The sequence below is a fragment of the Athene cunicularia genome (genome assembly GCF_003259725.1).
Source record: "Athene cunicularia isolate RWA chromosome 3 unlocalized genomic scaffold, athCun1 chr3_part1, whole genome shotgun sequence".
Lineage (NCBI taxonomy): Eukaryota > Metazoa > Chordata > Aves > Strigiformes > Strigidae > Athene > Athene cunicularia.
In genome coordinates this window covers 79500441-79643917 of record NW_020799097.1, presented here as the reverse complement: position 1 = coordinate 79643917, position 143477 = coordinate 79500441, and the positions used below count along the sequence as shown (strand labels likewise).

The 143477-nt window shown below is 41.3% G+C and overlaps 5 protein-coding genes across 7 annotated transcripts in view; 2 read left to right on the top strand and 3 right to left on the bottom strand.

Annotated features, from left to right (window-relative positions):
• Positions 1 to 10123, top strand: part of COG2 (component of oligomeric golgi complex 2) — a 45933-nt gene extending 35810 nt beyond the window's left edge. The window contains exons 15-20 of the mRNA XM_026844575.1: positions 1 to 70; positions 872 to 944; positions 2145 to 2287; positions 4582 to 4721; positions 7946 to 8126; positions 9684 to 10123. The exon at positions 1 to 70 is cut by the window's left edge and continues 131 nt beyond it. Of these exons, the coding sequence (XP_026700376.1) occupies positions 1 to 70; positions 872 to 944; positions 2145 to 2287; positions 4582 to 4721; positions 7946 to 8126; positions 9684 to 9785 (709 nt within the window). The 3' untranslated portion in view covers positions 9786 to 10123. The remainder of the gene's footprint in view (positions 71 to 871; positions 945 to 2144; positions 2288 to 4581; positions 4722 to 7945; positions 8127 to 9683) is intronic.
• Positions 10124 to 15501: 5378 nt separating this feature from the next.
• Positions 15502 to 28155, bottom strand: AGT (angiotensinogen). Of its 3 annotated transcripts, none has more exons than XM_026844954.1 (5): positions 28053 to 28155; positions 21698 to 22514; positions 17698 to 17962; positions 17074 to 17218; positions 15502 to 16498 (listed from the first exon to the last, which is right to left on the bottom strand). In XM_026844954.1, exons 2-5 carry the CDS (start codon positions 22488 to 22490, stop codon positions 16307 to 16309), a joined length of 1395 nt encoding a protein of 464 aa, XP_026700755.1. In that variant the 5' UTR covers positions 22491 to 22514; positions 28053 to 28155; the 3' UTR covers positions 15502 to 16306. The 3 variants fall into 3 exon arrangements, with proteins under 3 accessions (XP_026700755.1, XP_026700756.1, XP_026700757.1); XM_026844955.1 differs by having other exon boundaries at positions 21698 to 22517; positions 28053 to 28131; XM_026844956.1 differs by lacking the exon at positions 28053 to 28155 and adding an exon at positions 24893 to 24969.
• Positions 28156 to 38926: 10771 nt separating this feature from the next.
• CAPN9 (calpain 9) lies at positions 38927 to 66126 on the top strand. The gene is made up of 21 exons (XM_026845076.1): positions 38927 to 39018; positions 39111 to 39336; positions 43977 to 44046; positions 44481 to 44599; positions 45185 to 45318; positions 45927 to 46095; positions 47587 to 47670; positions 47924 to 48009; positions 49336 to 49413; positions 53769 to 53929; positions 54608 to 54765; positions 55416 to 55624; positions 56272 to 56308; positions 57800 to 57880; positions 58409 to 58466; positions 59027 to 59091; positions 61458 to 61526; positions 62929 to 63007; positions 63686 to 63802; positions 64838 to 64896; positions 65722 to 66126. The coding sequence occupies exons 2-21, from the start codon at positions 39124 to 39126 to the stop codon at positions 65746 to 65748; spliced, it is 2073 nt and encodes a 690-aa protein (XP_026700877.1). The 5' UTR covers positions 38927 to 39018; positions 39111 to 39123; the 3' UTR covers positions 65749 to 66126.
• A 17084-nt stretch (positions 66127 to 83210) lies between these two features.
• On the bottom strand, positions 83211 to 98127 carry C3H1orf198 (chromosome 3 C1orf198 homolog). The gene is made up of 3 exons (XM_026845810.1): positions 97533 to 98127; positions 87576 to 88127; positions 83211 to 85663 (listed from the first exon to the last, which is right to left on the bottom strand). Exons 2-3 carry the CDS (start codon positions 88119 to 88121, stop codon positions 85607 to 85609), a joined length of 603 nt encoding a protein of 200 aa, XP_026701611.1. The 5' UTR covers positions 88122 to 88127; positions 97533 to 98127; the 3' UTR covers positions 83211 to 85606.
• Positions 98128 to 110102: 11975 nt separating this feature from the next.
• The window catches only part of TTC13 (tetratricopeptide repeat domain 13), a 48067-nt gene continuing 14692 nt past the window's right edge, over positions 110103 to 143477 (bottom strand). The window contains exons 6-23 of the mRNA XM_026844574.1: positions 138786 to 138878; positions 137589 to 137705; positions 136677 to 136787; positions 134268 to 134350; positions 131433 to 131574; positions 129941 to 130115; positions 129370 to 129526; positions 128093 to 128223; positions 127616 to 127748; positions 127036 to 127128; positions 122830 to 122913; positions 121318 to 121402; positions 118970 to 119079; positions 117506 to 117641; positions 116091 to 116170; positions 114889 to 114967; positions 112986 to 113065; positions 110103 to 110281 (exon numbers count right to left, since the gene is read on the bottom strand). Coding sequence (XP_026700375.1) covers positions 110158 to 110281; positions 112986 to 113065; positions 114889 to 114967; positions 116091 to 116170; positions 117506 to 117641; positions 118970 to 119079; positions 121318 to 121402; positions 122830 to 122913; positions 127036 to 127128; positions 127616 to 127748; positions 128093 to 128223; positions 129370 to 129526; positions 129941 to 130115; positions 131433 to 131574; positions 134268 to 134350; positions 136677 to 136787; positions 137589 to 137705; positions 138786 to 138878 — 2013 coding nt within the window. The 3' untranslated portion in view covers positions 110103 to 110157. The remainder of the gene's footprint in view (positions 110282 to 112985; positions 113066 to 114888; positions 114968 to 116090; positions 116171 to 117505; positions 117642 to 118969; positions 119080 to 121317; positions 121403 to 122829; positions 122914 to 127035; positions 127129 to 127615; positions 127749 to 128092; positions 128224 to 129369; positions 129527 to 129940; positions 130116 to 131432; positions 131575 to 134267; positions 134351 to 136676; positions 136788 to 137588; positions 137706 to 138785; positions 138879 to 143477) is intronic.

The following is a 143477-nucleotide window of genomic DNA, read 5'->3' as shown; positions in this document are numbered from 1 at the left end:
GCCATTGCCTTCTGTATCTAGTACTCAGCTGGTATATGTTGCTGCAGATCTGGACAAACTCCAGGATCAGGTTTGTGCTTGTGATTTTACTTACAGAGTCTTCGTTGATCTATGTGCCAGTATTGTTTGGCATCTTTCTAAATTGTTTAAAATAATGTACCATTAAGCTATTTATTTTTTGTTCTAAATGCTAAATCTGGTGTAGTCTGATATAGAAAATACCACTTGAAATAAACGATCTACTCTGTGCTTATATGGAATGGCAGATTACAGAAAAAACACTTAAAATATTTAAACTTTTTATCAGTAGCAGCTGGACTTAATCCCTAAAATAATATGTTTCTGCTCAGTAGTTGCTAGTAAAATCTGTTGCAGCTTGGAGTGTGGTGCAATATTCAGCTTTAATATTACATTCTCCTTTAAATGTTTAATGGATTTAGTGTTTGAGGTTGAAAAACGTTTTATCATCATGATTATATTTTACTAGTGATCCACAATTTTGAAAAGAGATGTATGGTATTAATTTTCTTCCAGTAGGGGTGACTTCTGTGTATTATTGGTCAATAAGGCTGAAATTCTGTAATTTGTAAAGTTGTAAGTTGCATCTGTGTTGATAATATTTTGTTAACTTTAAATTATTTCCTCTGAGGACAATAGTAAGGTAGCGGATTTAGTGCATGGGTCTTAATCCCTGTGAACAGTGTATTCTTCTAGTACTGGTTTCACATAAATGCAATAAAGATACAGAAAAGATTGAAGGTGTCTTTTAATGCACTGGAAACTTACAGAATATAGGAAAAGTAATTAAAATATATTTATAACATTGTAACATAATATTATGACTGTATCTCTTCTGGGTCTTTTTGTTCAGATTCCTGACATCTTAGAAATGATTAAACCAAAACTTGAAATGATTGGCTTCAGGAATGTATCTTGTATTGCAGGTAAAGCTGAGAGGCTGAATTCAGTCTCTTTACCCTTTCTCACAAATCCCCTCTGCCAAACAAATAAAATCAGCTTTTACATGCAGTTTTGTTATTTGTAATGAGCAATTTGAAAATACAGTGTTTTTATTAATGAAGCTTGCTTTAGGTTTAAATAATTGTTAAATAGAAGCTGTCTTGAACAGACATGTTGTGTCTGGAAAACGTTTGATTTAGAATTGAGTCTGAAGTGCATTGGAGTTGGGGGAGGTGTGTGGTTTTGGGGGTGGCTTTGGTTTTGTTTTGAAGTAACTTGTCATTTTTCCAGTTATTAGGATACTTCTTCAGCAAGTGGGGGGCCTTAGACTAGAAGATTCATATCATATCTTTAAAATCCTACTTGTAAAGGAAATGAGGAGGAAGGAGAGGCTTTCCATTTTCCAGTTGAAACTAAAATGTTTTTCTAAAAATATTTTTCTTTCTCTGGCCTGATGAATCATGTAAGGAGGGGAGTTACCAGTTTCATAGTTAAATACATTAACTTCAGAGGACAGAAGCAATTATTTTAGCTTCTCCTTTCTGGTTTGTGGTTTTTTTTATTCTGATCATTCTTTGTGAAACATGGAGTCTGATTTTAATTTAGTAATTAAAGCCAGGCATGTGGCTGGGTGAATGAACTAGACCCTGTCTTCAAGTATAGCCAGAAGTTCAGCGCTGTGAATTCCACTTAAATCTGTAAATCGGGATTATTGGTAGATGCCGAAATCCGTAAGAGAGGTAGGAGCCTGTGCACATCCCCCACTCAGTAGATGGTCTGTTGTCAATCCCAACCTTGAGTTGAGCATGTTCCAGTCACTCCACAGGGAATTTAGGTACTGTGAAAAATAACTTCACAACCATGGTTTCTTTGATAGGTTGGAGCCTTTTGAGTCAAGTCCCTTGCTATATTGGTAATACTGAAAAAACTGTGAACCAGGAGAATGTTACTTTACTCCTTTTTTTTCTTCCCTCCATCTGTTTTTCTGCCTGAGAAATGGTTGATGTTACCAGTGATGTTTCATAAATGGCTGGTGTGTATTTATTTAGTAAGCATCCTGTATTCAACACCAGCAGCCATCTAGGATAGTGAGTGGGATTGGGATGATGGAGGAATTCACATAAATTTATGTTGTGATTGGGCAGGGTAGCTCAGTTTAAACTTTAGCATTTTTCCTTCAATAGGAGCCTTGGAAGACTCGAAGACTTCTTTATCAGCCTGTGTGCCTACCTTAAATAATAGGATTATCCAGGATCTCAGTGAGTCCTCCTTCACTTACCTGAAGAGTGCACTGGAAGTTCCAAGATTATATAGGAGAACCAATAAGGTCAGTGCTGGTTGCAGATGAAAAAATACATCTCAGAAAGGCCTGTGCTAAGAATGTTAACTGGTCAGTACATTTGTGAGTTCTTCAGGCCTGTCCATATCTGCTTGATAGTCAAGAACACTATTGTATACCTTGAGATAATTTAGTGATTTACTGTTTACCTCATTGCAAAGGGGGGAAAAAAAAAATATATTTTCAAAATTTTAGCTAGGGTAACAATGAGAGCACAGACCTGAGATAGAAGGAAGGGCAAGGAGTAAAACTGTTGATGTGCAGAAGAAAAGGGTTAATGAGAATAAATGTCTTTCCCTCATGACATAGCATATACCACAAGATGTAGTGTTGCTGAATGGCAGGCTTCTTTTGGGAAGCCTATACTTGTGCCTGCCATTGCAAGAAATGTCTTCCCAGTGAGCTAGCTGCTTGGATTTGATCTAAGAAGTATCTTGCACAGTAGGAACAAGATGAGAATGGCTAAAAAGAGTAATTTTTTGAGAAACTAATAAAAGGTAATGGTGAAATACAGTACCAAAACCAATTGTCTGACCTTGGCTTGTTCTGCTACTGTGATTTGCCTTGGCCAGCCTGTCTGCACAGTCATGTTGGTAGTTAGCTTGGTATCATTCAGGCGATAGAGAAAAATCTAAGTAATGGGGACCACAGACTACTACGTCCTTGCCTAATTTGAACATAGAAGGCAGTCTGAGATGGTCAAGGCCACAGTTCTTTCCAATTCACCCCACTCTCCTTGCTCTCTTTTCTTACTTGTTTGTGGGATGGTTTTGGTCAAGGGGGAGGGGGAGGATTGCCTTGGCTCACCAAAATCAAAAGCACTTTTCTAGCTATAATGTCCTGCCACCAGTGATGCTGTGCTTTTCAGTGGCTAAATGGAAGCAATTAGAGCTGTTAAGTCTACTTTCAAGGATATTAAATTTTCTTTGGGTGCTAAACATTTAGGGTAAGCTGGAAGATAAATTTTTCCTAAGGGAGTAGTTTATTACCTCAGTTTATTACTAGGGTTTCTCACTATCTTAGTTTTAAGGACATACTTAATCAGAAATTGTATTTAAAAAGAAGAAACAACCTCAAGGCTGATAAATTCATCTATGTAGTGCCTAGATTGTTCTGTCTTTAACAGAGAATGTTTTTACTGAAAGTTGAGGCAAGAGTAGAACAAAGTATGTAAGTCCAAGGAAGGTGAAAAAACCCCACAACCCTACACTGCTTAGCTCAGTTACCTGAAAGCAAACTCTGCATAGTGATATGGTGGATTGCCATCATCAGTGTTGTTCATGGGATGTTTAAGCAGATGGTGGGCTAACTGTGCCAAAACAAAGACATAGGATGTGGCCACCTCAGGTCAGTCGAGTTGCTAGCTTGAGCTCTGTACTCCATGAGTGTGACTGCATTGCTCTCTTGGCTGGCAGTCTAACTGGCTTTATGTGGTGCGAAGCCTGAACAGGAGAGAGACAAGTTGGGCAGAGAGGGTACATTATTACAGTCATGTTAAGTTCTGGCAACTTTGTTTTTACTGTGTTCTAATACACTGATTTTTTTCAGCGGAATTCAGAATTTGGGATGAGGATAGTCTTTGCAGGAATTGGATGAGCAAAGGCTCTTTTGCTTGGCCAGGTTCTAAGATTTGGAAATCTAAGAGGTTAATGAGATATTTCAGGTGACAGATTCTGTGTACCCTGCATACATTCTGTTGCTTTGCAATGCATCAGGTTCACCCAAGCTATGTGTGGATCATTCCTCGAGAGATGAAGCATTCTGCAACCAAAACTAGCTGAGAAGATAGTGAGGGGATATTAGTTATCCCAGAAGCATTCTTCTGGAAAATATATTGGGGGAGCAGGATGGTGTAAGAACAGAAGGAACAGTGTCTTCAGTTTAGTAAAGTATAATATGAAATAGGTATTAGTAGATATAATAGTCAGTTGTGGACACTGAGTCTGATCAGCTTTCTCTGAAATCAGCATGAGCGGAAAGTGCATTCAGGATCAAGTCCTGGTATTACGAGTGGCTGGCTGGCACACGCAATCTCTCAAAAAGCCTTGGTTGTTTTGAACCTTGTTCTATATTGTATCACATTGTACAATACTACTGAATGATTTTGTGATGGTGTCTTTCCTATCTATGATGACTTCTTCATCAGTTTGTCATGAATGGAGTATGTATCTCTTTGCTTAGGTGCAGGCTTAGCATTTTATGTATGTGCTAGAATTTTGTGTTGATACTTTAAGTAAATTACTGTTTCTTTTTTCCCACCTTGTTTCCCGGTCATCTACCAGGAGGTGCCAATTAAAGCTTCACCTTATGTTGACAGTGCTCTTAGGCCCTTCTACCGACTGCAGAATGAATATAAAGATACATTGAAGCAGCCCATGATTCATCAATGGTTGGAAGGTGCCCTCTCTGAAAGCACGCAAAAGTAAGAGAACCATATAGAACATTCTTTGCATTAATTAAAAACTCAGTGTCCATTGAATGGGCACAGGAAGAAAACCAAATGCTATGAATTAAAATAACTGTAACTCTTTTGGCAGGGTGTATCTTTTCAACTTACTCTGGTGTTGTGTATTCAGCAGATGAAAAGCAGGGCAGGGAATCCAGGAGACTTGGCTTATGCTTAGGTCTGTGCAAACCGTGACATTATGGATAGGGGATTTGAAAAATTCTATAGCTCTAGTAATGCAAGACACAACTAAAAACTTGCATTTTGTGTCAGAATTGACCTTAACCTCATGTTATATTCAGTGAGCAATGGTCAAATTTTCAAGAAACTTGAGTTCTATTTTCCTTTGTCTTTTTTAATGTATGTAATGATTATCCAACCTTTTAGTGGTTTAAAAAAAAAAAAGCTTTGGATTTTTTTAACTGCTGAAGAGCTAACTGTTCAGTGTAATAAGGCAGTCGTAAACCAATACTTTCTTTAATAGATCTTCTGTTTCCTAGTTAACATCTTGAGAACTTCTTGAGCTTGAATATCCATCTGCGTTAAGATCCGTAATGCTGTTTGTTTCCATCTGTTTGTCCAGGTGTATTTTAAATTCATACTGCTGTGGGATGTTGCATTCTATGAGTTCAACCGGTTAAAATGTGTAACATGAGAATGCAATACTTGCTTTTGTTTGGAAGTTCTGCCACATAATTTCACTGGCTACCTCCTACTTCTTGCTGTGAACAATTTATTCCTTGTGCCAGCTATAATATTTCATATCTCTGTAATCTTGCTTCAGACTAAAGAGTCTGCTTAGCCTATTTTGATGTTTCTTTTCTCTTCCCATCTTGATAGTTATTGTTTGCTGGTTTTCTTTGTCCTTTCTGGTCATAGGTGGTATGATCAGAAGAGTCCCTACAGGTTAAAGTGTGATGCTGTGATTTCTGTCTGTCCTTACATGGTTTTTCTTAGCATATTGTCTTGTCTGTTGACTGCTGCTGGGTATTGGATTGATGTTTTCTGAGAATTAGCCACATAATACTGAGGCTTTAAACTGTAGTTAGCACATGAATTCTTGGCTGCCCTTCACCTCCTTATCCCTTCCTGCTCCACTTCTGGCACCTCTCAGGTACTTACTAATGGCCAATGAGTCTGCAATGCTTTGCACTCACTTTTTTGGTTATTCAGAATAAATTTAATATTATAAGATAATTTTGACACTCAAATATTCACCAGCTATCCTTAAAACTATTCTTAAATGTTTTGGACAGGGCTAAGCATAGATTGGTCTGGATTCCACTGGTCACTTTCATTTAGCACAAAAATTGATTTTTCAAGGCTTGGTGTTTCTTCATTTAACCAGTTACTAGTCCATAAAAAGAAGCTTACTCTTAACCCATAGCAGTTATGTTTAAGTAACATTGCTGAAGAACTCCAAAGATTTATGGAATGTCAAGTCACATCTAAAATATCTTAGACCTAAAATATCTTTGAGTGAATTCTTGTCTGTCTGTCTCTCTACCTGTCTGTGTCTAGTAAGCCTTGCTTTTAAAGTTTCAGTAAATCTGGTGACAGCACGCAAAGTAAGTAGCTGTTCTGTAGTTCCTTGGATCAGGCCAGAGCATTTTTTTTCCAAAAAAAGCAGTTTCTCACTTTCCATGTCAGCGTTACCAAAACCAACTTAAGTGCTAGGTTAAAAATGGTGGTAGTGGTTAAGCGTGGGTAAGACTGAAGGTTCATTTGTTAATTCCTTAAAATTTTCTGTTGAATTCTGGTTTTGTGATTTGTTTTTACTGTTTTTATCAATTTGTTTCAAAACGTCTTATCCTCACTGAACAAGAGAAGAGACAAAGAAACTGAATTTCTTGAATGGAAGAACATTGTAGTTTTTTCATTGAGAATGATCCAAGTAATTAATTTTCTGCCATGACAATATCTTCTTACATTCAAATGAGAAAAACAGAGAAGAGGATAAACTGTTTAAAAATCACTGAGGACTAAACTTCCTTAAATGGCAGAAGAACTAAAAAGTACAGCAGAAGGAGTAAGCCTTCACAAGAGAGTGGAATGGGACTAGGATATGAAAAGAGACCACAGCTGACTTTTATTGGGATACTTTTACTTTTTGTAGAATGGTGTCTTGAAACAGTCCCCATGGCACTGGCAAGCAATTTGTCTTTACCCATTCTTATCCAATTATCCCTTTAAAAACTTTGCCTACTTTCTGTTGCTTCCCTATTTAAAAGTAAGCATCAGGAAGATACTTTCAACTTTCTTAATTCTTACGGTAGTAGTTTATTCACTGTCATAGAGAGCATCTTTGAGAGTTACAGATTTTAGCAAATTATAGAACATAGCTTGATCTGTTCACTTCTCTTACGGCTCCTCTAATTTCCCATTGTTGCTCTATTTTCTCCTCTTGGCTATTCTTAACAACTCACTATCCTGGGCATCTATTAATTAATGTATGTGATATTATGCCCTTCCAATTTAGGCATGGGATTTCAGTCCATAAGGTTTTTTGAACTTCTGTTGATTAGTTGGTTTCTTTACCTTGTTTGATTCTATACATTCTGTAATGTGGATCCCAGTATGTGGGAAGTGGTGTTTTATTCCACCTATGCTATTTTTAACTGGGCATTAGTGTTGTTTTGAGTTTTCCTGCCAGCTTTCTGAGAGTCCTGTTTAGATCAGTTTCTTCATTTTAGCAATAGGCATTTTTTCTGACTGGTGTGCACTTGTATGCTCTCATATACACATACACTTCTGTAACTTCTCTAAAATGATGTATTTTTTAGTCTGTCAGGCTGTTACTCTTGTCCTTTTTGTAAAAGAAATTTTACTTAGCGCTTTCTTGGTTGTAAATAGAGGCTGATCTAGACAGAGTAGCTCTAAAAAGAGTCTGTCTTTAAAACTGAGCAATTACATTCCTTGGTCTCTGTTGAGTTCAAATATCTTTATCAGGAAAAAAATGTTGTGATGAGAAGGGGGCTTCAACACTGACTAGTAATCTTCAGATTGACTCTAGAAATAATGATGAAAATACTGATAAGTTGATAATGATGGAAACATGAGTAGCTTCCTTGCAAGGAAAAACATTCCTCCCAGAATTGTTCAGCATTTTTTTCAGGGCCAGTGATGTACTGGTGTGTATGAAGTAGGCTCTTCTGTAAAAGTGTAAATTTTTTCTTTCTCATTAATCTTCCTTAATTTAGGTATTATGAAACTGTATCTGATGTGCTAAGTTCTGTTAAGAAAATGGAAGAGAGCCTGAAAAGGTTGAAGCAAGCCAGAAGAACTGCAACTTCGAACCCTGTTGGTACAAATGGAGGCATGAGTGATGATAACAAAATCCGCCTGCAGCTGGCCCTAGATGTTGAGTATTTTGGAGAACAAGTAAGTTATGAGAAACAAGTTTGTTTACTATTATTACTAGTTTTGACAGGGAGTGAGATGGAGGAAAGGGAAGCTTGACATAAAAAAGCTTTGTTGGTATGGTTTTGGTTTGGGGGGGTTTTCCTTTGTTTTTTCACATCTGTATAATGGAGGTGACATGAAAACATGGTGATTGTAGATCCCACTTGAGCAATGCACGTTTTCCTGTCCTTTCTTATACAAATACAAAGCTGTATTTCTTACTACTCAAAATTCAAGTAGTCCTTAGAAGTACAAAAAGAAACACTGTGTGGACAGAGCAGAGGGCAGGGACCTTCCTTAGCTCTGCTGGAAACATCTTTATGGCCCTGCTTTTGTTTTCCTTCTCCCTGGATATTTCCAGCCTTGATTTACTACATAGTCAAGGGTCTGTTCCCAAGACCTTTGAAGATGTTAGCTTTATTTCTTATGCTGCGTAACTATAAGTTCCTTTCAGTGCCAAATATGAAACATTAAAAAAAAATATATCCAGGAAATGTGTGCAGCAGCTACACCAAATTGTATAAGCCTATTGTTTGTACTCATTAATTTCTGAAAATTATATATAAACAAACTTCCAAGTGTAAGTCCATATCATCAGTTGCCAAGCAGTTGTCATTAGTCTTGTTTATGAGCAGATGCTGTTGATGCATTCTAACAGGTAGATAAAGTCCGTCTGTGTATGACCAGATGCTTTTCTTGTATCTGAGGCTTATCACAAAGGAAGAAGATTTGGGTGAAAGTATGGAAATCTTACTAACAAGAACTGTTATTTGGCAGGTTTTGGCTGGGGTTGGGCTTTTGTTCTTTTATTTCTATTATGTGCACTAACATCAGATAATGTTGTATAATCATTCAGGAGCTGTTTTGGTACATGTGAATGTTACAAAGAGTTCCAGCAGCAAAGACCTTTTCAGAATCATTCCATTATTCATTTTGATCCAGATTTTTCTTTTTCAGTGCACTCTTAGTTTCCTCATGGCTGTATTTTTCTAATTGTCAGAGCAATAGATATCCTGGGTAAGAAATGACTCATAGCAACCTCTCTATTTGTAGAGTTGTTTTCATCCCCCAGGAAGTTCGAGGGTAGAACCATAGGCTCTTGCAGCCTAATGAGATGCTTTCATCATCATGCTCTTGGCTGTTCTTGGATGTGTTCATGTTTATCTTTAAAGTTTTGCCCAGAAACCTCATTTGGGGTTTGAAAAAATTTCAGTTGAAATCAATGCATTAAAAACAAACTTACAGCCAAGTTTCTCTTTCTGACTGTTTCATTGGAAAACTTTCAACTGGCTTTACTTACAGGTTGCCTAGAAGATGGTTAAATATTTTCGTGCAAGACACTACATTAACTGGAAAGACTTAGCTGAGCAAAGTTGGATACAATTTTTTTTATAGTGTGCACTATTATGCAGTTGTGGGTTTTTGCCACATGTCTGTGCAGAACAAAACATATGCTTTGCTAAATGTTTTAAGTAGAATAATTAGTGAGCTTTTGATGTTTTAAAGAAAATTAATGTTTCTTCTGTGTCTTTTTAGATACGAAAGATGGGACTGGAAACAAGCAACATAAAAAGCTTTTCAGCCCTTACAGAGCTGGTTCTAGCTGCCAAGGATCAGGCTACAGTGGAACAATCCTAGATATTTTTGAAAGCATGTGATTGAAGATAAACAATGTCCCTAACAGAAAGAGAGAGAATTTAACTCTTCTTTATTTTGCCAAATAAGTAGCAGTGAAGTGCTTCCTAATGTATCTAAAGCAACAAATCAGTTCATCTTCTGTCAAGATAGGCTTGTTTCACCAAAAGACTGAGAATTTACCATAGTTTTCCATTATATGGAAAGCAATCAAAAGTTCTAAACTTTCTACTATAGAATAAAAGTGGAAGAAAATGGTTTTTATTTTTGTTGTACATCTTAAAATTGTAGAAGAATGAACTTATATGATGAAAATAATATGTAATAAATTGTCTTCCTAACTTTTTATGTCCCATATGTTTTTGAATCAAATGTATTCATTGATGGCTGTCAAAAGCTTTCAAAGGGACTTTATTCCAGAATAGCTGGAATAAAGAATGTGCTCACAGGAATAGGAATCTGCTATTTCTTGTTACTGCTTTGCACTTACCTTCTTTCCCTCATCATGGGATATGGTTATCTGATCCTTGTTTGGGTTTTGAATGTTTTCATTTTACTGATTTGGGTTTTTTATGGATCTTGTTGGTGAGAAGTACTGCATTAAAAAAGCTCTTAAAGTACTTTAAATTTCAAAAAGAATCTCTAATACCAGTATCTAACTTACTGGCTGTTACATTCAGCATACCTGTTTCCCTACTAAACTAAAACTTAATTCACTAAGCTAGAATTCATTAAGAGTTGACATATTTCTGATTTGTATTATACTTTCTATTAGAATTAGGGGAATATTTTGCTAGAATACATGCAGAATTCTTGTAACCTCAAACTTAATTACTTCAGTACAAGGTTCATTTTTATATAGCAGCAAATTTGAAAGTGTTACTTGGGTTTTAAATGGTAGAAGGATTAACAAAGAGCTTTCTTGAACCTAGAGTGATTTTTCCTATTGACACTTCTCTTTTTATATGGGAAGGACAGGTAATGCAGTGTGGAGACAGTAGGAGGTGAATTTGAGGCTTTCAAATGGCAGAATACCCTGTCTGAGTGAAGGAAAGTTTTGGGTTGGGCACTTTTATTTTTTACCCTGTGACAGTTTAACACTGGGATTCTAGTTCATGTTTATTAATTAAGAATACCCATTTCCTCCTAAAGTATTTAGAGAGTTTGGGTCTTAATGTGAGAGCCAAAGATGATGCAAGTCTTCCAAATACTTAGAGACGGGGTGTTCTTAGCACATGGCTGTTAGGTAGTGTTGAAATTGTAGTGAACAAATCTTTCACAGCATTAAGGCTTTTATTCCTCACTGTTGGAGAATGACCGTACATTAGTTGGGAAGGCACAACTATGTGATCACTGTGCTTTTGAAGATATTACCATAGGTGATTGTTCTGACTTTTCCAAAATTAATTTTATGAATGGGGGCAGTGGGGAAATTACTAATGCTTAAAATTAAGTTGGTTCTTCCATTCAGTCTGAGTAATAGAGAGCAGGATTTGGCTCTTCTAATTTGCTTAGCACCTCTCTGTTCATGCCAACATATACAATAGAAGAGCATCCAAACTTATGGCTGAAGAAAGAAACAGCAAAGTGAAAAAACTTGCAGATGTCCCATCTGTTTGTCTCATTCAGTGATGTGGAGATACTCAGCCAACCAAGGGCTTAGGTAGAGGCTTCTGAATAAACTTTAACTCTTACTGCTTTTGAACAAGAAGTTTGTTGTCTATTATATTTTTCCAGGCTTCTAATTGATGAACCTGGAAAGTTTAGTCTCCCTGCACCTCTTCATTTGCTTTTATTATGAGTTAGGAGTAGACACATCTTGCTACCGCTTGCTACTGTTGAATGTGTAGGTTGTAGACTGCGACTGAAATTGTAGTACTGTAAATGGGTTGTGCAACTTCTTATTTTGGAAGGTGTGTATAAATTTAAATTTCTGTAACAGCTCTTACAAAAGTAGCTGATTCTAAGATCTGTGCATACGAGTGATTGAAGATAGAACAGCTTTGTAGCCTCCAAAACCAGGGAAAAGATTGTGTACCAAACCAAAAAGGCATGAAAAGGTTACTTGCCCTTTTTGTTGCACATGGTTTCCCACATCTTCCTGCAATAAGAACACTTCCTAATTGTTGTCATCATCAGCTTGCTGAATATACAGGCTGAATTCTGTTCTTTTCCATTGAAGATCAGCTCTAACTTCAGGGCAGGAAATAACATTGTATAGCAAATCAAAATTATTGAATGATCCCATGATTGTGGTAAATGTCTAAATCACTGGTTTTATGTCAGTTCCCCATCTTTGATTTTGTTCACTTGAATAGCTTTTAATTTTCTTTCAGTGAAATACGACATTAGTTAAAAATTTGTGTGATATCCCCATTGAAAGAAAGAAGAGGTGTGAATAGGCTTTGTATTTGGTAAAACGAATTTTAGCATTTTTGAATACTGGGATCAGTCAGGAGGAGAGGATCTACCTTGTAAGTAAGTGTGTTCTGATAGAGATGGCTTCTGCTACTAATCTCTTTCTTCTATTCCCCAGATTTTTTATTTTTTTTTTAAGTATACTTCACTTCATTACATTAATGCACATTTTGTGCCTTCTTCCATTCTAGGACTTCTAGAAAACTTACTATGCCTTTCTGAGTCTGAAAGAAATTTATCTGCAAGTGGTTTTGTATAGTAGCATTGAGGAGAGAAAGAGTGGTGACATGTTTTTGTCTAAAATGGTAATTGGATTCTCAAGTTCATGGCTTATACTGGAAGTGGACCAGACTCTTAACCTCATCACCCAAAGAAAACTGGCTATATGTATATTTGGCTGGACCACTCAATACTGAGGAGTATTTACTCTCCTTTTTCATCATCAATTGTATTTTATATTTTCGTGCTTGAACGGAAGAGATGAGGAAGTAAACTGCCTAGATTTTTTTTTTAAGCTTATCAGCATAATTGGCAGCTGTGCTCAGGGATAAACTATGTTGTTTTGATGAAACTTTAAAAGCCTGTCTTTGTTTTCTTTCTCCGAATCTTCCATCTGTTAGAGCATGATTTTAGGTGCAGCTTGCTTAAGCTCTTGAACTGTAGACTGCAGCTGAGAGCTCAGTGTGTGACTGATGCTTGGGATGTGCATCACTGTGTGCCTGGCAGAGGAAAGTGGTGGCACTGGAGGAGAGTGAAGAGTATAAAATGTCATTAAAAGTTTAGATGGAAAATTGATGTCAGTAACAAGTCTCAGAAGAGTATAAATTGTTGGGGAAGTGGAGAGATTTAGTTGGGATTTTTTGGGGTGGGATTTGTTTGGTTGGGTTTTGTGGTAGTTTTTTTACCATTTGAGTATCTAGGAGAACGGGTATGTGTACAGATAGCTTATATTTTTGGTACTGTACCACTTGCTCCAGAAACTGTCTCTTCTCAGTCCTTGCTCTGGCCAGTATACTTTTAGCTACCCGTCTGTGCACTTTCTTCCTTTGATTTCTTCTCCAGGGTGTCAGGGCAGAGGTGCTTTCCACCACAAAGTTTCTTTTCACAGAATCACAAAATCATCCAGGTTGAAAAGGACGTTGAAGATCATCCAGTCCAACCATTAACCTAACACTGACAGTTCCCAACTACACCATATCTCTCAGTGCCATATCGACCCAACTCTTAAACACCTCCAGGGATGGGGACTCCACCACCTCCCTGGGCAGCCCATTCCAACACCTAACAACCCCTTCTGGAAAGAAATGCTTCCTAATATCCAGTCTAAACCTTCCCTGGTGCAACTTGAGGCCATTCCCTCTTGTCCTATCACTTGTTACCTGGTTCAAGAGACTCATCCCCAGCTCTGCACCCTCCTTTCAGGGAGCTGTAGAGGGCGATGAGGTCTCCCCTCAGCCTCCTCTTCTCCAGACTAAACACCCCCAGTTCCCTCAGCCGCTCCCCGTACGACCTGTGCTCCAGACCCTGCACCAGCTGCGTTGCCCTTCTCTGGACACGCTCGAGTCATTCAATGTCCTTTTTGTAGTGAGGGGCCCAAAACTGAACGCAGGAATCGAGGTGCGGCCTCACCAGGGCCGAGTACAGGGGTAAGATCCCTTCCCTGTCCCTGCTGGCCACGCTAGTGCTGACACAAGCCAGGATGCCATTGGCCTTCTTGGCCCCCTGGGCACACTGCTGGCTCCTGTTCAGCTGGCTGTCAATCACACCCCCAGGTCCCTCTCTGACTGGCAGCTCTCCAGCCACTCCTCCCCAAGCCTGTAGCGCTGCTGGGGGTTGTTGTGGCCCAAGGGCAGCCCCCGGCATTTGGCCTTATGGAAACTCCTCCAGTTGGCCTCAGCCCATGGCTCCAGCCTGTCCAGGTCTCTCTGCAGAGCCTCCCTACCCTCAACCACTAGATCATCAATAAAGATGTTAAACAGGAGTGGCCCCAAAACTGAGCCCTGGGGGACGCCACTCATGACTGGCCACCAACCAGATTTAACTCTGTTCACCACAACTCTTTGGGCCCGAGCAGCCAGTTTCACCAGGAGAATTCTGTGGGAAATGGTGTCAAAGGCCTTACTGAAGTCAAGGTAGACAACATCCACAGCCTTTCCCTCATCCAATAAGCAGGTTGCCCTGTTGTAGAAGGAGATCAGGTTTGTCAAGCAGAACCTGCCTTTCATAAACCCATACTGACTTTTCTGGAATGTGTTTGGTTTTGTGAGTGGTGGGTTTTGTTGGGTTTTTTTTCTGCCTGTAACCACTGAACAGGGTATAGAGTTCTCCAGCAGCATGCAGCCCCCACCTGTGAGTAATGGCTTTTTGTCCCAGAAGTTACTGGCAGCATGGCCAGGGCCTCCCTTTTGTTATCCTCCATCTTCGTCATAGAAGTAGAACATTTTGTGGTCTGAAATTCTGTTTGTGGCTGCCACCTTTTGACTTTAATGAGTAGATGGGATAACCCTTAAATTAGTATGAACACTTGGAAGCTGCCTCTTTCATGCTTAGAGCTGTATCACTGGCTGTATTGCACGACAATTTGCAATTTACTGTCTTAAAAAATGCAAGTCTGACTTGGAGCAAACTTCAGAAGCCAGAACAAGGGATGTAGTTATGGACATAAACCCAAGTGAACTGTGGTAAAGCAACTTGGAAGTGGTTTTATTTGCATTTGGAATACATATAGTTATGGATGCTATATCGTAGCACTCAAAATCCTAGTATTTTCGAGAGTCAGTTCTGTTACTTATTAGTCTTTTCCATTAAGCTGGAAGGATCTGTCATGTATCTAAATCACCGATAGCAAACCACTGGCGTTAGTGGGTTTGGATTAGACATTTGGACCACTATGGATGACGATGGGCTATCATTCTCTGTAGGATATATCTGGCATCATATACTGAAGAAGTTCACAGTTATTTTCTAAATGCCATCAGTGCAAAAGACAAATCTAGAGATGAGAGGTAGAAATCCTTGTTCCATGGAGAAGCTTTCCCTAGTACCAAGATTTCACTCCCAATTCTTCACTTCCTAATTCAAGCATTGTCTAATAGTCTCTTGTTCCAGTTTAATGTTTCAAACCTTTATGACTCTGTTAAGAGTTGGATTGGACCACTGAAACCTTTTTATTCATGTGTAGCAGCACATCCACCATTTATACTAGTATAGGTTATTGCCACTACTCTTATTTTAAAAAACATATGGTTTGGCTATGTTATAGTTTACTGATCTGGGCTCTAACCAGTAATGTTCTTTTTCACTATAGAGCTGTAGTAAGTGCTTCTCAAGTTAGAAAGCAATCCAAGGAATGAAACTGTATTGGAACAGTAGGCCTTATTTTTTTCCTAAGAAAAAAACTCAGATAATTCTGTCAGGCTATGAGAATTTATCTATCACAGTTCATTAATGCTACCAAACCCTATTTTTAGATTTTCCGTAGAGTTAAGAAATGAACGTATCCATCTGAGCTGCAGAAAGAAGAAACTTCTTCCAAATGTGTTTTTGCTTCCAAGGCAAAAAATCTTGTCTCAGTGGGCCAAGCAAAGCCTGCTCATACTGTTGGCAGCATTTTAAAGGAAAATGGTGCTGATGAAGCTCTGTGGACAACTGTAAAACTTTCACTGTAACGTAAAAGGGGGTCTCTTGCAAAACTGACCAAACTGGAAAAAAAAAAAGCGACCTCTTAAAGAATAAAGAGGTCCTTTTCTATACCTTTCTATAGGAAATGCTGCTTGTGCTTAAAAAAATAGTTTTGTAAGTCAGTGCCCTGCTGGCTACTACTTTGTTCCCACTGCACTGAAAAAGGGAGCTGGGTGCAGGAAGGAGACAAAGTGGGAATAAGGAAAGAAGCTGGAGGGAGAGTTTGAGTCACCTCACATGAAACAGATGAACGAGAATGAAAAGTTGCAATGTTTTAGCTTTCAAAAAGCTGTATTTCAAACACTACCTGCTTCATCTCAAGCTAAGTAGAGCACTCAAAAAATCATAAAAATAGCTGATGAATAAGAAAAAGGTGATGGGAAATGTGCATCATTCCCCTCCTTCCCCATCCCTCGTGCTTGTATTTAAACCCCGTGCAGAGGGTTTGTTACTCTGCCAAGGAAAAGCATTGCTCTGGACTTCTCTTCTAAAACAGCTAAAAGGAAAGGTTTGTTCAGTGTTACATCCAGGAACACCACGTTTTCCTTCTGTTCTGTGGTGTCTTCTGGCTGATCGGTTCCATCACCAGTCAGTTTGAGAAAGGCTTTATTTATTACCTGTAAGGCAAAATGGATGAGTAACTCTGGAGACATTGGAACATGATAGTGAAGAGACAAATGAGAGTTTGAGTAAATGATAAAACACATGAAGTAATTAATAACTTAGATCAGCCGTAAGTGACACAGGATAGACTCTATGGATGTTTAAGAAAGATGTTGGAGTACTTGTTCCTTAGTCCCTAAGGGATGGAGGATTATCCTCAACAGCCCGGTAGCTGCAGCCTCTGTTACACGCTCCAGCTCTGGTGCCTGGATGTGTGTGAGCTGGAGGTGGTAACGAATGCAGTCTAATTTGGATGTACAGCGCCTAACACACTCAGATCTCAAACTTCGATCAGTGTTGCATGTTGTGTTTGCTGCAGTGATGAAATTTTAATATTTTAAGGCAAACCTGTTGCTGCTGATAAGTTAATCTAAGGAATATTCACATCGTTCAGTCATCTTAAAAGTGCCCTACTGAGCATGTGTCCCGCATGGCTCTGACTGGTTTGTTCTAGGTAAATTTACACAGTTAAAGAGGCTGAAACTGAACAGGAGGCATATTTTTTAAGTGCCGGTGATGGGTACTGTACCTTTCCAACTGTTAGACTGATGTTGCTTATTTTACTGAGATCTGCCCCCTTCCCCAGCAGTGCAGGCAGTTTCATATCTGCAAGAAGCTCCTGTAGATCAGAGCTGCCTTCTATTGTTAACTCTGGCAGTCTTAATCTAATTTCTCTGCAGAAAAGAGAGAAAGAGAAAGAGAAGTGAGTACATGCTCTCCGCTCTGTGTGGTGTTTGGGCAGTCCTGGGGAATGGGCATGTGAAAACAGCTGCAAGAAGTGCTTAGTATGTGAGGACAGACAACTACCAGGGGCCAATGGGCATCACGTTACTGTTTTCAACTAGGAAGTCACCCTAAATCTGCTCTGGGCATGCTATTAAACCCCAGACTATCCCATTTCACGGGCCCTGTGTTGTCAGCTATGGAAAGGCACTTGCTCGTTTCTTTGAAATACCCCCAGATAAAACGTTGATCCCACCAAAGTCGAGCTCCCTCAGAGTGACCCCCACCCCTGGGTTTGCAGGTGTTTCTCTTTGTGCTCAGCATTAAAGCCTACCTGGCAGGATCTGACCTGCCCATTGAGCAGGCAGGCCTGCCAGGAGCACCCTGTCTCCTTCACCCCTGGGGGAGGGCACGTGTGCCCAAGCCCTACCTTGGGGACAGCTGCTGAAGCCAGGCTGAGGACTGCAACGGCAGCTCAGACTCCACCTGTGCCAGGTCACTGCCATTGATGGGCTGCAGCAGCACCAGCAGCGTGGTCTTGCTGATGGGGACTTCCACCACGGAAAAAGTCCCACTGGCATCAGCTTTGTATTTGAATGTCCCTGTGACTGACAACATAGGGACCAAGACCTTCATGTTTGAATCCACCCAGAACTCCTGAGGTTCTTTGAGCCGGGAGGCTTGCTCGATGTTCACTGAAAAACAGATTGAGAAAGATCAAATTGATTCTTCTCTTCTACACTCCTCCCCTCCGCCCCTTAGCTGGTATATATGTTTGTTTAGAAACAACAGACTGTGCATTAGACAAGGGCTCTGTGTATTAAATCATGTTTGGCTACTATAAACATATTTATCCTGCCTTTAATACGCCTTCTCGTAGCATCAGGCAGCAGCTGGTGCAGGCTCACAGCACAGAGACTGTGACTGTCAGGACTGCAGCCAAAGCTGCTGTATTTCTACTGACTTTGCGGTTTCTTGGGCACGGTTTTTCTGCTTGCTTGGTTGCCTGCTTTCTCATGACTGCCGCATGGCTCCCAGCTGCCTCGTAGGCCTGTGCACAGGGTCTGATTGGATTTCCTCTCCATCCTTCAAGTGGCGGTGATTGCAGGTTTGGGAGCTCATCCGTCAGGGCCAGCCCTTACTGCAGGAGCACTCTCAGGTGAGCTCAGGAGAAGGAAGGCAGCACAAGCTCTGGCTGAGGTCTCACCCTTGGCGATCTTATGAACCAAAGCAATGAGGAAGGTAGTAAGCATAAAGCCAAAGTGTTGATTGAGCCGAGGAGGTTAAAAAGGACATACCTGAATGCTTGCTAAACCTTAATATAAATTTCTTACCCAGTTCACAAGTATGGGAAGCCTTGCTCTCACCTCCTGCTGCTTCTGTGCAGCTTTGCCTTTCAACATGTTATCTGCTCACTGCCATAGATCAGTGCTGCTGCCCCATTAGGCAGATAATCCTGTTGGCATTAAAAAAACTACTGCCATCAACAAGAAGGGCAAAGATCAGAAATCTTGAAATTGCTCTTTGGTGGAATTAGGGAATTAGGAAAACAGATGTATAAGTTGTGTTAAAGAAAGGAACATCCTGCATTAAATTAATATTGGTATAAAGATAGGAGCTGGTCTAGCTGTACTGTTAACTAGTCCATTCTCCAATAAATCCAGATAAATGCTGGACCCTAACGTATTTAATGTGTAGTAAGTGATTTTGCATAGGGACACTTGCCTCTTAAATGAGCTTGCATAAAATGAGCGTTTAGGCACCTTCACCTACTAAAACTTCACCAAAAAGAAGCACCAAGCAGGACATGTGACAGGTGTAAGCAAAACAAAGAATAAGGAAGTAGAGTTGTTCACCTTTTCCTTATTTTATAAGAATAACGGATGCAAGCAGAAAGAAAGGAGCCACTTTCACAGGGTCTGTATAACCTGAAGAATTTATTCTCACAGGATGGCAAAAGTCAAGACTGTAACAGTTAAATAAAAAGGGGGGGGGGGGGGGGGGGGGGGGGGGGGGGTGGGTGGAAAAACATTCAGATTGCAAAATTTCAATGATCTGCTACTGACTTTGGGACTGAGTCCATTAATACCGTGCTAGTCATGAGCCATGACTAATCAGCACCCCGGTATTTGAAGTGGCTCCCTGTGGCCTTCTGCTGGTTGAGGGTCTGGACATCTGTGCTCTCAAGTGTGTAACTAGGTGTGTACTCCCCTGAAAAGTGCTGTAAAAGCTATTAGTTGTCTTAATATGACTGTTTCTTACAGCAGTTTTTTAGAGTACGTGAGAGATGTAAAGCAACGTAAAGCAACCCTGCTTCTTCCCTCAGACACCTGGAATGTAAAAGGAAAACTGAAGAAAATAAACAGAACCCCTCTACAGAAGGTGATAGCTGACACACTGGAAGAAATGTTTTCTTACAGTGAGATCTTTCATATCAGGACACAGAAGCTGTGGAATTGGGTAACCTTTCAGCAGACACACCAGAGCAGGGAAGAAACCTGTGTCTACAATAATAGGGAAGATAAATGAAGTGAAAAAGGTTGTCAATCACAGAGCAAAGATGTAGCCTGGAAGGGTAAGAGAGTACTCTGCAGTACTGACTTGGGAGTATAGGAAAGCAACATTGGACTTCTCTGCTTCAGGTGATGATCTTCATGTTCTGTAATACAGGCTTTATGCCAGCCTGACAAGCTTAATGAATGGATGACTTTCTGTGGAAAGCTATAACTTTTTACTTAAAAAAAAAAAAAAGCAAAAAGCATCCTACCAAATTTCTAGTTAAAACTGAAGTTGTTGAAGGTTGTCTGTTCAGAAGAGAGTTTAAATCTGAGAAGGTAAGGGTGCAGTCCCATGGTGCTATTTTCATTCACTAGTTTATAATTATTTTGCAACTTAAAAAAAAAAAAAAATTCAGTAAAATCTGGACCTGATGTTCTGCATTGGAGGGCAGCCCCTGCTCAGCAGCAAGTCTACAAATGTGAAAACAAATATGTGCAAGCAAATAGCAGTTGAGACCATTGGAACATTTAGCTGTTGTTCTGTTTGGATTTCTGTAGTTTTATTAATCTTATGGCTGTTGATAGCATCTCAGGAGCATATATAATGTGTTTCAGACCAAAATACATACTTTTTCCTTTCTGCAGCTATAGGAACAGACACAGAACATGACAGCATGGCAAAGCAAATGCTGAAGTCATCTCCTGTGTTTATTAGAAGAGAGTTGTTTAATTCATTTGTTCTTGAGCCAATTTTCTTCATCTCACATGTGGGGACTGCAACATCTCAAGTGCACTCTTCTGAGAGAGAGGAGGTAGTAGACTGATCCAGTGACTCAGACCCTTGAGTATGTGTTCCTAAGCTAACAAAAATACAAATTTTCAGTACAGAAGAAGAAAAAATTGGTCTGCTGAAGGAAAACTGCTCTTATGTCTATGCCTAAATCTGTAACACAAGAATTATTTTTGCAGTATCATCTCTATGCTACACCTTACACTGAAGAGAAAGCTGATGCTCACAGCTCCCTGAGGAGTTGGGATTGGGTAATGACAGCACCCATGAAAGGCAAAGAAAACCTGATATCCAGTTTACGGGTGAGAAGATGAAGGCACAAAAGCATTTCATGGACACCACAGCTCCACCTTCAGCAGTAGAGGCCCACTTAGAATGTGAAGGCTCACTGCAAGTTTTCTGAAACACAGTCACTGGTAGGCAAGCTGTCCTAAAGCATGTGATCTCTGGTATTGAGTTCAGTCCCAAGGACAATGAAAAGCAGCTACGCTCAGAAGAGGAGGGTCAGTTGTGGTACAGGGGGATTTCTTGGGGCAGCAGCATAGAAGAGCCCTAGGTAATCAAGGGGTTGTCTTAATTCTTCTGGGTTTGTATATGCTCCCTGCTTCCATAACCAGTAGTTTGGTTGGTTGCTTCCTGAGCCAGAAGTTGCCTCTAGGCTTCTGTGTTTAATAGCCACTAGAGGAGTCATGTCCATTATATTTTTTAGCCATTCTTGAATCTGTACCTCCAGCCTGTTACCACCAGCTCACAGGTTCTGGGAACAGTATTTCTTTAACTCACTTTAAACCTAGTTCCTGATCATTTTTGCTAGAGGCCCCACATGCCTTTTAGTTCCTTAGCAGTCAGAAATGCTGCACGATTCTCTCTTATTCATGTTCCCACACCTTTCCTAATCCTTAGCTTCCTGGACAAGGAAAGGATTCCCTCCACCTCCTTCTGCTTGCCCTTGCTGATTCATGGCAGAGTGCAGGCAGGACCCCCAGCACAGTGGTGGGGAGCAGGGCACTGTACCTGGAGCAGCAGTCCAGCCTTTTATCTGAGCCCTTCCCTCTCACCACTGGCCAGGCGTGACCTTGCTTCCTTCCTGGGAGCAGGGCCACTGTCCATCCTCCACCCAGCCTGCCCTCAAAACAGTGTACCTGTCAAGCGGACATCCACTGCAAACAGCAGCTCAGCAGATGGATCAATGTCTGTCAGTAAGCACTTGGTTTGGCCCTTGCTTTTGGCCTCCATGAAGGCGTTTATTTGCTTTGCTGCCTCACTTGGGTTTGTAAAGTCAACAGCTCGGACATAGAGAGCATCAGTGGAGGGCAGCAAATCCTGCACAAACAGTTGGTATAAAGGTACACCAGGAGCAGAAAACAGGCAGAGCATCTTGGAAAACAGAAGTTCCTCGTCCATGCTCTTGATGAGGCTTTCAATCATCCTCAGGCTGGAAAGGACTTTGTGTCCGTCCACCCTGGAGGTGCAGTCAGGCTCTCCAGAAGGGGGAACAAATCCCAGCAAACGCTGCAAATCAGCTGCTGTCTGGTTTGAGGCACCCAGGTAGAAAGATACCAAGGAGCCGTAAAGACTGGTTGGGGACAGGAGCACGTTTTGGCCCTGCCGTGCTTCCCGCAGCACGCTGTAAAACCGTGCACCCAGGATGTACACAAAGTGCTTCAAGTAGCTCAGTTTCTGCCTCCCCGGGACACTCAGGCTAGGGGCTTCCAGCTTGTCCTTGACATTCAGGTCATCTTCATAGGCAGCTGTGGTTTTGGACTCGATGGAGACTGGGACAAAAGTTTCCTTTCCCTCCTGGACGAGGCTTTCCAGCTCCTCACAGGTACTCTTGTTGAAAGAAAATAAATTGAAAGGGTGGACATAGACCCGGTCACAAGTCACTGCAGTGAGGCACGCCAACAAACAGAGAAGATCTGCTACCAGGTTCATGTTGAAAAATTGCTGCCACGGTGTCTATTGAAAGAAAAAGGGGAGAAGAAATAAGACTGATCAACCTGTTGTAAACACGGTTTCTCTTACTCGCAGTGTGAGGTGCTAGTGCTGAGTTGGTGTTACAAAGGCAGTAATTTTAGTATTTAATGCTGGCTGGTCTGACTCTACCCCCTGAAGAGCCCAGGGTGAGATGACCACTGGTTTCAATGGTGGCAGGTGGGGAAATGCTAAACACAGATTTTACTCCATTACCCACTGCAGTACCTTACCGACTTAGCATGGGAAGCAATATGATTGTGCATACCGACTAGTCAGGCTTGCAAACTAGAGTGTGCTAGTTCTGGCAAAATATTATAATAATGCAACTATATTGCTCCTGAGACCTGGTCAGAGCTATCTCTGCAAACTGCTGCCCTAAATCTTGCTGACATATGCCCAGGCTAAGTGATTTGTCTGCTGTTACGTGGGAGGTGGGCTTGGAAATCAGGTCTCTTAAGGTCTGACCACTGAATGATCATGCTTTGTATGACTAGTCAGCATAATACTTGGCACTAGCAGAGAGTTTTGTGTTTTCATAGCCCAGTTCATTCTAGCTTCTAGGCAAACACATTCCAGGCTTCGTTATACAAATGTGCTAACACTGAAACCACTTCCATAGCACCTTCTTTGTCTGAATACAGAGTTAAAAGGGGTAAGCTGAGTTTTACTCTACTGTACAGGCAGTCTTCTCCTGTGGTAAAAGACCACCTGCCACTCTTGATTTTTTTTGACAAGTAGAGAATTTTACTGGATGTGGGTATCACTGGTGTTTTGGCACAAAGGATCTGGTGCATACTGGGAATGAGAAAGTCATGGGCACACATACACACACATACTCACATAGGTGCAAACACACTGACAAATTTTGCATTTTTATTTTTCTAACTTTTGCTATATCTGATTTTTTGATAACTAATAGCTCTGCTGTACCTTTCCTGGAATTCTAGTATATGACTTTGGATTTGTGTATTTGAAATCCAAATGTGTTGGAAATTATGCACCTATAACACATTATTGGCCAAAACACTGTTATTCAGAGCTGTATTTTAATTATACTAGTAATTTTTTGTTTGTTGTAGCTCTGTTCACTCTCTTTTGCCCTTTCCAAGCTCTGCAGAGCTCATTGGATGGGCAAAATGCTAACAGCCTTGCCAGTAACCAAGTACTGCTCTCTGCCTTCTTTCTCCAAGATTTTTTGAGTCATGCCAGCCTGTCAGGTATTGTAAATCTGGCAGTTTGAGCCTTTTGAGAGGACACGGTGCAATGTCTGTCTCACCAACACTTTAATTTACACAGGCTGGAAGTGTCTGGGTTTAAATCCAGCCATTCAAGACCTGGCACCATCCTGATTTACAATGTATAACTATATTCATTTCACTGAGGGTTCCTCAACTGTTTCACGCCTAATAATACTCCAGTTTGCAGTATCACCACTCTCTTGCAAATAGCAAACCTGAGATGCACAGATGTTTGGTAATTAGGCATACCTTGCTAAGTACATATGCCTGCTAATGTATCTACATTCCCAGGCTGTAGGCTCCTGCCTAACATCTTGGTTTCTGCTGTTGTGATGGAGTTTCTGCTGTTGTGATCCCTCAGGATGTCTGAGCGTCTTCCTAATGGCTGTCTGAGGGTCAGGCCTGAAACTGTTTGCTACCCAGAGGCACTCAGGGGAGGACCCGCTGTAGAGCTCCAGCCCTGTGCACTTGCCCATTAACTCCCACCCTGTCCCCTAAACCTCTAAATTAGGGTGTAGGCAGTGGCAGTCGGTGCTGCTGTCCCCTCATGCTCCCTGCCCTGTCTTCACCTCCCCAGCCCCACTGGCAGCAAGTGACATGCATCACAGATCTTCATGGCTTATGATGGGTGAAAAAATTATCTTGGGAAGTGCCTTCCCAACTTCATCTTCAGTTAGCCCAGCCAAGGTGCTAGTGCATTTCTAGACTTCTTGCTGCACTTTACAGATTGGGACAACTCGGGAAATCAAACCAAAAAGCCACACTGCCCTTCCCACTCTGTCCTCTCCATCATATAATTCTTTTGAAGCATTTCTTAATCTTTCCTGTAGCAGCAGGGAGGATGACTCCGTGCCACCCAATCAGGCTGTGCCATTAGGCTCTGTTGGTGTCCCGGTGGTTACTTCTCTACAGATGCCAGAGCCCCCATGTCAGCTTTTTCTCATGAGCAGAAGCAAGAGGAGCAGTTCTCACTGCCAGCACTAACTTACACTAAGCCCCATCTTTGGAAAGCCATCATGCTTTATTTCCCTAAATAAGTCATCCCTGAGCCTTTCAGAAACCATGAAAACCTGAGTTGAATATCTGGCATTCAAAGCAAATCCAGTAAGTGTGCTTACTCGCCTCTGTCCGGGTGCGTGCCGCCCCTCCAACACCGTACCCCCTTGGGCAGGCTCCTCGCGACACCTCTTCCCCCTGGAGCGGGGTGGCGTGATTGCAGGTGGATTTATGCCCTTTCCATGGGAGGGCCCTTTCTCATGTCTGCGGTGGCATTGCACAAAGCTATTTTACATCACAGGCTGGGGGGCCAGAAAAAGTTAGCTCAGGCCAGACAGGACCCAATGAAACCTGAGCACGGCATAACACCGGCTGCATAGAAAGTTCCAGGGATGGATACACAACCTTTAACCAGATCCAGCACATTTGTGTAGCCTGTAGTTGCACATTTACTAAGACAGACATGGGCGTTTTACTGTGCATGGAACTGATTAAAGGACCTGAAAATAGCTCAGCTTGTTTTGTGCCAGACTGAAAGGAACGCAGATTTCTTTGTACCTGTGTTTGTTGTACAGTTGGACCAGATTTTTTTCTTCCTGGATAAACTGCCTTTAATCTCCACCTTGCAGTCTGGGTATCCATCAGTGAGTGGGATATGTAGACTACTGCTAAGTAAAATGATTAAGCTCTCAATTTTTACCCTTTCTTTCCCTCTTGATCTATCCAGAAGATCAAAAGTTTATTCTTTTTCGTCTTCAAAACAAAATGTGTTGAAAAGGAGAGGATGAAAGCTAGATGGATTAGATTGGCAGAGACAGATCACAGAGACTTCATCCCTCCCAGTCTCAGCTTCCCAAGTCCTGTTTGGCAAAAGGGGTGGGATTTGGAGATCTTCCTGCTGCTTTTGAAATAGCCCTCCAGTTTTTGTGTGCCCCTTCTTCCTCTTTAAGCAAATAAACAGTCAATCAAACCAGGGATGATACAGTTGGGTTAGACTGGGTCTCATTCAGTGCCCCTGTTATATAGTTAGTAATTAAAAATCCCATGGCTGTAATGGAAGTAGGGCTGATTTAATATCCATGCCCCAACTTTAGAGGTGTAGTTTGTGCTGTGGTGCCCAGTTACATGTTGGGTTCAAGGAGAGAGCCAAGAGAGATGTTTTCAAAAGTGCACCTGGGCAGTCAGAGCTGGTGGAACTGAAGTTGGAGACAGAGACAGCCAAGTCCTGCCAGCCTGAGTGCTGTATGCCAGGTGCCTAATGCCAAAGGGATGGCAAATTTCTGTTTCTGCAGCTCTACTTTTCATTTAAACAATCTGATTACCTTAGCTCTAATGAGGTCTGAAAGTGGTTCTGAGCACAGGCCCTGCATGACATGCTATTATGCACACAAAGCTTAAACAAACAGCTTGAAATATTCAAGGTGTTTTGTCCTCTTGCTGCTTGAGCATCTCAGTTGAGGAAGCATCTGGCAACAGAACAGTCCCTGTCATTTGTACCATCTCCAGACTGCTTATAAAATGCATACAGCCCAACCACAGATCCAGGCAACGGGAGAAGTAGTTCCTCCGTTAAAAATGCATGTTGTTCAGCTAAACGCTAAGAGAATGAGCTAGGTTTCAGGTTGCAATCCCCCTTCTTTCCCCTCTGCTCCAGAGTCCTTCCTGCAGGCAGGCTGGGGGAAAAAGCAGGTCCCTTAGAGGCTAGTGGAGTTGTGGGTGGGACGTGTGACAGCACAGCCCAAATCCACATCTCCTGTACCACCACCCATGCGGGTCTGCGTGAGGCACTGGGCACCAGCGGTGTGCACGAGCGGCCAGACCGTGCTGTGCCTGTGAGCTGTAGCTGGTCTGCTATATCCTCCTGGGTAAGGCTTGGACACAGCGAAAAAAGAAAGCCAGCCTGATATGCTCAGTATCGCAGATGCAGAAACAAAGGCTGTTTCAGTAAAGGGCACCTTGTGTTCTCTAAAACTCTGGAAAATATCCTTATTAACAGGAATTATTGACTTTGCCTAATAAACTACAAGTGATGCTGTAACTTACACTACAGCTTCCAGACTTACATGTTTGGTGTGGACAATAAACACTGGAAGGGGAAATCACATAACCCCCAGCCACTGTATTTTTTTTCCTTAAATCATTGTGTCTCTGAGCTGTAGCACAGAAGGCACTGTTGTTTGGGTATCACCTCCTGCTTCCAACTCCCCTGCGGGCCATGACCAAGTCATGCTGCAGCTGGTGGTCTCCTTTTGCTATAGGTACCAGCCCCAAGTCAGGCATCCCTGGCTGCAGAGGATAACCTCAGTGTGGCACTCTGGTGGCTCTGGCACATAAAGAAAGTTTAGTTGAAAGTTCTCAGGGTTTTCAGGCAAGTTGACCTTTAGGGCTCTTTTGGTGTTATGCACTCAGTTTTATTGTTTTCTGTCGACAAAAAAATTGTGAGTGTCTTTGAGAAGCACAGGAATCTTTCTTCCCGTCCCACTCTTCCCCCCATCAATAAAGTCATCGAATTAAAATACCAGCCTTCTCCAGAAAAAAGTTTCACCAGAAAATGTTCAATGACCCGCTTTCACTGTGCTGCTCCCCTCCTGCTTCAGATCACTGGGAATTTGGCTGGCCTCAGTAATGAGGGCAAACCTTTGATTTCACCTTACATTCATGCCCTACTACAAAGCTCAGACACAACTCCCCCCTAATTTGCTGGTCACTTATGCTCACCCAATTAGTATTCCCCTATTCAAATCCATCACGCACTAGTGCACCTCTTATCTTTGCCTTTTATCTTCTCGCAGTTTCTACTAAAGCCTTCAGACTATGGAGAACATAGACTGCTACACCTGGAACATGTATTATCCTAGTAGGACTTAATTAGTCTTTCATTTTACTTCTGAGCCATTTTTAAGCAGGAGTGCACGAGCATTACTCCAAATACTATATGTGGACCCTGTTGTTAGGCTGCTTTTTTTGGGGTGGGGGTGGGGTGCCATGGTTTTAGGAACATGCACGTGCTTAAAGATAGAGCTTCAGCTTCAGAAAGAAGAGAGTCTCAAGGCTGCCCTTCGGCTCCAGTGTCTGAGGATTTGGCTCCCTGAAGAGACCTGTGCCAGAAAACCTGCATTAGGCCAAACTTGGGCAAAAAACTTTCTGGCAACTAGGAACTGAGGCAGGTGAAAGCAGTGCTGTTCCTACAGGCATTCCCTGTGCAAAGCAAGCCCAGGGTCCACGCACATTTCCTAATGAATCTCTCCCTGCAAAAGCCGCGGTAAAGGTACAAAGAAACACAGACCTCTCAAACTTGCTCTTCAGCGAAGAGGTTCACACTCTCCTTTTGCCCCACTCTTCCCGATTTTGGAGGGGCACTCATCTCCCCCTTTTATACATGCTCTTGCATAAGCAGGGCCCTCCCTCCCTCCTCCCCCCCCACTGCCCTCATTTCTCTTCAAAACCTGCCTCTGTTTTTCCTGCTTGTTATTCATGGTAGCTGCTGAGAGGGAGCAAAGAGGGGTGGAAAAACACTGGTGCTGCAGTTACGGGTTCCTCTCCTTTACAGCCACACTCAAAAGGATCGGATCTCCTGGTCAGCCTCGCTCTTCTGAAGTGCTAATGGAGAAACACTCCCCCGCCCCATGAAAATTTCTCAGTAATGGTGCTGCTAGCACTTCTTCATGTAAATACTGTCAAATAGGCTTCAGATATTTTAACCCTGGCAGAGGAACACTAACTCTATAGGCAGCAGTGTGTAATTCAGACTTGAATGGGAAAAACAATTTTGACCGAGCTAGAATTTCAATTGATTGGCCAGGTGGCTCTTCTTCCGTTGAAGAACATCACGTCTCCACTCTGTTGAAAAGTGTTTTCATTGATCCAGAACATTCTGTGAAAAGCTGTATTAAATTCAGCACTTTGTGTAGAGATAATAGTAAATATTTTATTCTGTTTTCTTCAGTTTGTTTCAGCTTTCTCAAATTTTGCTCTGAGATACGAACTCAAAGGGGCAAGACATACTCCTATGATGATGTTCTTGTCTCCCATGAGGTTATGGTGAGAGTCACAGATGAGGGATAATAAATTACCCTGCTCACAGCCTCAGACCACAGACCTTCACATGGGCTCTTTGTAGGCTGAGTTGGCACGTCTGACCTACACAGATTATGACTTGATGTATGGCTAACTCAGACATAATAGCATGTACATGGCCATATATAATTTATTACTAAATTTGAGGGTTTCCTTTTTTAGGACTAAAAGTATTTTGAATGAGAAGTAGGCCACAAATAGTTTGTTTATACAACATGTGGATTGACGTCGGTAATTGTAAACATCTATACCCATCAACATTCATAATGTTCCCTCTCTCTTCTGCTTTGATAAGGGAAGACAACATGGGATCTGGACAAGGCACCCAAAGGAGAGTGCAAACGAGAGGATCTGACAAAAGGAAGACAGGGAATATCACTTCATCAACTGGTGCAGTGGTTGCTCCAGGTGTGGCAGGCAGTCATGACGGTAGAAGGACCACCATCTGTGGGACATCCAGGAAAAAAAAAACTCTGTAAAGCAGCCAAGTGCCTACAGAGACCACAATACTTCATTTTGGAAGAGAAACCACTGGTATGGGGAGTATAAATATAAAATGATGAAGGTGAACAGATAGTCCTGAATTACTGTTTTGTAAGGATGCCAAAATCAGCGGGTTCTCAGTAAAATTATCAGGCAGCAAATGTAAATTAAAGGAAGGGTCCTTTTGCACATATAAACTGCAGGGCACACTGCCATAGGATGCTGCAGAGACTGAAAGTCTTAGCTGGTACAAGAAGAGATTAAATGAAATCACAGCGGGCATGGCTATCGAAGGCTGTAGAACATGATGGCCCAGGTATGACTGCTAATGTGGGAAATCTCCAGACAGCTGGCTGTCATGAATTTTAGCTTGATCCATAAAACAGCTCTCGTGCTCCTCTCTAAGGGCTTGTCTTCAACCTGCAATGGAAATAGAGATGTCTGAGCTGAGGCTAGTTTATGCAGGCTCATTTTTCAGCACAGACTGGAAACAGTCTTTCAGTAGAGCTATACCAGTGAAAGATCACACCCAGCAAACCCAACCCTCAGTCTCGGTGTTGCTGGGCTGTGCTCCCATGCACAGCGTGTTTAGGAACCTGCTGCTATCTCTGCAACGGAAGCTCTGGAAAATATGAACAATTTTCAAAAACTGTGGGTAGGCTCTTAATATTTGTTAGCCACTTCTCTGTTTTTTTCTCTCTTAATCAGGGTGCATGTAGTAACTGGTGACAGAGTTACTGCACTGGGGTCTGAAATGTGTCTCTGTCTCATGCCAGACCTTTGGGCTCTGTTTTCACTTCAGCTGCACACAAAGACATGGTAACTTTTTTCCTGAGTAAATAAGTAGGGAAGAAGGGGTACATCTCTGGCAACGGGTCAAGGAGGTTTCTAAACATTAGTAAACCAATTTTCCCCCCATTCTGTGAGAAATGTGGCAAGCTGCCATAGGACTCATTTGTTTGTTTTTGCTCTCGCTGGTGGGGACTCTGCAAAGTAATGTGGTTTTTTACCATTTTAATAAAACTTTGATAAGGAATGGGTTTGCATGTGATTTTACCCATGTTTTCTATGTACACCTGACCTCTGCCCCTTGTTGGCTGAAACCACTTTTCTGTGAAAGCAGCTGGTGAGCATGGGGGATGTACTCAGCTTGCCCAATATTTTGTGTAAAGAGGATTGCAAAAATGCTTTTCAATAATAGCATTCAAAGTACAGATGATGAAAGAGAGAGATTATCCTGCTTCTACTGCAGGTTCTCACAGCAAGGAGCAGTGGAAAAATCGGTAATGCAGCTGCTACAAACTACAAGGACCACGTGTGCCACCCCTGTTCTGGGGCGGAGGGACACAGTGTGCTGGCCTAGATGATGCCAAAATGCACATGATGAGTGGGTGGCCAGAGAGCTGACTCAGGGAGCTGGGGCCTCCCTGAACAAGGCACGTGTGGCATGTTGCTCCCTCCTCACAGGAGGAGAGGTGCCCTGGCTGTGCCACCTGCCCTGGCAGTCACTGCCCTGGTGGTGCTGCAAACCCTCTGTGAGGGAGGAGGGAGCATCACCATCTCTGCATCTCTTTCTACTTCTCAAGGAACAGTCTCCTTGAGGGAGGTCTGTGCACTGATGATCCCCTATCTGTGGAGCTCTTCTAACAATTTAATACCCAAATGAGCTTATATTGACACTAGCATATGTTGTTCCAGCTTATAATTACATCTGGTTTGTTATGGCTTCTGTTTGCAGGCCCTGCATGTAGAGATTGCTTTAAGTTTTTGTAACCCTATTTTATTCCTCTCGCAGTAGAAGATGCAGTTTTTACTAGCATTCTAAGAACAGTCTATGCACAGCCTGCACATGCACACAGAAACATGACTGTGTGCCCACTCTATGTGTGGGCAAAGGGAACCTCCTACCATGAGGATCTCAAAATACTTTGCAGTCTAACAGCTATCTAACAGTGGATGATCTGTAATTGATTTTGGGTGCTTCCCTGTGGCGGGTGCTGTGCCTGTGAGGAGCAAAAGACAATCCTGGACCAAAGCTGCCAAGACAGAGTAAGCCTGTTCTAAGAGAGAAAGTGGACTGGAAGAGGTGACATGATTCACCTTCAGTCACGCAGCAGGTTGGCAACACCTCAAGAACAAGCAGCCAGGTTTCTTGACTCCCAGCCCAGTGTGTTACCTGTTTGATCATGCTGTATCTTCATCCCTTGGATGAGAGTTGCAAGGCAGAGGTGCAGGGATGGCAGTGCCTGCGCAGCGAGATGCCTGCCTCAAAAAGCTGGGGCCAGCTTTGTTACCAGAATTGATACACTTTTCATGATGCTCTCTCCTGATGGATGCCTTTGTGTCAGGGAGGGATTTTGCACTGTCCCAACATTTCCCAGTTGGTTCAGCCACTGAAGTCATCAAGCTCTTGCCCAAGATGAGTGAGGGAAGCAGCCAGGTGAGCATTGTCTGGGAGATGCCACAATCTTCAGCTCCCAATGGCTCCACAAAAAAACATCCTGCTCCCCTCAGTATTGCAAGGTTGCTGCATAAAGCTCAGTGAAGATTTATTCCCTGAGGATCTTCTAAGTGAGACCTTGGGAGGCTAATCTTTCCTGACATCACTGTGATGTTGAAACTCTCATTGCACTTTTTGGTTCCGAGCTACATTGTCCCCAGTGCACTATGTGCGATAGTTGTCCCTAGGCTGGAAATTCAAAGCACAGCCATAGATAGCTTTGGGAGCTGGTATACCCCTATTCCCTGAGCAAACAGGTTCCCCTTTCTCTTCTCTCCAGCTTCCCTCAAGCCACCTCTGACCCCTTCTCCTACTCTTCTGCCTGCAGCTTCTTGCCCTGGGCAGGCAAGTAATTGCAAGCAGAAGGACTCCACTATTTTGGCTGCTATTCAGTGTTCCCCTGTGAAGACTATCTGTGGTGGTCTCCTGCCTCACTCAAGGAGTGGTTTTTATCATATAGAGCTAATGCAGTTCAGCATTAGAGAGAAACAGACTGGCTTCTCCACTGTGGGGGTTACAGGGCTCTTCCATTTTCTGGATTTGTAGCCACTAAAAGGCAGCTCCCACAGAGCCCACCAGCTACAGGGGCAAAACTGCAGCTCTCTTGGGCCAGCAGCAGCAATTTTCACTGCTCCAGATATAATCTATAGTATGAAAAAGGACGGATTCATTTGCGACCTGAGAGAAGAGCGTGGCTTTCAGATTCACTTTAATTTGAAGGGTGCACAACTTGATGATAGCAAAATTGTTGGCCACGTTTGGCCCTCCCACTCTCAGATCCCGGCAGAAAGATGGAAAGGTAGAAAGCAGAGAGAGGGACTGAGGCAGGCAGCGTTACGTTAAGGCTGCCCGGGTTGCTAGAGCCTCGCTGGATCTCTCTCCTCGGGGCTCCCGCGCAGCCCCATCCCCTCCTTCAGGACCAGCTCCAGCCGTGCCACGCAACAGGGAACCAGCTTCCCACGCCAGCGGCCAAGGTGGAATCGCTCGCGAGTTCAAAGTTAGCAACAGAAGGTGAGCGGGGTGAAGACGGGCCCTAAGCCAGCCGGTTGCGGAACGGCGGGGATGGAGGCTGTTCCCTCTCCCGTTAGCCGAAGCTGCCTCCGTGCGGAGCGGCGCCGCATCGCCCGCCGGCAGCGCCGGGGGAGTTTGGAAATGTTATTTCCTTACTGCACTTTGTTAAACCCATAATTCTGAAAGAAAGAGGAGGGGAAACTTACGTTTATACCCAGTGGTGGTTTTTTACAGGAAATAATGAAAGAGCTTGTAATGGAAGTTTCTGGGGTTTCAATAAGTGGCAAAAATCAGTCTTCTTGCAGGTCAGAATTTCCTGCTCTTTCGTTTTTACTGGATTATTTTTAAGCAAAGGTTTAAATGTTTTTGCTTCAGTTTTGAGTTCATTTTATGTTTACTTTGCTTTATTTTTCCACCTTTTCAATGTTAACTGTAAAAACGTGAAATAACATTTTAGCTTACTGCTCAAGGGATACAGCTGAGCAAGAGTAAATTCAGCCCAGGATATTCCTAGCTAGAAAAGAACTGACTGCCTCCTGGTCAGGATGCTGAAACACACCCTGATGAAAGCCTCTGAAAACCATAAGCTCCCCCAGAAAAAAAGATCACTGGGTGCTCTTACAGTTGTTCTCCCAGGAAAAGCTGAGCTCCTGTAGGAATTGCTTCTGACTCAGGGCGTTGAAAACATGCTGCAACTTGGCTTCTCTCCCACACTGCCACTCGGTGTTTCACAGTCTAAAGAAAAAGAATAAAGATAATCTTAAAAGCCTTCTTTTGTTTGTAAAACAGCCCCTCCTCCAAAGTAATGAATTAATGCAGCGGTGTGTGCTTAGCTCTGACAAAAGCCTGGAACAACAGCTCAGAAAGCCGTGCCTGTTTGTCTGGGTAAAGCATTTAGATGGCTGCCTAACCATGGTATTTCAGCTGGCAGTACAGATAATGCTGTCACTACTTACCAAAGCACACAAGAAGACGCGTTTCGTATTTCTTTCTGGGTGCGGAAAAGCGGGGGTAGCCTGTCGGGGATGGGGGACAGAAGGACAGGTGGAGCAGAGCTGTCTGCTGGCCCTGGGGTCCTGTAAGCATCGGGCTCACGTGGGCAAGGTGGGCTGTGGTGGGGGAGCAGCCCCATGGGGTCACCCGCCTCAGGGCAACAGCTCAGCACCCACCAGCCCTCGGGCCTGCAGGATGTCTGGCCCATGTCAGCATTTCATAGCCAGGCATGGCAGTGGGCAGTGAGGGCAAAGCTGCAGGTGGTGACAGCACGGATTAGTCCTAAAATCACATTTGTGATTGACGCCTCTTTGGGAAAGGGACCTTTTGTTATTACACAGCGCAGTGAAAGCAGCCAGGCTGTGGCCTCTGGCCTCTCGCCACTATGTAAAATGACAATGAACATTCACTATAATTTTAGGATCCTTCTTTGAATGAGAGTTTGATATTCTGAAATTCCTCCAAGGTACTTTTTAACTTTAATCAGCTCAGCAATTTTCAAAGGGCAGTTTGTAAAACCCCTCTTTTTGATTTCCAATACCCTTTTCTCATTTCTCTCCAGCATTTTTCACTAGGCTGTCCATGACATTTTGTAGGGCTGTTCAGTCCCCAGGACTGGCTTGTAGTCTCTTCACAACCCCTAAAGCCCTGCATGACTTTTCTCACCTCCCCTCCCTCTGCCTCACTTCTGCTGCTGGAAATAAGGGAGAGAATGATGCCCCAGCTCCTCTGTAGTGAACTGTTATTGCTGGAAGCTGAAGGAAAAGTCCTTACAAAAACAGCCCCAAGCTGAGCTCAATTTCATCTGGTCTCAGCTGTTGTTAGAGCAATATAACGTGTCCCCAGTTAGCAAAGATGTGTGCAGGAGCATATGCAAGGCCTGCCAGGCTGCAAGCCACTGGGCAGAAGTCCATGCTCTGCAGTGAGCCAAAGTAATGGAAAGTATAAGAAACAACATGGTTTCATGTGACCGTGACTGTGGCATTTGGATTCAAATCAATGCAAGGTTCAGAGAACGCCAAGCAGTATGAAATGAGACTAATCTCAGAGACAGAACAAAGATGTTTTCTATAACTTCATACAAATTCAGAGAAGGAAGGAAGAATAGAGATCTCCTGAGCTTCACATTGGTACTGCAGTCCACGTAACAACCTCTACCCTTAATTCTTTACAAATATAAGGAAAGCTATAAAGGCACCAAGACAAAACTGTTCATGTCTCTCAAACCCCTGGAGAAAGGGCACAAAATTAAATAATCTAGCCTAAGCCAGTCCTTTAGAGAAGGTCAGATGACACTGAAGGGGTTTAGCCAGCAGGCAACAAGCACTGGAGAACGTGGGATCAGTCAGGTCACAGGCTAGGGATAAACCCTCCAACAGTAACTAATGACAGAGCATGATGTTTAATGACAACAAGGTTATGAAAGACTTAATCAGTCTGTTGTTTGAATAACCAACTTTAAATCCTGAATGACCAGTGTCCACCTGATGGTAATGGGGAAGGAATTACTTAAGTGTGTCTCAGAAAAGCACATGCCAGATGCTGAACAGCGGGGGCTGAAAGTCGGAGCTGTAGCATGATCCTAAGCAAGGAGCCAAAGGAGCAGTGGAAATCATCGTTTCCTACATCAGACCTTTTGGGTTCCTTTTATGTCACCTTCTGCTCCATGAATTACAGCTGGAGAGGGAGAGAATAATCGTCTGTCTTAGATAAAAAGTAGTTAAAATCACAGAAAACAAAATCAGACTATCTGCCTTCTTGATGAAAACAAAAAGATCCAAGGAAGTTTGACCTGAGAGCAGACAGAAATTACTGTGCTCCTGTTCCTACCAGCAGTAAGTGGGCCTGCGGCTCTGCTCTTGGCAAGGGATGCTTGCCCTCCACCAGAGCTACCGCTTCTTCAGTGCAACACCCGCCCAGGCCCCTCTGCGGATGTCATGGGATGATCAGCGTGGCTAGTCAAGAGGGCGATGCCTGCGGGCAGCTGCAATCACACTGGTGTTCACACTCTCTGTGTGCTTTGCAGCCATGGCTGAAGGTAACAGATAAAACTCCTGGTGTTTCAGGAACAGGCATTTAATGATAGTGCCTGGAAGAAAACGGTGTTCAGCTTTAACATATGTTGCCAGCCTGTGCATCACTCGTGCTGCTGTGCTGTCACCTCGAAATCTTGCCTGCTGATGTGGCTGGTAGAGAGATCTCTGCAGAGTGCAGGGGCCTAATGGTGTCCAGAGGTGGCCTGTTGGGAATTAATTCAATCTCTCAGCTGGCAGCGCCTTCACACGCTGGCAGGCACTCACCTCCCAGACCAAGGACAGACCTGCTGGGAGAGGGCCAGTGGGCTGGAAACCTACTGTCCACAAGACAGTGTAATCATGGAGGAAGGATTTTATTACTCAGGGCTGTATTGCTTGTATTGCTTGATGTCACAATATATCTGTTGCAACAGCATGTCAAATGAAAATGTACACAGCCTGTTGTCATAGCCTCTTACCATCTGTGTTCACCTCCTCTTCCAGGGAGTGTTAAAATGTACTTTGCTTTTACTCAGTGGACCAGCACATCTAAGGAGCAAAGCTGTTTCAGGTCAGTGGTTCAAATCCTGCCCGCCACTTTCCTGAGCTAGTAGCAACATCTTGTTAGTGTCTGCCCGTAATGGAGTATCACAGGACCTGTGTTTCACTTTCCTCCCGCCTATAACAGTCTCCTGTACCTCTAGAGAGCACCAAGTGGCAGCAGTAACAGGAGTGGTCTTAGGGGAGAAATGCACTTCTCACTGCTTTCAAAAGGGCATTTCATGGTAAAAGAGCAAAGGTGCTTGAAGTCTCTTTCCTTGTAAAACATTTGAGTGAGGTAAATACCTAAGTGATAAGTATGTTTCTGCCCTTCCAGAACAGAGAACCTCAGGGATGAGCCCATGACTCTTAATATGTAACTGGCAAAGTGCTTCATTTTAATGAGAACTGAGACATTTTATTAGCATTTTCTACTCATTCCTCTTTTTTCCACCTGCTCTCCCCAGGCCCCAATCTCCTGCGCATTTTCAGTGCCTTGACACCAAGGCTGAGATATTAGAGACTTGAAGTTTCCCTGTAGTGTCATGACATGAAGCAGTAGGGTGAGGAGAGGGAACAGTTGTCCCTGCCCTCTGGGAGAAAGACTGCAGTGTGGAAACATCCTTTATTACACACCAGAGCGTTCACATAGAAGAGAAACTGCATGAATTACCCTGCAGAAGGACGAGCACCTGTAGAGCTCAGGCCACACGTTTTTGTATGCAACTTAACTCTTGTGCTGCTTTTGGCTGGGTCACAACAACTCTGAAAGCAGAAATTCCCCAAAGCAATATATATGATTACTCTCCTTGGGCTGTAGCAGGTGTGGAGGCTGCATGTCTAGGACGGTGGTCATCTCCTTCCCCAGTCAGCACGTTAGTCTGGTGTATGAGAGGTGTTGTGGATAAAGGTAAGTTCCTGGGTTTGCCACTGGATGAATGTGGGATGTTGGATACATTGCATCCCTGAGCTTATGTTGGCACATAAATGCCTTTCACCTGCCTTAGTCCCTTGGCTGGGATCCTTCTCAATTGAATGTATGCATTTAATAGCAAGGCTAAGGTAATATTATGCTAAGATAGTCCATGAGGGTCCGTCTACAGGCAAATGAAAGACAGTCATCTCCAGTGGGATCTTATGGATGACTATACAGTGAGTCCCTTTCTGGAGGTGCCAGTCTTCGCACTGACTGTAGAAAAAGCTGAGGTGAGTAGCTTGGACTGTAGTCTGCAGACCTAAAGTTCAGTCAAATGATGGCCACATTTGGAGCACCAGGCCTGCCTCTTCTCACATGTTTGGATAGCATCCATACATTTGGACAATGGGAACTAGGTCTCAGCAGGGAGCCTGCAGACATCAACAATGGATGCAATTATGGGGAACAAATATGGGAATATATGCTCTGAAAAAGAAAGCTTTCCTCACAGCACTGTTGTGAAAAACAGCAGGACAGAAAGGAACTAATTCTGTTTCACCTAATTGCTCTCCATAAATCATCTCTTGGCAGCAAGCTCGACTGGTCCACCAAAGGGCCAATTAAAGCAAAGGGAGGGTGAGTGCTGTTTGTACTCAGGGCTGTGTTTTGTATTATAGGAACTGTAATTTGTTCAACGAGTGTGGCATCTCTTCCCTTTCCAAGTATAGAGGAATATCCATGCACACCTGGCTCTGAGCCTTGCTGTTAATTCCTTCAGAGCATCCATGGCGCATTGACTGGTGTCCTCTCCAGCACAGTGTTTTACTGTCCAATGTGAGACACAATTCTGCAGGTAAAAGCTGGGTAGCAGAAGCAGCACAGCAAGAGATGAACAAGGTCATGAAACCAGGAAATCAGCAGCGAGTATGTATGCATTTAGTTTTAAAATCCGTGTTACGATGCACACAGAACTCCTTCAATGCACAGCTCCTTAGAATCCCTCCTCGGGGTAACACCTTCCCTGCTGCTCAGTACACGTCCTGTTCTGAGCCCTCCTGACTAGCTGCCACCACCCCTCCTGTGCACATCATGCTCATGCCCCATGGACAGACGCCTGCCAGCAAAGTGGCCCTGGCCGTGGCCACTTCTTGGCCCCGCTGTCCCTCCTCATGTCATCCGATGGGGCAACACCTGCCTGCCAAGATGGCCCTGCCACAGGTAACGCCACGCTGCTCTCCCACCTGTGAGAAACAGGGTGAACCCCCACAGCGGCTACACCCCACGGTGTGGCTCTGGTTTCTCTTCTGGGGCTCACTGCCAAGCCCTGGCATGATTCAAGGGCCCTGTCTGGGTGCTGCGTACCTCAAAGCCATCCCCAGGCTGGGTGGCAACATCTCGCCCAGCCTGTGCCCGACGGGGAGCAGAGCCAGGCCCCGTGCACACACACCCTTCCCCACGGGCAGACGGGCACAGCAGCTCTGCCCCGGGGGAGAACAGAGCACCACCTGGCCGCTCCCGCTCCCAGCGTGGCCAGGGCCAGCCGCTTTCCTTCCCTGTTTGCTTTCAGGGTGTTTTTCTCCATTGCTGTTCAAACCAGCCAGGAGGTTGTTCTCGCACTGTGGTTCAAGGAGGTGTGACAGAGGAGGGCTGGAGGACGTTGCTGGCTCCCCCACAGCACACTCCTTTCCTCCCCTTTCTCCTTCACAAGGTGTTAGAGGTATTTTTGCTCCCTGTTCTTTTTCCTCCTGCTCCCCCTCTGTTTCTGCCCTCACCGCCTGCTAAGCTTCAGCTCCCTGGGATCTCTGGCAGGTGGGAAGGAGCCATGCCCTACCTGTACCGGGACTCGAAGCCGAGGCCGCCTGCTCTGCCCGGGGCTGCGCATCCCACCCACAGCTCGGGGAAGGCCTACGAGGAGCTGAGGCAGGAGTGTCTGCGCAGGGGGGTCCTCTTCGAGGACCCGGACTTCCCCGCCTGTAACTCTTCTCTCTTCTTCAGTGAAAAGCCACCTATTCCCTTCATCTGGAAGAGGCCTGGGGTGAGTATGCTGTTGTGTTCTCCCCTTTCATCTTGCCAAAAGACAGATATTGCTGTGCTTTGGGATGGCACCAAATGCATGGTGTATTCAGGGAGATGTGGAGATGATGTGCATGGTGGAAACGCTTCCCGCCTCAGGGGCAGTGGCGTGGGGTCAGGTTGTCACCCACAAAGAGCTCAATCTGTGGGATGAGAGTGCTGGAAGGCTTCATCCCATTTTTCAAATGTAGTTCGTTGTATAGCCTCCCTTTATGCATGTATATTTATGTACATGCATAAACAACTTGTAATCAGCCTTCTCTCTTACATTATTACCAAACAAAATCAATGTTAGGATGAAAATAAGAGGACATGCGAGGAATTAAGGGTAAAACATGTTATGATGATGTTCCAACTATGTAAAAATCAAGTGTTGTTATTGTAGGAAATTCATAATTAAGGTTAAACATAAAATATTTAATCCTTTTAACTTCTGGAGTATGAGACTCTTATACTTACTTGCTCACTGCCATCATGAAACACTGAGAGATTACAAATACATGCCATGATTACTGAGCTATTCAGCAGTAGCCAAGGGCTTGATGAGTATCTCTTAGTGCATCTTGCATAACAATCATTAATAACACAAAGAGAGCCTGAAGCGTCACTAGTGATATGCTTTCAGATCACAAACCCAGCATCACTCCAGGTTCCTTCTTCCCACTTAACTCTGTAACTAATAGCCACAGAAAATTTGTGGCTACATTTAATTTCTTTGCTAATGATTGGCATTTATTCTCTTTTTCTTCACAGTCTGAAAGCTTCTCCCTTAGAAAACATTCCTTTGACAATACTGATACCAAGGGAGAAAAAGAACAAAATAAGCTTAAAGAAGGGTTTAAATTTTGTCTTAACTTAATCCACAGTGATAGGCATTCAAATGCCTCAGCATCCGAGAGGTAACAGTGCCACTACAGAGCAGAATTAAAGCTATTACTTCTTGACAAGTTTCAGCCATGAAAAAATAGGAGATTGCTACATATGGTAAGCGCAGCCCCCCCAGGCACTGCTCTCTGCCTTACCTACCTGTGCCCCAAAAGCCAAGTGGGTTGTGGGCTGCCCCCCAGCACAGGATGGGACTGTCAGGCTGAGATGCTTTTGGTGTGGTGACTATGGAGTACTGTGGGGCATCAAAAATGCAAGTGCCTGCAACACTGAATCAGAAAGAACGGTTTTGCTTTAGCCAGCCTTTAGGTTCTAGTTTGTCTTTTTTTCCATTTGGGGCTTCACAACAGTTAAAGTTTGCTGTAGAATGTGACTAGGAGCAGTTTAGAGCTTTTGTGTCCTTGTGCATGGTACCCATGGATAGCAGAGAGTGGTCAGTCTGTAGTTGTCACAGTCTTCTTCAGGATCTTTGTATACTGAACTAGAAACATTTCCAGGATGAGTAAATTACCTGAAAGAGGATCTGCTTTTACACTCCAATTCCCACCATGCAAAAAGGTGAACTTTTATGAGCTGCACAGCAAGAAATAAAGCTCAGGGGAAGCTGAGAGGTTGTGTAAGTACAGGGTTTTAGTTATGCTATTCTCTGGCTCCTCAGCATTTAAGCTAAATCATCTCTATTATCCATCAGGAACAGCAGCAAAATAGAGGCACTGTAACATCATTTCAGGTTAACACTTTTCACTTTGCAAGTGGGATATAGGCCTGGAGCATGTGCCCGATAAGTTGCTGGCAAAGCTGTGATGCTGGGGAGGGTGAGCACAGGAGCACGGCCTCTGTGTACGGTATCCATGTTCAAACTGCTTTTCACAGTGACTGGTTTTTACTGCCTCTCCTACCAGTATTTTACAGTAGCTTGGATGAAGTGTAGCACAATACATGCAGGTAATTGCAGGGCCAAATAATGTTAGTCTTCAGATTTACACTCTGTTAGAATTTAACATTTAGTAATGAGAGTGGAGAAGGCTTTGTCATTATTTTGACATGCATATACCTGCATGTATACATGTTCGTGTGCAGCATGAACAAGACCCTCAGCTAGCCCTAATCTCCCACTGTAAGCAGTGAGCTACATGGATCTGCAGGAGTTTAATATCTTGCTTTCTACACACATCCGAAGTGCTCTAAGAGTCAGAAAAATATTTAACAATTTTGTTCAGCAATCCCTTTTCATTACAAATTAAACCTTTGAAACTGTACCTCATCAAAATTTTAGAATAATCTGAAGAACTGAAGACCCTTTTCTCATTGTATCTCCCCTTTTCCCTTCCCTTCCCTTCCCTTCCCTTCCCTTCCCTTCCCTTCCCTTCCCTTCCCAGTTTATAGCTAAATTCAAATGCTAGGATACATTTAACAGCTCAGTGTCTGGGAATGTTAGACATACAAATTGAACAATGAAAAAAAAAAAAAAAAGACAAATGTGTTTTACCAATGCCAAATGAGTCTATGGTTTACAAGAGGAAGTAAGAAGGAAACTCTCCTAATGTGAACAGCCACTGGCAACTGGTATGCCAGGTGCTGTATGCTGGAACCAGGCAGAGAAATGTAATCACAGAAATAAGGCCACTTAAACAGCCTCACCCTCAGCCTTTCTTAGGTGTCTATGTATCCCTTCTACCAATGTGAGACAGGTGTAGGGGATGCAGTTTGTTTTCCTTTGACTCCAAAATAATACAGGTTTGATTTACCATCAGGAGAGTCACAGGTTACTGTGTTTCATCTCTCTGAGGAGTGCATGTCCCTACTTCTAGGCAATATCCTTGTGCAGGCAAATCCTTCAATTACTGTGTGCTCTGGGCAAATGCAAGATCCACCTCTGGGTTTTGTCCTTTAACATGCTGAAAGGCCTAACACACTTTATTATATCATCCAGTCTGAAAATCCCTTTAAACTTAATATTATTTTTGCAACATCCACTCAAAAACTGTAGAGTGTGGTTTTCTTTTGTGTAGCAGAGAATGTGGCACGGGTCCAGTCAAAATCCTTTCAATTCTTTTTTTTTATTATTATTATTATTATTATTATTTTTGATTGCTTTAGGAGATTGAAAATATTTTTCCATGTGACAGTTGTAGAGCTGTGCAATAAGCAATAAGCCATTAATCTAATGTTCAGATCCATGTCAGTGGAAAGGTTTTTTTATCTTATCCCTTGCTAACACATGGAGTTTCTTGGTAACAGCTAAATACAGTTCTTGCCATGAGAATTATGTTCCCCAAGAGCAATTATGCTAAAACGAGGCATGTTATTAAAGATCAGCTACTTTATCAGCCATTGTTATATTTATGTCTAAAGTCAACGAGCTGTGTTTTTTATTGCTCACATCCAGGCCCAACAAGACTGAGTGTATTTAACAAGCAGGCGGGCCAGGTAAGGAGGAGCTGCTGTTTGATTTCCCTTTGCTTTGTGCACTGGGGACACCAGTTTCTGAGGAACAAACTGGCCACCACCTCCTCCCCAGCACAGGCAAACAAAAAATATGCAAACCAGTTTCCTCCTGAATATTTCCTCTGCAGGGAGACCTTCACAGGGGAGGTGCTGGTTCACTGGGGAGAGCATCCTGGCTTCAGCAGTGGCCAGCAGCAGATGCTTCAGCAATAAGTGCAGGAAACTGAACAGAACTATCAATATCCCACCCTGACAGCCTCACAAAAGTGCAGTGATATGAACCAAAAGCAGTTCAGTTTCCTTCTAGGCAAATACAGGGGTTAAAGGACTGAATATGTTCTTCTATTTCTTCCCCTCTTTAATTTTATTGGGGTTTTATTTTTGCAAGCTTCTGCCACTCAGGCAAAAGGGCCTGCTTCATGCCATAGGGTCTGCAATAACATATCAAGGCAGACTGATTAACCACAGGCATGTTCCTCTAGTAATGTGTTAGATATCATTCTCCTCTCTTTTCTATTCAGTTCAATCAATTAAATTCAATTTACAGTTCATGGGGAAAAGGGAGAAGAGAGGGGAATTCCTGCCGTATTTATTGATTTACTACTGTAATTCTTCTATCCGGCTGTGGTGCTAGTAATTGTACTAAAACAGTCAAACGAATGCGTGAGAACTGCTTTAATGCCACCATGAGCACCGGTCTCTCTGACTCCTGAGCACACAAGGGTGGGTAGTGTTAGTTCCTCCTAAAAAGTAACTCTGTAAAACAAACAAGGCTGGAGCCTACATTTGTTTTTGCTTATCTGAGGTGGAAACAGTCTCATGGCTGTCAGACCCTGTATGTTCCAGGTATTGTGAAGGTAGATAAAAAGCTTAATAGTGCATTTAAAGGTAAATTGCCAATTTTAGTTTTTCCAGCCTTTGAGAGAAAACAAACAAACAAACCAATGCCATTAGCCAGGGTTGTAGCCTAATGTTGAGATTCTGGACCAGATTGTGCTATGATATTTTAACAATTGCCTGCAGATGAATAAAGAATGCCAGGCTTTCGTTAGCAGCCAACTAATTACAAAAAAAATGAGGAAAGTTGATTCTTTAATTGCTCTACACTGTAATTAATTAGCAAGGATTCCCCACCTAGTTTTTTGAGGTGGCTACTCTGCTGCAGGATTATGTAGCTCATATGGCACACGCTGTGCTGCACGTCTGGGCTCAGAGTGATTGTGATATTTTCCTGGCACATTCTAAGTCATTTCTGTGTCTTTCTCACAGGACATTGTCAAAGACCCCAAGTTTATCCTTGGAGGAGCTACAAGAACTGACATTTGCCAAGGGGACCTTGGTGAGTGATTCCCCCTGGGTAGATGTGTTTGTGCCTACACCCCATAAGGAGCAGCAGGAATATCCTTGCACATGAAGGGATCTTGTCCCTCCCGAACTGGTGCGATCAGTGAAGCTGGTGGTACTGCCCATGCTCACTTTGCCTGCAGCCATCTCTTTGGTAGTACCCTCCCATCTGTGCCAGGGACCATCCTGGTGCAGTGGGATTCAAGATCAGGGAAGGATCTCCACATGAGGGTACTGTGAGCCCAAGGCAGCCTTTTGTTTACCTGCACCTACAAACTGCAGCACAGTCTGCCCTGGCCAGGCAGGGATATGCTTCCTAGAGACACACGGGCTCTCTCTTGAGCTTCAGGAGGGGTGGCAGCTAACTGCTGTTAACATTTCCTTTTGAAGGAAAGAAAATGAGGGTTTTTCTCCCTTCTCAATTTACAGGTGACTGCTGGCTATTAGCAGCCATAGCTTCTCTCACACTGAATGAAAAAACACTAGCAAGAGTGGTGCCATTGGATCAAAATTTTGGGCCAGGTTATGCTGGAATATTTCATTTCCAGGTAAGATGAGCATCTGGCACAGAATAAGCACATTTCTGTCATTACAAGTCATGGTCTATTCTGCAGTGGGGTTGCTGGTTATTGAAGAGAAGACAGGGAAAATCAGAGATTGTTGAGCTTACGCTGTTAGTGTTTTGAGAAAGAACCTAGAGGACTACATCAGCCTCTTGCAGGCACATGCATAAACGTTTCTGCTCTGTGAGGAGACGTATGGCTCTAGAAATCATTTTACATTTACATATACGTTTACAAACTCCACTACAAGGAGTTGGACTGAGGTCTGTAATCTGTGTGTGTCTTAAATGTGTCTTGAGTCGTGTGGTGACCACTTGTGTATCTACGTGAGTGACTTTACCCAGACAAGAAGCTACAATACAGCTCTACACTTCTAGTCTTTTCTTAAGATAGATTACCCTTCCTTCAGAGCAGCCTGCATGGTATAGTGGGAACGGATGATTTACATATGACTTCTAATCAAGCCTATGATTGTCACTAACTTATAATTAAAAGTACTGGGACACCAGAGTCCTATGCTCAGGAAATGATATGCTGTCAGCAAATTCATGCCCCACGCTTTCTAAATAGTTTTGGCAGCACAACGAGTGGCTGGATGTTGTGATTGATGACCAGTTACCCACCTTCAAAGGCCGGTTGGTTTTCCTGCACTCAGCTGAACACAACGAATTTTGGAGTGCCTTACTAGAGAAAGCCTATGCCAAGTAAGTCACACTGCACAAACATAATTTGCTATCTTTATATACATTATTCACAATTTGTACATGCATTATTCAGAACTCAGATGAACAGCTTCTGTGCAGTTCTTTTTGGTGGGGGGGTTTGCATTTGCTGCTGCCCTGATCTAAAGATGTTATGTCTATCTCTTGTGAGCTGGTCCAGCTTCCAGCATATCATTAGATACAGCACTAGCTGATAGCAATAGAGTTGGATCAAAGCCTGAATCCTGCCATTTGTGTCTCTGCTGAGACCTCAATTGATGATTCTGGCTAACTCTGTATTTTTAAATTATTTGGCAGGTAGCAAGCCTCTGACATGCAGCGATATTCAGTCCTTGCCAACCTAACAACTGGCACTAAAAAAGAAAAGCCCAGGCTTTAAGGATGTGGAGAAATGAATGAATTAAAAATGCAACTAACAAGGAAAGCAGAATGATCCCAGTACTACTCACATATATCCTGTGTACATTTCTGGGTACTTGTTTTGACTTCAGTGCCGTTGCTGCAATTTTACACCCATGCGAGAAAGCTCTAAAACACAGGTGTCTTCAAAGTTCTGAAAGCATGTCTCACATTCAGCATGTGTTTTCCAGGCTGAATGGCAGCTATGAGGCTCTGAAAGGAGGGAGTACAATAGAAGCCATGGAGGACTTCACTGGGGGTGTAGGAGAAATGTATGAGGTTAAAAAGGCTCCTGACAATTTCTATGAAATCCTGGAGAAAGCTCTAAAAAGATGCTCACTGGTGTGCTGCTCTATCAATGTAAGTAAGAAATGGGGTCTGAATTTCTGTTTAGTTTTGTGGTTTCTGCATTTAAATACCATACTTCTTAAAGACTGGTTAAATTCATGACAAGTAGATGGATATGCACTTAACTCTGCAAATAATAGCTTTGAACTGATAGAGATGTAATATTAATGTAGTCCTTAGTACAGCTGTTTAAAAGAAAACGATTAATCACTTTTCAGCAGGTTATGGCTACTGTATTTAAAGCAATAATGACATGAGTATGAGCACTTGGTGAGTGTGAACTTCACTTCCTGACTTATCTGGTTACTTAGCATTAAAGTGGCCATAGCTTTTTGAGGACTTACTGATTCCAGAGACTACAAAATCAGGTTTTTTTCAGCCCCGAATTCTGTAATAACACCTCTGAGGACTTAGGACAATTTTCAGGATCGTTGTGTTTGTTTGTAAACAGGGGCTGGGGCTTAGGGTATGTCAGATACTAAAACCTCCAGCTGTTCCGGAGAAAATGTTGCTGGTGGGTAGCACCTGCATAGGTTACTTACACTGCTCTGCCAGTCTGTCTGGCCCAGGATAAAAAGAGCCATCCACGTGTCCTTGGCTTTCTGGTGAAAAATGTCAGAGCTGCTCAACAGCAAGAGTGAAAGCACCGTTGCTGTTCCTTGCTGACTGTACTCAGTGGGAAAGGCAGTTTAGGAACAAAAGTGTGCCAGGTTTCTCCACCAGAATGAGCAGCTGAAGAAGAAGGTTTCAAAGCAAATGAAAAATCCCAAGCACAAAATGTTTAATTTCCCTTTAGGGCACGTGTAGCAAAAGCAAATGAAGTGCACATGCTGAGGGAGAAGGAGAGAGGCTTTTGTTTGCCCTCTGCTCAAGAGCCTCATCATTGAACATTTGGTAGAACTGAGGGAGACCTGTTGTCTCAAACCCATTGCCTGCCTGACTGAAAGCAGCGTTCTTTCACAACCTCTCTCTTTCCATCAAGACTGTGCCCTCAACTTTGGGGTTCAGTGTTTTCTGATTTGAGTTTCCCTTTCCTTATGAAGCTTTGCTGTTTGCAAAGACTGATTAAATATTCATCGAACTACAGTGTGATACTCAAGTTGGTTGATGGGACCCTCCACCACCATCATTGCTCTGTCAATGTCTTTTTACAATAAATTAAACCATATCAACACCTGATCTCAGCCTGAGAACACCTTTTCCCATCCCTTAACTGACACAAACTACATGTGAATGTGAGTTAAGATTGAGATCCTGGAAATGTAGATAATATTGGTACAAAATCTCAGGGGCAGAGAGAAGGTATTTCAGCCTGGAACCACTTATTTTCCCTCTGAGTGAACAATGCTAAAAAAAAACCCAACCCTTTCCTTTCCTCAGAGGGCAATGTTGTACAATGACTGTTAGCCACTGACCTCCCATCTGATGCTTGGAGGGGACCAGGTGGCACCACTTATGATCTCACTCTGAAGAGAGAGTTTCACATTTTTTTCCATATTTCAGATCATCAGTGCTGCCGAGTCAGAAGCCAAAACTCCCTTTGGCCTTATAAAAGGCCATGCTTACTCTGTGACTGGCATTGATGAGGTATGTTCAGCAGTGCGGGACAAGGAAAGACCTGGGGAAAAGATAAGGGAGTGTCCCCCAACCTCAGGTGACAGAGGGAGTGATGTTGGGAGAGTTATCCAAATTTCCATGCATCTTTCCCTCTTGCTTCTCCTGTAGCAGTCTTCACGTTTTACTCAGCTGTTACACCACCTTTCCCAGCCTCTGCACACTAGAGAAGTCTCACTCCCTAGCTACTGCCACTTGGTATTTCCTCTCTTTCTTTCTCCCCCAGGTGAGCTATCGGGGCCGGCAAGTGCGGCTCATAAGGATAAGGAACCCCTGGGGACAGGTCGAGTGGAATGGCCCTTGGAGTGACAAGTATGTGCGCTGTCCCATACTTTCTGGCCTTGTAAAGGCCATATTCCAGGAGCTGCTCCACAGCTATTCCACAGAAAATTAAATCAAGAGTTGGCACATGCATAATGGTATTACTGCTGTACTAACATGTCACCCTCACTATTTTCAAAGTTACTCAATTATGGGGACACTGTCAAGGTTGGTTAGCCCTCAAAATCTAGCATTAGTAAAAATAATGCATTACTATAAATGGGATAAGTTAATTTTAACACACTCCCAATTTGAAAAATTAGATATTTGGAGTGATTTTTTTTTTTTTTTTTTTTTTTTTTTTTTTTTTTTTTTGGTAAGCCTGTCGTTGTAGTACTTGTAACACAACATCCACACTTTGTCATACTGCAGATAAGCTGGAAACTGATACTGTATTACCCCTTCTAAGTAGCTTATGAGTCTTTAGTTGCATTTACTGTTCTGGGTTTCTAAACATGTCAGGAATAGGCAAGAACCTTACAGGTTATATGTGACCATTAAATGAGACCCTCACCATGTGGTACCCACCAAAGTTGTGGAAGGACCCAAAGCCACAAGAAGATTGGTCTGAAAACCAATATGTTTTTACTATCAAAGGTAAACAAAGTGCAAATAATACAAAAGAAAAAAAAAAGTAAGAATCAACACTACATTCCCCCCCCAACATATGCTTTTCAGTATATTTTTGCACATATGCATGGCTTCATTTTTGTTTCACTTTCTAAGTTTTTTTTATTCACATAGATGTAGAGGAGGGGAGCCATAAGGTGCTGGGCCCTTTAAAATTGCTGAGACATGTAGTCATCTGTAGGACTACTTTGAATGTTCCTGTCCTTAGCATGATGCAGAAATAAATGGTATATTTCCATAACAGCTCTGGGCCTTTGTTATGTTGACAAAGAAGAATGTGGATAATTGGCATGAGCAATTAAGTCTCAAGAAAAATGGAGAGGTTAAGATCAGTACAGGCATCTGGTAATTTGTGCTGTTTATTGAAAAGGCTGTCTCTGCAAAGCAGAGCTCTGATTCTGCATTTGGAAGGTTTTCTGGAACTCAAGATGCAGAGGGGCTTGCAGGTCAATATGGGAATCTGTATTAACATTTTTCAGTGGCTGCTGGAATTAAAATCAATTGGAAATAAAATGGAATGACAGCAGGATACAGGAAGCCTCTTAAATGCATCTGTGTTTGTGTGAGCCACTCAAATAAAACATTTGTTAGAAGAATAGCCTGCTGCTATGTCCAGCCAGACATTGTGAGTCAGGGAAAATTAATTGCCACATACCCATAGTAAAACTTGGTTTTGTTTTCTTGCAGCTCTCTGGAGTGGCGTTCAGTCAGCCCATCAGAGCAGAGACGCCTATCTCAGGCAGCACTGGATGATGGAGAGTTCTGGTAAGCCACAGGTTTTTAAAGTGTGCAGCTCTAGTCAGAAATGAAGGCACAAGCAACTAAAATGAGCAATAAGGAAGAAGTGTCTGTGTGAGGAAATGCTCAATTTCTGTCTATGAGAGGGCAGGTAGAATGCTCACTTGGGTTTCTTGTGTATTTTTTGTGTGCCCATGTCTATTTTAATAACAAAAAGTATTTTAAAGTCATCTTAGTTAATGGCATTAGCATATTTCAAATACTGTGCATCTCCCATGAATGTAGCACTCTTTAAATTCTTCCTGTGAACAAAAGCAGGCTCTACGGAAGGGAGCATTGTATTGTAGTGCATCACGTATGAAATGCCTTCAGGGTTAATGCTAGGCATACACTGGAAGAGGAGGGAGTCCTGAGAGTCCTACTTGTTACAGAACGTAAAAGAACATCAAGATATGTGTGAAATGATGGAAAATTTTAAGAAAAGTTGAAATGAAATGGAAAAAATACAGGGTGGAAATTGCTTTAGAAGTGTGAAATATTCTTCATGCCAAATTCACGATCTCAGACAGAGCAGATGGCTGACTTACACATGATCCCCCCTTATATCAACCATGCTGTGCACTACTGACAGTGTGTCTGGTCACATTTTATAGGGCCAGATGCTGATCTTTTTTACACAGAGGTAAATCTAGAGACGTATGCAATAGGGCAATTCCAGATTTTTCCTGCAAGTTAAACCAAAGTTCAACTTTAGGCCTGAAAATTGAGATGATCAATGCAACACATTGTCACATTAAATGATTTATCCCAAACTTATCTAGCTCTGGAGGGAAGTAGGTCCATTAGCTTATCCATTACTTAAGTATTTTTACGTAAGATAGTTTGAGTTATTTTGCTATTGACATTGCAAATGCTGTAGGGCATTTCCGGTTTTTCCAAAAGCTTTTGTGGGGTTTTTTTGTCTGCTTTTGATGTGGCTACAGCTGGAGCTTATAGAGTAAATGATAAGGAGGGAAAGACTTTACCTGGAGCCCAAGTAACTCCAGGAAGTCTCAATACAGGGCATGACTTAAAGCCTGACTGTGTAATGGAGGTACAAATGTGCAAGTAAGAATCAAATGAGCAATGAAATTAATGAAAAGTCATCTGTCCAACAGAGCTAAGCTGATAGTTAAGTAAGTCCTCCAAAGGCCAATAAAAATTAATGAGGTTGAGCATACCTAGACAAATGTTGGCCTTTCTCCTCCAGCATCTCAGCCATTCAGAGTAGAAACAAAAGCCATTGGGACCGAAATTATGCTGAAGTGGACAAAAAATCATATGTAGAAGGTAAGAAATACTTCCAAAACCAGTCTGGCAAGTTTGATACAAGCTAAACCCTCCACCCAGTCTATCAGAATTATTTTTCGTAATGTCTTTTGACTTCTGTGTATTCCTCTAAGGAGTGTTTGCTCCTGCTAAGCCACACCTGGATGGTTTCCCATCAAGCTTCACATACCAACTTTGCATAAGCAATAACATGATGTACCCCTAAAGACATTAAAATGATCAGATGAGGAAAGAGATGAACACAGTTGCTTCTCTCCAGCTTTCAGTTTGCTCCTACTGTGGTTCTTGATGATGCAGTTTAGTTGAATAAATGGTGAATGAGCTATATTCCTGCTTCTGTAGCTGAGGACCTTCAGCTGGTCTGTTCACCTCTCCTGGTGGTGATTTGGCTTGCCTCCCTGGAAAGCTGGGGTAGGTAATCTTTATGAGTCGCTTTGAAACCTACTGCTAGAAATAGTGAGTAGCAAAGTAATTAGGTTCTGAAAAGCTCAAAACATGTTCTCCATGACATGTGTTATCTTTGGGCTTAGCAAATAACATAAGGTGCAATGGGGCTCTTCTCCTTGTTGACCACAACTTCTACTGAAGTAGACTTAATAATAAGTTTTACAGCCAGCAAGCTTTTTGTACATCATTTCTTAATGTATCTGGAAGCTGAAAGGGAGCCCAGGAAACCTACTATGTACTCATGAACAATTTCTGTAACTGTGCTGCAGGTTTTAAACCCATCTTATTCCATGTGCTGACTGCACACAAAGCAATGGCTATTTCTCCTACACAGGCTCATTTCTCCTAAATGAAAGAGAAGAAATATACCTTTTTACTCTTATGTATTGTGTTAGATTTCATCCTAAGTGGAACAAGAATGCTAGGAGGAAGGGTAGTGCAGTAAGGGAAATTAAATTAAAAACTATGGAACATGTAAAGCGTCATATCATCAGAGTGTCTTCAGTCAATGCAAAAAGGCAGCACAGCTGTAGGGGACAACATGGGATAAGGCAGCAAGGTGGGAAATGTGATCTGGTAAGACCTTTTGTCCCTTCTGTTCTTTGGCTTTGTAAGGGCTGAAAAAAATCTTCATGGTAACAGCTGAAGGTCTGCTGACCTCATTAACTATCCTAAAGATACTTTGGGTACATATTAGCAATTCAGATTGGTCTTGTCCAGATGCTTTAACTAGACATGAAGAAGGTATCCTGCTGTTGGCTAAAAAATCAGCTTCTCACTCACCCTAGATCCTTCCCTCTTAAAATCAGAGGGTCAGAGTCTTCCCTTCCCTTGTTCTAGAACAAACGTTTAGGAGTCAAATCTAATCTATAAAGTGCAACCCCTTCATCTGCTTTGCAGCACAAAGAGCCCAAAATTGCATACTGTGTCCGGGAAACCAAGCTACTTTGTGACAGATTTTGCTATGCTGCCCCTGCTCTAGTGTACTGAGCATCAAAGTGAGAATTAGTAGTGCCTAGGGATAGCAATACGTGGGAATAGTTGACAAGAAAGGGGACAGAGCTCAGGGAAGCAAACCCTGCTGTTTCTTCCCATGCTAAAAACAAGTTGTAAAATGGCCCATGGCAAGTGTAAATTAATACCACCACAGACATCTATTTCTTATGCAGCAGAAAAATGGAGCTAGCTGTGTTTGGTGAGCTACACTGAGGGCTAGCTGGGTCCTATCTGCCACTACCACAGATAAACATGCAGTCTTGGAGAGCTCTTGCTCTCCTGCTACTACTCCATTTTGTCGTTAGGCATCAGCCACTGGAGGAAAAGGATAGAGAAGATCGTGTTAGGGATGGAATCCCAATTTCTGTACATTATTTCTCTAATTCATGGAGAGAGAAGAGATCTTATAGATAGTGATTCAGAGCAGAGGACACATCTGGACACTAAATTGCCCTCAGAAAGGCCTAATACCTCTCCCCTTCTACAGAGGGAAGTTCAGCCCACCAAGGCTGCCCTCAGTCTTAGAGCATGTAGGCCTCCTGTCCTTGCAGTGCCTGCCATGCGAGCTGCTGTCTCTTAGACTGCTTCCCTGCTCTGTTCCTTTTGCCCAGGAGTGCACACCATGCCCATCAGTTCCTGGCTCTGGCTGTCCCTTCTCTTGGATGTTTGCTCAGTCCTGAACACCAGGCTTCTTGGCCAGCAAGACTGTTGGTATATTTTTGTCTTTTTACTTGCTAGATAAAATCACGTGGCTTATCTGCATGCTAAGAAGGCTAATTGCAACCAGCCCAGCCTAGCAGCTCAGAAACATCCATACTGTGGCATTTGCTTGCTCCTTCCCATGGCCATATATATGTGCCCACCTTGGGTATAAAATATATGTAGTGCAATCTACGAGACAGTAGCAGGCAGCAGTGTCTATACTACCTTCAAGGGCAGGGTGAAGCCACTACTCAAGTCCAAACACACTTGTGTCTCATGTTTGGTGTATGTTTTTTCTAGGACAAGGTCCCAGGCACCCATAAAGGAGGGGACGGTGAGCAATTGGAGCCTAGGCATCTCAGCAGAGAACCACATGTGACTTTAACTGCAGTGTGGGCAGGCTAACCATATCATGGCTTGTTTAATCTGTCACCATGTGTCCCTTGTAGTGCTGACATGCAGCTAGCATTGAACACAGTGATTTGTAGGTAGACTTAGCTCCTGCACAGATGCCTGCCATCCTTTGGTTGGCTCTTCAACAATATAGATACAGCCATTAAGGCCAGGATGGTGTTGGTGAAATAACTCTACCATAGGTTTTGTGTCAGTGTCACTTCTTTTTGTCTTGTACTCAACTGTAACTAAATAAAGTCAACAGAGTTATAGTATAAAATGAAAGAGATGTAAGAATCAGACAAAGACAATAAGGTTGCTTGTGTTTTGCACCACAGTGAGTGAGAGCTAACTTCTCCCCTGGTGTACATCAGCATATCACCATGGTCATTGAAACTATTCAGAGCCAGATGAGCTGGTGATCTGGCCCTGGGACTCTAGGGAGCAAGTACTTCTGCTGGGCATCCTTCAGTGAAGTGAATGACTGCCTACTCCTTCCCATGTCTTTCACTTAGGATGAAATATGAAGACTTCAAAGTGCATTTTGATAAAGTTGAGATCTGCAACCTGACTCCAGATGCCCTGGAAGACAGCACTGCCCACAAGTGGGAGGTGACCATCCATCAGGGGAGCTGGGTCCGGGGATCCACTGCAGGAGGATGTAGAAATTTTCTAGGTAAATAGATACTGCGCTGAAAATGAGAAGCAGGCACTGAAGTCTTTACTCACCCTCAACCACCTCTCCTGTTACCCTATAGCCAGAATTTGGGATCAGGCCAGTCCAGCTGAGTCTCAGCTAGCAGGAACCAGCCAAAGGGACAAATGTTCATATGGTCCCACTTGAGACTTTGCAGTAAAAGGGCTGCTTTCTTTGCTCTCAAGTCTGTTGGATCTGATTTGCCTCTCATTTACATCTGCATGAGCAGGACTAGCTCCAAATAAGTCACTGAAACTGCAGCAGTAAGTGTAAAATGAGACAAAATTCCAGCTCAGCCAGCATGTTTATGTGGCTCTGAAGTAGCATCATGGATCTGAACTATGTTACTCCAGACTGGCACCAGCACTATGGGATCATTGTGGCTATTTATTTTTAACAAAATCCCATCTGACAACTTTATTTAAAACATAATAAAAGGCCTAAAATCTTTTCTACACCTAGTTCCATGAAGGACTCTGGGATTTGGCTTATTTTCTGCAGAGCTTAGTGGAAATAAGCATGACAGCTAATGAAAAAACTAAATTTGAGCAAAACCTCAGCTTAATTGTCCTTTTTGTCTCTTTTTTTTTAAGAAGTAGTAGTAGTGGTATTCTTATTCTGAGGAGAGAAACTTTCTGGTGTTCTTTATATTGGCAGAGACTTTCTGGACAAATCCACAAATCAAACTACGTTTGACAGAGAAAGATGATGGGCAAGACAACTGCACATTCATAGCAGCACTGATGCAAAAGGATCGCCGTAAACTCAAGAAGCTTGGCGCTGAAATGCTAACCATCGGCTACTCTATTTATGAGGTACTCTATTGCTTTTACAGTGCAGTAGCCACACTATCAATATTAGCATCTTTCTGTGGGTTTGTACCCCTGCCAGTCATCATGTATTTTTAGCGCCCTTGCTCTTAAAATACTCTGTTACATCAAGCCCCACAGAGAATTTTGATGTGGTTGGGATGGAGTCCTCTCAGGGGAGGACTTGGGAGTCTCTGTGGGGCTGTGGGTTCCCAGGATAGAGTCCTTGGCCCCGTGATTCTGTCATTTCCCGCCTGACTTCCAGAGAGGGAGTGTTGCTTCTTAGGAGTCTCCTGGGGCACATCGCAGACAGGGGTGCCTGTCCCCAAGTGAGACTGGGACAGGCAAATCTATTGTCACTGATCTGTGACACCCCGCCTGGGATGGTGATATTTAATGGCAGGGAATGTTCAAGACAATGTCTCACAGTCCTCTTAGACTGCCTTCTGGGTGAGAAAGAACCACTGGTAATGGGTCCTTGACATAAGATGGGAGTTAGGTTCCTGTGACCACATGGGTGAAGGGATGAGAGTCAGGGTCACAGCCAGGGGAGAGGCTTGTGCCAGGCAGACTTCAGCTCTATGATTGGGAAAGGGGAAGGATGGCCCCCCCAGCACACCCCAGCCAGTGCAGTGCTGCCTCTGTTTCACCTCTAGAACCCTGGCAGAGATGGACACTTGGGCAAAGACTTCTTCAGGTACCATCCCTCCAAGGCCAGGAGCAAAACCTACATTAATTTAAGGGAAGTATCAGACCGATTCAAGCTGCCGCCAGGTGACTACATTCTTGTTCCAACCACTTTTGAGCCACACCAGGAGGCAGATTTCTGCCTGAGGATTTTCTCTGAGAAGAAGGCCATCACTGAGTAAGTCAACAGTGAGCCCTGGGCCCTCCAGTGCTTGCCTATGTAGGGGCTGGTGGCTGCTGGGGAGTCTGGGTGTCAGGCACCCAGGCCTACAGCAAAGCTCTGGCATGGAAAGCTCCTGATGGTTTGGTGTTTTTTTTTTTCACATTTGCCCATTTTGCTAAACCTGACTATTTTTTTGGAGAAGAGTTTAGGAGGTGGGGAAATAGGGCTTGCCATGTTGAATCAGTCGGAGTCCTGATAAGGAAGAGTTGCTAGCTGCCTGATACTGTTCAGGAATCTGTGCATGCAGCAGTGTTTGTTTCCTGTTTCCTCCCAGAGTTTGTCCAAATGACAATTTTATATTAAAAAAGGGTATTGAGGAAAAAGTGTGTGCACAATGAATAAAGAATGAGATGAATTTTTTAGCAGACAGCATGCACAGCTGTGCCCTCCCTGAGTCCTGCTTAAAGTCTGTTTCAAGGGCTCATACCAAAATTTAAACACAGTGTAAAAATCTGATTGTCTGATTAATTTTATCTAAACTTAATCTGTTCAGTAAAAAATGCAGTTTTATCATTCACCTCTGGAAAATGTAATAAGTGAGCTTCCACCCCAAGCAGCTGTTGAATATCTTCAGATACCAAATAAGGTTTTGTTTCCTCCAGGGATCTAGATGAAAACGTTGCCATTGATCTCCCTGAGGTAAGTCTACAGAATTAAAATAGCAAGAGAATAGCTTAGCAGAAGCCAGCACACACTGCTTTTACTGTCTTTGGCTAAAACACGTTCGTTTCACAGGAATGTTACACAATTGCCAGCTTTGTGTATGTGACTGAAACAGTCAGTTCTGCTGAATATGGTAAAAGAGCTGTAACAATCAAAATCATAATCATTATGCTTCCTTATCCGCTTCGAGGCAGTTGGCCTCAGTCAGCTCCAAAGGCAGGTATCAGCTGCCATGGGTGCGCTGAAAGCACACCTGTTAGCACTGGGGAGGCACATGGCCATTCACATCTTTAAAATTTTTATTTATTATGAAAAAATAAGAGGCAAGAGAATGTCCAGAGACCTATGTTCATTTTACATACAAATATATTTTACTTATTGGTATCTGCGGGGCTTGGGAGGGAATGCTTGATGCATGCATGTGCCTACTGAAATGATTCAATTCCTTTTGTTTCTGAATGGCCTGGTCCGCCTGCTGAGCACTAATTGCAGCTGAGTTTGAGTCAGCTCCTGTTTAAGTGTATCTGTGCAAATAAACTGTTAATAGTGGTGTGCCTTTCCATGGAAACAAGCTAAGCCAACATCTCATGTGTCCCTCTTCAGTAAAACTCCCTTCCAGGGAGCAGCTAACACGTGTGTCTCCATTTCTGGGATCTCAGGGCCATGCTCAGTCGTGAATTAAATCTGTTCACCTGTCCCAGTATCATTAAGGGACTTCATCCAAACTTGAACAGAAGGAGGTGAAGAACATACGTATGGTCAAAAAAGTGTAAGTGGCCAAACAGTGTCACCAGGGCCACTCTGATGACAGTACTAAATAGCACCCATGTTATATCTTATGTGGGTAGAGAAAAAGCCTGATTCTTTGCCTCCTGTGCTGTTGCCTTCTTTTTCCCTGTTTTTTTTTGGCCCAAGAACTCCTCTCTGTTCACATGATCTACACTATTGCATCTCTGCTCATCAGTGTAGATTGAAACCTGGATTCTACACCCCTGCAACTGCACTGAAGCACTCAGCTGACAGCCAGCTGAAAGTGTTTCCAGGCTCAGGAAGGCGCTGGGTAACGTGCGGAGTGCAGCCTACATCTGGCTGGTGCTCTCAAGAAGGGCAACATGTCCCTGGGTGATGCCACTGGAAAGAGCTCAGTAGAGCTGTGGCTGTTCAAGGACCGAGGAAGCTGGGTGGTGCAGGGGTGGGATGAGAGGTGTTTTCCAGGATGGGTCCTCTTAGTTTTGTCGTAGCCAAGGCAATGGCACACTATGCAATCACCCAGGTAAAGGAAATGAGGGGGTGAGACTCCCCTCAGTCAGCTGTATGGTTGGGAGGCCTCGGGTCTAACAGTGTTCAGGAGCATGTGTACCCTTATTTTAAGATATACTATGGTCCCCCAACGCACAGAGGGACTATGTGCAGGAGAAATGTCATGTTTTACAATTCTTATAATGACTTGTGTGGTTGATGTTGCAGCCTCTAAACCCAACCCCAAGCCCACAAGAAACTGAAGAAGAAAAGCAGTTCCGGGCACTGTTTGAGCAGATTGCAGGAAAGGTGAGTACAAAACCCTTGTGGGTCATAGCAATATGTAGAAAGAGGGAAGACACTTCTGCTCCCACCCAGGACCAGGTGAAACGAAAATGACGTTATTTTGGGAGTATGCTTAGTTGTAGTGTGTTGTTTGGGCACCAGATGTCACCATGCCTTATGTCTAGACGAAGAAGGGTGCCGTCTCTGGAGAGCAAGCAGGAGGACCAAAGCTAGAATTCAAGCTCTGAGGGAGCCTACCTGGTTCAGGGTCCAGCTGCAGTTGATTTTTCTTTTAAACAACCGTTCACACTTGAGATCTCCTTCAGACAGCGTTATGCACAGCAGCACTCCTGTATTTTGCTAACCCTTTACTTTTTAGCCTTTTCTGGGGTTTGTATGATTCTCTTTTCCTGATTTCAGTAAAGTACAGATGGGTGATGTTTGTGTTTTCTGAGGTTTTTGATATGTCTGATTACAGATACATTCAAGTAACGAATGCTGCACTTTTTTTTTTTTTTTTTTTTTTTTTTTTTTTTTTTTTTTTTACTTTAGGACATGGAGATAGCTGCAGAAGAACTTCAATATGTTCTGAATGATGTATTAAAAAAAAGTAAGTGCTGATAACCTCTAAGGGCAGTGAGGAACTTTATAGAAGCTGCCATTAAATTAACTTACAGATAGAAAAATAAAGGCTGTGTTATGACTCCAGCCAGCCACAGCAGAGCCAAGAAAACATCTGGTCCATGATCTAACCAGGAGCTTGCCCTGTCTTCAGCATGGTGCATGTCAGCTCAGTGAAGCCAGCTCTCCACTGCACTACTGCTCTGCTGTAGAGAGACAGGCACTGGCCTGGGACTTTTAAGTCCTGGATGTAGTTCATGACCCTGCTACAGGCCCTTTGTACAATGGGAAACCTGTAGCTCTCTGAACCTTGTCTCCTGATTTATGAAACAAGAACCATATTTCCTGTCATCTCTTCAGGAAATACCTTTTCTGTCTGGACTGTAACTTCTCTGTAGTGAGGTCTGCCTTCATCTTTCAGTGCAGAGGTCCTCCCACAACGAGGACTAAAAGCCAGCTATCTCTGCTTATGAAATCCTATTTTCTACTTTCAGTTTATAAAAGGCAGATTTGCCTAATAACTTCTTTCTTATTGTTGTCTTTTTTCAGCAAAGAACATCAAATTCAAGAACTTAAGTCTCATTTCATGCCGAAATATCATTTCTCTTATGGATGTATCCTTCTGAATAAAGGCTTGTGAGGCTAAATGAAAACTGAATGTAACTGTCCATAGCATTACCGTATGTCATGGAAATCAGAGATGGATGTAGTAATGTCATGGCAGAACGCTACCCAAAGGAAAAAACAAAAAAAAAGGTGAAAGTTGTATCCTTGATTCTTATTTCAGAAATTTAGGGTTAGAAACTTCAAGACAGACCATTTTCTTCTTCAGACTTAGGGGCCGATGCTTCAATGCTGAGCACTTTTATAAGTAAATCTCAAATTACTTCTGTATAGAACAGTACATTTTTCAAGCTATGGTTTATTTGAAAAAAGCCTAGAAGAGATAACTCAAGAAGAGTCTGTTGTCTGCAGGGTTAAATTCACTGAACAGAGTTGTGCATGCAAGTTATGGGTCAGAAATTAAGGATCATCAGAGTTGCATGGCTTTTTTGACAACCAGACTAAAAGCTGGAAAAGCTGTTTTTTTCAGCCAGATCCTGGGACTCCAGGAAGCAGACATGTGGGCGAGAGTTGTCTGTCCAAATTTAGGCATTTGTGGTGTAGGTGTCTACATCTAAGCTAGCTTTCTAGACTTCCTTTGTAGATAGTGAAAAGGATGGTGTAATTATGCTTGTTCTGGATTTGCCTAACCACGCGGGATGCTAAATGACTGCTCAGACATTAGGTGAGATGAATCACAGCCCTGGTACTCCCCCACCAGATTTGTCCTCTGCAAGGTTCTGGTGCCTATTGAGTTTGCTTAGCCAGGCTTCTCCTCAGGTAGAGATGATTTTTGCAGTATGCATTCCCGATAGGCAGCTTTGCTACAGGTGAGACAAAACAGTGCTAACAAGGCAAGTATCTAACATTTCATTTATGTCTTGCTTGTTCAGCTGAGAAGTTCTTATATTTTGTTTCAGTCTATGACAGAGGTGACATCCTCTCAAATATTTCTAACAAATCCATAACTGACAAAAACTTTAGCCTGTTAAAGCTATGTCCATAATGTTAAAATTCAGTGCACATCAGTTACCCTGCATATGCGACGAGAAACGGGACCAGTCCTAAATTTCCTCCATCAGAAACCAAGCTTCAGGAGAGAGCCAGTCCACGTTCACATCTCATCCTTACATGGTATTGGGACAGAGCCAAACTGCACTTGACCCAGGAGCATGGCAGCAGTCCTAGGTTTACTATTTAGGATATAACTAAATAGTTTCCATGATTTGCAATGCTTCCAAGCAAATCTCTGCATAGTTTTGAATAAATGAGGAGACATCTCTTCCTCTGCTTTGGAAGCACAAGGAATGCAGATACATCCATCCACTCTGGGCATGGTATTTGGAGCACAATGGAGAAGCAAAATGACACAAATGCAAACCCAAGTCAATGCTGGCAGAGTGAGTCCCCTCTGTGTCATATGCCACCAAATTCCCTGGCTACAGTCACCATGCAGTGCATAGAGTAGAGGCAAAGTTCTACATGATCCCCAGAAGAGCAACCTGACTGAGTAAAAAGTCAGACTTTTTACAGGAGTGATAACGAACGTCCTTGGGATCTGTGGGTCCCCTCAATAATGTCACCAGTGTAGGTGCTTAAATAACAGCAGGCATTGTGTAGATCCCATTTGACATGTTTTGACTGTGTGGATGCTTGCTAAGCTAGTGTCCGTCTGAGCAGGGGCTTTGTCCTGTCAAGTAAGATGGACAGGGGAAGGGGAATAGGCCCATTCCTTATTTAGCATTTCCGAGCAAGTGCCCCATCCTTCAAGTGATCTCTGCTTGGCTGACATCAGTAACTCAGTAAAGTAAGTATTAAGACCATTGCACTTCAGGCAGAGGAAAGGCCAGGCCTATCTAATCACTGCCTCTCAGAACTGCTATACAGGCATTTTTTTCAAACCATAAGGACTGGATTTTGCCAGCCTCACCCCACAAATGCCATTAATTTTTGGTTGAGGCATTGGAATAGAGCATGGTTTTTAGATAAAAATACTGAATAGCACATTGGTTGACTAACTCCTTCGAGTACAGTAGCAATTTGTTTTAATCAGTTAATTTAATTCTCTGAATTATTTATATCCCATTTACATCCAAAGCTGTTCTTGACTTAGAACAATCTGTCTTTCTTTCTCCTGTGAAGCCTGCATTGCTCAGCTGTGTTTTTATATCACATAATGTTCCCCAAGTATCACAGCCACAGCCATGACTGTAACTGCTCAAGCTGCACCTCATGAGAAATCCCAATATTGGTTTCAGCAGCACCACAGTCTTTCCAGGCAACCTAATATTTTCTGCTTAAAGGAACAGTGCTGATAAATTGAGATGGAATTTGGACTTTTGTGTAACAAATCCTTTTCCTTAATTCAGATTACCAGACCAGTGGCAATGGGAAACTGGAATTTAGTGAGTTCAAAGTGTTCTGGGAGAAAATGAAGAAATGGATAGTAGGTGATATTATTCACTGTATTTGTTTCTTCATTTCATTAGCTATTTCCTGCATAGTTTATTATGTATGCACAGACAAAAATGGAGACAGGAGTGTTTACAAGCCACGAGTTTTAACTCAAAACAAATGTTTTAAAAGCATGGGGGCTTTTTTTGGATAGTCAAAGATATGCTGAGCTTTCCATGATGCTAAACCATAATGGTTTTCTGGAAATAACAGAGATTTTTGTAAGCAAATCAACTATGTTTGGGATAAAGAATGCAATGGGCACGAATAAGCAAGCCAATCAAAATGAAACTTAAGGAGTTTCCATTACTGCTGAAGAATAAAGTGATGATTCATGACTAGTAGGAAACAATCATTTCCTAAGTCACTGCATTTCCATTATTGATCTCTCAGGAGTCAACTGTACTGAAGTCTGAGAAAGTGTTGATTCTAATTTTAAACACATTTCCCCACCGCTGTATATGGCAGTAAGAGTAAGAAGGCTTACAGACTCAGGCCACAGACTGAATATTCAAATAAAGACATCATAATTGTTTCCTCATGGTCATTATTAGTTTCTTCTGAATTCATCCTTCGCCCAAGCATTCAAAATATGCAGTTCTCTGCTCTTGTCTAGACCATCACAAATGGCAAACACTTTTTCTGGGTACTAATGCCACATCTCCTTTCACAAAGGACACACTGTTTTTTAACAAGGGGACTTGAGAAGCCCTTGTATCCTGTAGGAAGATTTGCACATATATTTGCTGGAAAATTTTAAGCTGAATGTGACGACAGCTCTAATAACTCATATACCAAGGGAGAGTCGTCTCATTAAAATGATGAAATTTAACTCCAGCGTAATAATTATTCAATATTTAGGTCAAAATTCAAACTGTTTGTACCAGTTCTCTTGCTTGTACCATGAATGTGGCTGTTCAGATCTCTTCTACCTAGAAGCAAATGAGTCATCTTAACTGCATGTTAAACAATTTGTCTCTAGCCTTCAGAATTATAAAGAAAAACATACATAAAAAGAGATTAAGAGAATGCACCAGTTAAGAGTTAAATGACAAAGAACAACATGTCCTTCACAGAAAAAAACAAAACCAAAAAACAACACTTTAAAAAATCATGGATTTTTTTATGATGAGCAACTCGTTATATTTAAATGCTTGGATTTAGCACTACTTGTTTAAGTTTCACAGCAGCCTATTCATATGACAAAGAGAATTGGGACCTAGATTTGCTCCTCAGTTACAAAATAAGACTGGATCTAGACCAAAGTCTTGTCAGCTTTCTTAAATGCTTATACTACACAGTTAGAGATAAACACTTTTTTGCCTTTCTGTGCCATATCTGTGCTCCCTTTCATATATAAATACTGAATTTTCCATGTGCTCCTTTCACAACAGAATATCTTTCTTCAATTTGACTTTGATAAATCAGGCTCCATGTCCTCCTATGAGCTTCGCAGTGCTCTTAAAGCTGCAGGTAAGACAAGCACTGCATTTTATCTGGGAAACCTGTCAGGCAGATCAGCTGTGGGTGAAGAGGGCTTCAACCAATTACACAGACTGGGTGCCCCTGAAGAGAGAGAAGGTCTAAATCCCAGAGGGACCTGGGCACCTAGGGAGGAAATTGAGTGGGCTGATTTTGCCCCAGGTATCCCAAACCCTGCAGGGCAGTCAGTCAGAGCAGTCTTTAAATTTTTATTGAGCTCTGTTAAACTCATCAGGGCTGCAGATGTGCTGGGTTAGACTCTGAAACAAACCACTTCAGAGTCCATCTCCACTCAAGGGTTGGATGAACAGTGAGTAAGCCTTTTGTTATGAAGAGCAGTCAGTGCATTTGTATTTCATCACAAATTATTTTTATTAAAGAACCTAGTTTTGCAGAAATCCCTCCAAATTTCAAGGAGACAGAATGGTCCCTCATACATCAAAAAGTGCATGGACTAGAAACTGCCATGACTGCAAATTTTCTTTTTAAAATTTGTTATTCATTGCAAACTTAAAGACCTTTGTGGTCAGATCACTTTCTGGATGGATGTGTGCCACACAGTACCCTCCCATTAACTGGTTTTCAAGATCACTTAGTAGAGATCTGTAGATTCCTGCCTAGACTACATGATTACTCGTTTTTCCTTTGTGTGTGTATGTCTTTGGGAAGGATACCAACTCAACAACTACCTGCTGCAACTGATTGTCCTCCGATACTCTGACGAACAGTTCCAGATTGAATTTGATGATTTTCTGAACTGCTTAATTCGCTTAGAGAACGCAAGTCGTGAGTATCTTCTTCCTCTGGAATTTCTTCCCTTTTGGAAAAAAAAAAAAAATCCACTTTTGGCTGTCATTGAGCATATTACACAATATCTGAGATCAAGCGTGTACATGGCTAACAGAAAGGAGCTGTGTTTAGCATTTGCTTTTCGGATGGCTTTTCTCCTGCAAAGTAAAAAATGTTCTGCTGCTAATGGAAAAATCTCCCCATGTGAATAGAGCCTGCTTCATAAACTCTGCAGCAACGTAGAAGGCATGTGAAGAATGCTGGCAAAGTCCACGTTACAGCCTTTCTTGTGTCTCACCCATGAGCATAATTTGGGATCGCAGAAGTTTGAGGTTCAAATATTGCTTCTGCCTCATGCAAAGAGATAACTGACATGCACTCGGTCAGGTATCTCCTGTACCTTTTACATAACTTGTCCACTTTTGGCTGAAGGTATGTTTTCCCATACATCAAGGCACTCTAGGTCTCAGTTTATTTGTGTGCAGGGTCACTCTCATTCCAGAGCAGCAACAGTAGAGATAGGTAAAACGGTGGATAAATGCTGAAGTGCATTAGTGTGACTCCAAATTCAAACCAAATGCAACTCATTCTATGAGAAGCAAAATCAACTTTCTTGAATTTTTTTTTGTTTGTTTTATTCTTCTCTTTACTTTCTGGCTTGATCTGTCACAATAGAAGTATTAAATTTTTGAGAGGGAAAAGTTAAATAAGATATATAGAGAAATGCAAATTTCTTGGCTTCATTTTGGGGTATCATCCAAATCTGACTGTTCAGTACATCCAGGACACTCTCTTCCAGCCCTGTCCTGAAATGAGACTTGCACAAAGGCCTTAAGTCAACAAGACATTTCCTCTTGCAAGGACTTCATTTCGTCAGAGCAGCTACCACCACCAAACATTCCTAAGCGATCTGCCTTTGCGCCAGACCCTCCCTTTCCTTGGCACGGCCACCCGTCGTTGTGGGATGGGGAACTCATGTATGAATATGAATGAGGTGTATTTATAGCACTGGTGTCCTGTTTTTCGTTTCAGGAGTATTCCAAGCACTGAGTGTGAAAAACAAGGAGTTCATTAACCTGAATATAAGCGAGGTATGAGCACAGCTTCGTAAACACTGACAAAATGATGGGGCTTCTCTAGAGCTTTGTCCTCCTGTAAGAACTGGAGTATTTCTGCACGACACTTCAGGTGACATCTATGTCCGTGAGCGTGCAGGGAGTACCTGCCATAGGTTTCAGCAGGGCTAGGATTTTACAGCACATGCACTGATTATATCTCCTTCATGCTATTTCTGTCTTTCCTTGCCCTGTGGCATATTGACAGATTCCCATCCCCCTTTCTAGAGTCTCTGCTTTTTCCTTCCTCGGGTGCCAGCTCTCAATGGGGGAAAGGGGAAGCAGCAGATGGGGATGGGGGGGTCTATCACTCTCCCTGAATCCACCAGGAATTCAGATCAGCCTCTCCTGTGCATGTCCATCACCCCCTTCTCACACTGCTCAGGACAGGCTTCTTATTTCCTTGTGCTCTCTTTGTGTTCCTGTTGCATATATGGATTGTCTCTCATTTTACACTAACCCAAAGCTTCCTGGAGAAAGGCACAATGAATTGCCTGGAACAACAAATGTGGGAGCCCATGTGGACTGCTAGGATGGAAATAAAATCGCTGCTGTTATTGGCATCTAGTGCTTAGAGAGCTCTGTCTCCTTCCCTTCAAACACAGAAGTAAATGCTGGCTGAGATCTCTCCTTAGTGACAGTACATTAAAGCCTAGTAAGCAAATGTCCTCTTCCTTGTGTGGGGTCAATTCAGAAAAAGGCACTGATTTTGAACGCCTCTCTTTCATTTGGGGAAAGGGAGGGGGAGGGAGAAGTGCCTGAAATAATGTACTGTAAAGTTGATCTTTCTTCCCATATTAGTTTATCAACCTGGCAATGAACATCTGAAGAAATCTGACTTGGATGCTGGGAGTTTCTTGCGACATTGCTGCCAAGACCTCTGCCTCAATAGCTGAGGTCGCCTTCGCATGCAAACTTTACCAGGAGATTCCCTGCAGAGGAACATGCGTGCTGCCCACCCTTTCTGGTCTCCAGCCCTGCTGATGAGTTCAACAGTCACATCACATTTTGGTTTTATTTCTGGTAAAGCCCAATAGTAGATTTGTTACTGAGAGGCATTTGAGTGGGACACACATCCCTCTCAAGCAGACTGAAACTGATGTTCCTGAGTGACCACAGCTGTTTATGAAATAGGATTGTATTTAGTTTCAGCACAGCACAGACTAGTTATTGAAAGTCTTTATTGATGCTTGGCTACAGAGTACTGTAAGGTGCTTTTGAAAATACAAGGTTGCATAAAACTTTGTTTAGTTTGGAATTTATTTCCAGGCATGCTTTGTGGCTACATAACAAGTCCCCTGTCATAGCCACATGAATTGCCCTCTGATGGACTGCAAACAGAGGAAGATTAGAGAATGTAGGGGTGAAAATTCATCCTTGAATATTTATGACAGAAGTCCTTGGTCCAGACTTCCTCTGAAGGATAGTTATGTTAAGGTTTGACATTCATTGCAGATTTAATTTAGGGAAAAATTGTTTCATCTCACCTTCCCTTAGTCCTTCCTCTGCTACCAACGAAGTTCCTCTGCTGCACACTTTGCTCTGTGGCCAGAGCATGTCCCACAAGTCAAACTCTGCAGAGTTGCACACAGCTTTTCTCATCCTCAGAGAAACACATGGCCCCCAAGACAGTGAGTTCTTGAGTGGGGCCATTTTCCTCCCGGCAGTCTGAGAATGTGTTCCACACCAACCATGCTCCAGAAGAGCAACTATAATAATTTTAGATTAATAAGGTCCTGATCTCTGCAGCTATTGCTATTTTTCATCTGTGAGTTACATAGTAGTATTTATCAGAGGTGGGTAGCCAGTGCTGACTTGAAAAATAACAGTAATTGCAGCCAGGGACTTAAGAGGTCTTCACAGGGTTTGCTTCCATGATTATCTTCATAACTTATGTCTATTCTATAATGAATCAACTGTCTGGATTCATTTTCTAAAAACCTTTCTTGCAGTGAAACAGATGGCCCTAGAATAGCCTTGCATTCTCTGCTGTCCAGGATCACTGTGACAGCCAGGGTTTTGTTTTCTCTAGATTTAGACGAGTTCTGGAAGGAAAGTCAAGCTGCAGTAAAGGTGAAGTTCAAACAATGAAAAAACATAGGGATAATGACGTTTAAAATACCCACTTTTTCTTTCCCTAACAATTATAATCTTGTAACTATGCAGAAAATGCTCTGGAGCTAACTGGAAGCAGAACAAAAGCTAATGGTTGCAGTAGTTGATTAACTGAGATACTCAGCCCCATGAGGTGTATTGATTTTCGGATGTGTTGATTGTATGCCCTTTTGGCAGCACTCGAAGCAGCTGTCTAAATTTGTGAAAGTTTGGATTAAAATCTAGACTGTCCTATAAACATTTGGCCACGTACTTGAAACAAAAAATCACGGATCCTTAATTGGTTCATTGTGCAAGCTTAGATGTGGATACAAATTTGCTGTAATATAGCATCATTCACAAGCTATGCAGAAGAAAAGAGATGTCTCAATGCATGTCATTGCCAGTATAGTTTTCTGTTCTTCTACACAGAGCTGGGAATTCCTTGATGGAATGAGGACTGATATAATAAAGTGATAAATATTGAGGTGAGAGCAATAGGGCACAGGTAAAAAATCTCTGCAAGTTCATACATTTAAGAAAAAAACACCCCGAGGTTTCTTCTGCCCACTCGGAGCAGTTGCCTGTTGACTGTTTTACACGGACTTTGAGAGCTAATATCTGAGTCCTCTACAAATCAAAACTCTGTCCAGGCCAGCCAGCTGGCTGCAGAAAGCCAAGTCCCCTTCCTACCTTGGGGTTTACACAGCACCCACAGCCACAGCAGAGGCGCCTGTGAGGGGAGTTCAGCACAAGAAGACCTGTGCATACGACCCACCTGGCCCATGATCACCCAGAGTCTGTTGCAGCACAGTCACCACTTTGGCTATAAGGATTTTATGGATGCCTGTGCTGAAAGCTTTGCTAAAATCCAGGTGAAGAACAGAAACTGCTCCCCCTTGTCCTACACGCTAGACCATTTTCTTTCTGCATTAGGGTAAGGTCCACCTTAAAAAGGTAACCTCAGAAGTAACTGCATGTGAAGATGGAGGCTTATATAATCCCTGGTAAGACTTTTCTTTGGTCTGCTGTTATACTGCTCATGTGAGTGACTGAGCGGGTGAGTGAGACGTTTGTCTGTACAGCCCCATCCAAATGTGATAGTCCATCTCAGCTCTGCACCCGCCTGGTCTTTGAGCAGGAGGGCAACTCAGTTCCCAGAAGCAGAGGTTTGGGCTTGCTGGTCCTCTTTTCTTTTAATCAAGGATCTCGAATTTAAAGCTAGACCTTGCTCCTTCCTCTGACAAGAGGTATACGGTATTTTTGTCTCTGTATCATTACAGGATCTATGGCAAATCACTTAAGATGCTTTGAAAGCTGTGTGAGTGCTACATTCCCTAATGTGGTACAGAGAGACCTTGTTAGCAAGAACTGGCTCGTGCTGGGAGCCCTGCCTGTCTGCTAATAGCAACATTAATGGGGAACATGAGAGGCATTTTTCATAGTTATACTACTGGAAAAAACTAAAAATCACTTAGCTACAGGGTTGCAATCTGATTATGCTCTCCCAGTCCCTTCCAGAACCAATCTCTCTCTAAAACCTGCTGCTAAAGCCTCAGGCCAGATGTTAGTGGGGGCTGGCTGCTGCCCTGGCACTGGTCGTCTCTCCTCTGCTCCCCTGTGCCCTCTCAGGGACACAGCAGGTTTCTGAGTTTAAAGAAACAAAAATCAACTCAAGGTGTAAGCCTTTTAAGAGGGGATTCATTTGGAGTCTGTCCCACCCTAACCACCCTGATGGTAGATTCGGCAATGGCGTTTTCCTGTCTTGATGAAGGTTTCCTGCCCAACCTGTTGCTGAGGCCAGAAGGGATATAGTTAGTGAAAACTACCATGAAGAACTTGCCATAAAAATGTAAAGAAACCCAAATATAGTGAAATTGCATTCTGCCATTTCTCCGTGCAAGCAGAGACAGAAACTGTCAATAAACATTTTGGGCACAAGTGTGGGCAGAAGTATCCCGTGTTTCTTTGAAAAGCTCTCAGGGAGTGGCTCAGCAATGCTGAGTCCAGCAGCAATACTTGCCTCAGAAAATCATAATTTTTTTCACAGGCCTATTTTAAATCCTACTAGGTTTTTTTAAGGGCCCACAAACTCATGTGTCAGCACAGGCCATGAGACATTGTAGGGGTGGACAGGGGAGGAAAGAAAAACAAGTAAAGTCTAGCCATCCTGCTGCTGGCAAAGCCTCCATATTCTGGTCCTGTGGAGTCCGGTAGGAGAGATGCTAGAAGCGATGTGGTGGTTCACCCCAATTATAACAATTGTGGTTGCTTCCAGTCATTAAAATTAAATATTTGTGAATAGATATCAAGTTATCTAAATCATTTTCATTTCAACTGCATCATCTCCCCACTTCTCCCCCGCCTCTTCCCTGAAATATTTGAGTCTTTGTGCTTTTTGACTCGTGGTCGTGTATGTTTTGGAAGCACATCAGAGTGCTGAGGGCAGTTTATAATGTCCCCAGTAAGGCTGGAATGTCAAATTTTTAAAATTAATTACAAATACTTGCTGATTGAGGTAAACACACAGGCTGTCAGCAGTTGCCAGCAACTACCTTTTGCATGTCAGCCACTTATAAGGGCAAGTGTGTTATAAACTGCTCTCCTGAAACCTCTAATTAGTTTTCATCCCTTGCCCTTTGCATGGCCCTTCAAGGGAAGTCAGCTCTGCTGAGTAGGGTTTGGCCTCCTGGGTAGCCTGGATACCTCTAGATATTATCTGCAGGGGCAGAGGAGTCAAACAGGGCAAGGACAACAGCAGGCACCGGTCACATGCTTGTTCTTCTGGCCCAAAAAATATATAGCCATAATTCTTCATTGCCATTTTTTCTTTGTATTTCTTTAAAATGACTTGAATCAAAGTAAGACAGTGTATTCATCCCTATTTCCTCCAAATACAGAGTTTTTTCCTCCAAAACCAAGAATGGTGAATATTTTCATTTTCAGGTACTTCACAAGAATACTCCAAGTGTACTTTTTTCCCTGGTCTTTCAGAGAGGAAAAAGGATTTATTCACTCAGATCCAACAAGGCATCGTGATCAAAAGTGTCCATGTTTCATCTGTCCCTGGGGTGCCACCTGCTCTGCAGGCATCCGGGGCAGGAGGAACTGACTCCACAACTCGCCTGCAGTGCAGCGTTTGCCATGTGTGAAGGCCAAATTCCCTTGCACTTTTGGGACAGCCCACCAGCAGGGACTGGGATGAGGGTCCCCCCATGAACACTGCATGGTCACCTCGCCTGGCAGACAGACTCACCAGGGACCACAGCCCAGCCCCTGCCCTGGTAGGGAGGGCACTGCCAGCATTTTGTGACAATTTTATCCAGTTGCTAGGCAGCTGGGTCCCAGGGACACAAATACAGTGAAAACAAACTGTCCCGAGGGAAACAGGCTGCGCTGCTTTGGGAGGGCACTCCCTGCTTTGGACCCTGTGTCTACCTCTCTCCTCCTCGCTCAGGCATGCACGATTTTGTGGGACTGTACCAAGGTCCATCCCAGGACCTCAGCGAGGGTCCAAGCTGAGCTGTCTTCTCTCCTCGAGGGGGTGGCAGCCCATGCCTGCCTGCACGAGGCTGAGGGCACAGGCCTGGATCTTCCAGCCCCCCTGGCCGGGGCCCTGTGTGTGTAGGGCAGCATTAAGCACCGCTTCAGTGAGAGAACAAAGCCGTGTCCAACTCTCCAACCCAGCACTCAGAGCACCCACTGCTGGGATGAAGTTTCTGCTCCTCTTGATGGTTAAGTGTTTTACAGTGAGTGTTCTCCTTGTCTGATCAGCAGGACCAGCAAATCATATTTTCAAATACTTAAATACTCCCTCCACTATCCCTGACCTCTCAAAGGACCACTTTGTTTCCATGCAAAGCAGAATACCTCCAGCATGGGGAGCTATGAAGACCCCTACCACTATACCACAGTGCCTCATATCCCAGTGGTTAGAGTTGAAACAGGAGATCTGGGATCAAAACCCTTGAAGAATTCAAATACCATTTTACTTTCTCCAGTATCCTCTAGGTGTTAAGACACTTGGCCTTTCTGCACCAGTTTAATACCCAAAATAACAGCTGTCAGACATCCAGGAATTAATCTGTGGGACCTTTAGAAAGAGGCACCCTTTCCATGTAGCATGCAGGAGTGGGATGTGCCATACCTCAGCAGGGCATTTTAGGACATAATACTGTGTAGCAAAACCATTTACTGTACAAAGGGTCACCAACACAAGTCTTCAGGGATGCAGTCACATTGCACCACAACCCCTTTGGTCATCCAGCAGCAGGCTGCCAGGACAGGCATCTCAGCATCTGCTCCAGCTTGAAAACAGATTATCTGGTGCCACAGAGAATGGATTTGTCATGACTTATGCCATTCATTTCCTAGAGGACATGCCAAGTGACAGAAATAGAAAAAGGGTCAGCAATTAACAGGGTAGCTCTCAGTCACTGTCACTATATGCTGATATGATGGTGGCTGATTTACATATTTACTTGATAAATAGCTTATTGAAAGTTTTAGCATGACACAGGTCAAGGAGAGTGGAGGCAAAACTTGAGTGGTCATTGTACAGAAACTGCTATCCTCACAGATTTCTTCTCCAGTGTGAAAACATGCATAAATATTTCTCCTGTTTCAGGGAGGTTTCTTCATGCCACTGGGAAAAGGGGAACTGATGAGTTGCAGTCAGCTGCAGCCTCAGATCAGCTTTCTGCCCCACCAGGCTCAGCTCAAGATTGTCTGACTTTATTCCTCACAAGGACAGCATATATGCTATATTTTCCTGAACTGGGGTAGGCAAACATTTGAGCACCAGAAACAGAGGTTGAAAAGTGTCTTTATGAAGGTGCCAGAATGGTGGTGACCCAAGTTGTGTCCTAAGCCTGAGCCAGGAGCTCTGGGACACCACAAGGTCTGTTTCAGTTTCTGATCCTTTTAATAAATCCAACTTTTTCTGCAGTTCGTGGGTAATACCTCTCCAACAGAACTCATGGCCATCTTCTAGAGAGATGTTATTCCTTCCCGAGGCAGGAAATTTCAAGCTTGTCAAAGCACTTTTCTGAGCCAGCAAGAACTACAGTAGAAAAATCTTGATCGAAAACAGGTGTACGGCTGGCTGGCAGGCTGGGAAAGAGTCACGGTGCAGTTTGCATAACCCCTGGGGGGAAAGACATGTACTCAGTGTGAGGAAAAGGAAATGAGCGCTGGGTTGAGCATGACATCAGGAGCCGGCAAGGAGCTGGGGAGCAACAGCTCCCTCAGCAGCTTGCGCTGCGGTCCATAAGCATTTCTTTGCAAGTCTGGCTTCACTGGGAGGTGATCCAGTTTGCCTGGCCCACTAGGGAGGCAATGTGCTGCTCTCTTCTGCCAGTGCAATGAAAGTGTGTGAGCCACCAACAGCCACAACGGTCATGGGTTTAAGTCTTGGGAACCAGAAGTAGGCTTCATCCCCACCCTGAAGGGCCTGAGGAGAAGAGACATGTTTTTCAGGGGTCTGGGTGTCACACAGAGCCCACTGACATTGAGGAATGACAGATGGGGCAAGTCTTTCTGGGAAAAGGCCATCTGTATGCAGTTTCTGGGAATGGGACATTTGTCTTCGTTATTTTAGTCTATAAAGACCTCCAGTAAAACCATTTCACCTGATTAGTCAAACACCCATGGACAGTGTTAGAAAGAAACTTTCCCAATTGTGTATCGATTTTGCATTCAAGCTGACCTCATGCTCTTCTAGGCATGTCCTAGAGGGCAGCCATCTAGTTTCTGTGTTGCCTAAAACCAGATGCCTATTTGGGAGTAAAAACACCTCCTGAGGTGTCAAAACCCATTTGAAGAGCTGCACACCCAGAGAGACTTTGCTGCCAGGATGCAGCCACGTTGCACTCCAAATATCCTGATGAAGATGGTGTGAGGGGCTGGGTAGGCAGTGGCTGGACTCCTCTGTTGTGAGTGGATGCAGGAGTGTACCCACGACACCCAAGGCACAGGGACAATATGTCTGCATAAGGCAAACATGGCCCTGTCTTTATTTCCCTCCATAGATTACAGCTAATTTTTCCAGCAAGGTGCCATTACCATGTAACACCTGGGACCTAAGCCAGATCAGGAGGCCCCAGACAAGGTATCTCTGCCCTGGATACAGCAGAAAGATACAGCCTGTGATCTGGGCTCACTGAAAACATGCTCTGTGCCTCACGTGAGGTGGAAATCACTCCACCGCTGCTCAGAAATTCAATCTGCGTTAGAAAAGCACCTTCCTTGCTGGCAGCCTTTACGGTTGCTCTGTCAATATCACAGAATTTCATCTTGTCCAGAAGTCTCTGAGAAACTGAGAATAGCCACCTTTTATACTGGAAGTTTCAGCTTCTATTAATACAGAGACTTATCTAGAAAATGGCATTTGAGCAGGCCTTAAACATTCAGAATCCAGAATACAAATAAAGATCAACCCAAATTTAATATTTTTTGAAGGCTAAACCCTGTTGATAATTTTATTGGCTCTAACTCATGGCTTGTGAATGCTTTGATGTGTTGTGACTGCTCCTACCATGAAATAACCCTATGCTGGCTTTGTTTACAGGCAGGGATTTCCTTCCCTAATAGATGATTGAAAGTATTCAGACAATTAAGTCCTCTGAGTTGTTAATTGAGTAGTTTCCCTGATCACTAACAATCAGTTCTTGAAAAACATTAAAACCAAACTACCACAAGAGTGGGAAGTAGTGGTTTAAAGACCTTTGAAGACCTAATATTAGTTTTCTAATGCTGCATTTTTTAACTAAGCAGTATTCCTTTTCTCCCTATAGTCTCTCTGCTCTTGGGCATCTTTCAGATGCACAAATAAGGGAGATATGGAAAACCACTGCTTCAGATGCATATTAATATATGTATTAAGTTAGGTGTATATACTTTAATTTTTTTTTCTATATATGCATGTATTTTGTATACATGTAGGACTGCTTGTGTACAAGGCTTCAGTAACAATCCCAAGTAGTGAGGCAGTTGGTCCCCTAAAGGTACCGACAGCCAACTTTTGATTTGCCATGCATGGTTTACCAGTTTTGCAATTAACTGGGAAAGGGTACCAAAGTCCCAAGCCTGCTCTGCACAGACAATCGCCTGTAGTCACAGATCCACCTTTGTCCCAAGGGGTAAATTCACTTCCTCCAGCTATTCAGTGAGCTTGAACAGACAACAAAAATATCCCATGAGTTTCATGGATCCCTGAAGGGAAAGTGTGTTTGTGCCTACATGGACAACCTGGGTGTGGTAGCTGTAAGGAAGAGCTCACTGTGGTCAGTGCCTGCAGCAAGTGTGGAACTGGTCATTTTGGGTGCTCTCCATCAATAAACCCCATTATGCCAAAGGCCCTGTCAAACTCTAAATATTGGCCAAGTGGCTGGGCCAAACAGGCAATGGCGAACGCAGAACTCCCAGCAAAATGCCTTTTTTTTTCCAGTCAGTCCCTCTGCTGTGTAGTTTGGTGAAGCCTCTACAATGTGGTTGTTTTTTCTGAAACAAGGAAGCAGCTGTCCCTGGCATCCATCCATAGACCTGAAGGATGCTCTGCGCCCTGCAGGTATTTGCTGCTTATTTCCATGCTTCTAGCTTTCATCCTGCATATATCTTGCACACATGGATTTATTCTCAGTCAAATTTGCATAAGACAGCAAAACAAAAATATCCCAGACATTTTTTCTTCTTCATGGTGTCTCTCTTAATTCCCGGGCCCTGCAAGCCTCAGACACCCTGGGTAACTATGCTGAAGGAAGACTCCTTCAGCTTCAGTCAAAATTATGTCTAAAATTCAGCACTTAGCCTTTCCTGTCTGAAAGCCAGCTTTAGGCCAAGCAGCATCAATTTAGATGATTTATCAAGGTATGCTGCAACTCAAGAGGGCTTTCAGTGCTCCTGAGGCAAAAATTAGACGTGCCAGCTACATTTTGGCATTGGCAGTGCACAGTGCCCTCCCCTGCTCCAGCTGGCCGTGCCAGCTGTCTCATCACAGTGAGAAGCTCAGCAGTGGGGTGACTCCCAGAGCCCAGCAATGCCCCCCTGACCCAAGGGCGTCCACCCTGCAGATCACCTGGAACAGCCACAAGGATGAGCTTCAGTGAGACATCAGTGGAGAGATCTCATGCCATCTCCAGGCACAGGGCAGGATATTTAGCTGTGTTTGCAAAGGAGGTTAAAAATAAAATAAAAAGCTATAGATCCATGCATAAAAAGTGCATCCAAAAGCAGCTTCAAGGCCGGCACCATGTACAAACCGTGTCAGGCATTTCAGAGGTGCTGCCTCTCTTTCTGCCAGCCATCAGCATGAGCATGGGTGAAATGCTGGGTCTGTCTGCCCTCGGAGGCACAATAAGCCTCTGTTTTCCAAGCACAGGATTTCGGGGCAGCAGCTGCCTGCCAGAAACACAGCACACGGAAATATTAGGGAGAGAGGCTTCCTGTTACTGCCCTTGCTGAGAGCTGGGAAGCCCTCCCTCAGAAAGGGCCACCACGTACGCGCAGCTGGCATGTGTCCTGTCCCCAGTCGATTCTGTTCCCACTATGTGTGAGTGTCCTGAAACACCCATGGGCTATAGAAAGCTCCTTTTCAGGCATGTTTGGCAACTGAGAAGGCCTTTTCTCTTTGTTAGTGTATTTTGGATGTTTCTCCATAAACTGTACTGAGAATGACTTGCTCCAGCAAAGACTTGCTTTTATTGCATAGTGGTGGATGCCACCTCTGCAGCACACATCAGTGTGGGGAATGTTTTATATTGCTGGTAGTAAACTGGCCAGCTGCAATTTCATACTGCAGCATCGTCCCTGTACAGGCCCCAGCATGAAGCCTTTCAAAGTGTGGGGGCATTTACTCCACCACTAGCCTGTGCCTTCAGCTAGTGTCCACAAAGACATCTTTCCCACCATCTCAAGTGACTTACAAAGGTTTATTTCTTGCACTTCCCACTACGAGACTGCTTCCACGTGACTTCAGCTGATGCTTTTTGCAGCTTTTCAGGAGGTTAAGATGATGCTTTGAGCTGCACGCCTGCATTCAGCCTGAGGTGAGTGTTGCCATTCGATACCAGGATCAGAGTCTCCTGCTTTCACTGGAGGTCTGGCAACAGGAGTCTCAATGTACTTTCTGTTATCAAGAGAATATCCAAAGGATTTCAGTGCAGAAAAGCTCTTTGGAATATCTTCAAGGCTGGAACAAAACAAAATTTGCAAGTTCATTCATTGGGCTACAGCTCATACAGTCAACTGAGAAAGGAGTGTTCTCTTTAGCTCTTCACAGAGAAGAACCGTGGGCTGTGAGGAATTTAGGAAGGGAAATGCTGCCGTCACTAGTCTCACTGAGGCTAAGACAGGCCATGAGGGGCATGAGCACATGGTCTTTACCATGGTAGTTAGCAACCGCTTCTGCCAGGAAGTTTTCATATTCTACTTCTATTTTCATTTTCTATTTCATATGTAAAAAACTAATTCACAGGCCCCCATGGTCTTAATTTAGCTGGTCCTCAAAAGATGACAACAGATGTCAACATTACTCTCCTTAGGCTTGTAGTGCTCTACACACACGTGACTAGCATCCCCTCAGGACAACCTGTAAGGGCATCTGGAGTGTTCTGAGGTCACACCAAGTTTGCAAAGACTTGAGTGGAGGGAGGGAGGTATCTCACAGCAATGCCCGATCACTGCAGCTCGTCTGGCCGTGGCTCCCATCCCAGGCCACGGTTTGGGCACTGGTATAGGAGGAGGTGGAAGCCCAGCCCTACCACTAAAAGGGACAGCAAAGAGCTGGGCTATGCTGCAATCTGTTCTGGAAACAATGTGACAGATGGAGCTGGCCCCGACCCTCAGAGTTTTGCCAAAAGGGGAAAGGCTGGCAGATTTTCAGTGTTTCTATTGCTGCTATCAAGAACAAGCATTTCTAACCCCAAATTTCTTGAATTTAAAAATACACATATATATTTGTTTGCATCCTGTTGACACTTGGTGTCCTTCATGACTGTGAACACCCCTTCCCCACAACCACCACTGATTCTGAGTCCTGCTGTCCCCTACAATGAGTGTGAGAGTGTCCCCTGCAATAAGAAGAAAATGTGTTACACAGAAATGGATCAGTTGTAGGTATAGGCTTCTGAACGGAGCATATTTTTCAGGTAGCTGGCTGCAAACGCTGAGGCTGTTGATCTCAAAAGCGATTTTAAATGTGACAGAAGTAACTTGAAGTCTATGAATTTTTAAACAGCAGAGTTCTGGATTAATTAAAAATCTTTCAGTGCACCTCTCCAGTAACAACTTATTTATGGGCCACGTGCTTTTCCTCTCTCTTTAACTGTGTTATAATTACTCTGTTTACAATGCTGTGTGGTGAATGCATTTGCACATCTTGCCCACTCTTGTCGAATCAATCTGGCAGCTCGGATCTATTTGTCCCCCGTCTCAAGAAAGTCATTGCCCCTCGCCAGAGCTGGCTTGCTGCTGCTCAGCCCTGTACAGGCAGCTCAGCTGAATGAGCAGAGCAGGGAACTGAGCCACATCACCTGTGTGCCAGGAGGATGCTGGGTTCTACCTTGCCTTTGCTGCCTTTTTAAATACATTTAAATGGTGAAATACCTTGGCCCCCTCTTGAGGCAGTGGGAAGCTCTGAAATGTTGGATTTTCTCCTTTTGGGGGGCAGGAACCTGTTTTGCTCTCCCACTGGTCGCAGTGCCCAATGCTCATCTCTCCAGGGTGGGTGAGGGAGTGGGGTGGGCTTGGCACTGTCCTGGAGCCTGAGACACCACGGGCACTGGCAGTCACCTCTCCCAGCCCCGTGGGAGCCACTGGCAAACGTTGGGTGCTGGCCAGGCTGGGCTACATGTCCTAGGAGCCCCTGGAGAGCCAGAGCTCCAGCCCATCGCGGCTTGCGGGCTGGCGGTGTTACAGAGGCAGGGGGAAGCTGCGGAGGAGGCAGGATGGATGGGCGCTGCTGGCTGTGTGCGGCAGCATGCGGTCGCTTCAGAGGCTCCCTGTGATGGATGTAGCGGGGAGACCGCTTCTGAAACCCTGGGTGCAACGTGTCAAACAGAAACATTTTTATTTTTTTTAATTGGAAGTTTAATAATTTCTTCCCTTAGTGTTTCTACTGCCTGGCCAAAAATGGTGCCTAAAATTAGCTTCCTCAGATAAAGACATTTTTGTCATATTTGGTACATTCCTATCTGAACACTGAAAGCCAGCTGTTTGGGCTGGGTTATGGAGAAAAATTTGTTTGTAACTATACTGATCTGGCATTGTTAGTCCTGGAATTAATAGCTTTTTTATCTGTCTACATCCTATGCTCATTTTTTCCATACTAAGAGAGTGCCAGAGAAAGCATTATAAGGGCTATGTAATTAAAACCAGAAGCGCCTCCCAGTGAACTTAACAGTAAATGCTAATGGCATTTCTAGCAAAAGTAGTGTCCTGTGGGACTCATTGCAAATGAACTAAGAAGGGTGCAATGCTGTTGCTCTTGTGGATTTTATCTGAATCTGTGCAGTTGAAAGGAGTCAGGATTTGGATTTTTTTCATGACAGTTGAAGTCCTCTGTAACCGCAGTCACCAACTGCTGGGCAAAACTGTGAGACCAGACTCAGAAGCCACCTCTGCTTCTGTTGCTTATCATCATGTTATTTCTCTTACCAGGACATTACCATCACAACCCAGTTTTTCCATCTACTCTTCTGGCTCTACACTGGTAAAAGTCATTTGACTTAAGGGAACAGTGCTGGAGTGTGAAAAGAGCTGGGCTTCGGTGTGAAGAAAGGGCAGTGGGAGGCTGGTGACTTTGTGGTCCCCGGTGACTATCTCTGGGCTGATGCCAGCAAAGGGACCAAGAGCTGGCTCTGCACATCTCAGGGCTCTGCACCCTTTAGGGTGGAAAAAAAAGATGTCGAGAGAGACAAAAATAACATATTCAAAGAATGCCCACAAAAATGCAGCGGTCTCATAATGGCCATGCTTTGCAAATACTTCTGTGCCTGATTTTCCAGGCATGCGTGAGAAGTTTGCACAGGGAGTTTTAAACTGAGCGTTTTAGGAGACTTTGCTGTAACTGGGGAAGCCTTCCTGTGACCTGGCCACTGTGGTGCTTGCTGCAGGAGTGGGGGCTTTGGCAGGAAGGCAGAAAATTGGGGAGCAGATAACAGGTCGAGGTGAAATGCGTTTCTGCACTGAGGATCGCACCGGTGGGCTGCAGAGGGGTTCTGGTGCCTGGCTTACATGCTGCTGACAGCTAAATGCCTCGAAGGGAAAGCATCCTGTCCTGGCATGGGGCCTTTTGCTCAGCTGCTTCTGCAATAACAAACCATGCTGCTGGGGAGCGAGCCGGCAGCCTGGGAGCGGAAACCTGTCTTTAAAAGGGCAAGCCCAGTGCTGGAGCAGGCTAGGTTGGAGGCAGGCGAGCTAGTACCCACCTTGCCAGCTCCTGGTTCCTGCTCCATCCTCAACACCAACTGCCCTCCTAGAGCCATGGAGAGCCCAGATAACCCACACCAGACAGCTGTCTGATAGAAATGACCTAGACTAATGACTGTCTGGGCAGGGACAGGTCTCAGTCACTGGACCATAACTGTAGGCCTAAGGGATCTGGTTTGGTGCTTGGGCAAGTTCCTGCCATGCTGAGAATGAGGGGAGAAAATATCATTCCTGTCAGAGAGGAGCTGGACACGTCGATGATGAGGGAATGTATGGGGCTACAGGGCAGAAGCTGATTAATCTAAGTCATGAGAAAGCTTTGCTTGTTCCCAGCCAGCACTGGTGTTGAACCCGTTGGTGGAAAGACCATACAGCAGTGTACACTGCTGTTTGCTGAGCTTGTTCTTAGTCATCTGTGCTCCTGCAACATTACTGGTGAAATCTTAGTGGTGAGGAGCTTCCCTGAGGCTGTTGTTGGATTTCCACACAGTCAGTTGAGTTGATACCACAATTAATGGGTTGAACTAAAGCTTGGGTCAAGGCTGGTAATAGAGATATGGTACAACTTGACCAAAGACTGGGCACTCAAAATGGTTTGATCTGGGATTTTTCTCCTCCTTCCTCAACTCCTTTTAGTGGTTTCTGGAGGAAATGCAGCCAAGATACGCCTGAAATTTAATATGCCACGTGTGCCCCAGTGAAAGCAAGTACCTGACACCTTGCTATGTTACTAAAATGTTTTGCAACTTTACATCTTCTTGCTAGTAAGGCACTGCATGACCTTCAGTGACAGCAAGACCATTCTCTCAGTGAGATAAGAGCCAGGGAGGAGGACAAAACAGAGGACAAGCAATAAGCAGTAGTCCTGTGTTGGCAGAGCAGTGGGCCAAGAAACTCTCATCGATTGGTACTTTTGCTGTGACTTTGGCCAGACTCAGTTTCTGGAGCCAGCTCAGTGTGTCTCAGACTGCAGGTCATAGGACTGTTGAAGGGCTTGGAGGCAGCAGTGCAGCCCTGGGCAGCAGCTGGCAGCAGCTCAGTCCCTCCAGCAGCTGCTGGTTGCTGCCTGCACTGCTGCCAGCCTGGTGGGAGCTCCTAGGTGCCCTGAATCATTGGCAGCAGCTCGGTTTCTCCACGATGGAGAAGAGAAAAAAAAAGCTGTAATTACTGGCTCCAAGCATTTGCTCTGGAGGAACTGAGCTGCAGCCAAACAGGGGTGGAAGCCAAAGCATTTGGTAAAATGCAAGGGCCAGAGCAGAGTTTCTTAAACAAGCTTATAAGCACACACCAGAATTTTCCTCTTGGCAGATGTAAGCTCTGAAAAATGTGGCAAGAAGAGTGGGGTGTTCAATCAACCTTTTAATAACAAACAGCTGTAATAAAGTCCACGCTTCCTACAAGTCAAAATGAATTTTGCCACCAAGCTAAGTGGAGTCAGTGCTTCAGCTCACGTAGCCAGGAAATGTCAGGGTGGAGAGGACCCACGTGGTGAATTTTCCCCTCCCATTTGAACTTTGTTCCTTCTTCTGCCACTGTTCTTTCTGCTCCCGTCTCCATTGCGATGCTGCATGGCACTGCATCTTTTCATAGCAGCTGGCATTTTACAGCTACAAAAACAAGCCTTGTAACATACTTTGTATCTAGCTGCAAGTGGGAAATTTTCAAAGCCTGCCTTCACTCTGGTTATTGAACTTTAGAGAAAAAGCCCCAGAGATGAATGGTCATCTGAACTTCAGGGTTGCTGGCACTCTTGCCACTTCTGGTAAGAAGGGAAGCTAAGGCTGAGGTCAGGCACTTGTGTGAACTTCTCGTTGGTCACTGAAATCACTGAACCATCCAAAACCCACAGAAGACTCTTTCCCTTCCCTAACCATTTTTTTTTTCATTCCCTCATTTGTTTTGGAGACAAGCATTATAGGAAAACTGCAGTAAGCTATTTTCAGACCAGCTACATGTTTTCTGACTTGTTGGCATCCCTGTAAAACCCTGACCTGCCAAAAGCATTTAAGGCCTGTATCTTGGTCCTGTGTGAGGTCCAAGTTTCACAACCATTAGGCAACTAGGCAATAAATGCTGTGACTTAGAGGCTGCCTAATGGAATCTTTTGCCCCAGGTAAGCTTTAAAGGTAAGCTTTAAAAGTAACGTGTTGGGTTGAAGATGAGTAGAGACACGGCTGCCTGGCTTCAGCCGAGCCTGGCTCAGGGGTAATAATGGCAGTTGTCCACCCAGCAGCTGCCCTAAGAGAAGGCACCTCTACTGTGCTGAACACATGAACTTGCCCTGGCAAGAAAATCAGGCTGCTGGTGAGGAACAGGGTTAGCTATGGACTGTCCCTTGGCATCTTCACCTTGAGCAGCAGGGAAGAGAACAGGAAGGAGCAATGCCCCTGGGAAGAGGATCTTTGGGGACAGAGGGTCTGTTGAAGGAGAGGGATGAAGTCATTGTGAGATTTTCTTCTCTGCCCCATTAGGATGGAATAAACTTGGTCTCAGATCAGCATCCTTTGAGTGCTGTTCAGTAACACTGGGGAACTGCTGGATGAGGGATGCAAACAAATCTTGTGATCATCACCCACCTCACCTTCATTGACTCTAGAGGGTGCTGTCAAAGCTCCCCAGATGATGGGAGGTCAGACGGAAGATGTAGATCCTTGTTGTGAACTACTTGGTTATATTCTGCATTGAGGTGTAAAATCCACTTGCAAAAATGAAACAGTAACAGACATTTTCAATAGAAATGTAGAAAGTGTACCGTTGAGAAGAATCAGGTGTGCCGGGCTTACCTGTCCTGTAAAGGCTTTCACTGGCATTAACTCATAAATGTGGGACAGCCAGATTACAGCTTTGTCCTCACAGTATCAAGAACATACTGATTCAAGTGGGTCACAGGCAAACTTGGACAGCAAAGCCTGGGGGCCTGTCTGTTAATAATGCCGACAAAGTCAGGTTTGTATCTCAGGGACATGACTTGTGAACTCCTTGGAGGATGCTGTTGCTGAGCAATGAACAGGACTCTGCCTGCTCCAGCACCCACAGCTATGACCTCAAAGAAGAACCTCAGCAGCTATGACTGAAGTCACCAATAAATTGATTGATATCCTTCGGCAGGCAGCTGCAGCATTTTCTACTCTGCCCTTACAAGCCTTTGCTCAGTCATGAGACCTGCTGACTCCATGTGCCAAGACAACACCCAGATGATGTGGATTTGCCGTTATTAGTGAGGACTTCCAAAAGTTAAGACAGTGCTTAAACAAGACTGAGGCAAACTATGTGTAGGCCAGGTCCTAAATATCATTGGAATACCACCCCTTAAATGGCCATCGAGTCTCTCCAAACCAAGTTCTTTTTCAATGCCTTTTTAGCTGTTGGTAGAAATTCAACTGAAGTATAAAACCTGACAGCCAGTTTTCAAATTGCTCCTGCAGTACTGATCCAGATACTGCTTTGGATTACCTGAAGATATTGTGTTAGGTTTAAGACTATTACAGTGAAGTACAAATAGATTTTAGTCTCTAGAAAAAGTCCCCAATCTCATCCCATCCCCAGCTGTCAGAAAAAATGATAAAGCAGAAATATTTCCCCAAACAGCCTCACTTAAAAGTTGAAAAACAGTTGCAGTGTTATCTGAAAAAATCAAGTTTCGAAATTCTAGACCAGATCATTCTTGGCTGCCTCTCGGGCAGATTCAAGATGCCCCAAACAGCTCCAATGGCACTGAGGAAAGCGGAGTATAGAGGACACTACACAAAGCAGAACAAAAGTCTTGAATGTTCTATTTAAAGTGACTTTATTAAAACATTGTTAATATAAAATGTGACCAGGTACAATTTTTTTTTGTAAGAATGTTTAATAAAAACATATTAAAGAAAGAAGGAGCATCAACTCTTGTCAAAGCACAGGAAAAACCTACCAGGATAAGTAAAAAGTTCTGCAGCATGTTCTACCAGCTGGTCCCAATGTGTATTAGGGTCGAGTTAGCCGATGGAAGAGACAGGCAGCCCAGGTTCTTCCCTAAGAAGCTTTAAGGTGTTTAGCAGAGGTTTAAAATAACACTCCTCAACAGTAGGAGGCTTTGCTTTTGAATCTCTCCATATCAAAGTAAGACTAGAATGCGCATCTTCACGTTGGATTTTTAACTTTTCAGCAGCTGAATGTACAGAAAATTAGACTCACTGGTAACTGTAAACTCCAGGGTTAAGTCAGCTTCGAAAAGAAGGTGCAAGTCAATACTAATACACATCTAAAGAATTCATGCTAAAGTTGTTCTAAGCTATATTAATGCTGGAAGCTTGTAGCAAACCAGCAGTAAAGTCCAGGCTGGTAGAAACAAGTATTTCCTGAACTGCTGAATGCAGAGACAATATCCATGAATTCCCGGAGTTTGTACATCTCAGGAAGCATGTAAAGAAACTTCCAGAAGTCTATAAATAAGGCTACGCACTCAGTTATACTCTGTGGCAATCTTCCCCTTCAGCTAAGAAACCTTTTAAGAAAACACTATAAAAAATGGAGGTTTGGGGCTTGGTGGTTCTACTTCTCATTTTGTTTTGCAGGGGGCGAGAGGAAAGGGGGTAGCTTACAGCATTTTCCTCGATCAACAAGTTTTAATGCTCTATCAGCATCCTCTGCTTGTTCAGAGCAAGCAGCACACCAATTAGAGGCAAGGATTCTTCCAGGACATCTCAAACCCTTCCTGTAACAAGCAGAAGAAAATCCTGCAGCATCCAATTCTGCACATTTAACTGCCCCTGGCACTGAACCAAATGTCAAGTGCTAATCCATGAGAAGCCTAGCACAATTATGGTCTGGGAGATGGTGACCTTCTTACAGCCTTGGCTGGGACCCATTAGCCCCATTAGAGACCTGTGTTTTGCCTTCTACCCCAAACAAATGCTGTGGGACTATTGCTGAGGTAAAGGGGAAGGTCAAACCTTTGGCATTGGAGCAGACCAGTCACTGGCTGTGCGCAGGGGGAATTAAGGCTTCAAGGTGAGGTAAACACAGTGAGAGTCAGTGTGTAAATCATGCTGCATTTCAGAGACGACAGATTCAAACAACAGCTAGTCTTGTTCTCTACATTTTAAACACCAAACAAAGATCATTTGAAAGCAGAACTGGAGGCAAGTCTGCTGAGGGCCACCTTGAGACACCTCTCTGCATCTCAGGAAAAAATGTAACTCAGATGCTTAATGCTGAAGAGAATGTACCCACAAGGAGGAAAAAGCACCAAAGTTGATGAGTCCTTGAGACGATAAGCTGCTTAAAAAATGACGAAGCCTTATACTGCTATGACCTCCCATAAACACAGTGGTTTCCTGACACAAAGGCTATCTATACTCCAGCAATTCCCAGTGCTGTACTTTCAGCACTACGATTATCAAGAGTTATGCCCTAGTAAGGAGGCAGTGAAATCATCAGGCTTGTGTTCCCTGAAGACAGTTTCTTCCATTCATTAGGTGTTGTCCCATCCACTCCACACACCCAACGACTTTAATCCAAAGACCAGAAACATCTGTCATTTTCCCAGGTCATTTTTCTAACACTCATGTTATTTTAGCAGATTTGTAGTGTACAAACACAGTGCTTCTTTGGATCCATCATTGTGGCAATGCCTTTGCCCTCTTCAAAAGAAAAATTTTTTCAAATAAGTAGTACAGAAGTTACTTTTGAACTAAATGAAATCTAGAAATCAATGCAATTCTTCTGTATGCTTATTTTTCATACTGTTTTTGCTAGTCATCTGAAGTATGGAATTAATTATTTGCTTATTTGGAACCATTGCATGTGCAATGCTATTTCTGACAAGCCATGCTAGCAAGGTTTTGATAGAAAACAGCAAGCTGGTCCTGTAGGTTCCATTTCTAGGATATGGAGACTTTCATTTGTATTTCTTTAACATGTGTATGGTAACTTCTCCCATCCTCTCAATACAGTAGCTACTAAAAATTGTAACAGATATTAAAAAAATATTCAAATGAAACCACACTTCTATCACTCTTTAAAAAACAAAAATGCATATGGTATTACAAAAGTTTATACAAAGGCAACATTTAAGAGTTTGAAAGTTACTTCTAGAAAAAGACACAAATGCTAGTAAATTAACATACAAGGAGAAAGATACTCCACTCCTTCCCCAAAATTGGTTTGATCTATTCTGAAGTATCTTTTACCAGTTGTCTAGAAAATCAAAGCCAGTCTTCAAGATAACATTGCTTGTACTAGTCTGCAAGGAAAAAAAGAAAAAAAAAAAGATGTGGTTGTTAATTATGGTATTACAAACTCAGTACTTGAGTGCCTATCTACAGAAGAAAGTTCACAGTGTTGTCTGCCAGTATTTCAAGCTCTTCACCTTGTTCTAGGATACCTAAGATCCTATACCAGAAAACGCTAGACACAGAAAAATACAATGACCAAAAAGGCAATTCTAGATAAAAATAAAATTCTTGTAGTGGTCTGCAGGTAAAATGTTACTTTTTCCCCATGGCAAAACTACTACAGATGAATTTTTAAGACTAAAGTGGGAAATGCAGAGAATGAAACAAACGCAGAATGTAAGCATCACTTGAGCAATGGATTGCCTGTTGCAGTGACAGCTAGTTGTTTCCAGAAAACTACACAGTTCAAACTTTGTTAACAAGTTATTTACTAGGCTGTCAAGAACATGCTCACACCTGCAGTGCTGCACTTTTAGCCATGACATTTAAGATGATTTTAGTGTTCAGGAAGACTATTCAAGGGACACAGCTGAGTCTCTGGATTCTCTTCGTAGAGCATGGTTGTCTTCCCCAGAACAGGGAAGATAATCCAGAAAAGAGGAAACAAAGAAAATTCTATCATACTATCTTCTCTGCTACTCTGTTCCATTTTGACATGGGAGGATTTTTTCCTCACAGAGACAAAAAAGTCAGGCTTTTCAGACTTTCAGTTAGCTAGAAATCATTCACAAAGGAATTAAAACTGTAACAAACCATTAATTTTTAGGAAAACTATCATAATAAATTATTTAACTAAAATTAAAGGACTGCAGTGGTCACAATTTGTGGGCAAAACAGCTGAGGAAGCATTATGTCTTGGCTTCAGAAACAAAGTAACATAGGGCTCCAAATACTGAAGAGGCTTAAGTATTGTTCTCTCCTAAGTGCTGCCGCTTACTTCTCTTGTAAGTTTTGACCTCATCCTGCATCTTTCTGACCTTACATCATCTTGTCTGGAATTTAAACAATCGCTGTTTGGAAAATATGGTAGAGAAAAAGCTATGTGACATGCTTAAGGTGCACAATAATATGTCAGGCTTATGCCAGAGTGGTGCTACAGATTCCAAACAGAACTGCAGAGCTCTGTTTGAAGAACCACTCCTCTACTTCAGTTTTCAGGCTTCAGATCTCCTCCTTTTCTTTCCCTCACCATGTCATATCCTGTTGTTCCCTTTCTTTTCTCACAGATCAGCATCTGCTTTTAAATAGCTTCAACTGGCTATTGAGCTGCTTAAGGTTATTATTTGTTGTTGGGTTGTTTGGGTTTTTTTATTAAACAAAACATTGAGAAGGCTAATTCTGGAAGCTCATTCCATTTCCATTTTGGACGTTAAGAGAAAACACATTTGAAAGCAGCCCAGCTGCCCCAGCACTGGGAAGTGACTGTTGGGCTACCACTTAAAACAGCTGACAAACTTGTTCACCATTCACTGTTATGCAGGGTGTAGCAGTAAAGTATCCTAGAGTCTAGTTTATCTACTTTCCAAGTCAAAAAACTTTTTTCCATTGTGTTTTGCTGTTTCAAGAAAAGAAAAAACAAACAACTCTTTTATTTGATATAGCAAGCTCTTTACCCCAAACTGTTAGGTAGCTTGATGCCAGTTAGCCACCGGATGCCATGTCAGCATTTCTGGTACTATATTTAAATGATGCCTTTATCCTATGCATTTTACTACATTAAAAAAATAATTGATTGAAACAAACAATAGCAGTTAACAGGTTGGTTAAATAGACTTCTTTAAATTTGCTGGATGAAAAGTCAGCAAGCTTAGCTATGTCTTAATGCTTTATGGAGCACCGAATCTTCCAGAGCAGCCTTGTCAGATTTTAATATGCTATACAGTTTTAAAATCTAAGGACAGTGGATATAGCAGTCCTTACCTGTCCAGGCATCTGTGGATCTGTAAGTATAGTACCATCAGTATCTTCCTTGTTTGTCCTAGAAGATGCCAGGTCCTGTGGTGGGTCAGGAAGAAAGAAGTCATCTAGAGAACTAGTAGGGAGTTGCGTGGGTCGAGGTTTCTCCCATTCAAGAGATACAGAAGGTAGGCTGGGGGTGACAGGCTTTTCTGGTTTAGTTATGCTGGGCTTCTCAGCTTTTGTCATCTCTTTTGGAGCAGACTCCTGTCTGTAAAAAGAGGGAAGGGGTTTCTCTCCTTTCTCCATAGACTTGATCTGACTGGGGGTCAGGGACTGGAACTCAGACTTGTCTCCTTCAATCTTTGAGCGCTCTGCATTTATCTTCCAGAAGGAGGACTCCTCTTCCTTTCTGGATGCTATCAACCCATCGGAGCCAGGGGTCTTCTTGGCCTGAGAAGATTTAGGGACTTGGACACCAGGTGCTCCTTTAACAGGCTGCCTCTGTTCATTTTGCAACTGGGCACCACCTTGTTCTTGTATGGACAGAGATGCAATGCTGAACTCCATCTGGCTCTGTTCAGGGTTAAAGAAAAACAGTATTTCAAAGCCCTTCACAAAGACACAGTTTTGAACTGCTGATCTTGATGCACATAGATAACACCTACGCCTACGGCTAGGCAACTCCCAGACAGTAGACACCACAGCAAAGCTAACCTATTTTCTCCATAAGTATCTATATTTGTACCTACATAAAAATAATAATTTTTAAGTCATCTGCATGAAAATGTAAAAGTCCTAGATCTGCTGCAGAGGAGTCAGAGAAAGCATTTGAATTACTCAATGCCATCCAAGATAGCAGTGCCTAGCATGCACAGCACTAAAACATCAGAATAGCGACACTAAAACATTAGAACAGTTGTGGATGCATTTTGAAAGCCAAAGATGTTTTACATGAAAATATAAAGCAAAAAAGCTTTACAGTGTCGTTTAAAAGGCAATCTTCCATTATAGTCTTTGAAATAGCTGGCAACAAGTTACAACTCCATCTACTTCCAAGATAAAGGATTAGACGTTACAGGTATGTGTAGATAAGTGGTTTTTACAATTCTAATGCCCCTTTGAAGGAAGACTAACAACTCCAGTAGGACCAGTTCTTCACTTATTGCAGAACCTTGTTATGCTTTTACTTGCAGTGCAGATATCTGTATTCATTTCTGAGAGGTAACACTGGGTCAAGGAAGCAACTGACCACAGTTATAGCATGAACCAAATCTTGCAAAAGCCACCCAAAAATGAACAGTACTTCAAAATGACCATTTTACTTACCACCACTTCAGTGATCTTGATTGTCAACTAGCTGGACACTCTTTCAGCTAATGAAAGTTAAGTCTTATTTCACTCAGAGAAACATGCAAGTGTTACTGTAGTTAGGAGCACAGCACCATAGTAAGTGCCAGAAAGGAACAACTTGATGTCTAGACTTTCATTTGTAAAATGGAACAAACAAGGGAGAAGAAAAAAAATAAAAAATTGTATTTACTGTCGGAGATACGCTGTTGTCATTATGGGCCCGACTAATTTTTTAAAAATTCAGAGAACATTTCAAATACTAGCTTTTGCTACAAGCAGTAGCAGATATTGAAGTTCATTGCAGATTTGTGATGTTTTCCCCATTCTACTTCATTACTTGGACCCTCCTAAATAAAACCACAATAGCATCTATAGGCCTGAATATCAAACAAGTCCTAGTTGCATATCATTTTCACTAGAAGTGTTTGATCTTGAGTCCTATATTACTGTGCATGCGAAGTTCAAAGGGATTATAGATCTAGCAGGTCTCATATGCCTAGTATTTAATATTCAGAAACTTCTCATCAAAGTGCAAATATTAACTCAGCAACTGATTATTTATAAAACTTTTTTTTTTTTTTAAACAGTCAGCAGCTGACTACATGTAATTTGATTCATGGACTAACATCTGATCTTTCAAAAGATCTAGATACATTAGATATTTTTCCAAGGTTATAGACAAGAAAACACCAAGTTCAGTGTTCTCATTAAGAATATACAGTGTTATCAAAAGATGCAGAACATAAACAAGCTGTAAGTAGTGATAGCTCAGCGAAAATAAGGTGAGTGCAAGGATACATACTCTTATCAAACAACTCAACACCACACCCTGCCTGAAAAAAACTAATAGGAAAAACCTTAGTGTTTCAATGTTATTTAAAAAAAAAAAAAAAAAAAAAAAAAAAAGTCATCATAACATAAACTTAAGAGCAGGACACTTTTCCTTAGATAAATTGTGCATAAACAAACTATGGATGCAGTGATGTCGAGGGTTATTTACAGTGACTGCCATTCCCTATATTAAAATAAAGGGATTTATTTCCCTAAGCTCATTCGGCAATACTACTGAATAGACATTTACCACCCTGAATTTTAAGATGTTTTAAGACTTCAGAACTGTAAAATCCCATCTTAAAAAAAACCACAATAAAATATAAAATAGACTTCCACTTTCCAATATCCAAGGGCTAAAAAAAAAAAAAAAAAAAATAATTCTATCTTGGAAGACTTAAGAACCTTTTCATGTAGGAATTAAAACAGTGCTACTTTCTATCCTCCAACAGTCTTCCTCTTTCTGAGTAGACTGTCCCAGGGCTCACACTAGAGATGACAGTAGCTAAAAGGCCACCACAGCAGCAGTCAGTTTCAGTAAAATGATTCCTTCAGCCCCTCAGCCCAAGAGAGAGGGAAGGTCAATGTCCAGAGGGCAGAGGGGCCATCACAGCCCCAGATCCACCAGAATACTGTTGGAAACAGAATCCAGGAAAAACACTCATGGGGCGGAAGAAGGGGTCTGTTAGAACAAAAATTAGAAAAAGGAAAACCAAGATGAAGGCTTTGCCTTTCAGTGGCAGCAAGATGGACATGCAAAGCCAGGCCTCCCAGGAAGTTCTCAAGCTGGGGAGCAAAAGCCACTGCCTGTGGTCATGTTTTACATTCTTTCCTATGGGATCCAAACACCAGCTCAGAAGTCTGGGTTGGAAGCAGCAAAGAGCATGGCACTACAGCACAACTTCAGGCAGTTGGACCCTTTCCAATCCACTCGTGGACGCCTGTTCTGGAGAGGATGCCCTCTTTGTCATTTTAGAAAAGAGACCAAGGGGTGTACCTTTCCATTTCAGAAGACAGGACCACCTAACATTTAAGATTGCATATTTGTGTCATGGAATGCCTTGGAGATCAAACTGTTCACAACCCAGAATAATCTGAATAAAAATACTTCTTTGGGAGTTTGCTTTCTCCCCCAAGGAACGCTAAGAAGACAAGACTACCCCGACAGGTTCTGAAAGCACTGCATCTCAGCATGATGTAAATACAGCCCTGAGAAGTCAGATGTATAATTCGGCTTCTAGCATTTAGCTCAAGAAGCCAAGAACTTCTGTGGACAAGTTACACATTTCAATGAAAATAGAATAACACTTCTGTTTGACTTTCAAGGTTACTAAAGACATCTGAACACCTAAGAAATATAGGTGATGAAATAAATTATTAATATGCAATATCTTTCAAGTCACAAAACTGGCAATAAAGTACTATAAACACCCCTCCCAAATACCCAACAGAGCAGCAGGAAATGTTAGTTTAATTAGTGTTCTGCTCTCAGTTTCTTACATGTGATTGCAAATTGGCAATTGATTGTGTCAGCAGGAGAGGGAGGGAAACGACATTTAAAAGACAGTTTAAAAAACATTTCCTTTTCCTTTAGGTTTGCCAGCCATGAGAATATCTTGATGCATGCACATCTCTCCTGGCCCCAGTCAAACTTATAGTAGAAACTAGTCTGGAAGGGGTCACGCTGTGTGTTCACTTTCCTTGTGCTTAGGCAGAGCTGCTGTGAGCTGCAGTTGTGTGCTTGAGCATTTAGCAGCAGAACTGTGCTTGTGGCACTTTATCACCTGTCACCTTAGGGAAGCAAACACTGAACTCTGCAGTAAGATTTGATCGTCAAAAGTGAATTGTCATTTAGGCGCGGTTTGGGATTCTAGAGATACAGTTTTGGTCCCCAGCTGCTTTCATAGATTTTATATGACTTTGAATAAGCTGCAGTTTCTTGTACTTTAATTCCCCATCTAAGGCATAAAATAAAAATACTTTCTTTTTCCTTCCATTTGTCAAAACTGTATTTCTGGGAACTGATCAGTCCAGAAAGTCTCAAGAGTTTACAGACAGGCTAGTACAGTCCCAACTGCAATTTCTAGAAGTTATCAGAATCCAAATAAAAGCTATTAACAGCAGCAGTGTTTTAAAGATACAGCATGAACAAGTCATTCTCAACACATTAAGAGAGAGAGGAGGAGAGAGTGTATGTGAGAGTATGCACGAAGCAGTATTTTGAGGCAGAGAAAACCTCTGTGTTGTTTTCAGTCTTATCCCTCTGGTTCCAAACCACTGCAAAGGTTAAAATAAAGGATGTCTAGGTCTTGGATCATCTTTCTGTCTAAGAAATAAAGTAACATTAAAAATTGCAGGTCTTAGGAAGTTGTGTGTCCATCTTTCCTTTAAAAGACCATGTTATGGTATTTAGGAATTTTATTTATTGAATTTAAAAATTTAGACCTAACTTCAGTCTCAAGGCAGAGATAATCCACCAAATTGTAATAATGGCTGTATATACTCATGGGAAACAATGTATTCTAAAAGAGAGGCACCACACACTAAAAACGTAGTAATTTAATAATACTGTATAAAAATCAGGTCTCAGTTCATAAATCTACATTAAAAACAAGATGGCCAGAAAGAACCCAGGACCTTTTTGGTTTTTAAGCATCTTATTCACTCATCAGGAATGTGTAGTATTTTACTAAACAGTCAAGCAAACACAGCCAAAACAAATTGTTGTGCTTGGCACCCTGAAAAATCCAAATTGTTGAGACAAAAACTGCAGAACACTGTCAGAAGCAACTTGTTTTAAGAACAGTCTGATATATGCAGAGTTAAGAAAGCCAAGCTTAAAATGATTTAGAAGATGACTTTGCTTTGCTGAATGGACAAATCCAAAATAAATACGGGACCCAAAGTAGTTGCAGTTTTTGCTTTCTTTCCTGTGCACACCGTGGCTGTTTTCAGGATCTTTTCAGAGTCAGAAAGAAATCCTTAGATCAGCAGAAATCAATTGCGAGGGCAAAAACAGAGCAAAGCACTCAAAAGCAATATAAGTAATTTTAGTCCATACAGAAGGACAATGCCAAAGATACGTAGTGTGGAGCTTTGGAGGAAATTTCATGACCTACTCCTTGGTGATATGAACAGCATTCAAGTCTGCCACTGTTACTGGTTAGCTTGAGCAAAGTCATACTGACAGTATATGATATGTGCAAGATTTTATGCTCAAGAACAACTGTCCAATGATTGATATAGATAGTTGAATCCTTAGCCAAGAATATCTGGCCATGCACATTAAAATAAACCTTGAACACAGCTGCTATTACCACAAGCCGAGGGTTTTTTGCTCAAGATCTAATAGTCAAGAGTAGTCTTACAGCAGTGTTTTAAATATCTGTAGTGTAGTTTCAAAAAGGGAAGGGAAAACTCAAAACCTTGGGCATCACTCTTCTTTCCTTCCAAGGAAGCACTGTCATTTATGCCAGCTTGATAAAAACAATCACACTGAAGTGTAGTTTGTAGCAAACAATTCTAATATGAGGCTGCTAAGGAAGGAGACAAAAAAAAAATATTTTCTGCCACTTTCTTCCTACTTAAAAAAAACCTCCCGAAACAAACAGAAAACCAACTAGGACTTGTAAAAAGGAAATTGAACACTGTCTTTTAGTTTTAGATAAAGGAAACAGTTTGTAAACCACATTTTTCAGAAGTCCAACAATTTTTTTCTTTCTAAATCACCACTGGGATTAGATCACTTATGTTGCAATATAATTAGGGAATTCAGACAGGGAGGCAGCAACCAGATTATTAAAGAGATTGAAGCTTGACTGTCTCTTTTTGCTTTTTTTGTTTGTTTGTTTTTAAACACACCTTGAAGGCTTCTATTTCAACAAGTATCTGAGGGCCTGTTGAAAGTAGGAGCGCTGAAGGAGTTAAAAAGCCAGAACTTAAAAAGAAAAAAAGTATAGAAAGGACTCTCTAAAGCTACCTTCACAACTATTCTATCTGTATCAAGACCAAGAAATTTTTTAGATGTGCATGTGTCAATTTTAAGCATTTGGAACAAAACCTGTTTTAGTTAACATCATGAATTAGAAATAGATTCCAACTTATTCCCATTCTGCTCTGTGCATTCAGTGTGTTAGCTGAAGTGGCAGACTGAATTATATTTTCTGCTCACTACTAAATTAATTTTTGAAAAAAATAACAAAAAAACACACCAAAACCAGAAAGTTCTGACTTCAGGAAGAGTTGCAGAGAAATTTTATTTCCAAACCCAGGCATGATCCTTGTTTTCCATTTATATCTTGGGGTCCGTGCTGAGTTTCACTAAATTTTTACTTCAAACAAACCAAGAAACCTCAAAGGCTAAACTCAGCCAAAATGTCAGCTTTGATCTCACTTAAACCTGAAGCCATAAATAGAGTGCCCTAAATTCATAAACCTGGCTTTAGCTCCAGTTAAAAATGTAACCCACATTTCCAGATGTGTTATGTTCATGAGGGCTCCACCCATGAACCAAATCACTACCTCCAATTCAATCTCTAGTTTTCAAATGTCAGCATATTTGTAGTGTCATGAGAACACCCTTACCGAATAGTTTCCTTCTGAGAAAACAGTCTTCTAGTTTTCTACTAATCATATTAGTATTATAAATGCTGTCTAACAACTAACTCAGTAAATTACACTGTATTTCTACAAGAAGAGATGTAAGAAGAGGTAAGACTTTAAATACACATTAAAGAGCTAAAAATGGTGGAGATATTAATGCAAGTGTTTGCTGCGATAGGAATGACTTCAGCCATATCTCACATTTAAAATGAGAATGATGTTTAAAATGAGAACAAAGTTTACTCTTGACAGAAGTAAGGTTATCAAGCCCTTCAACAATGTTCTTCCCAAAATGACAGCAATTTAGTACACTATTCTCTGGATAAGTTTGAGAGCCATGGAATTAGGAAATCCATTGCACTAGCTACCATGAAAGAAATTTGTCCATATTTAATCAACTGGAATCACCACTAGCATCACTGTAACAGCTAAGAGAGGATCTGACTTGCAGAAAATATATCCTCCCTTCTTCTCTACTCTTCTCACTACCCTCTCATTTTTCCTGTAGTTAGTTACAAATACTGATCTTGTCACTTTTTCTTAGTCTCCATGTTAAAAAAAAAAACCAAAACAAAAAAAAAAACTACCAAAAAACTCTTGATTTTTACTGATTTACATCTCTACTTTCTCCTTCTCTGCAAAAGCAGACAGTGAACACTACATTCCCTTCCTCAGGTAGGCCAGAGCACATTCACGCAAAGCTGCAAAAGAACGAAGGAATTTCATTATCACAGCAATAACATGCAAAAAACCAAACCAAAAACTGCATTAAAGGGAGATCAGGGAAAAGAATCCCATCATGGGGTAGAGCTCATGGAATGGAAAGAGCCTGACAGCCTGAAATAACAGTGGGAATACATCTGGTTCGCAAGACACTGAATGTGCATTACAATATGTCAACCTTATTAAACAGCTCATTCAGGTTTCTTCAGTTTCCCCACGCTGGACCAACTGGGCAAGGATATTTTTTTCCTCAGCTGGTACCTCATGGAGAAATTGCCTTCCAATATTATCTTATTAAAGTACTGGTTAGGGAGGAGATCAAAGAGTAAGCATGAAGCAAGATCTCCACCTTTACAAACAGAAGGCTCAGCAGCTGAAGGATTTGGCTGAAAGACTGACACAATATGAGGCACTGGGGAAAAAAAAATCAAAAGGAAGAATCCACATAGACCAACCAACCCACACCCCATAAAGCCAGACAAAATGGACTCTGTAGAGTTTTGCTAAAGGAAAAGGTCATGCAACTTTTCAGTGTACAGCTGAGGCACAGCTTTTATCTCTGGTCAGTAAGGAGGGAGTAGGGGGAAAGAGGGAAGCACAGTTTGATTAGCTGAGACACTTTTCTTCAGCAGTCACATGAGTGTTCCCGTATCATTCTGCAATCCTCAATTCATTACAGAAAAGCATAAAACTACAGCACCCATCCACTGCAGTCCTTCATTTTGAGACACCAGGAGGATAGTAAAAACAATCTTAATCAGGAACAGATAAACCACAGGCTGGGTTGCAAAACACTCCACTAGACATACAAGCACTTAAAAGAAAAGACAACTACCAATTAAAAAGAAAATCCATTTGAGCACAGATGCTTCTCCTCATGGATCACTAGTCAGTACATTACATGAAGCACTATCTCCAGGAAGTTCAAGTATTCAGAATTTAAAAATCCTATCAAGGCAGAGCTTATAAATACAATTACAGCTGCCACATTCTCAAAACTAAGTTTTAGGGTTTGCACCAAAAAGTACGAGGGAAACAACACTGCTGTCTCCAACACAGGATTTATTTCACCTTATTGTCAATGAGGTCCACACTCTTCTCATTACTTTTTCTTGACAGCTTCACTCAAGTACATGCATGCTAAAAGCCTCTTTTAGTATTATACTAAAAGCCAGTGGATGCTTCTTCTAAGGGTCCTGAAAGAAAGAGGGCTTGCCTGAGCTACCAGGCTTCCACTGCAGGAAACCCTCCATTGGCTCCTGAACCACCACAGCTTTTATAAGGGAGTTTTAGGGCAAGTGAAGACTGGCAGTGGTTTCTCTTAAACTGCAACACTGTAGGCTGCAGGGACCCAGGAGTCACATCAAGTTATAGGTTAATCAGCATCTGCAAAGCACAGATGGAGTGCTAGCTACAGACAGTGACCTTGAGCAGGGAAGGCTGACAACACGTCTAGGGTCAATCGAATTAATTTAGTATTCACTGGCATTTCCAAATAATTACTCCGTGTTAGGCTAAGATTATATTCATGAACTCATATGCAATTATCTACACAGTTAAAGGGCAAGAAATGGAAGAAACAAGGGAGAAGCAGGTTTCTCTGGCAGATAAAGCCAGAAAACACAAAGTCTGAGATGTGTTTAAATTAACATGCCCACCATACCCAGTTGAGAAGGGCAATAAGATGTGTTTCTCATATCTTTGAGACTTTCTTCAACAAGAAGAATTAAACTTGATTTCCCACCATAAATATGGTGCAAATATATTTCCTCACACTGCAGGTTCAGAAAGATGAACTCCCATTCTGTGTTAACCTTATGAGAATCCCATCATAAATAATGCTTTAACAAAATACCAGAGGTAAAGCAAGGGAAAAAAAACCCAACAACAACAAACCCCAAACCGACGCACCACAGAAAAATACATTATTTTTTGAAGGAGCTGCCTTTTGGAGAGAAAATATCACAGTGCTTTTAGCATAGCCCCAGGTTAACAAGTTTCATTACATTCTAGTACACAACAAAAAGATCAAGCATAAGACAGGCTTTAAGAAAGAATTCAATGAAGTTACTAGATAACTGGACCTTTCTCACCCCATTTCTTAGCTCCTCTACTCCTGACTTCAAAAGTGAAATGTGGTTTACGTTTATACAACATCTGAGACACTGGTCTTGCTCAACATGGGAAGTTGTTTAAAATTTTACCAAAAAAAATCAAGTAATTTGTAATGAATCAGTTTTACAGCTGCACTTGAAGCCAGAACATTAGTCCATGAAGTACATTTTGTGTTTCTGTTGTTGTAAACTGAAGAGCACCCATCTTGTTTCATTTACAGGACGGTCACTTTGCACAGCTCTCATAGAATAAAGGTGATATTAGTCTATCATGTCTCAATATGAGTATAATATAAAAGCACAAGGAACAGTGTCAAATGACAAACAAACATTAAAAATAAAATTGCTACATATTTACCTTTGTTTCCCAGGAGAATGGAGCCGAGTGTTCATCTTGCCAAGTTATGTCCTGAAATAAAATGAAAGAATGACAAAAAATCAGAAGAGCAGCTTTACCTGTGCAGGAGCATCAGATAACATTACACTGCACTACCGGAAGGATAACACCCAGTACCACAGAACTTGCTAAAAAGCAAGAGCACTACTTGGAGATGGCACTGACTACATTTAAAGACTGACTGAAAGCAAGTTCTCTGAGGGTCAAATATCAATTGTATACCAATTTAACCTCCAAAATGTATAGAGGTTTACCTAGTCTAAACCTCTTAAAACAGTTTCTCTACAAATAGCTTTAAAACATACTGTGTCTCCAGTTTTTTACTAGGCATTTTCTTTGGTAGCCTCTAGCAACATACAGGGACAGAAACAAGAGGAGAGGGGGCCTTAGGGAAATAAAGTCCCATTTTGTCCCCTACGCAGACCAAAGAGCATGTACGCAACCAGGCAGTCACGTGACAGCGAAACAGCTGCACATCCATCAGGCCAAGCCACAGCTGGATCCAGCCCTGGCAAGACACATCATTATGCCACTTCAGTGACAATCAGTCTGAAATAAGTATTCTGCACTGTTGAAAGAATCACCTTATGCCCAGATTAAAATCCTGATCTGAAATAGCTTTTTTAAGAAGTTATTTTTCTGAAAATAATCCCAATTTGAGAAATTTAAATAATCTTTTCATACACGGCATACCCTCATGAAAAACATGTGACCCATATCAAAAAAAGAAGGGGTGGGAAAAAAAAAAAATTGTTCACATTTGTTTGTGACTTGCAACTAAACAATCACACTTCTATTCCTAGCCGTGGGTGAGGCTCACTTGTACACTCGATGTGCTCACTGGTAGAGGGAATGAGCTGCACCCTCCACCCTGAGTATACCACTGCTTGGCCACTCCAGTACATCAGGGAAGGAACAGGAGTTGGAAGAGCAGATGGAAGGAGAAAGGCCAGGAGTAACCATGCACAAGGAAGGAGAGGACAGGACAAGACCTGGAGTGCTTGTTTCACTCTCCTGTTGTTCAAAGAATAACAGAACTAGACAATGTTTTAAGCTAACACAGGAACCTCACATCTTACCATGACTTCCCTTTTCTTTATTTCTGAGCTCTGCCTTTACAGAAATACACTTCTCAGACATCTGATAGCATTCTCCTCTTATTTCACCCTAGGCAGATTTTGCTGACCAAGGGCTATGAAATCACAATTAGAAGTGTCTGAAACCATCTCCTAAACGTGAATACGTGTCATTCTCCAACTCTTACTCATCTGTGAAACTCAGGATTTCTAGAAGCAAAGTATTTGTGGTATACACAAGGGTGATCCCATGCTCTTAAAAAGAACTGGGTTGATACAGACCAACTCAAAGGAAAGGCCTGGGCTCTGCTGGACCACAAATTCTGGCCAAAAAGGAGATTTGGTACAGGAAATTTTTGCCAAGAACACAAGTGTAATACCAGGTTCTCTCTTTCCAGGAAAAGGATACTCATATTTATTAACATGTAAGGGAAACAAAGGGAGTAAAAGTCTGCTTTTTAGTATCTCTTCTATCAGTATTTGCACTGTGGAGTGCTGCTGACCACATGGGAACCTCTTACGTGGGATGCCTCGCAGCAGGTGAGTGTCAAATAATTTCAAAATCATTTTAGCACCATATCCTTTGCCTCTGAAACTAGTGGAGCTGGCATTTCATTTCTGAAGCACACATGACAGGAATCAGTCCAGGAGGGAAGACAGACAGGGGAGCTGCGCCACTGGGCTGAGTCACACACACAAGAGAACCGTAACCCTTCTCTCCACATGGGGTCTGTACAAATAAGTACTTGACTTCAACCACAGCAGTAAAGGACAGAAATTAAGTCCAGCAAACAGTGTAACACTCCCACATGTCATCACAGAACCTTAAAGTTCCAGACATGCAGGCACAGCTGTCAGTTGTTTTACCTAAGGAGTTCAAAGGTTCTCGGCATTTACAGGACATGCAAACCAGCTGTGGATGAGTTTTAAATGTGGGGGCAAGCCAAGCCCATCTTCGTCCTGGATCCGAGACAGCCAGTTCTTTATTTTCCTATATTTGAGACAAGTGTAGACAGCACCGGGAGGGACACCTCTTCACTCAATGCTACCCGCACATCCTCAACTGAGTGACGACACCACTGCTGCAAGTGAGCCCTGCTGACAAACAGCTGTCCGCAGAGGGACAGAAAAGCCGCAGGAGGAAGGCAGAGTCAGGGTGTGGGATTGTTGTGCACTGGGATATGTCATTCCCTACAGGACAGAGCAAGTCAGCTTCCCACTTCACAGAATCTGATGTCCTCTCAAAAGCCACTGCACTTTTTGACACCTCAACTTGCAATCTCAACCTCCTGTTTAGGCAGACAAAAAGCTCCTGAAATAAATTAACAGTATTTTGGTACCAATTATTAATTAAAAAGCTCTTGTCAGAGACAAAATCTAAGACCTTTACAGATTATTTCAAAAGCTGGAAGTAGTAAACACTTGTTAGGCAGGAGCAGTTCTCTGAAAGAAAAAGACCATAGATTTGTCTTCTTTAAAGGATGTCTCACTGTGTCTCAGGGCTGCCCAGCCCAGCACACCTCAGAGCCAGTAAGTCTGAGGAGCTTTGCCCGCATTCAAGAGATCTTCCATGGGATCTAGCAAAGGATAAAATAGGCTAAGACATGGTTTGAGGATACAAAGCTTCAAGGAGCTGATGTCTATGGTTATTTGAAGTGTACTTGAAGCTAGGATGAAGGAGACAGTTGTCAGGCTCTGTCCATTGTCAGAAAAGGGAAGGAAGTTTGTGGCCTCCACCTCTCATACCCCCACACAGAGGACCGACTGAGAAGCTGGAGAACAACACAGTTCAACAATTTCCTGTCTGATGCACCCAATTCATTATTATCACCAACAAAATCTGAGAAATAACTTTGCTTTCTGCAGAATAAACAAGTTTTCACATGCTTGAAGAAAATGGGAGCAAAAGCATCAAGTATTTCAATATTCACAAAAGTAAGTTATGAGTGGAAATTCAAGAGAGAAAGGCTTCAAGGCTATTTATTGTCAACACAGATTAGAAGAGATCCATATCTGTTCAGCTTTTGTTTTCAGCACACAACAAAGCCTTCTTCCAGAAACAAGGCAAATAAAACTTTTGTTCACCAACATTAAAGAAGCTATTTTTAAGAAATGGGGCCTCATGCAACATATTTCATAGCTAAAAAAGAAAGAGAGGCAAAAATCTGGCCATACACTTGACTTTGACAACCAGCTGCAGAATATATAAAAAATAATCACAAACTGTGTTTGTTATATGTAGGCAGCTTGTTGCAAAACAGCATCTAAATTTCAGAATGGAAGACACTGGTAGAAACGTGCCAGCATATCTGACATGAGGTCTGCTCAGGGCAGCTGACAGTAACCAGGCACTCACAAACCCACCAACAAATGCATCTTAGAAGTGCTATCAGGAATAAGACTTGCTGGTTACTGGGGTTTAACTGAACTCAAAAGCTGCCCTGCATTTTTTGTTACTTTTAAAAAGCACAAATCTGTTAACAGTCACAACATAAAAGTTATTGTTATATTGTATGTTTGTTGCTTCAAAGCATTTTTGAGTAGGAGATAAAAGGGTCGATCCTCTGACTTGGTGCCAAAGTTCTTAAGGCTAAGCAAAATGAATACTGTATCTGCCTTCAGGTAGATAATGTCACGCTTCCCTATTAAAAGATGATGAATGAAGCTAACCAAGCTCTCTTACCTGTCTTTCTGCCACATAAAATATTTACCACTTCCTAAAGCACATAGCATCTTCTTCAATGAAAAGTTTCGTTATTTCAAGTCCAATTTTTTGAGTTGTTAAGTACCACTCAAACACTCAATACCCCTTTTAAAAAAAACTTTTTTTTAAAAAAAAAAGAAAAATGAGACCTTAAATCCATGAGTATGGCGCACACTTGTGGATAAACAGCGACAATATTAAGAGAAGAGTAAGAACTTGTTGTACACTGAATATCTAAACTGTCTTTCACTGAGTCAAACAGGGAGGGATCCAGTGGCATCAACTAACATCAAGTCAGATGCTTAACACAAGCTGACCACTACAGCAGTCAAAGGGTGGAAGTCTCCCACACACTGCTGTTTTTCCACCTATTCCCCTCATGATGGTGTATAATTTATGAGGTACTTCAAAAATAGCCCATTTATATTACATTTACATTCAAACTTGGATTCTATTTTTAGATTTTCCTCTGCTCAGTTAACCTTGTTTTCTATCACTATGAGCATTAGACAGAAACGGAGAAATGCCAGCAACTGGAGGCTTGTTGGGAAAGAGGAAGCTCTGCTTGAAGGTTGCAACCTCCAAAAGCCCTCAGCTAGAAGACCTAGGCTGTCTAGACACAGAAAATGTTAGTGAAGCAACATGTGGTCTCCTGGTGCTGGGCCCATGTGCAATGATAGCAAGACAATCTTCAGTGAACAGAACAAAACTTCCTTCATGGGGCTGTTAAATGGCTCTATTAACCTGGAAGAGATGAAAAATATATGCATGACCTAGACCATGCGACTCTAGAAAATAAGATGGAGAGGCAAGTCAAGAGATTTTGGGTTTCTCTAGGAAGAGATGTTGGAAAATACCAAGGCCCACAACCACATCAAGGTTATTGAGCTGGTATATCCTCGGGCCTGTTTCAACTAGGAAGTCTTAACCTGACACCGTGAGGCTGATGGTGGGTATGTAATGGCTTGCATTAGCAGCTGCATGCATCCTCACCATGACAGTGTGGTGATGCCAGGTGCCACCCAACCCCACTCTGTGCTTGAGAGAGAAGCACTCAGGAATCAGAGAGCTGATTCCTGTACTTTCACTTCTCTCATCAAGATTTCTGAGACTTTTTAAAATACCTTCAGATTTTTGACAGCAAGATGGGAGATTAAAAAAGCAGCTCTGGTGTCCTGGCACCAATCCTATTTAGGAACTGCATTCACAGTGCATGTATGGCTTCAGTTATTAACTCCATGACTGGCAACACCGCAATGAGGGTAAGATAATGGAAGAGAAGGAGCAGTGGCACTCAGCTGACTCAAGGCGTTTGCTTAGAGTCACACATGGTGCTGCAGTGCTTCTAGCACTACGAAATGACTGGATCCTGTTACTGCACATCGACTTTCTGTCACAGCCTGCCCACGCAGCCCACATACTCAAAGGTGTTTTGAAAATGTAAGAGATGCTTATACTTTGAGAACTTACAGTCCTGGACTACAAGTTCAGGAGATGAGTTTGGCATTAGAAAAGATATACGGGAAACAGTGAGGGTGAGAAAGAAGGAACCAATTGTCCATAGATACAAGACCACTACATATATCCTCTGGACCACCTTATCAATGTGGTCACATGCATGAAAGTGGGACTGAAATGGTGAGAGTCCTGGTTAGGTAAATCAGTATCTTCCGCCTTCATCCTCGTTTTGCTTTCTCCCAAGTCCTCCAAAGAACACGAGGTGAAAGAGATCAACTTTCCACGCTTAATCAAGCACAGGTAGATCACTACAGATTTCAACATCAGTTAACAGGGAAGATGAGCTGTGGCTGGAAACATGAAGCTTTTGGAGCAGGTGTCAGCAAGAACAACATCAGACCAAAACACTCACACAAAGTGCTGCAACATCAAGTGATCCTGAAGTATGCAGGCTACTCTCCGTTTCTTTGCCTCAGGATACCATACACCATGAGACAGGGACAGCAGCCAGGACCCATCTAATTGCCCTGAGCGAGGGCTGGGTGACCACGGTATGTTCAGCAGTTGCATCTTACAAAGACAGCAGTAGTACAGCTCAGTAAGCTGTCAGAGCAGAAAAGAGCAAGATAATAAAGCTCTGTAGACAAAGCATTTGCAAGCCTGGAAAGTTGAACCAAAATGGCAAGAGACTGGCCACAGCGGCTCTGTAACAGCAGGACAAGGAGGAACAATTAGTGAGCCAGGGCAAATATCCAAAAATCAGGTCGAATGCCAGCAAGGGAGCGGGGGGAGAGGAAGCTATCAGATGAGCCAGGAAAGGCTCCAAGGCTCAATAGTGCAGCTGGAAGAACTAAAATGGAAATGGAGGATGCCAAAATGAGTAGAATCTCTTTTCTTGAGAAATATGATTTATATTAACTTCAGCTTGGAAGTCAAGGAGGAAGTCAGTGGAGGCAGATGCTTCCAAAATTACACACTGTGCATTAAGTATTTTGATGAACTATGCTTTCTTTGGCTAATGGCTACACAGACACTAACACCAACATTATTTGTAGCATAGCTGTAATCTGGGGGAAGAGGAGAAAGAAAGCAACTTGCAAAATTTCAGATGGACTCCCTAGCTGTTCTATCAAGCAGGAAATTATTATTTCCATAGAGTGCAGCACAATAACCCACAACATGCTTGCTTTTCTTCCGGATCCACATAATTCAAAGCAGAAAGCACGGCAGAGCTGCCTGAGACTGGAAGAGCTTTCCACGGTCATTAACCTAAATCCTTTTGCAACTAACTTCAGGTTTAGGTTTCCTTCCAAAGACTGCCTGCACAACTGAATTTCCTGTCTTGTGTCCTTCTATACCTCTTTTTCACCAGGAGTTATGGTCTAGTACTAGCAAATATTTACCCAGAGTTTCTGGTACCACGGGCTAAACAAAACTGAGCTCGACTGCTGTTCTCTAACTCTAGATACGAAGTGTGCACCAGCACACCTTCCTCACAGGTGAAACACAGGCATCAGTCTTCAGGCACAAAGCTGGTCAGGAACCATGATGCCGATTGTCTATGCATTTCAAACGCTACTTGCAAATCCCATTGCAAGGGATAGCAATGAGGCAGCTAAGAGCAGCACCGTTCTCTTTAAATTGGATTGTTGATTACAAATGCAGAAGCAGATTATTTTTTTCTCGTAGAAGCCACATAAGTTAATTAACAATAGGTCACTTTAAAATATTATATGAATGTAGTGAAAGACATCGGCTCTGTAATCATACCAAGATGTAGAAGAAAACAAGACAAAGGAAATCTAATATGCAGAATAAGAGAGATACGGTATCTGAAGAGCTCCGACAGGTCTTTGCAAGCATTGTCAGACCTTCCTTTTCAAGGGATCACACTCGGTAACATGACCCACCGCTCCAGACCAGGTGCCCTTATACCTATGGATTTCTGGAAGGGCTGCTACACTTCGCCATTAGACAGATGGCTCTCGGAAGCTTCAAAATCCATCCTTTTCACCATCTATCTTTCCACACCCTTGTTTTTCCTGGCACATGACATGGAACAGGCTGCATTTTTTTAAGGTGTCAAAAATACCAAGGGCTGGAATGTTTTCAGCGTTGTATTTTTAACAGTGTCTAAAATTAGAAACAAAAAGGAAGAGATTTAATTCAGCGTAAACATTCTCTAGAGCCCATTTTCAGCAAGGGACTACTTCCAGAACTAGCCACGGCCATGGCCCGCTTTCGAGGGGGAGCTGGTACCGGCCTCTTCGATAAGTCTCCGTTTTGCGAAATCCACTTTAGGGTTACTTCTGCTGATCGCGGACGAACTCCGATATGGTGCCTTTCCTGCTTTTAGGGTCTGACCGAGCGCCCTCGCTTACAGAGTAACATCCCGCCCCCCCTCACATTCGCGGCGGGGCGGGGAGAAAGCAATCTCGGCACCGGGTCCACTCCGCCCGCGGCCAACCCCTAGGAGCGCCCGCTCCTCTCCACAGCCGGGCCGCGGCTCCCGCCACCCCGTGTGCTGCAGAAGGAAGAATGGCAGGTAGAAAGTAGTTGGTGAAGAATAACTGCGGCACAACACCAACATCTTAACAGGATATTTCATTGCCAAACTGTTCCAACTTTCTGAAATAGTTACCAGCACTACAACCAGCTTGTGGTCAGGAGCAGGGTTCTGTTCAGCCTTAGCTCTTTTCTCTGCAGCTATTTTTCTGTACTTACAGGAAGATCCTGTGTTAAATCAGCCTTCGCACCAGGACCTTCTCCATGCTCGGTGCTGTCTGAAGTCATCTTTATTGACCACGGGTGGACAGAGTTGTCCGCCAGAACTCCCCCAATACACCAGTATTGCACAGCACAGACCATCGGTGCAGTGTAACACCTTAAAAAAATTGACTAAGAATATCTTTACTGGCATAGGCAAGGGTTTTCATATGCCTTTTCCTCAGCTACCTGGTTGTAGCAAACTTTATTAGTTGCAACTTGTATTAGCCAAACTTGGAACTCAGTATTTGAAAATTATAAAATACTTGGGATGAAACTGTATTCAACAAAATAATTTAAAGTACTTTCAAATGCTGAGTCCTCCCTACTTGTTATTCTGTGCCTCATCTTCTTAACGCATCCAGATCTTCCAGAACCTGCAAATCTCATTGGCAAACTATGCTACTAACTTTAGCTAGCCTGGCAGCCCACCACCTTGTTTCTCCCTTTCAGATAGCTCCTCGTTCACTGTACAAATGCTCTCTTTTCCTGTATCAGGTCCTAACTTTGTATGTGGTACCGCAGCAAACGCATTGCCAAACTCCCAAAGGATGCCCAAAGGCTCCTGGGGGCCAGGGGAAGCATATTCCTTTCCACAAAACCAAAGTAAGCTTAACAAAGAGAGATGAAATATGTCAGAAGATTCATCTAAGACTAAATTTATGCTGCCATTTGTCCCATGTAGTTGCATGGGAATTTGTAATACTTTGTAGATAATAAAAAGTAGCACAAATACTGACGTTCAGATTAATGGGCTTTCATTCCTTAGCCTATTTTTCTTCCTCATTCTGTTTTCTTTAATATTATTCTTAATAGATAAATGGCTGGGGCTGAAACACATTAATGTTCCCATTTAAGAGTTCAAATGATATCGCTAGACCAGCCATCTAAGATGACACAGAAGAGGATGGAAAATTATAATTAGATTTCTCCACATATCTGGTTCCTAGGAGGTAATTACAGCTCTCCAAGTCATCACATACCAGCCCAGTTATATAATCCTGTTTTGTTTGTTAAACTTGTTTGAGAGCATTTGACTTGAGCTTGCTTCATTAGTCATCTGTATGACGCCCAGAGAAACACGCTTTTGAAACATACACGCACACTCATAGAAGTGTAACACATTACACCTACCCTCCCTTGATCTCCCATTAATACCATCTTTTTGTCTGTCAGCAGAGGGATGGGTATGAAGTCAGTCACAGGAATAAGAGAAATGAGGAAAAGGACACCTGAACAGCTGTATATGGTTTGTTTGTCCAGGAGATTATCTTCTTCCCCACCACTCCCTCTCCACTCCCTCTGGTCTAATCCCTAAAACAAGAAACCTCTTATTTTATGGTTCCAAGAACTGTCTGGTCAGCGCCAACATAGATTTCCCCTCTCTCAGTGAATAATACAAGGTATAAGAAAACTTACAGGTTTTAAGGAAAGATCATACTATTAGAATACAATCAAGGCATAAAGTCCAGCATCTCCTCCTGGCTACTTTACTGTTTCTCCGTTAAGTAGGCAGAAAATAACAATTCCTTTCCTCCACAATGAAATCTAACAGAGATTTCTGAAACTTCTAAATCTTTACATAGAAGACACCACAGAAGTAAATAGTGCTTGTTTCTAGTGGGGTAAGGGAAGGTACTCAAGCAAAAGAATGGTGGGAAAATACCTTTGTCACATTTGGACACCAACACAGTTCTTTCAATGAACACTCACAAGAGAACTCTCTTGTCCTTGGTACTTTCATCCTTTACATAAATCCCAACTAAGAAAGTTTAAAATACACGTTCATTAGTATCAGCCAGACAGGTGGTCAAATATACCTTTAGTATGGTTTGGTTAGTGAACCTTAGGTCTGCCTATGAAATTCTGCTGCTTTTTTTTTCCTCCTGATGAATTTACTTACGCAAAATTATCCCTATCCTTCCAAATGCTTAGCAACATTACAAAGTGCATTAATGCTCACTAATGGCTAACAACTTAGATTCCAAACAGGTGTTTCCCCAGTTTTCTAGATTTCCTTGCAGTTTGGGCACTTACCTGTTATGCATCCCCTGATAAGAAATTAGTACCTGAACTTAATAATTTCCCTGCAAACAAGCAGAAGAGAAAAATAGGCCTCAGGAAAAATGTGCTCAGACCTGGGCACACAATTTGCTTTCTGGTGTTTGCAAAACAGAGGTTGATTTCTGCAGTTCAAGATATTGCACATAAGAACATTCTTCCCTTGGCTGAGAGTTGAGCCACGATTTTTTAATTACATGTAACCATGTAGCTCCAGTACAGTCCATGCAAATTTTGAAATAGATTTTAGACCTACTCTTAGACATACCAGAGTCAGGAGTAAAGACATCTGACGAAAAAATTTGCTTCCTATTTCTTCTGCCTTCACACAACATTACTTTTGCTGTGCTTCCAAACCTGGTAGCAGTACCAGAAGTTAGCATGGCAAGAAGTGAATACTGTAACAGCGCTTGTTCTTGGGGAGGAAGAGTTACTACACAGACAGCAACATTTGTTCCAGCAATAGGTGGTAAAAGGCATTACGTGGAAGGAAAGCACATTCTTTCCCTACCCTTGTATTTTCAACATAAAATCTTAGAATATAAGAGTTAATGAAAGTTCCCATGGGTATACATGCACCACTGGTTTCATATGAATTGAGCACACACTTTGGAAGCGAGTCTCCTCATTTTCTCCACTTTTTGGTTCACAGTGCAGGGAGGTTTCACATACGTGCTGTTTCCTCCAAAAGACGTTCACACTGGAAGATGCATTCCTAACATATACTCCAAATGCAATGAGCAGCCAGTTCATAAACTAGACAAGCAGACAAAAGTAAAACCTCTGAAATGCACGTTATGTGGGAAGTGAGCTACTCCTACTGGGTGGGGATGCACTCCTTCCTAACGTACACATAGTAATGCGTTCACTTTCTGGGATTCATTTTCTATGAAAATCCTTCAAACACATAAACACTCAGGTCTTTGGCTATCCATGCCTGTCTTATTCTGCCAGTGTATAAGGTAACACTGAAATGTGACTTTAAATCAACAGGGTTCTTCTTATAATGGATGTCAGTATTCACAGCAGCTTCTATAATAACTTACCTTTTGGCACCTTCCCCCAACCCCAAACTTAAACACACACAGAGAATCCACTTTGAATCCGATAAATGCTTGTGTGGAATAATCAAGAAAAACCCCTCCAATTCAATAAATCCACCCTGTTTTCAGTCCCACTATTACAATAGGTCACCTCTATCAACATTCATGATGCTTTGCTGCATTTCTTCATTAGAGTGGGGATTGAGATTGCCCTGTGCTGTAGCCAGAGAAAAGCAAGTACACCACTACTATTGGTATGCTTGGGGTATGTGGGATGTTTTCCCCTCCCCCTTGGTAAATAACTCACTCTTTAGCATAAGGACAGATATTTGCAATTGCCCAAAGCCCTAACCTCTGGAAAATTGGAAGCAAGCGAAAAAAAGAATAGAGTATTTGTATAGAAGATGACAGCAACAGAATCACAGTTTAGATGATCAATATTAAACAAGCTGAAAGCTTTAACTAAAACAGAGCAGTTCTGCAGATTTTCTAAAATGCTGAAGGCAGGAAAAAAAGTGTTGAACAAAGTCACTGAGGAAACTGGACATTTGCCGTACCACTGCTTGCTGTTTCTGAAATCATGTAACCTGATAAAGAGCTCTAAAGTCAGAGAGCTCAGGCTAAGATGAGTATCATCAGTTAGGATTCACCAGAAATAATACTGCACTATTTCAGTCAGAAATTTGTTCATGGTACTGTCCATGTTGTTTGAACTGAATCAGCTCTGCCCTACAGGAAGCCTGCCATTCCAAAATGCTGCAGGGCTCTTCCACAAAAACAACTCAAGGAGCCCTAGCTCTCTCAATACACTGTCAATCCATTGATATCTTTTGCCAACCACCACCACCACCAAAGGGTACTTGGAGACTGATGTTCTTGATGTGTTTCTGACATTTACTCACCAAGAGCCTAACTCCACATGTCATTTGTTTGTTTTTGTTTCCAAATGATGTTTTCCCAAAACCCATTCTTTTAAGCTGACATCTGTTCCTCCACTGGATTGCACTATAGTAAATGCCTGTGTATTTACCAATTACTCACACATGTACAGCTCATGAAGTTTTCCATGCAGAATACACAAGCTTTTTTAAAAAAGCCCCAAAACCAAACCACCAAATGGGAAGTAGTATAGTGGTATTTCCAATGCAGATTACTTTTATCTTTTTTAAAAAAAAATAATTTTTCACCTGCAGTATCTTCAGATCATAACTGTGACCAAGTTTCATTGCTCTTCAGTTTGGCCCCTGAACAACTGTATTTCCTGTTAAGAGTATGTCTCAATACAAGAAATCAGCTGTTCTATTTTTTTCCCTTTTTAATCTTGTTAGTCACAGACAGATTCTTTTTATTCTAGTGGTAACTACTCAAGTAAGTTTACTCTATTAAAAAAAAACAAACCAAACCAAACCATTCTGACCATGGTTTCACCTTCAAAATAATTTATGAAGCAGAACCTCTTGGCCTTTTATTTGTATAAATTATACAACAACTATCGTTTTTTTTAAACAATGAGATGAGTCTGTATTTAGTACTTCAATCATCGTTCTCAGGGTTGGAAAAGTCTCTGATACTGATGGTAGGCTCTTGTAAGAAGGTGAAATACTGAAAGAGGAGAAAAAAAAGTATTATTTATCTTTTGCTGAGACTCATGATTTACCTGGAAGTTAACACATCAGCTTATATCTCACTTCATCCCCTTCTCCAACAAATTTGGGACCTGAAGTCAAGAATCTGTTGCCCACAACCAGCTCTTGTTTCTCATCACTCCTCACTCACTACAGAGAATGAAAATAATGACTACATAAAAGAGCCTTTGGAAGTGGCAGAAGTTAAAGCAAAATTTTTTTGCTAAAAGTTTTCAAGCCTTACTTACCCATTATTATTCTTCTACCACAGATAAATTTAGCCACGCAGGTTAATTACCTTCATATTATTACCTCAAGTCCTTTGGACTGTGGTCCCACAGATATTTTTCTCCACATCAAGCAAAGCCAACTTCAGCATTTTCTCCACTCTGATTTATTCCTTACCCATTATACATCTCTCATTTGAGCTAGCAATACTATCAGTGGGTCTATGCTATGAAAAGGTCTCAGTTAAAAAATAATCGTGGTTTTGGCAAGTTTATTTTTAACACAAATCAGTTCCCTGATCTGGTTTGCTATGGACTCCCACAAACTTCAACAGTACAACTGAAAGGGTCAGAAACACACAGGTAGGTTGAAATGGCTTAAGCTGACTTTGCTCCCAAGAGAGAAGTTCCTTTTTGGTAAAGATAAGTCTTAAAAAAAAAAAAAAAAAAAAAAAAAAAAAAAAAGAGAGTTACAGCAAAAAAATGTGGGAACCATAAATATTTTATATTTCCAAGACAACCAAGTCACAATATTTGTGGAGACTACTTTTAATAAAAACTGCAAATTGCTACACTGTAGTTTAAAAATGTCACTCCTTAATAAATGCTGAATTTGACTACAGTTACATGTAGATTCTTAGCCTGAGTCTGACAAAGATGTCCTTGTAACTTCTTAACAGCCTTCTTCATTTAGGAAGAGATTTTATAGTCCAGTAAACTTGGCCAGGCTGAGAACCACTGATAATGAAGTTAAACAACACTTATCAGTATGAGATATTCAGCACTAACAGCAGCTGCAGAGTTCCTCAGGCTTTCAGAATAACTCAGGTTGGACCAAACCTCAGGAGGTCTGTGATCTAACATCCAGGTCAACTGCAAAGGCAGACCAGGCTGTCAGGGCTTTATCCTGTCAGGTCTTGAAAATTTCCATGGATGGAAACTGTACAGCCTCTCTGGGCAGCCTGCTCTGCTGCTTGACTACCCTCAGGGTGAAAAGATTATGCTCAGTCTGAACCTCGTCATGCATATTGCCTTTTGTCCTCCTACCAAGCACTGCCAGGCTCCATTTTCCCAATACTCACAGGTACTGCAAAGCTGCTGTTAGGGCAAAGCCTTCTCTCCTCTAGGCTGAACAAGCCCAATCCACTCCTGCCAAAGCATGTGCTCCAGCCCCCAGCCATCCTGGTGGCTCTCTACTGAATTTGCTCCAGTTTATCGTAGTCTTTACTACAGCTGCCCCCAAACTGGATGCAGTATGCTAGGTGTGGTCTAAAGTGCTGAGTACCCCCTAAATCTGATTATCCAAACACCTTTTTACCGATCTAGATGTCCATTAATCTAGACCACAATGTGCTATCTTGGTATGAGACTATTGTGGGAGTCCTTGATGAAGTAAAAATAAATATCATCAATTGCTCTCTCCTCATCCCCAAATCTAGTCATTTTATCACAGAAAGCAATCATACCGGCCCACACAACATTTGTTAAACCTACGCTGACTGTCCCCAGTCACCCTCTCTTTCATATACCCTGAAATGGTTTCCTAGAGGACTCATTTCATGACTTTCCCAGGGACCCAAGTGAGGCTGACCAGCCTATAGTTTCCCTGTGTCATTCTTCCAGCCTTCTTGAAGATGGATGCAAGATTTCCTTTCCTGCAGTCAGCAAGAATGTCCACGGATGTGCACAACCTTTCAGAGATTACAGATGGCCTAGTAAGGACATTGGCCAGTTCTCTCACCACCCTTTAAGTGTCTTGACCCTGACTTGAAGGATACTAAAACTGGTTTTGTCTCTGGCCCGATTTTTACATTTTGTATGGGGAATAACCACTGAGGGACAAATCAAATGCACCAGATTCATCATATTGACATGGAATTAATGTGTTCAATACTCAAAAATCAATTAATGTGAAAATCAAAATTTTAAAGCACTTTACAAGAGTCATGCAGTTGTACTAAGTAACATAATTCTCTATATTTGAAAATTCCATCTACTTTGAAAATACTTATTCTCCCAATTAAAATAGCACTCAAGTATAAATAAATGACTTTTGATATATGGTTTGAAAAGATCCATAAGAATGGAAAAAAACAACAAGTTAAAATTTTCCCTTGTTTTATCCACTCAATTACCAGATTTACTAATGATTAAAAAAAAGGCAAATTTGACACCACTGGACAAAACGAAGAAAATATTTACCAAAATAATTTTCTCAGAGGGTAACACTCATATGACTGAATGTCTAAACTACTAACTACTCTGTTAGACTAGAAATAAACTACTGTTAGTAAATTCAAATTTTATCATTTCCTAAACAGCATTAAAACCCCATAGAATCATTTATTAAACTCATAATTTCTAATTAACATTTTTTTAGTATAGGTTTGAATGTGACATACAAAATCTTTCATATTTTATTTCCCCACCCCTCATCCAAACAAAAAGATTTACCTTTTTAGATTCATCCAGCTTCTTGCTATTTTGCTAAAGGCTTCAGATCCTGGTGCTGTCATTGCTTCAAAATCAACCAGCTGAAAATAAAATAAAAAAGATATTAAGAAATTAGAGAAGTTTTAAGTTCTCTAATTTCAGGAAGTTAATCCTCAAATATTGTTAACATATATTTGACTCTAAAAACATATCCTTCCTTTTGAGACAAAATTCAGTTATTTTTTTTATCTTTCAACAAGGTGTTTATACTGAGTCAGTTCCAGAAAATACTGTCTTCAGTCCTTTTATTATAATGTCCAAATAAAATGGGGATATTTCTCATTTCTCCATACTGCATTCTGCAAAATGTAGGTGTTTTTCAGTAGTTTGACTACATATAACCAAGAACTCTGTGCAACTTTGTATCTACAGTTAAATTAAGTTTTCAGCAAAACAACCTTCAGTCAAAAATATTAGTTCACTAGTACTGAATCATTTAAGCTGACACATTTGTGGTTCAGTGAACTTTGGCTGAATTGAAGGAAAGGTTATGAGAGCATGCCCCCTACATTCTTGATAAGACAGAAGTAAGCTTACTAACTAGTCTGTGCCCAGACTACTTTATCCCTGATCACCAGTCTGGAAGTCAGCAGGCATGCCGGGCACTAAAATTTTCTGTTCCTGCCAGGCAACAGCAGGACTCTAAACTGTTGGGTACCTTTGTCTTCAGAGCAGTCTGATAATGCACACTGTCATAAGCTTGGGACCAGAAATACCCTTCTAAGGAATTGGGGAGTGAATAATCCCAATTTCATTCAACTGGGGAAAACAATTTCTTCAAGCTGGTGAATATTTTCCTAAATAATTTATTTTTTTCCAATTCAGGCATTCTGTTACAGGAAAAAAAACCTCAAATGTAAAAATGTCCACAAAGCTTCCTGTAAATCAGAAATCCTGCTTTTCAGTAATCCAGAAACTCTGCTTACCTGCTAAAAATCAGTCAGCAAAATGCACTACCTTATTAAATCCTAAGAAGATGCATAAGAAAACCCACATAATTCTTTTACCTTAGTTTGAACTCCCACAGAAGATACCAGCTTAACAGCATACTGAAAAGGAAGCCTTCTTGCTACTAAGCAAGAGCAATTTTTGCTTCTAAAAGCTACTAGGAGATTATTGTACTGAAAGGACAAACTTAATTGTTTTCACGACTTTCTAGAACTAAAGGGAAAGTTGCTCTTTCTTCAGTTATTCACGCAGGGTGTTTTCTTCAACAGTTTGGATTTTCACTGGAATTTCATTAATTCTTTTAATATTACATTAAAGAGACAGAGGTGCTCTCACTCCTTTCATGCTGAAGAGGTAATGCCACTAGGAGATCAATAGTTGAATAAAGAAAGGGAAACCCTTTATTGAGTGAGGTGGTATAATATTCAAATGTAGTCACTTAAAAACTAGGACTTATTTTAAATTAAGCAGAAATCAAGAGAAGTTGCAAATCCATTTCTACTTACTAAATCCTAAACACTCTGGAATACATTGAGAGCAGGACAGCAAATTTCTGCTGTATGCTAGAAGAGTCACTAATTCTGCCTAAGTATTCTTGGAACCCTTCTCAAATAAAGTTGGAAAGAGCAGCTCGGCACACTACAAATGCTTCAGTTACAAACATGTGATTACTGTGGAACAGAGACTGCTAAAATTCGACTAACCAGAACCGTTGCACATACTATCCCTAGGTCTCACCTGCTGTCAGAACAGCAATGACGTTTTCAAAACTCTCAGGCTGCAAGACATCACAGTATGAAGCTAACCCATCCCAGTAAACAAGTGTGCAACTTCTGTTCATTCTTACAGCTCCTTCCTCACATTTTCAAGTATTACTCCCCCCATCAAGACTGAACCAGTGTATTTTGATACTTGCCTTTCCTTTAGGAATTTTTCCTGATACTTCTCTTCCACTTGCCATTAGGGCTCCCATGATCACTGAATAAGCTATCACACTAAAAAAAAAAAAATCAAAATCAACAAAGTACTGTAAAAGTCTTTCCATAAATGCTATTTTAGACTACAACACAAATAGAATACAGTAGTTTCATAGAAGGCTAGTAAAAATTACTGTGCTAGTTATTTAAGTAAAAACAAGCATGAAACACTTGAAAAGTGTTACTGTTACCTTTCAACACCACTGGAATGAAGTTAAGATCCTATGAAGTTTAACTGCTGAAGAGTACTGTTTCTACAGCTATTATCATTTCAGACTTACGAATTCTTAAGACTCCACAGAGCTGAAAACAAAGCAAGCTCCTGTTCCCAAGAAGCTCAGATGTAGCTCAGAAGAGTTTATAAACTCTACTGCAACAGAGCTAGTGGCACTGTAAAGCTGTTCAGTTGCCTCTTTTTAAAATTATTTTTTCTTTAGTTGTGAAACTCGAGACAGAATTTCTGCTATTTTTTTTATTCTGTAAAATAAAGGCAAAGTCTGATGCCTTCAGACTCAGGATTTTTAAAATTTCATTTTCTACTGAACTGCGTTTAATAATAAGCTTAAAGGTCTTTAGTGCTTTGTGGGACACACATTCATAATAGTCTTAAATGTAGCCAGGTTTGAATTAAACTAGAATTTCAGTTGAACAGATCTGTGACATATGAGGCTTTATTGTAGGGTTTCATTTGGTGACCCTAACAGTTGCAATAAATGACTAATATTTTAGTGCAATTTATTTTTAGAAGTTATTAAATATACTTTGAGATCTTAAATACATGCTTTAGTAAAGCTTCTTGAGTGAAATTAGTGTAACACAGTATGGAATAGGAACCCAATCATTACAATTTCAAAATGACACTTCAATCTGTGAGCTGAAGTCTATGAATACAGAATACTCATAATTTTAAATATACATGCAGCTATGAATATTTACCATCAGCAATTACAAACTAGCTTTTAAAACAGCACTGTCACTATCCATCGTCATGGCAGCATAAAATGAAAGACTGCAAGACACAGAGCTCAACACAGAGCTTTTTTAGCTTTTTTTAATATTAAAAAAATATTAAGATACTGCAACACATGGACATTTTACAGTGTTCATCCAAGATAACACATATTATAAAGAAATCACTAACCTAGATCCTCTTGAAAGTGGCATTAAATTATAGAAGTAATAAACTAATGACAGGATCAAGTTGCAAACAGCATCTACTTCCTAATCGAGAGAAAAAAGTGAATTAAAGAATTAATAGCCAGGTAATACCATATAAAGGAACACATATTGGAAAGTCTCACAGTACTGTGATTATTTTTTTTTTAAGACCAATTTCAAATGTGAAAAGTGTCAAGATGACAAGTTGAAGTCTGATTAACAGATGTCTAAGCAAAGTATTTTGTTACATCTTCAAAATTTTGGTGAAACACAGTTCTTCTACACTGTGTTAAAGGATGAAAAACGGAAAGCACAAGCTCAAAATGTAGTCAGATTGTCGCTGCAATATGAATCAACCCAAACACAGTTCTAGGGTTTCTCATGAATTCGTGTTACTTCTCATCTTATATGTAACCAACACAAGCCAAATCCTAAGCAGTGCTTAGAAGGATGATGAAACAGTGAACACAGACCCATGAGAAAAATTAAAAAAAAATAAGAAAATAAAGGAACACACTGTGATAATTGAGACCTTTTTCTGGACTCTGTTACTGCCGGCTGAACAGTGTGCCCAGGTGGCCAAGAAGGCCAATGGCATCCTGGCTTGTGTCAGCAATAGCGTGGCCAGCAGGGACAGGGAAGGGATCTGACCCCTGTACTCAGCACTGGTGAGGCCGCACCTCGATTCCTGTGTTCAGTTTTGGGCCCCTCACTACAAAAAGGACATCGAACGACTCGAGCGTGTCCAGAGAAGGGCAACGCAGCTGGTGCAGGGTCTGGAGCACAAGTCGTAGGAGGAGCGGCTGAGGGAACTGGAGGGGTTTAGTCTGGAGAAGAGGAGGCTGAGGGGAGACCTCATCGCCCTCTATAGCTCCCTGAAAGGAGGTTGCAGAGAGCTGGGGATGAGCCTCTTTAACCAAGTAACGAGTGATAGGACAAGAGGGAATGGCCTCAACTTGCACCAGGGAAAGTTCAGAATGGGTATTAGGAAGCATTTCTTTCCAAAAGGAGTTGTTAGGTGTTGGAATGGGCTGCCCAGGGAGGTGGTGGAGTCCCCATCCCTGGAGGTGTTTAAGAGTTGGGTTGACTTAGTGCTGAGGGATATGGTGTAGTTGGGAACTGTCAGTGTTAGGTTAATGGTTGGACTGGATGATCTTCAAGGTCTTTTCCAACCTAGATGATTCTGTGATTCTGCAGCAAAGCATAGCAAATTTCAAGCAAATTTTAAAGTAACAGAATTATGTCAACTTTGTGTTTGTTATACTGGGTTTAAGCAAGCAATTGATTTTAATACTTAAGATCTCATCAGAAATCATTACAATGACTGTTAAACAGAAGGTAGAAAAACATAATGGAATTTTATCATGGAATTCATAATTTCCATTAAAACAGCCTTACCCCCAGCTCTGCAGACAGAATTAGAATTTTTCCTTTAGCTGTCAGATCCTTATATAGTGCATCTATTTCTGCATGATACAGCTGTGTTCTCTCTTCTGTTGTCTGAGTTTCTACTGAAAATAATATGTTCCCCACTCTATCAAGCAGATGAAACATAAAAGGAGGTAAGATTTTTTTTTTTAACAGAATTTGATGCATAATCTAATATCCAGGGTTATAGATGTACTACAGTTAAATTCCTATAATTTCTCCTTAAGCAGATTATGTGCATTGCCTCCCTTTTAGTTAAAAAAATAAAATAAAATTCACTGAATTTAAAATGTTTTGTCACATTGCAAGTTTGTCCAAACAAATACATAGATTGCTGTCTAATGAAGTATTTTCATTGAAGAACACCCAACAAGCATTAGCATTTCACTTAAAGCATAGGTAAAAAATGTAAGAAATATGAAATTTTAAAGTCTCTTTGTGAACTTAAGATTTCCATATAGAAGTGTATTTTGTTAACTCTTAAATTACCAAAATGGAATTCTTTTGGTATAAAAGCATAGTTACAAACTATGGATCAAAACAGACTTACTGATACAGAACAAAGTTTGTGCAGAACAAAGACCATTTTACCAATACCAAAATATTTTCCCCAAAGGCAGAGGCCATATATTTAATGCCATTTCACTGTATATAGGCATATGAGTTAGAATGTAAAATTAAAAACTAAGAGATATATTCTACATTGTAGAAGAGAAGTTTGGCTTCCATGTCACTCGTTGGAAGCACACAAGTTCTGGGAAAAATTTCAGTGCACAGAATTTTAAATCCCATAAGCCAAAGTTTTTAGTTAGTAGGACAGAACTTCTAAACTTCAGATTAATGTTCATTTTTCAGTAAGGAGCCAGTATCCATAAAGGGAGAAATTTACTATCTCACCTAAAGAGTGGCCCACAGGCTCATGATTGTGTCCTCACATATTCAAGGTACCATCTAAATTGTCATTTGCAGACAGAAGGTCAGCAAACATCATAAAAACATACATTTAAAAAAAGGCCAGCAATCTAAATAGATGAGTCCCATTCTTAGATTACAGAAATTTCCATTCCATTCAGGACTTTTCAGTCTCGGTAACAGACAAGGTCTCACAACAAGAAGTATATTTAGATATGGGTAAAGACAGAGATTTTGAATATTTCTCCCTTTCAGGCATTTTATAGTCTAAGATGAATAACAAGTTCTCTCTTCACTTTCATGCTGTATGTTAGAGAATCATCTCAATTGAGCCTACTCTATCAATGTTACCCATATTCCCTCTTTGTTAGGGAACACAACAGGACTCAGGCGGCCTCAAATGAACAAATTTTTCAGTGAAAAACAAAACCCACTTTATGCAAGTAGAAGTGGCATTTGAGAAAATTAATTACTAATACTTCATCATTAATGTCCCTGAACCCTGGAAAATAGCAAACATACTTATCTCCTGTAATTGTAATTGTGAATCCATCATATTCTTTTCCTTGATCCTTGAGGCTGGGGACTTTTGTGTTCACAGTAAACCCATCTCTTGTTTTACTGTTAAACTGCTTTCAAAAGAAAAAAAATAGTTAACATTAGAATGGACAGATTGCCTAGCTATTGTTTTGAAATGCCTCAAATACATGGAGCAGAAATGAAAATGGACAAACTGAGTGAACAGGACAAAGAGTCACTGTCAACTACATTATTTCATTTATACTTTATTTCCTACTGTATAGAATTTATAAATATTGAATGAGGCAAGTTGACATTCAACTTCATAACTACATAGCAAATATAAAGCAACACTATTTATGTAAAGCAACTGTACAAGACTGAGTTGTACAGAGTTCTCCACAAGTTGCATGTTGATGGTAACCTTCTGGTGTAACAATGTAAATGTAAAAGCAGGAATGTGAGAGCCTGTTTTATGTTTAGACTAAGAAGTAGCCGCATTAGGCCAAGTGTGGATTCCAGAATACAGCTCACATCAACAATTTCTTAACTGTGATGCAGCTTCAATTAATGTTTATCCTCATCAGAAGGAAAAATATCAAAGTTTTAAAATTTTACAAAGCTACATTATCCAAGTGTAATACTGTAGCCAGGGTTGTATAAACCAGGCAAAACCGTATTTAAATAAAGCCAAAAGCCCAGCTTTTGACATACAACATTCCCCAAGTACCCAAATAACAAAATTAAGTTAATATCAGCAGACCTTTGTTTTATACAGGCACTTTTAATGACTATTATGCAACACTGTTGAATGAATTACTCAGGCAATTATTTATTTTAAGATAGAACTTGTGATCCAGGATGTTTTGTTTAAAGAAAATTTACATTTATTTTAAAGAAGCAAATCTAAAAGCCTCTAATGAGAGACAGCATTCCACTTTGATACAATTCCGAATGGGATACAGGAGATTCAAACCAGAGCAAAATGCACAGGTTATGAAGAACAGGAAGAATATTTGCTGCCACATGAGACATTTATTTTTAAGTCATGTAGTCCACTATGTTTATATATTTTCATAATTCTCTTGGAGTAACCTGTATTTTTAACTCCACTAATAGCACTTTTCTGGCCTACAGTTCAACAGTAGCCGTATCAGGTCCTTTACAGGACACTATTTGCACATTTGTGTGTCAGTAGGGAACACTTAATTGCCTACCTACCCCAACATGTACTACTTCATCACAAGTTTTTGTTTAGCTTCAGTTAGTATCCACTTGTCTTCATCTTTCAAGACAGCAATATAAAAAGGACCTCTAAAATTATGGTATGTTCTCTGAAGACACTTATATTAGAAAAATTTAGTGCTTGAACCATGTAGCTTCTGTAAAGATATCTGTAGTGCACGAGTGAGCACTACCACCATGAACAAATCCCAACCCCAACAGTCTATCAATAGTAGCAGCAATATATCTTCAGAGAGCTCTGTTCTACGGCAATCCATCAGCTCTCAGATATGAAATTGCAATGTGGACACACCTGATAAGAAAGCAATGAGTTTGTCTCTATTCAGAATGACTGTTTCTCCCCAAATTTTACTCCATTCTAAGTAAAATCCTGTCTAATCCTTTAAGAAGAAATACTTTGTAACAATGTTCCCCCAAACCCAAATACATACTTCTCATCCTATTTAGATTAATTTGGGGGAGTAAGGGAAGACCTTTTACTTAAAACCAGCTCAAGTCTTATTACTTAAGTCAAGATAAGAGTATAAATCATTCTGCATGTCATATATCCAAAGCCTTTCTACAAAGACCACCTCCAGAAATAAAACCTGCAGGTTTCCCCACTCCTTTTCCGACAGTCTTCCAAAGCACAAGAACATAAACCAAGATTTTGTTTCAGATCAGCTATCAGTCACTAAGGGCAACTATTCCCTCATTTCTCCCTGCTAGCTCCACATGTACTGACCTACATCAATAAAGCTAAGAAAAAGAGCTTCTGTGTTCCTAATCTTTCAGACACACATCTTCAATTTTTTCCTTCATACTGTACCTGCATACTGTGAGCCCATTATGGTGTATCTACCCTCCCAGTTGATAAGGCTGGCTTCAAAGAATTACATTCAACATTCTATTTTCCCATCATTTCTTTACCAATTCACAGTTAGGCCAAGCCTTTCAAATCTCCATATAACAAAGGGAAGGTCATGCCCTACATGTTCAAATTCAAAATAGCCTGAGTTAGTGTTTCGAGTTATTAATTTTAAGCTTACACAATGTTTATTCTGAGGAACTGGATATCTCCCGTAATATTTTTTTTAATCATATTTTGAAATTTTTCTTGAATTTACCTTCATTATGGGAAGAAGATCTTCTACTTTATGTACCTTTTCCAAAGCTTCCCGAACCTCTAATAGTCCTTTTGGATTATTCGCACTGGAAAAAAAATTAAATATGGAATTGAAACAGTTGAACACATGTAACATTTCTGGAAATCTATCTAGCTTTAACCTAATTAGCCAGCGAAATGTTATTTAGTTATTTCTTTTCTGAAAATTCCTTCATACTTGGCCATATGCTCTCCTATTCTTCAAAAAGTAATTTCCTCCTGTATCAGCTCAGCTCACTTTTTTTCCACTTCAAATCTCAACCAAAAACTTCAGGTTAATCTTAATCATTTGCTGTTGGCCACTCTATAGCATTAAACAGTGTTTGCATGAGTGTGTGTGGGCAGGGGTTTGTTGATGAGGAAAGATGAAAGAATAGAGTTAACATTAAAAATATTCTTCTCAAAATGTGTAGCCTCAAAGGTATGTAAATACTTCAGATGCAGGCACAGCTGGATCATGAAGAAACCTACTGAACTACTGCTCTAATATTTATTATTTATTGTACCCATATTTTAAGAACAGAATTATTTTTAAAATTACAGCATAAATTGCTCTGGTTTAAGGTCAAATGCTGCTGACTTACTCTAAACAAACCTTCTCCCAATAAAGGATAGACTCCCCACTTACTACAGAACTTACATATCCCAGAGCAACTATCATAAATTTTCTAAAACTGAAATGCTTTCAACTGTTATAAGGATTTTCTGCACTTTCATTTTTTGATATTTAAGTAGCATAATAGACTGAAAAACAGAACTCAATATTTAATAAAAGTTACCAGGCCAAAGAAAAATTAGGGAGTTTAAAACTACAAGAGTTCCTTAATTTTTAACATTATCAGAACACTCTTGCCACAAATGAGCCACAGGTGGGGAGACATTTCTAGTCATTAAAAAAATTGATCAATTTTCAAATTATCTTTATTCACATTCTTTCATTCAAGATTCTAGAACTTTCTGTTCCAGGACAAAGTCTACCAACCCATCTACATAACAAGTAGTAAAGGTTCTCTGCTCCTTTAAAACTACTTGTCAAACACCAGTTTCAATTAAAATTACCTTCTGTATCTTCTTTTCTCTTTTTTCCTCACTCCTACTATTTAATAAATTACTCTCAATATTTAGAGAAACTCTATTTTACCAGGAAGAAACCCAACATCTTTAACAAATCATATTTTTAGAAAGAATTGAGACCCACTCATGACAAAACTGTGGGTACAAATGCAACACCATTATTAGTTTCTAGGTATACTGCAATTCACAGTGTTTTTTCCTATTAGCTTAAGTTTCTTTACATGGCAATGAACAGCATTTTTCATTTCCAATAGTAAGAAAAACAAGTATAGACTAAGAGAACTAGAACTTACTAAAATTAAGAAAATAATGATCAGACTTTCTGAAATTAATATTATGTAAATTTGAAACCAGTATTAGCAGGGGAGTGAACCAGGGAAAAAGCATATCAGTAATTTACCCATGATAAACAAGGATCCTGTCTTTGATAAAATGAAGAATTTTCTCAAAGTATTCCAAGTACCGCATGTTAATGACCTGTCCCCTACAAAGAAAAGAAAAGATTTTTTAAAGTCTTGTTTTTCAACCCAATATTTCAGGGTTAAGACACAAATATTACTCATTAATAGTTGACAGAATTTTATCCACAGATGCTTTGTAAACTAAAGGAAAGAACTAGAGGTTTGTCTGAAGTGGTGAATTGCCCATTCTCCATTTTGAATACAGATTCAATAGTGAACTGGGAAAAGCTCATGTATCATTAGTAGTGCTGTTCTCTGATAAACTGCATTTCATGCATAATTCCCCATTTTCAGTGTGCCCATGTCCAGTAAGTCTTATCTATATGACAATTACCAATTTGTACAAGGATATAATCTTTCTTACACTCACAAATACTGCAGAACTAGGAGAGAATTCTCAATCTGCACATTGATTTACTTTGAGAATCAACACTCTCCAGTTTACATATTTGCCAATATATACGTTGATCTGCTTTGACAGTCCATATACGTTTTTCTTTTTTCACCTGTGTCCCTCTATGCTAAAGGAATTTTGCTTTGACTTCTAACAGTTACAAGTAGTAACTGTTAAATAAAAACATTAAAAAGGTGTTGTTTTTTCCCCCTAGGACTACTAAGAAAAAAAAAAATTAATTAAAAACTTGGTAAAAAGCTGCTAGGATTATAACCACTCTGAGAGGAAAAATTACATACCATTATTGCATTTGTAGGAGTCCTTCCTCTTCTCCCAGTCTACAAAACAAGATTTTATAAAGCAAACGTTATCGCTCTCTGAGGAAGCAAGACCACTGTCAATCACAGGAAGGTGTGAACCTAGCTTTTTTTTCCCCCACTCTAAGTGATTTTTGGAGTTAAGTCCCTAACGTCTCACACTTTAGTAGGCTTAAGTCTCAGAGTAATGGCAGAATCTGTCTTTAAAAACTGAACAGACTTAGAACACATATACATATCTGCACATAGGAAAGGGAGGTAGGGAAAGGAGAAGGATGAAGACAAATCTAAATACATAATTTGCCCTTGTTGTACGTCCCATCATTCTCCATCTGTATTTAGAAAATATCTGTACAACAGGCAGAAGCGTGTCAGTATAAGGAACAAGATTTTCCTTTAGTGGCACCTTGGAAAATACATCCAAACCAGACCTATCATTCTTTAAGGCCATCTAGAAGCAGTAGTACCAATAGAAGACTTTTGGTGAGTGGTCAGAAGTGATTTGTGTTTATTCCCACTCCACTCTTTCTATTTGTTTAATAAACACTATCACCAAGAATTCAAAAGTAGCAGAGTTCCACAGTGTCTTCACTTTTTAATAAGAATATTGGGTTTATCATTAATGTTTAGCTGATCCCAAATCCTTGTTTTGTTTTTGAAAGCTTAGGTTACTTTCATAGCTTTGATTATTTAAGGCAGAATGGAGATAAGCCAAAATTGCACTTGTCTACAGACCAATGAAGAAGTAGTGACAGACAATATATTTTCATCTCAAGGATGTTAAGATCTGGAAGCCTATCAAACATTGTGAAGTGCAAGATGTTTCTTAGACACCTTTAACAAATGGTCCCCAAATTGACTCAAAACAAACAAAAAATGTTTTTGTTTTCTGACACTTTCCAAACATTTTGCTACCCTGGAAAAGAGTCTTTAATTCAGCAGTCACTGAATGCTAGTGCTTTCACGCTAAAACTCATTTCACAGGAATCACTGAAAAATATTGGACTTTAAATGCAAAGAATTCTGACTAAAGAAAAAGATTATGGTAAAAGATACCTCATTCGAGTATTTTTTTTGCACACAGAAGTTACTAGTGTACAATTTAGACCAAATAAAACCTAGAGACAGCTTAAGCTCAGCATGACTAGATCTGTTACGAGTACTAAAAGAACACCCAACTGCTATTATTACACCTCTTATTTGACTGAACAGCTTATATCTTTGTATATATTGAACAAACATGAAAGCTGCCACTTGTCAGCCTGAATAACCTACTGCTACACCTGGCTTTCAGGTAGACATGCTATAGAAAGAATTCAGACTTAGTCATACAATTATGTGAATAACTTTCAAGTTATAAGCCAAATATAAAGCAACATATGTCTTCCTGACAAACAGTCAAAAGACCATAAACTGATCTCAATTACCAACAAAAAGGTGTTAGCTCTGTAGCCTATTGATATCTTCAATCAGCAGACATTTTACAGTTGAGTAATGCAAGGAGATTGTAAGATCTGTATAGTCCATTAAAAATAAATTGTCATTTAGAAATCATAGTGACTAGAACATGCTTCAAAAGTAAGATAAAAATAAATTTTAAAAAGGTATTACCACTTAATCCATTTCTTTTATCCCTCACCTCACATGAAATCATTGGGAGGGAATCCAAAAGCAGAAACAGATCACTACAGAAAGCTGACCAATGAAAGCAACTATCACTTGGGATGCAGCATGATCAAACAAGTACAGGTTTCCAGAATCAAACAGATGCAATCACTATCCAGTACTAAAGTATGATCAACTCCTAAGGCAGTGATATTTGTTCCTTCCCCAAAAATGCAAATCAGTAATTTTCAGAGAACCACTATCTAGCTATCAACAAAGTATGACCAAAATGCTGATGAGATCTCCAGAAGTCAAGGCTGAGCCAAAAATAAAAGGTCAGAATTAGATTCACTGTGGGCCTATCATTCTGAACATTCATGAAGCTTATTTCAGATTTCTATGAAATCACCAAAACAGCTGGAACAGTAAAGCATGAGTTTCGCTAGCATTCTCTAATGAGTAGAAAACAAGTAAAGTCCTTTGGCTAGTGAAAAACAGAGTTGCTGACACAGAGATCCCGTACAGCGGCAGACTAAATGCTCAACATTTTTTTCAGTATGGCAGTCAAGTGTTCCTATAGGAATGCCCTTCTGCCAGCACAGATCACCTAGAAATTAAGCTCTTACTCTCCCATTTAAAATAAAACCAATAAGAAATAGATGGATGGAATACATCCTTGTCTCAAAGTACAGATTGTTGTGGTTTCTGTTGCATTGTACAAATGAGAAGAAACAGCAGTTTGGAGCCCAACCATAACACTTGGCTTGAGAGAAGACAGAAACCTGAGCGTAGGACCATTCAGGAAGCAGCACATCCCGCAAGGCAAGGACTGATCTGCACTGGAGTTTAGCGCTACATTGTAACCACTCCCTAAAGGGGAGGCTGCTCGGGTCCATTATGTAGAGTGGAAGGAAGAGTGCAGACAGATTTTCATCAGCTTCTGTATGTGAACATTAGAATATCACTGTTTTTCTCTGCTTGAAATAACTCTTGAGAATGCTTTGCTTCCCTTATCCTCATTTTTCCACACAGTTACTCAAAAAGGAAAGAAATAGATCTAAAAGCAGAGTGGAAAGATTCAATACTTCCCGTGGTGGGGGGAAGGAAAACAAGATGAAACCTGGTTACATATCTACTTACAAAACACACTCTGCTCCTGTGATTGACAGTGATGTTGCCACACTGAGTCTCTCACACTTCTACCACTTCATGAGAGGTAGCACTGTTGTGACTACAATACCGAGTCTTGCAGCATGGGAGAAGATGGAACGTACAACAGTGGTTGAATCTTTTAAATTTTACCTTTATTTGGATGTGCAACTGTTACCTTTCACAGGTCACTTATTTTGTCATTATTGCTTTATTTTGTCCTGCACTGAAAACAACTGAAAGAACAACGTTTTTCCTCTCTATTGTAAATCGGTATTAAAGCTAATAGAATAGCATTGTTTCACTACTGTTGCCACTATCTTTGAGAAGCAGCATTTGGGAATATTACAACTGTGAGAAACCTACTCCAGTTTTTACATTTAAGGTAATGTAGGAATTAAAAACAGCACATAAAAATATGCATCTTCTGGATCCTAGTTAGACCTTGCCATATCTCAGTTGTACAACTGAAATTCAGGAAAAAGAGGAAACTTCATGAGTGAAAAACTGAAGTGCACAAACCCCAAATAGTGCATTAGAAAATGTAAAACGAATATTAAAGCAAAACAATAAGCATGTATACATTCAATACTGTAATATGCTGTGTCAAGAACAGCCGGTAGGTTTTGGTACAATCCCTTAAGTGTGTGTGGGAAGGCTCTTTGGTAAAACTCTCATACCTGATTAAGTTAATGTGATTATTGAAACCTCTGCTAAGGCTTCGGGCAGGCATTTGGTCCAACCAAAGCACAGGCTGGTCAGGATCAGCTATCCTACAAAGATGAAGGACATTAATACTGGCACACATTTCACTCCAGGTAACATTCTTAGTTGAGATTTCTTCACATACAGTATAATATTAGGCAAAAGCTAGAATTCAGAGATCACAAAAAAGAACTTTTTATTGAAATTCATGTATGATTTTCATAAAAAAACCCAACTCATAAGCATTTTATGTTGCTGGCATTTGCAATTGTTAGTTTTTGTTAGCCTAAGCTGCAGTATATCCTATGATCTTTCACAGCTTTGTGAAATAGCAGAAAATGCTATTCCCAGCTCTTTCCATCTTTTAAAAAAGAAAAATAGAGTATTTTCAGAAATGCACTCCTTGTACCTAAAACATCCTTCTATCAGAACACACTCCAGTTCCAGAGTGGCAGCAAGTGTTCATTTTCTCCTGTGACTTCAGCCCCTTGGTTAACTGAAGCATGCATCATCACCATAACATAAGGCTCCTTCCCTCTCTTCTTTTACCCTTACCTTCGCCACTTTACAGCAATATCAAACATATCTCTCCACTGCATCAGTCGGGTCTTCCCATTCATCCGAACTTTTGAGTTTGCCCAAGTCCGCTGCACAGCTTGCATTACTTCTAGAGCGGCCAGTCCCATGGCTGAGGGTGGGGGAGGAAGACAGAGGGACAAACAACAACAAAACCAGAGAACCAATTAGCACCAAACACTCGTTTTCATACAGGTAGGAGAACTGAAAGAGGAATGCAATATATTTATGGGACAAAAATTGCTAATGACAATAAAATTTGGGGCTTCATGATTTCCAGTCCCCAGTTAGGTCAAGAAACTCTCGCGTAATGATCATTTTCAGTTTAAACTTTTTATCTGATTTGAAAGTAACAGAGCATAAAACTAATTTGCAGATAGCAAAGGTATAGCACTAAATTTTTACCACATTGAATTTGTTTTCCCTATTCAAATCTACAGAGCATTTTCAGTATACCTCTATGTATTCTTTTATTTGGAAGAAATCCTGGTGTCTCATACTGCATCATGGAACCCAGACGATCAGCTACACATAAGAGCTCTTGCACGTCAGGCTTATAGCTTTCAAAATTCTGAAATAACACATCTCTTACAGAGGAGAAAAACATGCATTAGACATAACTTGTCAACAAAAGTCCTGAAAGTTGTAAACCAGTTTTGTTTGTCTGATAATCAATAACATTTGTGTGAGAAATACTTAAGAGCAATATAAAGAACACTCATTCCTCCTCTCACTTCAGTGAACACACACAGTACATATCAGTAACACTACCTCACATAAAATCCTGGTCTTACCGAATTCAATGCAGATCATGTATGTCACAACCAGTATTTCACATTCAGACTTACTCATAGTAAGTGATACTAAATAAAGTTCAGATAATACATTATCCTTCAGTGTTACACTTACCCTAATGAACTTTTAACACTAAGAAAAGAATATGTATAGAAACCAGAAGCCTTACTCCGGAACTTCTCCCTTAATTCTGTAAAAGATTCTTGTGCTAAAAGGTGGATGCTATTCCATATACATAAAAGCCATAAATTTACAACTCAGCAATTTTTTACACACATAACGTGAATACATGAAAATATATCTAGAAACTAGTTTACAGCAGAAGAAATTGTCATCTTTCCTTTAGCTACATATTTTTTAGCCTATTCTAATAAATCCTCTGCTTTGTTGACTGAAATCACCCTCCTCCTAAAATACTGGTTATCTAAGTTACTCCAGAAAATATTATTTCCCAGTGAAAACCACCTGCCATTAAAAAAAAATCTATTAAGTATCTAGGAAATTACACCTATAACAAAAAAAAACCTCCACAACTTAACATACAAGAAACTGTAATAAGGGTGCTATGTAATGCTACATTTGTCAGCTCAAACTTATCAATTCCTTGACATTATTTGCAAGAAAAAAAAAAAAAGAAATGTAGTTCATCAGTAAGGCCACAGATATGAAACAATATTATGTGAATATTATTATGTCAAGACAGAAGTGAGGAAAATAATCTTAAATTCCATTGTTCCTCTTTTATGAGCTAAACCAATCCCAATCCCCATGGTTTTGAAAAGGATTTACACACTCAGTGGAATTCCACTTTCATACAGTATTAAACATTTATGCTCTTCCAATGCTTTGAAATAGCACTTTGAAAAGTCAAGGTGAAAAAACCATCTGGAGTAGGTTTTTTAAAAAAAAAAAAAAAAAAAAATAAAAAAATTACTCACTTTATATGTGGTTGTAACCCTGGCTGTTCTTCATAGTTTTCTATAAGGAAAGGAAGATTTTTGGCCCAATGGTCCTTGAAATTTCCAGGAAGATCTACATCAATATTATACTCTGTAAGAGGGGTATCCAAATGCGCGTGCAAGTACCTAGAATACTCTAGAGAAAAGAAATAAAATTAAATACTGTTTGTACAATCAGCCTACTTATGTAATTACATTAAAAAAATCCCTCAGATTTTATGTTTGTCAGTTATCCAACAAGACTTTAGTAAGTCATTACTCTCTGATACTTTGATTTTGCTATTAGCTAATTTCCAGGACAGAAGTAAGTCTACTTCAACTAAGTATCACAACACTCTTCACCATTATACAGAAGTGTGTATTTCATTTGTGGCCCTAGTTTTTAACTGTATGAACAAATCAGTGTGCATTTTTTTAAACAGACATGCTCAATAGTGCTCATGAAAACGTATGTTTTCTTTAAACCAGCCATAACTACAAGCATGCTTGCACTTTTAGGTTCTTGATGGATTTAAGAAAATTTAAAAAAAGAAAAACAATTTCAGCTTACCTCGGAGGTACTTCACTTTCAGATATTCTGGGCTGGCCTTCTGACCTGGTAGTGGATCATTTAACATAACTTTAGTCTGAGCTTTTATGCCTTCATAAAACTGTCCCATTGCAACATGGCTGAGACCTTTCATGTACTGGCATACTTCATTGTATGGTTCTAGCTGTAGACATCTCTAGGAGATAAAAGAAACAAAGCACCCATAAATCAAGAGCGCAAATGAGTATCTTCAAATAAACTAACCTGTTTGGTCAGAAGACCTGCATGAAAAGGTTAACTGATTATTAAGATACACTTCCATCACAATTTTCTTTCAACTGATGGTGAGTACTTAAACTGTTAGCAAATGTAAGAAAAAAAGTATTTTCAGTTTCATTAAAGGGAAAATAGAGAAACTTCCAGTGCAAATATGCTTATGATCACACTTTAATTGTTATGAAAACAGATCATGTCTGCTCTAATGATATTAGCACTACAGAAGTTTCAATGGTAGTTAAATGAAATTAGACAAAACATACTCCTAACAGTATTAGTATTAAGTCATTTTTGGCTAGCTCAACATATATACAGTACCATTTCTTCCATCCATAATCTTCACTAGTACGCTTCATTATGTTAGTCACTATTTACTATATGTTAAACACATAGCAAATTCATATTTATCATTCAAAAATTAATGCTCTGATTCTTCTAGCAATACATGTATTTAGAAGAGCATCTCCATCTTAAAGGTTGAAATACCTTTTCAATTACACCAGTACCACAGATTGTGTTATAGAAGGTGAATGTGTGATAACACACATTAAGTGTTCTCCTTGGGATATGCACACACTCATTCAGATGTAATTGTTTCCACATCTTATTTAATTCCTTGTTTTAGGGATATGGACATATGATTAACATAGGCCTTTATTGTTCTGTCTACAAAAGGAGGCTGTTATTTAATTCCAATGAAGAGAGGCAAGATTTTGTTTACCTATGGAAACATGAACACTTTTACAAGCTAAATTAATTGTAACATAGTCTGAATTTTTCAAAACAAAGAAAATGCCTCAGAAAAATTAGATACATAGCGGAACTTTGTATGCTTATTTTAAGCTTAAAATTACAAAGAAGACTACATTCCTTCTTCCATCAGATTATGAAAAAAACTTCAGGTTTCAAACCAAGTATTAGCAAGAACACAATTACTAGTTTAAAAAAAAAACAAACCAAAACAAGAACAGATAAAACACTTCAACCAGAGCTTGGTTTCAGAAATTCATAAAATAGTTAGAGAAACTATCTTAGTTTTAGCAAAATTCCATTTTTAATTAAAAGATGTATAAAACCTTACAGTTTTTTAAGACAGCCTTCACAAAAAAAAAATTTAGTTCAAATGCACACACATACTCAGAATGAAAAACTTTGACATTTGTCCATTTTATTGCACTTGTTGAATACTAGTCCTTGTAAAACATTTTAATTCTGTATTTAATTAGGGCCTGCTTACCTTAAAATTCTTCAGTGCTTCATCTAAGCTACCATGATGATAAAGCATCATTCCTTTGAGCTGTAACGTCTGAACATGATTATGATTTAGCAGCAAAGCCTTCTGGAAGCTCTCCGTAGCTGCATTGAAGTTGCCAAGTTCTCTAGGTGGTTCCATAAAGAGGATAGTGAAGAATACAGAAGGCAACAGTGGCAATGAAATTACTTATTAAAGGTTGTTGTAACACATCCAAAGAGTAATCATTGAAGAGGAACACTTTACTAATGGAAAATTTCTTTAGCAAAAGCAGTAATTCTGCAACTCTTCTTTGGTGGTAATAAAGAACAGCTGCACTGAGTTTTTCACTCACAGAACTGTGTATTCTGAAATACAACCCCACAAAAACACAAATCTTCACAACCCTCACTGGACATAAGACAAAAACCACCCACCTATGGTATTCTTCAGAAACTAAAAGAAACAAAACTTCCACAGAAAGCATTTTCAGGAAACACTATCTATGATAAGTCTTTTTAACTTCTAAACACAAACACATTGTTAAAACTATACTAGCTACTTAAATGCTCAATAAGAACAAAGCATGAAAGCTGAAACTAACTAAAAATGTATTGACTGGAATTACTACATATGCAGGACAACTCTTAGTAAAAATAGCCATGGAGAAACTGTCATGAAAACAATAGATATAGAACACGACTTAATTTTTCTTAAGTTTTTTTATTCAGTACACTGATTCTTTAAGAACATGAAATTATTTCCACATCAAATTATGAGAGATGAAATTAATCCAAACAAGAGCAATGCCAGAAAAAACAAACAATATTTACTAGTTTTATATACATTTGACAAGAAGAATTTTTAGATGGAATAGTGATTAACCACAGCTCTTTGGCTTCCAATAAATGCACAAACAGCAAAGTCTCTAGATTTGAAGAAAGAATAGGTAAATTGCTATAATTCATGTTGTACAGAAGACAAATCAAACTAAGAATTATCTATTTCCACTATAAAAAGAATTCTTTAAAAGGTATTTTTAAGCACTGTATTTAAAATTTGTTTGATGCAGAAGAAAGCAAGAATGAATTTAAAATACAGAATTTTAGAAAGAAAGAATTTGGCAGCTGAAGTTAGCAGTGCCCTGTTATTCCTGTCTGTTTTAAGATCCGAGTGTTCACGGGAAAGTAATTCAGACTTATAGTCAGTCCCTAATCACAGTGTCCTTAGTTACCAAACAATATTTGATTTAGTTTCTGACCTTCTCTAACTGCTGAGCATTTAGAAGAGTCAACAGTAACTATGTCTTGTACATTAAAGTTCTTAAAAAAAAAAAGGTAGATTTCTTTACGTTCCTTCCCTTATTACTTCATGAGGGCCAGAGAACTTTTGGAGGCAGGGGATAGTGAGATGGAATAAAAACAAGTTTAAGGTGATTAGGAATACCCTGGTTAAGTGACTTTTGCTTTGTAAAACAACAATGCAGTGCAAAATGAGACAAAATTTAAGGTTTGCTTTCTTCTCTCCTTCAGAATAAAACTTCTTAAAGTTTAAGGTTTTTTGGGCACAGAGTAGAACGGCTGATTAACTGGAGAGGCAGTCCCACATCCAAATACAAACCAAAAAAAGTTAAAGCATTTATTGGAAAAGGAAGAAGGCAACTGCCCATCTTCCAGGCTAAATTACTGACTATTGTTTACCACCTTGAAAGTACTTAGATACCACAGTAACAAGTGTCACAGAAAAACTCATGAAGAAGTTAGTGATTCTACACTGAGTTCAGAATTTAGATACTGTGGTAAATAAGGCACAAGTCCACACAGCAAAAATAACAACAACAAAAAAGTGACTGTCTTCAGATAATATAGTATGTTCTGTATGCTGAGGGAAGCATAAAACCTTGAAGAAAAAGAGCACACAAACATGTAATGCTTGCACACCAACCCTACACAATTTAACCCTTGCCACATAAAAGCCACTTATGTTGCAGCAGCAGCATCTATGCTGTAGATCAGTGCTTTCCAAAAATAAAAATATAAAACAGGAAATAAAAATATAAAACAGGAAATAAAAAGCTGGTAAGACACAGTAGGTTGGGAAAAGAACTACAATGATCAGAGATATTCAGTTGCTGACTATGTTATTTTCTTGCCTTGTTACATACAAGCTGTATGTACTTTTCTCCTTAGTAATTATCTGCAGACCACTTTAAAGTATTACATTTTATTCAACTATAATGTAAATTTTAAAAAACTAAAAAAAGTGACTAATTATCTTACTAAATAGAGATTGCTTCTTTTAAAATGATTTGATTAATAGGTAAGAAACTAAATGTCTATATTAAAAGAACCCTAAACAGGAAATTAGTTAAATTCTCAGCTCAGAACTGTAAATCTCTTTGGTGAGAGATTGATATAGGATCTAGCAGTTCTAGAAAATGAGGTGCACTATGCAATGAGTTTTTCATAAATTTAAATAGTACAATAATTTCAGGTGGCAACTAATGATTATATTAATCAACAGTTCATATTAAACATTTCCATCATTTAAAAATAATTCAGTAAACCTAAAACACATCTTACTGAAAACTGCCATTCACCTAACCTTTGAGTCTGGGAGACTCAAAGGGCTACTGGAGACTGAATTACAAATACAGAGCAAACCTAAAAAAATATTTATATTGAACATATCCTGATATAGCCATACTGGCTGTAGGAGCTACCAAATACACATATGATAACTCTGCAGATTTTTGTAGCAAATGTGTAAAACTCAAAGAGTGCATCTTAAAGAACAGTCAGATTGAAAACTGACTTTAAAATTATTTCTGAATGCAATTACCTGTAGGCTTGTCCCAGACTTTTATATGCATCTATGAAGTCTGCTTTCTGCTTCAGAGCTTCTTTAAACGATTCAATGGCTTCCTACAGAAAGACACCAACAGAAAAAAATTGTCACTTACTGCATTTGTTTAATTTTATCACCCTCAGTAGTTATTAACCATGGATTTACTTATTTGTCAAAACCACTGGAAGGAACAAACAAGGCATGAATTATCACAAAATCTATAGAGTACTATTCGTCATATAACAAATGAAATATTGAAACATTCTTTATAGTTATGACAGGTTTAGCTAGAATTCCTTTGTTTAATATGCTATGGGAATGAGTTATTTTTTTAATGTTTTAATAAAATTCAGAGAATCAATCCTTTCAGAGTTTGCTTTCAAAGCTCAGTCTGATCCCTAATGCAAAGCAGTCTCTCCTTAGTCTTCCTTTTACATTCATAATACACCTCTTATTTTTTGCAATCCAGAAGACTCCTTCCAATCTATACTGCCTTTCATTGTTTTATTGCATTTTGTGTTAGTTGCACAGTTAGCAAACACTCTCTTGAGGGATTACATAGTAAGTGATCATCTTCACACAATAGTATGTACTGCTGCTGTGAGGAATACAATGTCATAACAATAAAATAGCTAAAAATTACATGCATACATCCAAATCTTCCTCCTTGAACTGGTTTTGATTTGATTAAGATCTCAGTTTTTTAAACTGGACTTGCTATATAAATTGGCAAATGCAGTATTGAGACTTAGAATTAAGGATGGAGTAATCAACCACTTTGTATTATGAAGGAATGCCTGAAAAGTTATCTTGAAGTCTAGTGCAAGAAATTAAATGCTGTAAGGAAAGAATCATTAGTATCTTCAGTCAATTTAGAGATTCTTATTCAGAAAAACTATCAACTATATTCTGAGCACTACAACATGTATGAAAATATCTAATGAAAAAAATGTAAGATAATCACCTATTATTACTAATACACTAATGTTCTCTAGGTGAGTTTTAAAAACCAAGATGATCATTCCCAAAAACAATGATCTAAAAGCAACAATCTCTCGCTCTGCCACCGCCACCTAAAAAACTCAGTTTTCAGCAAGATGATGTGTATATCCTTCCCCTGAGAGGCAGCCTGAACCTGACTGGAAGCTAAGGTATATCTGGGGATGAAAAGCACCTCGGTGACAATCTTTCAGAATTTTAATATTAGAGAGGGAAGACACTTCTTTGAGGAATGAAATTGGAAGAAGTGGTGGTGCAGAAATGTGTTGATCTGCACATCAGAAAGAAAACGTGTCTGTTTTGCAAACTGAAACATTGTTTAACCTTGTCAGTTTTATTTCCACAATCACTTTCTGTGCTCTATGCTGCCTACATCAAAAACCAGCTATTCAATCAGACTATTATTTGCAATTAACTCATTTGACTGCAATAAGATACAGACAGTAAATTCATCAATGACAGCCAGAAGCTTTCACAGCATACACTTGAGAGTGTTGAAAAAAAATACCAGTTTGGGTACTAAGAAAACTGCAAAGTAGTCTGTCTCCTAAAAAGAGAAAAAAGTGCAGTGATTGACTATAAAATGTACTGGGCTAAAACTCATGCAACCCTTAATGTAACGCAAGCTGTTAGCAGAGGTTAAAAAAAAAAAAAGCTTCCATTCTGTGGGAATTTAGGAATCACACAGCTGCATCCTCACTTTTCAAACTGAACATTTCAGACAATGTGTTTAATTACTCTCCCCTCAACAAAAACTGCAGCAGTCTCTAAATACTTTACAGGCAAGAAACAGGTGCAGTGTTACTACACCTGAAATGTAACAAAGTTTTGAGTCAGAAGATGGTGAAACATTAAAAAAAGCACGGGAAGAGTTTACTTCCCTGTTGATTTTAGAATCTGAGGGAGCAACTGTTTTCCCTCAATTTAGATACAAGCATTTCAGAATCAACACATAACTGAAATACATATGCACAGATGCAGGGCTCTCTATCAGCAGTTTCCTTGATTATCTTCTAGCTCATTCAAGACAGAATCTGAAATTATTTTCCTCTTCATCCCTTTCCCCTTCACAAAACCTAGAGCATCTCCATTCCATGGAAAGACATTTTGAATACAACCATAGAGATATTAGCAGAGGTGCCAAATACAAACACTCCATAAACATGTCAGTTATCACTGATCTACCAAGGTCCAGCAAGACCAGCAGTATTTACATGTCATACCATTAAGTACTACAGTCAGCAATGGCACTTTTTCATTTTGCTTGCACTCCTTTGAGTTTAAATAAAAAAATCTGCCTTATGTGAGATAAAAATGTGTATCAACACCTATGATATTTCTACGATTTTATAAAAGTAACTTCAAATATTGTTCTACACAAACTGTTATTTAACATAACTTTACCTTCAAAAGTCCTCTGTGAAAAAAGGTTAAGCCTTTATAAAGCATAGCTATAGGCTGATTCTTGTTCAGTTCCAGTGAGTGCTGAAAATCTTCATGGGCTGTTGCATAATCCTGTGATAAAGTAGATTTTAGATGACAAAGGAAACACTCTACAAATAAAGATGAATAAGTGGTTTTATTTTTGTAAAAGTAAAATAAAGAATTTTGTTTAATATATGAAGACAGTTACAGGACTAAGCAGTAACAAATGTCAGCTGCCAGTCAATACCAAAAAATAAGGAATGCACAATACACTTCCAACTTTTACAGCAAGTGCTATATAAAACACAGTAAAGTAAATGGAAAAATAGCTGGAAACAGTGAAATCAGAAGAATAAAGTTGGAACCAGCTATTTAGTATTCACAGTCTTTGAAGTTACTTGTTTTACATTAAAGTGTAAGAACAACACACATCGATTACATAGCAAATAGGATGTTAGCATTTTCGTAGGGGTTTTTTGTTTGTTGTACAGTGTGCTTTTTGTTAAACATATAAGGCAGTTACTGCCTTGGCCATAACTGTTTTCCTTTTTAGACTGACATTTAACAATACTACTTAAATGCAGCTGTATGTTATAAATCAAGTCAAATTCTTTATTCATATCCTACTCCTCAAACACACAAAACAATCCGAGATGTGCATGCAAGGTACTTGCCCTCTGATTCTCTGCATTAAATAGATACGCAGATGAACTACTTGAAGAATACCTCTGAACTGTCAGAAAGACAACTACGGGAAAACTGGGGCCTTTGTTATTATTTTCTTTTTTTATTTAAATAGGAAAAAAGCTCTTGAAAAACTGGAACAACCAACAACAAAATAATCAACATTCACACAACCAAACCCAAACAGAATCCCTCAAATCCACTAACCTCAGATATGAAGTAAAGGGTACCTCTGTGCCTGTAGAGCCGTGCTGATGGTTGTAGCTGAATAGCTTTGGTGAGATCAGATAATGCTTCACTGATTCGTCCTAGTGGGGACAATATCTAAGAGCATAAAACAAAAACACTGTTTAGAGCAGACAGGCTGAACAGATTTGTTTTAGAAATACGAAGATTATTCTTTTTCATGTTCAGCAGTAACAGAGTAACTGTATTTGCTAGAACAGGCTGGAAAGATCTAATATAAATTTCAGTACTTACTGCTTTTAAACCCCTATAAAAGGGAAAATCTGAAAGCATTTTTCTCAAAAAAAAAAGTCACTGTACATGAACATCACCAATAACATTTTCAAAAATCTAGTATTCCAAATAAAAATGTCAGCCAAAGCAGAATACTCTATTTCAAGTCATTTCAACAGATTCAACTGAAAATGTAACTAAATTACTCTCATAACCCTTTCCATTTTGAAAAAATATTCCCATTAATGGAAAATGGTCTATTTTCCAATTATTTGAATGCCTTTCACATTTTTAGACCAAGATTAACAAGTGTCTTAACAAATCATTAAAGACATTAAAATTGTGAATTACCATTTCATTTTATGGCAGCTAGCATTATACGGTATGCTAACTTTAATAAATACTTATGCTTTTGATTTGTCTACAAAGCTGCTTCTTGAAAACCCATTTTCTGTGATTTAATTGGCAAAACAAAACACAATCTTCAAAATGAAAAATATCTGTGTATCTGAATGACATTTAACTTATATGCATAATGCAAAACCAAAACATTTGATTAAAAACTCATTCTTTACAAGTTTTCATTTTATCAATTAGTCCTAACAATAAATTTACTAAGGTGACACTAAATACAAACAGTAAGGTTCAAGTGATATTTTGATTCAAAATATTTTTAAAAAGCCCAAACCACACATGATCTAAACATTTAAAACATAACAACGTGCTATTTTATTGGCTATAGTATATGGTATATGTTTAATTTTAAAAACAGACATTCCACAAATTACACTGTTTGAGAGCAAGTATGTATATTCTAAAAGAAAGGAAGAATATTCACAGAAAAACACGGATAAGAACTTTAGTCATTATATCACTGAAGAAATACGTGAAGTAACTGCATAATCACAACTTCTCCAAAAATCTGAAGAGACAAAGAATGCTCACTTCAGCTCGCTGTTCAAATACTTCAGGATGATCTGGTTCTAGACTAATCACCCTACTGAGCTCAAACAGAGCAAGTTCAGCATTTTTCATATCCTGAAAAGGAGAAAAATAAACATGGTAAACAACACTGTGCATACTTAGAGTAATATATTCTGAAGACTGAAGGACAAGAACCTTGAAGTTTCTGAAAGTGTATCAGTTTACATTGAAAGTCCTTCATCCCTTTCCTAATAATATTAAGATGTAGTATTCTACAAATAGCTGAAAAAAACCCCACATATCTGCTGTAAACAAGAAAAATAAAATTTGCTTATACACATCATCTTTGTGCTGTACCTCTAATCCTTTATTAATATAACTACAGCTCCATAGGTACCTTTCTTGGCAGCAATGCTGGCTCAAGCCCTCACTCACCAGTGTTTTCATCAGTACTGTCTGTAACTTAACCCAAGCAGTGCTGGTGAATAGGTTAATACCATCAGGATCTTGCCTATCAGAATTTTTATACTGTCCTCAATAAACTGTAGGATGGAAGCAGTTATCTAACTGAAAAAAAAAAAAAAATTCCAAACTCATTATACAGCAAGTTCTGTACTAGATTTCATTGATCTTTTCTTTCTTTTTCAAGGCAAAGAAATTTTGCATGTTGTCCTAGTTCAGCTAGGATAGGGTTAAGTTTCCCCAGCAGAGATGGGGAAGGGATCTCCAGCCCAGTTATTCATACCATGCTGACCTCAGGTCTTTCGAGGCAGCGCGGGAACTTTTTCTTTTGTGGCTTTGGTCATAGGGAGCATCACAAGCGAGCTGTCTGTAACCATTGCGGTATTTCTATGTCTATCTTTTGTCTTGTTTACTGTTATTGCTGTTTATTGTTGTTATCATGGCTACTGTTGTTGTTCAGATTGCTTATTACACTGTTGTATTAAATTTCTTCTTATTTTAACCCGGGGCTTGTGCCCTACTTGTGTCTGAGGGTGGAGGAGGGACAACAGCAACATGGTCTCCGGTCCTGGCATGGCTTAAACCAACACAGACTCTTTTGACACACCAACATGGGGCACAAGAGGGTTGAAATAAGAATCAAAAAGAGACAGACCCTGACCAGAGTGTGCTAGAGCAATCTGTTGGGTGTAATTTTTCTGTTTGTATTTGTACTGTTTGCTAAGAAAATGTTTGCAATGCTGGCCCACTTGCTTGCGTGGTGGGGCTGGATTATTCCTTATATCCACTGTGTGTTCCCAGTGCTGATGTTTGTTGTTGGTGGAAAATGTATAAAGGGGATTGCTTTGTTATATGGGCTATTGATTGCTTATAATGCCTTTGTATCGCTGGGGGCAGGGAGGGCAGGCTGGTACCTGTTTGCTGCCTGGGCTTTTGTTAGGGGTCTCACCCCCTCTATGGGTGAGCCAAGGGAAGAGATCCTCTCAGGTTTTGGGAGTTTTAATTATCCTTGGAGCCTGCAGGCCAGTGTGATTGCGGCACCGTGCTTTCTAAATGCCTGCCAGATCTTGTTTTGGGCCATGCGGCACTTCTCTAACAATAGCAGTGCCCGGAAACTTGCCCCGAGGTCAGATAATAGTGAGTGGCAAGGGGTGTGGGAAAAGATGGGCAAAGGCCTGAGTCGGTGGGCACCTCCAATGCTTTGGAATTTCACTCCTGAACAAATGCAGAGCCCTGATAAGCTGATGGGAGTGCTTAGAAAGGGTGTGTTACCAAGCTGGCAAAACCCAAGAGACACAAATCGCTGCAACGTGTTGGGGACTTCCCATGCCTACTGTGTCCTCTTTAATACCACCCACTGCCCTCAAGGGGGAGAAAGGCCTGCAGGATCTGAGAACAAACTTATGGGTACAGCAGCTGGGCCAGGGGAACAGACACAACCAGTATCAGTCACCTCCACCAGCACAGCGACTGAGCCAGAGAGCCAGCCAGTGCCGGTATCAGTCGCCCCAATACAGAAAACCAAATATACCAGAAAGTCAGTTTGCAAAGCGGGGGATGAGGATGAGCCAGGCCCAGCACGGGAACAGAAGGAAGGGCCAGTGGTGATCGTCTGATGTCTATCCCCTACTGAGTTGTGAGATACGCAGAGAGACTTCGGCTGCCTGGGAAGCGAGCAGATTTGCACCTGGCTGCTCCAATGCTGGGACAGTGGAGCCGGTGCTTTTGAAATGGAGGGGAAAGAGGCCAAGCAGCTGGGATCTTTGGCCAAGGATGATGGCATTGATAGGGAAACAGACTCAAACCCTCAGCCTTTGGAAGCGACTCTTGCTCAGTGTAAGGGAAAGGTACCCCTACAAGAATGATATGTCAGCTAAGTAAGTGGACCAGCATTGAGAAAGGCATTCAGAATCTCAGGGAACTGGCTGGGTTTGATATGATCTATGGTGATCTGAATGATGAGCAGTTACCCACAGACCCAGATCTGGCCCCTTGCACATACCTGATGTGGCAAAAGTTCCTGAAGAGTGCACCAGAAGCACACTCGAAAGCATTGGCAATAGTGTCCTGGTGGACAGACACCCACACTCTAACAGTGGATGGAGTGGTTGGCAAGCTCCGGCAATATGAGGGAAATCTCCCCTCATCTCAACATTCCTGGGTCTCAGCTGTGGAGGAACTGTCTCAGAGGGTCCAGAAAACGGAAGAGGACATGTCCTACATTCCACCTGCACGGGCTAATGTCTCAGCCATTAGAAGCAAACGTTTTCCCACCCAAGAGAAAGGCAGCAGAAGGCACACACCACAAGGCACCCTGTGGTTTTTCCTCCGCAACCATGGGGAAAACATGAGGAGGTGGGATGGACAGCCCACTGCCGACCTAGCTGCACAAGCAGAGCAGCTGAAAGGGAAGACCATCACAAAAGGGGAGTCCTCCAAGAAGAGCGCAGCTCCAGTGTCCAGTCAGAAATCCCCCAGACAGAAGAGAATGTCGAATGTTATGTCTGACCCTCTTGAGAGGACCAGTAAATCATTCTCACAAGGAGTGAGTGATGATGAGCAGGATTAGAGGGACCCTGCCTCCAGCCAGGTAGAGGAAAGGGATAATTGGATCTACTGGACAGTGTGGATCCAAAGGCCTGGCACGTCAGACCCACAAGAGTACAAGGCTTTGGTGGACACTGGTGCACAGTGCACCGATGCCATCGAGCTACAGTGAGGTTGAATCCATCTGCATCTCCAGAGTGACAGGGGGATCCCAACAGCTGACCCTACTGGAAGCTGAAGTGAGCCTGACTGGGAAGGACTGGCATAAGCACCCCATTGTGACCGGCCCAGATGCCCCGTGCATCCTGGGCATAGACTGTCTCAGGAGAGGGTACTTCAAAGACCCAAAAGGGTACCAGTGGGCTTTTGGTGTAGCTGCCCTGGAGGAGGTTGAACAGTTGTCCACCTTACCCAGCCTCTCAAAGGATCCCTCAGTGGTGAGGCGGCTTAAGGTTGAGGAGCAGCAAGTGCCGATTGCTACCAAGACGGTGCACCGGCGGCAGTACCGTACCAACCGAGATACCCTGGTCCCCATCCATCAGCTGATGCATCAGCTAGAAAGCCAGGAGGTGATCAGCAAAACTCACTCACCCTTCAACAGCCCTATATGGCCCGTGAGAAAGCCTAATGGCGAATGGAGGCTAACTGTGGACTACCGTGGCCTGAATGAAGTTACGCCAGCAATGAGTGCTGCAGTGCCGGACATGCTAGAGCTCCAGTATGAACTGGAGTCAAGGGCAGCCAAGTGGTACGCCACAACTGACATTGTTAATGAGTTCTTCTCCATTCCGATAGAACCAGAGCGCAGGCCACAGTTTGCAATCACTTGGAGGGGCATCCAGTGTGAATCGATTGCCCCAGGGGTGGAACCACAGCTCCACCATTTGCCATGGACTGGTCCATACTGCACTGGAGAAAGGTGGGGCTCCAGAACACCTGCAGTACATTGATGACATCATTGTATGGGGGACACAGCCAAGGAAGTCTTTGAGAAAGGAAAGAAGATAATTGAAATCTTCCTGAAGGCCAGCTTTGCCATTCAGCAAAAGAAAGTTAAGGGGCCTGCAAGAGAAATTCAATTCCTAGGAATAAAATGGCAAGATGGGTGTCGCCACATCCCAATGGAGGTAATAAAAAAGCTAACAGCCATGGCCACACCAATCTCTAAAAAGGAGACTCAGTCTTTCCTGGGCGCTGTGGGGTTCTGGAGGATGCACATCCCGAACTACAGCCTGATTGTGAGCCCTCTCTACCATGTAACCTGCAAAAAGAACGATTTTGAATGGGGCGCTGAGCAACAACAATCCTTTGAACAAATTAAGTGGGAGATTGCCCAAGCAGTAGCCCTCGGGCCAGTCTGGGAAGGTCAGGAGGTTAAGAACATGCTCTACACAGCAGCCGGGAAGAATGGCCCTACCTGGAGCCTCTGGCAGAGAGCACCTGGGGAGAACCGAGGCCAACCTCTAGGCTTTTGGAGCCGGAGATACAAAGGCTCTGAAGCTAATTATACACCAACTGAGGAGATACTGGCAGCATACGAAGGAGTTCGGGCTGCCTCAGAAGTGGTCGGCACTGAAACACAGCTCCTCCTGGCACCCCGACTGCCGGTGCTGGGGTGGATGTTCAAAGGAAAGGCCTCCTCCACGCATCATGAAACCGATGCCACATGGTGTAAATGGGTTGCGCTGATAACACAATGGGCTC

What these genes read in the sequence shown, in the direction of transcription:
- AGT (XM_026844954.1), bottom strand. Translation starts at nt 22,490, where the DNA reads ATGAACCTGGTAGCAGATCTTCTCTGTTTGTTGGCGTGCCTCACTGCA. An exon ending in AGTGGATGTCCGCTTGACAG is followed by an intron (nt 17,963 to 21,697) that starts GTACACTGTTTT and finishes TCTGTTTTTCAG; the next exon opens with TGAACATCGAGCAAGCCTCC. An exon ending in TCAGTCTAACAGTTGGAAAG is followed by an intron (nt 16,499 to 17,073) that starts GTACAGTACCCA and finishes TTTGCCTTACAG; the next exon opens with GTAATAAATAAAGCCTTTCT.
- CAPN9 (XM_026845076.1), top strand. Translation starts at nt 39,124, where the DNA reads ATGCCCTACCTGTACCGGGACTCGAAGCCGAGGCCGCCTGCTCTGCCC. An exon ending in CTGTGACTGGCATTGATGAG is followed by an intron (nt 47,671 to 47,923) that starts GTATGTTCAGCA and finishes TTTCTCCCCCAG; the next exon opens with GTGAGCTATCGGGGCCGGCA. An exon ending in AATGGCCCTTGGAGTGACAA is followed by an intron (nt 48,010 to 49,335) that starts GTATGTGCGCTG and finishes GTTTTCTTGCAG; the next exon opens with CTCTCTGGAGTGGCGTTCAG.
- C3H1orf198 (XM_026845810.1), bottom strand. Translation starts at nt 88,121, where the DNA reads ATGGAGTTCAGCATTGCATCTCTGTCCATACAAGAACAAGGTGGTGCC. An exon ending in ATCCACAGATGCCTGGACAG is followed by an intron (nt 85,664 to 87,575) that starts GTAAGGACTGCT and finishes TTTTCCTTGCAG; the next exon opens with ACTAGTACAAGCAATGTTAT.